Source organism: Cibotium barometz, chromosome 47, assembly GCF_041138505.1.
Source record: "Cibotium barometz isolate CiBa-2024 chromosome 47, ASM4113850v1, whole genome shotgun sequence".
NCBI classification, from domain to species: Eukaryota; Viridiplantae; Streptophyta; class Polypodiopsida; order Cyatheales; family Cibotiaceae; genus Cibotium; species Cibotium barometz.
Genome location: NC_141092.1, coordinates 46,548,948 through 46,693,126, shown reverse-complemented (window position 1 = coordinate 46,693,126; position 144,179 = coordinate 46,548,948). Strand labels below are relative to the sequence as shown.

The 144,179-nt window shown below is 41.6% G+C and overlaps 1 protein-coding gene across 1 annotated transcript; it reads left to right on the top strand.

The window, feature by feature from the left end:
- Positions 1-79,464: 79,464 nt before the first annotated feature.
- On the top strand, positions 79,465-126,632 carry LOC147611768 (outer envelope protein 61-like). The gene is made up of 11 exons (XM_086784832.1): positions 79,465-79,897; positions 123,498-123,728; positions 123,885-123,941; positions 124,081-124,209; positions 124,300-124,377; positions 124,621-124,691; positions 124,823-124,896; positions 124,982-125,174; positions 125,275-125,659; positions 125,770-125,913; positions 126,044-126,632. Exons 1-11 carry the CDS (start codon positions 79,814-79,816, stop codon positions 126,188-126,190), a joined length of 1,593 nt encoding a protein of 530 aa, XP_086640958.1. The 5' UTR covers positions 79,465-79,813; the 3' UTR covers positions 126,191-126,632.
- The last annotated feature ends 17,547 nt before the right edge of the window (positions 126,633-144,179 follow it).

Here is a 144,179-nt window from a genome sequence, read left to right as displayed (position 1 = left end):
CCTGTCCGTACAGGGCTGTATGGCTGGTTTGCACAAAACAGCAACCAGAAAACTTGCAGCAGCCGACTTGCTCTTCTCCTCTTGCTTTCCACGCATGAGAACTAGCATGTATGCTCCACGTTTTCCAAAAGCTAGAGAGAGAGAGAGAGGAGAGAGAAGCACACACTCCAAAAGTGGAGTTGCCTCCTCTCCATAATAATCCTAGGGCCCCAACTTTAAAAGTTATTAAAGTTCCCTAGGGGCCACTAAGGCCTAGGGGCAACTTTAATAAAACATTAAAATTTTAATGTTCTAGTTCCCCCCTTCACACCTAGGGATGTCCACACATCATTAACTCTGTCCGGGCACCCCCCATGTGAATCATTCAATATTCTGACTCAGCAACCACCATGCCCACACTTGAGTTGTTCCATTTTCACAGGGCCATGACAATGTGTGTTGGTGGAGGAAGACTAACGGACAGATCTATGGCTTTCTCCTCCTGAATTGTCAAGATTTGGTTCTTCGACACTTCATCTATGCTCTTGATGATGCTTCTACTCTCTATGTGTGCCAGTTGCTTTGTGACTTGTATGGTGATGCCAACGATCAGCAGATGGTTTCTGCTTCTGGGTGCTATGTAGCCAGTGATCTTATGGATACTTCTTTTGGAGATGTTCCTGCAGCGAAGGATAGCGGGCCAATTTTGCTCACTGCTTCTGAGGAGTTTGTTTCTCCTGTTACCTTGCCTTTAGTTTCTGTGTATACTTGTCCTTACCAGGATGATATATCTGGTAATGTTTTTGAGGAAGATAGTGGGCTATCTTTGCTCAGCTTCTGAGTGGGATTTTTCTCCTATTGTATAGCATTTAGCTACTCTTGGTATAGAGTTGGAGCAGATGGACTCTATTTCTTTTGAGGGTATTATCTTCTTGGAGCTACAGGCTTCTAGGGATTTCTATGGCATTGTGTTTACATTTGGGTTAGGCACCAATATTTGGAGCAGCACGACGCAACCTACATGGTTGTTTTCTTCTAGAGGAGCAGTGTACCTGATAGCTTGTTCTGCTGCTTTTGTAGCTGAGTTGCTTAGAAGATTGCTTGTGGAGCTTTCCTGGTACCTGCTGTTGTTGCATTCTTTTGTCTTTGACAGAGGACGACTTCTTCGGCTTTTCAGAGTTTGTTCAGCATCTAGTGCTGAGAGGGGGTGTAAGCATATTCATCCCCATATTCTGCCCATGTATTGTGTCCATATTTGATCCCTTTTATGGCCCTTGGTTGTGGGTTGGCCACCCCTTCTTTTTTTTTCCATTTTTTTGGGTATTTTTCCAGTCAGCCATATTATTTGTCCAGTCGGCCAGGTCTTGTGCTCTAGTCGGCCAGACCTTCATGACCTATATATAGGTGGGCTAGCCTTTTCACTTTTGTCATAGCTTGGTCCTCTTTTGTATCCCTTACTTATGAGACCTTGATGTCTCTTGCTCGGGATTGCTTTCATTGCAGTATATTCAGAATAGTTGCTTCATATCTCTCTCTCTTGCACTTCTCAGATTAGCACACTCTAGTGCTCATCTTGCTTCCGCTCTATGCACTCTTTCAGTTGGTTCCCTGGTGGGGAAGCCTGTAGAGTAGGTTTTGGAATATTACCCCCTCTCGACAGCCAATTTGGGGCATTGTTGCCACCTTGGTTGTTTTGGCGATTCGAGTTTTTGTGTTGGGGTTGTTACCTCTGTTTTCCTTGGCTTTGATGCCACGCTCATCTAGCAATGAGTGCAGTATCTATTCTTTTTGTGAATATTCTGTCAGTAGGGAGTGGGTATCGAGGCGAAAGGGTTTTTGGGACCATTGTTGTTGCCTTGTATTGGAATGAAACAAGGGCCCCCTCTTGGGTAGAGGAGGAAGAAGATGGCTTCTTGTGGTGAAATTGGTTATGCAACTGAGCGAAGCGCAAGAGTTGGCATTCACACTCATACAGGTTAGGCATAGGTTCTAAACTAATGGTCTATGTGTCACAAGTAAAGAAACTAGTTGGCAACTTGTTTAATAATGTGATGGCCTTGTCTTCTTGAGAGTTGGCAGAGCTAGTGGCGTGCTCTCCGTTAAGGCACCGGTATTAAAAAACCTTGACTTTCAAGTCAGCCCCCTCTTTAATAGAGAATTTTGGATTTGATTCTTGAGATCAATGCGACGCGTGTGATCACGTGTTGCATCTCTCTCTACAAGCTGTGCCTATCTGTTAGAGACATAGCGAAACTGCTGGAGCTGTGAATGAAACTCCGGTAGAAGGCCTTGCATGAGCTCCACTATGGTAGTGGCATTCCTAGCTTCCCCCAATAGCCAATGACTTCAGAAGGTGCTAGTGAGGGGTGAGGTTTCGGGCCAAGTCCCTTCACTAGGTCCCAAGGAACCTTGGGAAGTGAAGACCTATTCCGTAAGGTTAGCCCAGGTGGTGTAATTAGACCCATTGCAATGAGTCTTACCTGTAAAAGCATTTCTAGACATAGAAACATGGAGGGAAGGAGAAAGTGGGGTCCAAGATGACGGGTATCCATATCTAGAGTGTAAAGAGTTAGGTGGTACTCCAGAATAACCACTCATACCGGGCATAGGTGAAGAACTTGGCAAGGGTGCTCCATAAAATTGGATAGAAGGCTGGGCACTTGGCACAGGTGGAATACTTGATTGAGGCAGAAATCCTTGAGTAGGCACATAAGCTGGTACTGGTGTAGTGCCTGTGATGGGTTGGTAAACTACATGATACCCCAGAATGCTGGGTGGCGACACAGTGCCGAGAGATCCCTGTGTTGGGTTAAACCTATACGCAGGTCCCTGTGGTGGTGCGGCCAGTAACGACCGCATGCCAATGCCAGTGGGAAAAAACATGGGTTGGGTGGGAGGGGTTTGTGCTTGTGGTTGTGTAGTATTCCAAAACACACTAGGAGCAAGAATAGAGGGTGAACTAGAAGAGAAAACAATGTTACCTCCTTGTACACCAGTAGTTTGGGAGCGTATGTTGCTCCTCGACCCTCCTCTATTTGGGTTCACATTACCCTAGGGGTTGAGGGTAGTTGTTGGTACCATATGCTGAACTTGTACTGTAGAAGTGGACACCCATGTTAGGAACATAAGCACTCAAAGATACATATGAACTTGATGCAGTCTCCGGCTGAGTTGATGACAATGGATCTCCGGATGACCATGGTGGTACCTATCCTCCATGAGAGAAAGAACCAAACCAAAGTCTAGGCTGTCGGCTAGACTGTGCAACATGGCTCTCCAAATGAGGCTAATTATCGGGGTGCAGTACTGGCAAAGTGGGTATAGGCATGTATCCCCCTCTGGAAGCGAAGTTTGATGAGCTCGGAGAGAAAGGTCGAGATGCCAAATGTGTAGAGGGTGAGCAGGTGCAGATAGGCTGGTCGTCTCCCAATGTAAGACCTCGAACGGGGCTCTCCAATAAGTAAGAAGTCCCATCCTCTGTGTGGTCCAGATTGAGTAAGAAGAATCAACTTTAGGTGACAAGTGCTGGTCCTCCGGAATCATGGGTAGATGATCCATGCTATGTGCTCTCGAGGTCTTCAATCCCTTTGCTCACAATAACTCAGATACCATGTGAGGGCATAAGGATGAAAGGACTAGATGTGCGAGAGATGTCTTCAATCCCTTTGCTCACAATAACTCAGATACCATGTGAGGGCAAATCAACACAACATGAAATGGATGAATGACTGTATGTATAATGATGGAGTGTGTTGATTATAGAACTTTTATCTCTCTGTACGTGTTAATTAATACAACACTATAACCTAAGCTTACCTACCCCACCTACCCTCTCCGCCTCCCCTCTCCTCCATGTGCCTAGTCTCGCTCCCTCTTGCTCTGCCTTATCTGCACCTCCTCTCTCCCCTCCACTCCTCCTCACCATCTCCTCCTCCTCCTTCAGAGTCGTAGCCCTCCTCAACCCACCATGCCATGCTACAATGCCTCTAGCCAACAGTAGCCCCAGTCAGTGTCCAACGTCTCCATGTCTGCGAAAACGAGAGATAGACCTGCATGTGTATTGGGCGACTGCCCCAGGAGAGAGAGAGAGAGAGAGAGAGAGAGAGAGAGAGAGAGAGAGAATGCAGAGCAGCGAGGTAGAGAGTGGGAGGGTGGGATGAAGAGAGACTTGCATGTGTACTGGGCGAGTGCCTTCCTCATCCTCTCGAACCTCCCAAAAATAGAAGGTGGCACCTACGTGATCTGGTGGCCAACTTCCTTCAAAATTACTTAAAAAACTTCAGACCACCTACGCAATCCGACAGCTAGCTTTTATTAAAGTCCTTGAATTGTGCTCCATTTTTATTTAATGAAATGCAGAGAAAGATTTTGGGTGCATATTGGGCGCCCTTTGGGGCTCGTTGTCACACACATGGTCTCATTGACCCCATGCTCTTGTGTAGGGCGCGGCTCTCCAACGATAGTCCATCCATGTAGAGTGCCCACTTCCCCTATTCCTGGCTTGACGATGCTCCACTTAAAAGGGGGTGAGGTCCTTTCTAATACATATTTGTCTACCTCTTAGAGCTAGATGCTTCTTCAAGAAGTCAAGGTGCTTTAGGCCATGAACTTCAAGAGAAGTGGTTAGCTCTCTAGTCTTGTCCTTGCTAGCACTAGCCCTCCATGCATCCATAGGCACCCTCATTCTTGGGGAATTACCTTTGATAAACGTGCAACTTCACATGAAGAGCTCTAGATTATCTGTCCTCCTTATCATTCACTGGTGGACTGCATGATCTCATGCTTGCTTTGTATTGACTTGTTTTAGGTAGCGCATACCTTCTCGCATTAGTTATCCCATGGGCTGATGGGTCTTGATAGTGCGGCCATATTTTTTAATATTTGCTTGAGCATTGTGTGTAACCCATTCCAATTCACCGATTTTGGCAGCATGATGGTTAGATTTGTAGAGTGAAAAGGAAGAAAGTAGAAGAGAGGGGGACGAATGGGGGCACATGGTTGGGGGATAGTGAAAGGAATTGGGACAGTGAATGGGTGCTTGGGGTTGAGAATAGGCAATTGGGACTATGAATGCACAATTGGGGGCTACTGTTTTGAGTTCACCTAGAGTTTTTGGTGTACATAGATGCTTTTTTGCAGGCTGTTGGGAGTACTTTGAGCCAAAAGGATGAGCATGCGCATGACCATCCTATTCATTTTGCACGTTGGCAGCTCATACCAACAGAAAGAAACTACATTGTCAGTGAAAGAGAAGCTCTTGCTATTTATCTTTGTTATGAAGAAGTTTGGCTATTACCTTGTGGGGAATAAGTTCATTGTTGTAACTGATCATAGAGATTTAAGTGTTACTTTTAAAAGGCCTAATCCAATTGGTTACATTGCAAGGTGCAATATTCTTTTGCAAGAATATGAGTTTTGAGGTTTTGGATAGGCTAGGGTCTAGGCATATCAATGCGGATGCTTTATCTTGAGCATATGATGATATAGGGGAAAAATCAGAGGACGATGATTTTCCTGATGCTAACCTTATGGCTATAGATGTTGTTCTAGCGGGGTTTCAAGAAATTTGGGATTATCTTACAAAGGGAAAATATCCTAGCAGTGCAAATAAGAAGCAGCAGCAAAGCATTGCACATAGAAGTTGACCTTGTATAGTAATTAGAAATAATGTGGTCATGGGATTTTCCATTAGGTGGTTTCTCGAACAAATGGGAAGAGGAGTTTCATAAAGGATTATGTGGAGGTCATTATGCTTGTATGGTAAAGCTACTACTCATAAAATCCTTACTATAGTGTATTATTTGCCTTCTCTTTTTAAGGATACTTTTGCCTTTGATTCCATAGGGAACACGTTGACCATCCTATCCTTCCTCTTAATCCTTTTGAAAAATGGGAGATAAACATTGTTGGGCCACTCTTCCTAACACCTAGGAGGAATCAATTTATTATAGTAGAGTATCTTACCAAATGGGCCAAGGCAAGACTTATCAAGAATGCAATAGGAGAGGAGATTGCATGCTTCATGCATGAAAGGATGTTTACTCGCTTTGGATTCCCAAAGGAGATAGTGTCTAATCAAGGTAAGAATTTTCTTGGTGATGTAGTGGCAGCTTTAATAGATAGGTTTTCTATTAAGCATTGTATCACCACATCTTAAAAGCCTAGCAAAAATGGATTGGCCCAAGAAGACTAATCACACTTTATGTAGAATGATTGCTAAGGTGGCTGAGGTCTTGGAAGATAAAAGCTCATGCGATAAGAAGGTTCATGTTGCATTGTGGTCTTATAGATGTACTCCCAACTCTTTTTCTAGTTTTACTCCTTTTAGGTTGGTGTACGGTGTTGATGGGATACTTCCTATTGAGCATGATATTGCTACTTGGAGGATCTCAACCACGGAGCGTTTAGGAGAAGAGGAATCTCTTAAGCATCATCTTTTAGATTTGCCTTAACTTGATGAATGTCGTCATGTAGCCATGAATAATGTTTTGAAGATGCACAAATCAGACAGAATAATGCAAAACTAAAGACAAAGTTGTTTTTGACATGTGAGATTGTGGAGGAGTTTGATTCCTGTCATGAAAAGCACGTTGGTAAAAAGTTTTTACCATGATGGTTTGGCCCATATCGTGTGAAGGGGGCACACTGTCATAATGGCATCTATGAATTGGAGGATCTTGATGGGACATACTCACATTGGGTGAATCAAGATAAGTTGGCTTTATTTTATGCATGTGGATGTGGATGCGGAAGGACAAAGTTCCCTTTGGTCTGGGGGGATGTAATACCAAAATTTTCTTTTTGTTGAGGCTTCTTTATTATAATGTATAATATATATATATATGGTGATTATCCATGTAGGACCCAACATTTGGTATTCCAATAATGCTTTACCGACGAGAACGGGCTTGCATAACAAGCTAAGCTTATGTAAATAATTTATTGTGAGGTTTCAATGGCAACTTGGGAAGCTTGTATGAGAAGTTGGTGGCTTGGCGGTGCTTGGCAGCTTATCTTCAATAAGCTTTATGATGATTTAGCTCCAAATGTTTGGTTTCACATGGAAGATTCCTATGTAATAACACCCTTTGTGGGATCTAGGTTAGCGCGCAGTTCGGCACCGTAACCCGGCTTTCGGTTCATCCCGCGAAAATGATTTATGAATACATTAGTATGGGTTATAGTGCTAAACATATATAGAATGGGCGATGGGTCATAAAATAGGAGTGGGTCTTATGTCTACACGGAATGGTAATTCTAGTAAAACAAGATGCATAACACTTGCCAACCTTGTCAAGGCGTGTGGAGAGTATGTGGAGGAGTGTGGAAGTATGCATAATAGATAAGAATCTTTATAGAGGTCCTATGTGGATCAAGGAGACTTTTGACATGTGTATTTGAGGGACTGTTGTGTGGGATCAAGGTGGGGTTGAGCTTATCTTCCAAGTCAATAAATCTTTGAATTAAGAAATCGAGAACACATGTCAAAAGTAGCCAAGGAAGGACAAGTGATAGTGACATCCATGCTTAGGTAGTCCAAAGTTGAATGCTTCTTCTATCTCTTAATGCAGTTCTTGAGAAGAGGGTGAGAAATCTCTTATCTAATGAGCCCTCTTGCTCACTTGTAAAACACATTAGAAATATTGAGGCATAGAGTGTCCCTAGATGTTAGAGCTACCCTCACTCTTATAGCTTATTGCTTTTCTACTTAATGTGTTAGTAACGGAATTCTAGCTTCCTTGGGCCTTGATAGTGATATTCTAATTTAGTAAGCTTGTCTACATATATACATGAAGTGAATCATGCTTGTGTTTGTGTTCTCTCTTACTGTGTCTTCTCTCATTACCTCTTCTAGCAAGTGTCTAATTGAGTCTTGTTCCTCACTCCTCATTGTAATTCAATAATTGTGCACCCAACAAGGTCACAAATGAGGAGTCCTAGCATTTAGATTAGTGAGAGTGTATAGATTCAATTTTCTTCTCAATTCCCTTGATACATGTGTATACAAATTCTTTGAAGTGTGCCAAATTTGTCTTTTTGCTAGCAAATTTTTGTTAAGGTGTCATGCCATGAATTGCTACAATGGGGGTTCTGTTCATAATTTGGGATGAAGCCGATTGCTTCATCTCAAAAGTAGTAAGGCATTTCTTTCTCATTCATCAACACTCGGGAAACTTCTACAATATGCATGTTCTTCCTTTCTGCAACCCTATTTTATTGTGGGGTACACATGTATGTGAACTGCCTCTTTATCCCATGCTCTTTGAGGTAATCACTAAATCCATTGGAATAAATATTATCACCTACCATGTAAAGTGCCTCTTTATTCCATGCTCTCTTAGGTAATCACTGAATTCATTGGTGAAATATTATCCCCCACCATCTGATCTTAGGCATAGTATGTGTATGCCTTGAAGCTCTAAAAGTTATAAATGCTTTTCTCTTTTATGAAGTATACCCAGACCTTCTCAGTGTGATCCTCATTAATGAAAGATACATAACAGTGGCATCCTTTGATTGATGCCATCTTTGTGGTTAAAATGTACCACATCTAATGGCCGTTGACTGAGATTCTTATCATGTGAAAATAGTGCATGCTTATATTGTTTTTCTGATTGGCATGCTTCACATACTTTATGCATTTCATCCACTTTGAACTTTGACAAACTTGTGATAATAATACTTTGGACATGCATATTTTTTAGCCGTCCCATTGAATATTAACATGAGCTATATGTTTATGCCAAATGTCAATATTTGCAATCACACACATACCATCATGTGCAAATATTGCAGCCTTTACTTTTCAAGCATATTTACATCCACAAATGTAATCATTCTATCAATTATGTTTTCCTTTGCAACCATATATCAGTGGTTATTAAAGTCTTCTTCATAACATCCACCATGAGGGTTAAACCTCACTTGCAAACCTTGCTTAATCATTTGTCCATTAGAAACCAGGTTTTTGGTAATGTTTAAAACATGAAGTACATTAGCCGGATACTTCATTTTGTCATCTTGTATAGGCAATGACACCTCTTACCAACATGCACAACCCTACTTTTTTCATTTTTTTGCATACCTATAAACCACTCACCATGGCTGGTCATGTGGTTATGTTGATCACAAAAAGATACTTCCTTCTATCTTCGGCTTACTTGCCTGGAGATGCGTAGTTCTTGCAAATTCTCACTTTTTATGTCATATTGCTTTTTATAGTCATTTTCTATGTGGCCTAGTTTGCCATAATAATAGCACTCCATAAACATAATGACATCCTAGGTACTGTAAACATGTTATACTACACATGCATAAATTTTATAGTTCACATGTTTACAGTACCTAGGATTGCATTGTGTATTACTAAACATGTTATAGTACACATGCATGTAATAATAGCACTCCATGAACACAATGACATCCTAGGTACTGCAAACATGTTATACTACACATGTGAACCAGACCCACAAACATACACTTGCCAACACCTCATAAATCTTAGATTCACTATATTGACTAGTAACCAAAATTTTTATCGCCAACTATGTCAAAATTGACACTTCCATAGACATAAAACTTGAAGAGACAAAATGGGGCCCAAAATGGCCTCAAATCCAAATTGTAAAATCATGGAGCTCCTACAAACCACTCAATATAATGCCTCTTTGTTTCAACACGAGGGACGGTTCAAGATGTGGCAGTACACCTTACTATTGTGTCTAGCAGCTACCTATTGCTCCTGTACCTCCAGAGTTTTGCTTATAAATTAAAGAAAAAGAGGTGGAATCACCCTTGTGTACCGCTTCCTTTTCTTGCCTCTTGATCTCTTCATGCGAATTGGTACTCTAAAACCATGAGAAGAATTTGGGGGAAAGGGTGAGCTTAAGCTCCTTGCACTCTATGATATTTTTACTCTGGTATCTTTACCATCCACCTTGGCCTCTTTGACTCCCCTTGCCTCTAGAGTAGCCTCTTCCACCTGTTTATGCATCAGATTCTTATTTTTTGTTGACCATGATTTCTATTTCCAAAATGGATTGCACCTCTGCCTCAAGATGAAGATCTACCTCTTCCTCTATCTATGTCTGTGTAGTAGAAGGCCTGCTCTTTCATATTTCTAGAAGATGACCTACTCCCAAAATTCATCTCCTCAGTGATCAGAAGGGCTATAAGGTCCTCAAAGTTTGGGAATTTGTTTTTGAGTTTGGGTAGATGTTTGAAATTGATCATACTCTTTGCCAACCTATTCAATGTGACCAACACCAAGTCATCATCATCAACACGAGCTCCAATAGAGACAAGGGAATTTATAAGTCCTTTCACTCTTAATGAGTAATCACTAATACCCAGTTTGTTCCTCTGCACATTACATAGTGATTTCTTTTTCTTACCTTGGTACTTATGCTTTATAGCATAACCAAAGTATTAACCAAGGTATCCCATGCATCCTTAACTATCACTATATCCTGTATTTGACATGCTAATAGACAACCACTATATCACTTTGGTGGCTTTCTCATGCCAACCTTTAAAGGCTTGTGCATTTTGGGAGTGGCATTTTCTTTTGGAAGCTCTTGCTCCTTCTCATCACCTGAAACAAACTCCCTACATCCTTTTCCCATGAGGACGTTTCTCATCCTGAACTTCCATGCTTGAAGTTGTTCTTGTCCACCTTCTTCCTCATAATGTGGGATAGACTATTAGACATAATTAGCTGAGGTACTATAACATGTTTACAGTACCTAGGATGTCATTGTAAACCTGCAATATTGAACACAATGACATCCTAGGTATTGCAAACATGTTATACTACACATGTATGTGAACCAAACCCATAAACATACACTTTCCAACAACTCATAAATCTTAGATTCACTGTATTGACTGTCTTGTAATGAATTTTTTTTGTCGTCAACTATGTCAAAATTGACACTTCCATAGAGTGCCTACGTAAAACTTGAAGAGCCAAAATGGGACCCAAAATGGCCTCAAATCCAAATTCTAAAATCATGGAGCTCCTGCAAACCACTGCCACACAATATAGTGCCTCTTTGTTTCAACACAAGGGGCAATTCAAGATGTGGCAGTGCACCTTACTGTTGTGCCCACCACCAGCTACCTATTGCTCTTGTACCTCCATAGTTTTGCTTCTAAATTAAAGAAAAAGAGATGGAATTACCCTTGTGTATTGCTTCCTTTTCTTGCCTCTTGATCTCTTCACACAAATTGGTGCTTTTAAACCATGAGAAAAATTTCGGGGAAAGGGTGAGCTTGAGCTCCTTGCAAGAAAACACCTACATACACAAGAGTAGACAAGCATGCAAGAGAGACGGATGGTCTATTCTCTACTCTTCTCTACAACCATGGCATAAAGTTACGAGTACATACTATATGGGAAAGTACTTTCCTACTAAAACATACAAAGGTTGATCTATAATGGGATCATGTCTATATGAGCTGGCACTATAACTATGCCATAACTCTAGTGAACCAAAGTGGCTGTCACATAGCCTATAAAAACCATTGGTAGCATATCTCCCATAATCTCACCAACCATTCCGGTGGGGCATAAGTGTGGAGCTGTCATCCTAGTGTGTCACCCATATCCACCCTATATCCACACGAGTTGAGCTTGATATCTCAACATATGACACCTTATGTCTAAGTAATAACGACCAAATCTTTAGCATCACAATCATATTTTTAATAGTGGCAAACTTTTATATTTTACATATTCTTTAGCATTATGATCTTATTTTTTATAGGGCACACGTATATATATTTTTGTATTGGCACACTTTACATATTTTTGTGACATATTTTTTTGTAGTGACACACTTACATATATTCCCACAGTCAATGCTTCATGTCTAAGTAATAATAGGTATTTAGGCTTTAAAGTGTGTACATCTATAAGATGGAACATCCTTGTTAGTAGTAGTTTTGGAGCATCGAAACCTAGACACAGTCTTAGGAAACTACATGTAAATAGGTGGTTATGTATATAATACATAATCATCTGGACACATAGTCTTAGGCACATATAATCTAAGGCATCTATGAGTTGGAACATCCTTGTTAGTAGTAGTTTTGGAGCATTGAAACCTAGACACATAGTCTTAGGCAGCTATATGTAAACAAGTGGTTATGTATATAATACACTTTTGATAAGGAGAAAGGGCATAATCCCATTATCCAAACTAGAGTGCGCTATCTTGATCTCTCATGTGTGTGATGCTCTCATTGTTTGGTAAGTTTAGATACATGCATGATTGAGGAAGAAATGGCATATATGCTTATTTGGTAGAGTGCTTCTTCTACTCTTTTTTATCGCGAGCGTGTGTGTGACTTTTAGTGCTCCAAGAATTGCCTCATACTCGATCGATCAAGGACCATGATGGCATGACAACAAAGTGGTGATATATATAAGCACAAGAAGGTTTTACCATTAGGAGATTGACCCATCATTTGACTCATAAGTCCCTTAATGACCCTTGTGCATAAATAAGGCTACACATGAGTGATGGCAAGATCAATTGAGCTTGGCTTCAGTATAAATTGGGCAACATTGAGGCTTTTTCTAGCTATGATAGTTAGCTTAAATAATCCTAAATAATGTTTTAAATTAAAATTAATCTTATCTTGAGAGCTAATTAGGGGCTTTCACAATCAACCTTATTCACATCCAATTTCATCCTTGATTAAGCTCTAATTAGGCATTAATATGCCTTTGATTTTATTTCAACTAGAGAACATTGATTAAACCTCAAATCAAGAAAAGTTCTAGCCCTCTTTCAAGAGTTCAATCCTTAATCGATTTCTTCTTAATTGAAGCTCGAATTAAGGATTGAATCAACATGTAATTTTACTAACCAAAAACCTACTCCTAATCTTATTTTAATTGGACCAAAATCAATCTAATAAGGTTAAATTTTTAATACACATCTATTCTAATCAACAAAAGAGATAAGAATGTAGACTAATTCACTCTCAAAAGCAAGGAATTAAGTTAAGCCACTCTAAATAACCCTAGATTAAGATGTTTCTACTCTAATTCGCAAAGAAAAAGATAACTGATCTACCCTATTTAGAAAAAATCAAGAGATTCAAGCAAAGTGAGAGCAAATGAAACGTAAAATCATTTAAATCTCTACTCTATTAGCATGTCCGTGCAGCAAATTCATTGATTTCTTGTTTTTTTTCTATTCCAAATCAAATCAAATGCACAAAATCGACCCAAGAACAATAAGAAATGATAAATCACAAATGAAATCCGTACATTTTTTATGGCAAACCAGTTGAAAATGCCTAGGTGAGATTCCAATGATTTTGAAATGAAAGTAATAAAATGAAATGAAGCTTATCGATGTGTCCTATTGGCAACAATTCAAAAAATGTTTATAGAGATATTCTCCTAGACTCTCCAACAAGTGTATCATAGGGCATTGCTAGTCTAGGCGAGCTCGAGAAAAGTGGAAGAGCTTAACACTCATAGAGAGAGCATTATCACTTGCTTCCTCTTGCATGTGTTGTTAATTTTCCAAGACTCCACATCTGATGGGTGTTATCCTCTAGTCTCACTTACTCTCTAAATCCTAGCTTATGGGAGATTTGTAACAGAGAAAGAGAAAAGAGAACACTAATCTCTATTGCATAAATGGGGAATCCCTTCATAAATGGGGAATCCCTTCATAAACATGAAAAATTAGCTTTTGTACTTTGTAAGCCTTTTCTCACTAGGCCACCCTTAAACGTGCAACCGAAGCATGCCTATTAGCTTTTGTACTTTGTAAGCCTTTTCTCACTATGCCACCCTTAAACGTGCAACCGAAGCATGCCTATTATTAAAAACAAGGCTCTAGGATGAGTTTGCCAAGTTTTAACTTGGATCTACAAGTTTTGAGAGTGTCATTAGATGCTTACAATATAGAAAAGATGAAACTACAATGTAGTAAAGATACATTAAAAAAAAATGCAAACTATCATTGATGTAGTGACATGTAACCAAGTAGTTAACATTTACCCTTTCTTTCTTTTTTGTGTGTGGGGGGGTGTATTTGGGGGTCGAGGGGGTGGGGTGGGGGGATAAGGTAGATATCGTAGGGTTCACATGTATCTATTTTAAAAATAATATGACGAGATGAGATTATATAGTTAATCTATTCTATTAAGCCACAGGTTTTCCCCCTTGCCATGTATCACTCTCTCTAGAATTTACTCTAAAACCATCTCCTCTCATCCTCTCCTTCACTAGTAGTGTGCAAAGGGACAGACTATGTATAGGTGGGGGCAATGCCGTAGCAGCATGCGGATGCAAAACTAGTATCATTGATCAAAAGCCCATAGCCCCTAGTTTTAGGGATCTAAAAAATACCCTAACATGCTACCCTCAAAACACCCTAGTTTTGGAGGTGTAGGGGGTGCTACCAGGAGAAAATCTTACAGCCTATTAGCTTTTACTAGCTCAGAGGCCCTATAGTTGGTGTGCAGAGGGTGCGTTTGTTTACGACCCTTATACGTGGCAACATGTGGGACACGTACTTTATTATGTAGGTAATATTTTCTCAAAAAAGAAACATTTATCATCTTTCAAAGATTCCTTCCAAAAAAGACCTTTTTTAAGGGGTTTTTTGAAAACATTGTACTCATGAGTAAAGCATGTCCAAAAAATGACAAAATTTTGGGCGTTGTGTACAAATTTGACATGATTAAAAATGACAAATAAACTAAAAAATTAGAGGTTTTGTTACTTGAAAAGTAAACTTCTCGAATAAAAGTAAGAATTCATGCCATAATTTAGTCTTACATTAACGATTGGAATGCCAAGAAAAAACCATACTCTACTCAGTGCAACTTCCACATTACTTATTCTTCACTACTACTACTAAGTCCTCCACTATCACTAGTGGCAGTATCATCCCTTGAGGAAGTTGATGATGTGTACTCCTCCTCACATTCCACAAGCACATTTCCCTTGTCTAAGTGAACTCGTGGAGGAAGAATTGCACCACTTCCTTGGCGTGTCCGCGACACACTTGGTGATGAAGTGTTTGCATGATCCCCAACATTCAAAGCAAGATTTTTTTGCTTGAGAATTGATCATGTTTTCCTATATCAAATAAAACCTCACTTATATCACTCTACGTTGAGTTCTGTGGAAATTTGGATGTTGAACATCCAAATTGCTATAAAAGTTTACCTCTCTCCAAACTTAGCATGAAAAGCTTTAATGTAAGAAGGCACATGAACAACATCAAATCTAATTCATCTCTTCGTCCCGTCGCTTGTCCATGAACAACATCGCCTATCCCCTAAATAGGTAGTAGTCTTATAACTAGCAAAGCTTTTGGTATTAGAGAAGACTCTTTTAATAACGAGCTACCTGTAGGGTTCCGTTAACAACACGTGCTACAACATCTTGGTGAATAGGGGCATCTCATTGAACGACTTGGAGAAGTGGAACTCCGGCACCGACTGCATCGATCTATAGGGCGGGTAGAAAGTGTGCATCTCCGTCAAGCTTAAACCAGCCATGTAGTACTCCGTCAAGCTTAAACTAGCCATGTAGTACTCTACTGTGAATTCTAACATAACCTTTTGAGCTAACTCTAAGAACCTTTGCTTCCCTTTGCATTGGTCCATCCAGTTGCAACTTATTTTGCATATTTGAGCGACCAGTGAGAGTGGGGTAGCCCATGACATGTGCTCCAAGAAGCGATTGCCAAAATAATCAACCATAGCTAATCTTATGAGTGTGTCAGCTTTGCATATCTTGGCAACTTCTATGAATTGGACTTTAAGCATCTCAACTATAAAAACCCATCCATCTATTCTAAGCATACCCAAGATGCACACTGATTGAGCAAGCGTGGTAGCTAATTTGGTTCACAATTTGAGAATAATGGATGGTACATCCTTTGAGATGCAGTTGATATACATGTCAACTAAAACATCATAGTCAACTAATGTAAAAGGCACTACAAGGAGCACGTAGTAATAGCTAGGAGGGGGCAACCATAATTCTAGGCTAGCTAGAAAGATGTATGCATGTCTCTCGGACAAAGTAAAGGTTCGTTTGGTTGCGTGCAGCTCTTATCAAGGGGGGCATCCACACACACATCATGATACTCCTCTCTCCAACACTATAGCCTCCTCTTTATTAGAAAGCATGAAATCAATAGGTTTCATGATCAAATCAACACTGCATGACCTAAGTATAGCCAAAGTTGACTTGGAGACTTGGTAGTGTACATGTAAAGGCAGTAGACAACATTTGCAGAAACCTGCCATTGATGTATGTTCAATTTTCTCTTTTCACAATAAGTTACCTTACTCAGATGTATGCGCTCATGTGACAAGATCGCCTACTAGTAGGTGTAAATGGTAAAATTACAATGCATTTCTAGAAAGGAGTACAAGAGTTACTAGATGCAACACAATTATGGAAAGTTATTGATTCTATGTGACATATACTAGTAACATGAAGGCTGGTCATTTTAAGATAGGATTATCATAACTACTACCAGTACTAATGTTATGGATTATAATGGTGTTCCTAGTTATCTAAACTATAATAGTGTGACTTTTAGAAAAGTCAATTGTGCACATCTTCAAAGCAAGAAAGGACCTAAGCAAGTTTGTGTGGACTACATATCATGGGATACATATGTAGTAGCTTGTTACATAATATTTACAATACCAGTCTCATATATAACTTTTATAGAATAGAGTAGAATTGTAACCCCTTCATCAGATGAAGTACATAAAAAAGCTATCAAGCTTTAACATGAAAGGAGTAAGACAATACAATAACTTTTATAGAATAGAGTAGAATTGTAACCCCTTCATGAGATGTACATAAAAAAGCTATCAAGCTTTAACATGAAAGGAGTAAGACAATACAATAACATTAATAGCCTCTTGTAAGATAATTTTCACATAGTCAAATAACATGTATCTGGACATTATACTTAATTTTTAAAATAGTTACTAGTGCAAATCATACCTCGATGCAATGACCAGAGAAATCATAGTATCCTTAAGGCATTTGCTCCAAAAACATGCACTCGCCTAGCCACCTCCAATCAAATGTATCGTTTAGCCCATGTTATACCTAGCCCTACAGTTCACAAGCATTACCATCTTTAAATAAAATACTTCTCTTTGAAATAAGAACAAGGCAAGATTCTTACCCTAGTAAATAGGTGAAATTATTAATAGCCACCCAAAGTCTTACCCCAGTAAATAGATAATACAAAGAGTCTTGCCCGAGTAAATAGGTAAAATTATTCATAGCCACCCAGAGTTTACAAGTGTTGCTCTTGCTACACATGTCCCATAGCAGATACGTTTATCTCTCAAGTCATTCCAAGGAGGCATACCATCAACACCAATCAATCTATCCCCAAAAGGGAAGTCCAAAATAATGAAGTCTACAGCCCACTTTACTTTCTGTCCCTTTCGAACAAATAATCAATCAAGGCTTGCCACATAGATACATATTTCAAAGAGAGAAAGAGAGAAAGAGAGAAAGAGAGAGGTGGTAACATTATGGTGTTTCATTTTAATTTCAAGGTAAAGGCTTTGTATTTCTTTGTTACAAAGATAGAGGTGCATGTGTGTGTGTTGAGAGAGAGAGAGAGAGAGAGAGAGAGAGAGAGAGAGAGAGAGAGAGTTGTCCCACTTGCATTTTTTATCCCAATTTAAGTGCTCTAAATTTTTCTTCCATGATGCACATATGTACACACAAGCACATACACGCACACACGACCACATACGCACACACGAGAGAGAGAGAGAGAGAGAGAGAGAGAGAGAGAGAGAGAGAGAGAGAGAGAGACTGTCTCTCTTCTATATGCACATACATACATATACATAAACATAAACATACATACATACATACACACACACACACACACACACACACACACACACACACACACACACACACATATGTGTGTGTGTGTGTGTGTGTGTGTGTTTGTGTAAGAGAGAGTAATGAAAATTGTGAAAAAACTTATCAAGAACTTTTGAGGACTAATAGAGTTGTATGTGACAAAACTTATCAAGAATTCTAGCCTACTAAGTAGTAGCATTTCTTTTTTAGACTAGCATGCTAGAAGTTTATGCAATTTTATTAGAGTCTTCAAATTATGGGCCAAGAAGGAATGTAACAATATGGCTAGTTATTTTAAATTTTTAACCACCGATATTTGATTACATTTATGTATAAATGCAAATTGTGATGGTTGGTGAGTGGAGATGTAATATTAATATTTATATATACATAAAGGTGGATATTGAACATCCATTTTAACACTATCTTGATGTTTAACATCCATTTTGTGTTCAAATGGATGTTCAACATCCAAATTGGCACAAATGGATATTCGACATCCATATTATTTCAAAATGGATGTTGAACATCGAGTTTCTTTTAAAATGGATGTACAATATCCGTTTTATTTCAAAATGGATGTTTTATATCCATCCATTGTAAAGGAATTAGTATGAGTAATGTTTTGGTTTGTCTTTATCCATTACCTCCTCTATATATGATGAGCTAGGGGAATTAGCAGACTTAGCTGAGATGGAGGGCGAAGGCAATGTTTTAATTATTTCAAACACAGAAGAAGGAGTAATGGAGAGAGATCAAAATAATAATGATAGGTGAGAAAGATCCCCAACCTCGAAACAAATAGTTGATCCCTAGATAAGATTTTGGTATTAAAATAAAGTGCTTTCGCACAACTAGTAGGATTGGTAGGATTTTATATTTGAGAATTGATACTTTGTAATTGAACAAGGTGCGTATGCACCAGTTAATAGGATGTTATATAATGATTGAAACATTGCACAAACTTTACAATTTTCTTGACATTATTTCTCAAAAGATTAAGCTTTACTGTATGAAATAATGTAACATTACACAAACTTTACAATTTCATTAACTTAAAATTTAGATTTTCCAAATAGACTAATAAATTATTTTTCTAGCTTGCCTTATATGTTCAAGTATTTTAAATCTTACAAACTTTTGTTTCTTTAGAAGCTACGATTTGTGTAATAATAATAAAATAAAGCATTGTATAAACATGGTTTTTTTAAAGATGATTCAAGTACAAAAAAATTGATATATTTTGAAGGTAGTGCTTTGATTTACTTTAAGTTATTTAAAATTTAAGCAAATTTTAGTCTTTTGTGAGAATCAAATTGTAAATTTCTTTCCAATACTCAAAAAGGATATATATTTTTAATATTTGGAAGGGAATGTCTTGAGATAGTCTAGGATTTACACGCTAGTAATATGTGGGACACACGGACGTCACATAGGAAAACCACTGGCAGCATACTATTGCATATCATCATCGCTACTTATAATAATAAGTGTGAACGGGTAACGCTTGTGGGTGATGATTGTAGGAAAAAGATTGAGTGATGTGTAGCATAGGGGCACCAGTGAGGACACAGGGGGCACATGAGTATGGTGTATGGCCGCAGGAGGGTACACACTGGACGCCTGGGGGTCACTGCTGGTATATGTAGTTAAACATGGTATACCAAGCTAGGTTATTTTGGCTATTCTTGAGTTCTTCTTCTCTCGCGTTTTCTGTATGAGGCTAGATGGAGAGACCTTGCCTACCTTGAATGGAGATCTTACAATTGGTATCAAAGCGTAGCCTTTGGTTCTAGGCTATGGGGGGAGATTTTTAGCAAATGAAAGCCTCTCTTAAGCTTGCAAAAGGAGGAGAAGATGTTGCGACTGCAACGTTATCATCCATCCGTCCGTTGTTGATGTCCGAGTTTTTTCGTCCACTGCCCCGTCATCATTGATGCTATCGTTTTTGTGGATGTTGCATGTGGGCCTTGTGTGGCTAAGCCCTTGGATGGTGCTAGCCTAGCCACACAACATGGGCCAACGTTAGGGTTCTTCATCTCCGCCTTGCTTGTTGCAACACAAGCTGTAGGTAGATTTCGGGGTGCCTTTGTACGTGGCACCCCCGTGGCACGTAGGCCCACCATAGCCCGTCGTCAAAATTTACCGTCGGTGCTATTTTTATCCAGATGCAAAGTAAAAATTAGGTAGTTTCGGGGTTGACAACTGTGTGTGTGGGGTCAGATTGTGAGGGTCCCTTCGCATGCTCATAGATTTCAAATCGTGCTGCCAGATTCGAAATAGTCCATCCCCTCCTCTGGTTTGTTTGGTGCCCGTCCCCTTTGCTCCAATAGAATTCAAATCATCTGTCCCCTCCTCTGGTTCGTTTGGCGCTTGTCCCCTTTGCTCCCGTTTCTGCCCCTCCCTTTGCTCCAAGCTTCCCCTTTTCTACACCCGTTTCTACTCGTCCCCTTTGCTCCAAGCAGATAGGCAACTGTGTGTGCTCCACCCCGGAGACGCTGGAGAACAAGTAATGGCCGCATCTAAGCCCACATCGGCTGTGAAAATGCCCACCTCTACCGAGCGTGGAAAACCACCCGTTTTTGCTACGCGTGGCAAAGGAAGACGAATGCCGCAAATCCCCAAGGGGAAGGGTGCAGGGCCATCCAGAACTCCAAAGAGAGGTGAATGCATACGGCCATTACGAACTCCACCGGTCAGCCAGTCAACAATTCCAGATGAAAGCGTGATTCTTGATGACATTGGCGGCTACGGGGTCAAAAAGGGATTGTTAGACGATGAAGCTTATATCGTTCGGAGGCACTGTGATGATGTTGGCTTTTAGACTATATGCTCTTGTGTCTTTCATTACTTGTTGCTTTGTGTAATTTGGTGACGGGCGTGTTTGTACGGACACCTGTCGTTGTGGAGTCTTTTGTTGTGTCAACATGTAGATGTACTTGTGTATGGTGTCCATACATGTGTCTGTGCATGGGTTTGTGCTTGTCTATGTGCATGGGTTTGTCCATTCATGTGTGTGTGTCCATACATGTGTTTATGTATGTGTTCATGTGTGTGTGTCCAGCCATGTGTGTATGTGTGTGTCTCCATGCATGCATTCATGTGTGTGTGCATGGCTATCCATACATGTGAGTGAATGTGTTTGCATGTGTGTCCATGGCTATCCATACATGTGAGTAAATGTGTTTGCATGTGTGTGCATGTGTATGCATGTGAACGTATGTGTGTGCATGTGTTCATACTTGTGTGTCCATACATGTGTGAATGTGTTGGCATGTGTATGCATGTGTATACATGTGCATGTATGTGTGTGCATGTGTTCATACATGTGTCCATACATGTGTGTGAATGTGTTTGCATGTGTGCGCATGTGTATGCATGTGAACGTATGTGTGTGCATACGTTCATACATGTGTGTCTATACATGTGTGAATGTGTTGGCATGTGTATGCATGTGAACATATGTGTGTGCATGTGTTCATACATGTGTGTGAATGTGTTTGCATGTGTGTGCATGTGTATGTATGTGAACGTATGTGTGTGCGTGTGTTCATACATGTGCATGAATGTGTTTGCATGTGTGTGCATGTGTATGCATGTGAAGGTATGTGTGTGCATGTGTGTCCATACATGTGTGTACATGTGTGTCCATGCATTTGTCCATACATGTGTTTGTTCATGTGTATACACACACACACATGATAACATGGCTTTCCATTTCATGACTGTCCATACATGTGTTTGTGTCCTTACATGTGAGTGTATGTGTATGCATGTGAACATATGTGTATGCACGTGTTCATGTGTGTGTGTCCATGCAAGTGTCCATACATGTGTCTCCATACACTTACACATGCATTTGTCCATACATGTGTTTTTTCATGTGCATCCATGCATGGGTGTCCGTACATGTGTTTGTGTCCGTTCATGTGTGTGTAATCAAGTGCATGTGAACGTATGTGTAGGCATGTGGAAATGTGTGTCCATGCACATGAATGTATGTGAATGTCTCGATGCATGTGTGTGTGTCTATACATGGGTTTGTGCATGTGTGTGTCCATGCATATTTGAGTGTATGTGTCTATGTGTTAGTAGCATTTGTATGTATATGTCTATGCATATGTACTTATGTGTTTTTGCAGTACGAGGAGCGCATCTACACTAGGTATAAGATAGCTCGGTTCTTTTGCAAGCTATGGGATTGTCGCCATGTATCGGGTGTCCAATGCTAGTTTTCTTCGAAGAGTCATGAATAAACATCTGTGTGGACATGGTTTCGAGCCAATTCCTGAACTCCGCAACAAGCAGTCTCGAGAATCATCATGCAGACCCTTGCCTAAGATTGGTGACATTTTTGAGGATGGTACTCGAGAGCCAGCCATAATAAAGGCTCTTGCAGCCCATGCACCCAATGTAGACGTGTAGTCTACGAAGGGTGTGTTCTTTATCAATGGCTATGCTGCGGGTGCAATGGATGCAAGGAAACATGAAGGCAATATAAGTTGATCTATTTAAGATGCAATCCTTATGCTTCTCCTATTTGCTTGCTTGGTACTTATGCTATGTGTTTGTACATGGTGGTTGTGCTATCTATAGGTGATGCTAAGGAGAAGGCCATTAAGGTAGTACACACTGTCGATATGTGTACCCCGCCTCAATCTACATACATTCAACAACCCTCAGTGTCTATAGGTGGTGATGATGATGACAACATTGGTGAGGATGACAATGTAGTACACACTCCATTTGATGATGATGACAACATTGGTGATGAGGATGACAATGTTATAGAAGCTCCATTTGATGATGAGGATGACAATGTTATAGAAGCTCCATTTGATGATGAGGATGACAATATTATAGAAGCTTAATTTTATGAGGCATTGGATGAGCATGGTATGACAGGTATGGCAGATGTGCAGCAACAGCCGCTCTCAACCCGTCTCCTTGACCATGTGGTTGATGAGCTTAATAAAGATGCACTCCATATGCAGGAGAAGCATATGGAGGAGATTGAGCACCATGTAGATGAATTTTTGGATCAGGCCCATTGTTTGTAGAAATGAAAGTCTATGGAGCTTGAGAAAGAGGTGGACTAGCTTCTAGAGCAAGCCCACGATTTGAGGGACAGCCATGAGCATATGCAGATTGACAACAATGCTGAAGAGCTAGTATATGTAGGTGAGGGACAACCATCTGTTGGAAAAGGTAGAAAGGGTGGAAAGGCATTAGCTGGTCGTGCAAGAGTATCACGGGTGCGGAAGGTCCATATGCAGGACAAGCATATGGAGGAGATTGAGGTGGGGAAGCTTCTACAACAAGCTCACGAGCTGAGGGACAGTCATGAGCATATGCAGATTGACAACAATACTAAAGAGCCAGTATATGCAAGTGAGGGACAACCATCTTTTGGAAAGTGTAGAAAGGCATTGGCTGGTCGTGCAAGAGTATCACGGTCGGGTGTGCGGAAGGTCTCCATGAGCTCACCAAGATGATCCTCTCGACTTAGAGCATAGCTAATTGATCATTGCAGGTTCATGGTTTTTTGTTGTACTGGCCATGTGGTCTTTGGTGGGGATAAACTTGATATCTATTGTCTCACCTCTATGGTCTGTGGATAGATCTTTTGTATGCTGAACTCCAGTGTCATGTACTTATGGATTATAATGCAATTAAATATTTCTTTATGCTTAAAAGATTTTGACAATGTCTTTTGATATCTTTGCTGCTAAGGCAAGTCCATATGTAATCGATCACTTGTGTAGGTAATATTTGGTGTTATACGTGTATACTGCCAATGTCCTTGCCATGATGCACTGATTGTGCTTGATGAACACACTTGATACCATGATGCACACCCTCATAGCTGACTCTACTTGAGAGCCAGCGGGCGGCAACCATAGAGTAGAGAGGGAGACAGTCGGTACAATACAAAAGATGGACGCAATAGATATCTTTGCTTCAGATGGTTTTGGCAGCCATAGAGTAGAGAGAAAGAGTCATAGCAATACACAGCTGATTGTGCTTGATGAACACACTTGATACCATGATGCACACCCTCACAGCTGTCTCTGCTTTGAGAGCTAGCACAACCATAGAGTAGAGAGAGAGACAGCCGGTACAATACAAAAGATGGACACAATAGATATCTTTGCTTCAGATGTTTTTGGCAGCCATAGAGTAGAGAGAAAGAGTCATAGCAATACACAGCTGATTGTGCTTGATGAACACACTTGATACCATGATGCACACCCTCACAGCTGTCTCTGCTTTGAGAGCTAGCACAACCATAGAGTAGAGAGAGAGACAGCCGGTACAATACAAAAGATGGACACAATAGATGAATTTGAAATCATAACATACTTCGAAGTGTGAATGTTACATAGTGGCATAAGCAGCAGCTTCAGCATGGTTTGCTCCTCTCTGATTCTTTGATTACACTTGCATCAAGTTTTTGTTGCATTGTGTGTCTTTTACTAGTGGTGGTCGCTCGATGTAGTGAATGAGGTAGTTGTTGTTGTATCATTCAGTTTGCTGTGTCTTTTCTTCCTTGATCCCTTCTCAAAGAATGGTTTTTCTCTCTTTAAAGTATTCCCAAACCCATCCTCACTGGTAACAAAAGCCTTCGTTGCATCACATGAATCTTGCCTTCTTGCTTTCAAAGCTTGAAGTTGACACAAAGTCCTCTTAATGCTACATAGGAGGCTTCCAAGATGAGCTCTGCATCCTGTCCTACAAATGCAACCAGATCTTGGCATGGGTGATGTAGCATTGCAGGGCTTTGAATCTCCATATTTGCCATTCCAAGTTCTTGATCCAAAGTTTGAAATGGTGCCACATCTGCCATTTCAACTTCTTGATCCAAAGTTTGAAATGGTTCCACATCTGTATTATTATGCATGTGCATATCATGTGTGTCTACAACATTTTGAATATGGCTTTTTGAATGACCACTCAAAGCACCTTTGTACAAGTCCATGCAATGTGATAGCATTGTGCTCTTAGATATACCTATCATAAGCATGACCTTGATTTGGCGCTTACATATATTCCCCAATTCAGCCCATTTGCATGTACAACATGCCCATTGACAATTAGAGTTGTAAACTCTGTACTCTAAATTCTCATTGGACATGCTTCTCACAAGTGCATCTGATTTGTTATTGGCATTGGGTTCGATTGTGACAAACTCATCTAGAATCTTCAATGTACACATGAATGAGTTCTCCACTACCTTTTCAATTGCATTATTCCTGACAAAACTAGCATCTTTCATCATCTGAATGTACCAATAGTATGGGAGAGCAACTATGGTCAGTTTGTGAGGAAGCTAATCTATACGTCACCCAACCATCTTCTTGGAACTACACAAGAACCTATACTTCAAAGTACCATGGTAAGCCTCGATCGTGCCGTTGGTATCTTGACCAGAATGAGGTAGAGTCCTTGTTGCACACACCCAATGCTTCTCATGAAGAAATTCTCAATTCACAAATCAAACTCTAGGCTTGTGAAGCTAGAGGTTAAGAAAATGGTTTTTTATACTTATATGCTAGTAAATTATGGTAATATTATGAGTTAAATCCATAAATTAGATTTAAGGTTAAAAGATAGTTATACTATCATAATTACATTACTAAGTCTTATTCTTTTCAAAAATATTAAAAAATGTTAATAATAGCAGCGAAGCTATGGCAAAATTTTTGAGAAATTGATACATAATTCATTCTTATGCATAACGTGAAAAGAGAACTTCCTACCATATTCTAGGATTGAATATCCTAGGCTAAAGGAATGATTTTCATCACATACAATGAAAAACTAATTTTTAAGGTTTATGTATAATTAAATAATTAAGAAAAGAGAAAATTATGATAATTTTATTTAAATGATAAAAGAGGAATTCCCATGACATTTGAAATTCAATCATTTAAATAGGAAGAGTGGAATTCTTAGCATATTGAAATTAATGGATATTTTATTTAAATTCAAAGAGAAATTTTAGATAAATTTATTTTATGCATGAGAAATATTTAAATGATAAAAGAGAAATTCCCATTATATTTGGAATTCAATCATTTAAATCATAAAAGTGAAATTCTTAGCATATTGGAATTAATGGATATTTTATTTAAATTCAAAGAGAAATTTTAGATAAATTTATTTTATGCATGAGAAATATTTAAATGATAAAAGAGAAATTCCCATGACATTTGAAATTCAATCATTTAAATAGTAAAATTGAAATTCTTAGCATATTGGAATTAATGAGTATTTTATTTAAATTCAAAGAGAAATTTTAGATAAATTTATTTTATGCATGAGAAATATTTAAATGATAAAGAAGGAATTCCCATGACATTTGGAATTCAATCATTTAAATAGTAAAAGTGAAATTCTTAGCATATTATTGGAATTAATGGATATTTTATTTTAGATAAGTTTATTTTTAAAAAAATATTTAAATGATAAAAGAGGAATTCCCATGAGATTTGGAATTCAATCATTTAAATAGCAAAAGTGAAATTCTTGGCATATTGAATTAATGGATATTTTTATTAAAGAAAAGAGGAATTTTAGATAAATTTATTTGATGATAAAAAAGAAATTCTAATGACATTTAGAATTCAAGCAATTAAATGTAAAAAGAGGAATTTCCATGATATTTGAGATCCAAGAAATTAAATGAAAAAAGAAGAATTTTTAGTATAATTCAATTTACGAATATTTATCAAAAATAAAAATATGGGTAGAATTGATTTTTGTAAATTCCATGAATTCTTTTATTCAAAAAAGGAATATTGAATATAATTAATTTGAGAAATTGAGAAAGAATATGGAAATAGTCGTCGAGAAAAAGAACCTTTATCTAAGCCAAACAATTGGTAGAAATTTAGAAAAAGTCCCATTATCGCTATCGACGTAGGAAAAGCTACTAAATGGGAATAAGATGTGAATGGGATGTGATAGGATGTGATAGGATGTGAATAGATGTGATAAGATGTAAATGGGATGTGATAAGATGTAAATGGGATGCGATAAGATGTGAAAGAGATGTGATAGGAAGTGAATAGATGTGATAAGATGTAAATGGGATGTGATAGGATGTGAATAGATGTGATAAGATGTAAATGGAAAGTGATAGGATGTGAGAATGGATGTGATAAGATGTGAATGGGATGTGATAGGATGTGGTGTGATGAAAATGAATGTGGATGTGAATGATGAGATGAGAGGATATGTGAAAGGGTGAGATGGGAAGTAAATGGATGTGGATGTGTATGTGAAAGAATGTGATGTAAATGGATGTGGATGTGTATGTGTATTGAAAGAATGTAATGTAAAGGGATGTGGATGTGAAAGGGATGTGGATGTGGATGAGATGTGATGTGCTGAAAAGAGATGTGGATGTGAATGTGATGTGGATGTGGATGAGATGTGATGTGATGTAAGGGGATGTGGATGTGAATGTGATGTGGATGTGGATGGGATATGATGTAATGTAAAGAGATATGGATGTGAATGTGATGTAAAGAGATGTGGATGAAATGTGATGTGATGTGAATATATGTGGATGTGAAGTGATAGATGTGAATGTATGGATATATGTGGATAGTCGTGCATGTGAATGATTAGATGGATGTGGATTTCAAGGGCCTGGCTTGAGAAGCTCTTTGGTGGTAGCAGTTTGATGTTTTGTGATTTCCCCATCTTTGACAGTAAGCACAGTAGACAGCTGGTCTAGGTCTCAAATGTGGACACTTCATACTAGTGTGGTTCGCTCAACAAATAGGGCACCATAGTAGTTCTCTCTTAGGATAAAAATGAGGTTGACCAGCTTGGTCACCTATTCTCCATTATTGGGTCATTTATTGCACCAATACAGCTGCTAACTGCTCCACCTATTGTCCAGAAGAGGATTCCTTCCATTTCCCTTGAGATTTTGTGCTTGTGATTTTAAAGGAAGATTTAGAAGTGCCTTCATGTAATTCTCGAGATGAGTTCCCTTGAAATTTTCTTCAAAATCCATGGCACTTCTATAGCATTGCTCAAAAGAGGCGTGTCTAAGAGCATATAGGGAATTATGCAAGGCCACATCTTCAAGTCCCTCTAGGAAAGAATTGACCAATCAATCTTTCATCAGAGAGAACTTGTCCCTGTCATTATAGCAAGAGTGAAGATCTCTCACGTGGTTGATATAATCTCAGATGGATTCTCCTTCCTTCTACTTCACATTATGCATCTACTCAACCGAACTCCATCGAGTTCCTTGTCTCAAATACCCTACTTTGAAGGCCTCCTTCAAGGCATCAAATGTAGCCTTGTCTTCTGTTTTTAGTGATCAAAACCACTAAATCGCTTTTCCATCATGTGTCAGGCCAAAGGCACTCACCTTAATTTGGTCTTCTACATGGCCGAATGCTTCATAGATCTGGTTAAACATCTCTAGATGAGGAATGGGATCCCTTGATTCGTCAAACTTAGTGATAAGTTTGGAGATATGGGCTGGTTTGTTCCTTCTTGGTCTCAGTAATGGCATCGACTACATGGGTACACGTGGTACAATCCCTGAAGCTACCCCCTCCCAATTTCCATGGCTAACCTCAACATTTCAGGTGTCAACCCTGGCAATTGAAGCTGGTTGTAGGTGGAGATGCAATGGATGGCAAAGCAAATCCTCGAGGGTAATACCTCATCTATGGATCATGTCTTAGCTATGGGCTAGTGTGCACTCCATAGGGATCCATATGGTTCCCACGGTATACCCCTTGGTAGTTATTGTACATGGTTGTAGTGTGTTGGCTGGGGTGCTCTGGGTGGAATCGATCTCCTTGATAGGAAGTTTCAGCGCCTAGGTTTGCTGGTTCTCTGCCTAGGCTTGGCACTGGTCTAAGTTCTTGAAACGGATCTGCTGACATGGCAATTGGTATAGGTCCCCAAACCATTGAATTGGGTTGGATTAGGTTACCTAGACACAGTCCCACCTCCAATTTGGATCTATTGGGGGTGTGACAATTCTCTCTGGTTGGTAGTCCATGCTTACTTCTTGGGAATAAGACTCCTCTGATTGCACATTTCCCAGGATAAAGTTCCTTAATCTCAAAGTAGGACTCCTATGTGAATGTGTAGGGGATCTGGGGGCTTGCACTCGCGAAAATGGTATGCCCATACACTGGGTAATCAATCCACCTATCTCTAAGTCAAGGGTGGTTTGTCCTGTGGGGTAGGGTGCTCTTCACTTTCATTGTTGGTGTTATCAAAGACCAATACTGTCTGGCTCCACAAGTGTTGACCGATGGGTTAGATCTAGTAAGACATTGTGAATAGGAGAGTCAGGAAGTTAAACTCATGACCTCCTCAAGGAATATAACCATGGTATAGAGGAAGTTAAACTCATGACCTCCTCAAGGAATATAGCCATGGTATAGAGGGAGTACCCTGAGGTTATGTAACACACAATTCCCATGGTACTAGATGCTAAACCTACCCATCAGGATGACCTTATCCAATGAATCTTAAATATGCTTAAATTGTAAAAGAAGAGATTGACAAACTCATTGAATGCAGATTCATCTATGAGATTGAACACTCAGGCTGGGTTTCACCTATTATTGTAATTGTGCCTAAGAAAAATGGAAAGCTTCAAGTGTGTTGATTTCATGATCATCAATCAGTGGATTATTTTGCACCAATTTCCATGAGCATAGATGCATGAATGTGTTGTGCAAAGGTGTGAAATCACACTTTGGAACTAGGTTTTTTTTTGCTCTCTAGAAGTTAGATAATGGCCATTCGTTCCCAGAGGAATGTTCGTATGTGTGGGTATTCACTCAGGGAAGGAATAGGCGTTCGTCTGTGAAGGTACAGATGTTCACTCATCTCACAGACTGGCAGTCTGGTGTCTTAATAGCACCAAAACAACATATCTCTGATAGCTACCTCCAAATATTCTCCTGACAAAGTTAGCTACACAACAATTATGCTCTTTTAACGCCCATTACTCTCATTTATGGATTATATTTGGGAAGATTCTCAATCTCAAAGTGAAAAGGCATGGCTAAGAAGGGTACGACCATTCCTCTATGAAGGAACATGCATTCACTTCTTAGAAAAGCAACTCGAGAGTGAGTTACGCTTGGTTTTATCCTAGTTTTTCCTTGATTTTTTTCCCTTTTAAGGTTTTCTTTTAATGCATAGATTAAGCTAGTCTTAGGCTACCTACTAATGATGAAGGGAATGCCTAGTTTAACCAAATATCCTAGGAACAATGGTGCAATTAAGCTAACATGCAGTTTTCTATCTACTTGAAGAAAAATAAAAACTCAATGGAACCAAGGAAAAATTAGAGCACTTACTTGTTACTTTCATGTTCGATGTAGTCTCCAAAGCTCCTATTGCTTCGAAATCTCCATTGTAACTCCATTATTTAAGAGAAACAAAAATAACACAAATCAAACAAGCAAATCATGCCATGCTCATACAACGGTGGATTTGTATTCCATCCGGGCAAGATAAGTCTGGAGCTTAGGAAGAGGTTGTGATGGACCCTAAGCTAAGTGCTATCCCCTGCAGAGGTGGCACAAAAGATGTTCACCTAAATGAACATTCACCATGTATGAGTGGAGAAGGGGAGAAGAGAAGATGCAAGGGTCAGTTCACGAGCATGCACTTAGCCAACCCTATGAGGGTTAACTCCTCAATGTGAAGCCACTACTAGGGGCTCATTCCACCACCATTTGTGTCACCCAAGTGGAGATTCCATGTGCTAGGTAGAGAAAAATGAGAGAAGGAGCTATGGAAAGCTCAACTTCTCTCTCAATGCCTTCATGTGTGCAAGGAGGGAGAGAGAGATATAGAGAAGGAAGAAATGGAGAGGAAATAAAGAGCATCCGACAAGCACACACTCACAATCAAGCAAGCAAACATGCATGAACACACAAGCTCACCACAATAACCACACAAGAGAGCAAGAGGGAAGAAGAAGTAGACTCAAATGTGATAATGGGATTGTATCCTTTTCATATTTCTTCAAGTCACTTATATACAAGAGCTCCTTTTTTACAATGGCCGGCTACCCATCTAACAATTGGGGGGGGGGCCAAAACTGGTTCTCTAGCTCTATGTACACCTATGCTTTCTAGCACATGGCCTATATTACACATGTCCTAAGCTCGGTCATTCCATCTCTTTTTACATGAAACTATTAGCACAAATTTACATAAAAATGAGTTACATGAAGGGCAACTACACTTTGATAAAAAATAGTAGAAGTAATGTTAACCATTGTGGTTAACAGTGCTTCTCATCGAACCAGTCCTTGTGCCTTAGCATTTTGACGATCATTCCATAGACTAGGGTCTTTCTATGTTGGCATATAAGGTTATGAATCTTCTATTGTAGCCAAAGTGTCCCATGAATTGTTGGACACCCTTAAAGTTTGTGGGTGGTGGGAGCTTAAGAATTAATTTCACCTTGTTATCATCCATCGAGCCTGGGGGCTTCACCTAAAAATATGTAAGTGTAGCACGTGAGTTCATCAAAAGGGGTATATTAATTTAAAAAAGTTATAGAACTACATTTATAGGAGGGTTTTTAAAACCATTCTTGAAAAAAAAACTGTAAGTTTATGAAGAAAAAGGGGTCATTTTATTCGCAAAAGTATGTAAGTGTAAGGGGTTTTTTAATACTCCTTGAACACACGTGATACATAGGATTTCTTCATAGTGCAACCCCCAAGCCATCAAGTTGCCATGTTCTAAAATGATGTGGCCTAGTATTACCCCATGACTCACCCAAAACTAGCATTTAGGTGGGTTAAGGGATATTTTGTATAATCTCTGTTTCTCAACAAGGACCTTCCTCACGCACTAAAGGTGTGTATTCCATTTGGGATTGATACAAAGGTCATCCATGAAAACCTCAAGGAACTCCCTAAGGTATTCCTTGTATGCTATGTACATGAGCCTTCGGAAATCGCTTGGGGAATATAGGCAAGATGGCATAACTCTGTACATGTAAGTACCCCATATTCCTTATATGTTTTGTACATGAGCCTTTGGAAAGTGCTTAGGATATATTATCCAAATAGCATAACTCTGTACGTATAAGTGTCCCATTTTGTAGCAAATACAATCTTATATTAATTGCTTGGGCCTATCTCCACTTGGTTACAACCTGAAAACCCATCAAGGAAGTTGTAATAGGCCTCCTTGCTTGCTTTGCATTCCAACACATGCTATGTGGTTGCATTAACCTTTTTTGAGGTTAACAGAAACCTGGATATTTTTATTTTTCTTAGGCACTATGACTATTGGGACATTCTGTATGCTCTATCTCATAAATAAATCTGGTTTTGATGAATTTGTCGATTTTGTCTTTGACCATCCTAGAGTATTTTGGATTCATATGGTAGGCCTTGTGCCTACCATATCGAAATTGCTCCTTCAACAATGGGAATAGTGTCTTTGACCACCTCCAAAGGTACACCCTTCATGTTAGTGTATTTCCAAGCAAAGCGGTCTTGGAACTCTATGAGTAGGTTAATTAGGTCCTTTTCTTCTTCTATAGCTAGGTCTTTCCCAATGTATATCAGTTTCCATAGGTCCCGCTAGGTTGACCTCCCTAACTTTAGTTGGTCCATTCGTAAGATGTACTAGGCTTCCCGTCAGGGGTCCCCTTTGTCTTCTCAAAACGTACAAAGTGGTTGTCGCCCATGTTATATGTTTTGAAGTGCTCATGCACCTTTTTACCTTGATCACGGTATGGACGACAAAGATTTGGTCTAGGTACCTCGATCGAGATCTAGACGGCTTAGATTAAAAATAAAATATATTTATTTTATGGACATCGATTGAGGTACATATGATTTGGTGCATACCCATACATGTACAAATACATCATGCATGGACCTCAATCGAGGCCTTGCATGGCATCAAATGGACCTCAGCCAAGTTTTGGCATGGCACCTATGTGGACCTCGATCAAGGTCTTGCTACATCGCAAATAACTCAACGTCAGGTGATATCGATGTGGATGCCCACTTGGACATCAATCAAGGTATGGAGGAGCCTATGTGGATATGACTTGGACCTTGATCAAGTTATCCAACCCAAGGCTTGTTGGATGGGTGGCATGTTATGATTTGCCCATATACCTTGATCAAGGTATGCCACCCATAATGTTTTATGAGAGGTGCTTATTCCATCTTTGGGGTGATGGGATGGGTCTGATCACCCTAAGCTTGTAATCATTCCCCCCATTTACCAAGCTTGCCTATTAGAATTGTAGTGTCAAGTGGAGGTTGCCTCTGTTGCTCCCAACATTGCTTGGTAATTATGCTGGTGACTCCAGCCCTTCCACCTAGGATGGCTATAACTTGACTATTCTTATATTTTACAAGGACAATATTCATGTTATCAATCTCAAAGTAGTGGCCTAATTTATTCACTAGCACTTTTAGAAAAGCTTGGTGAACTACCTCCTCTCTAGAGCAAGTTCATCATTATCAAACTTATCCAAAAGTCTTGAGGTGGTTGTTCTTCCATACATGTGCCCTTGGTCTATCATCCATCCCTAATCCTTTAGGTCCTTCCATAGGCTTGGGCTTCCTTGCAACAAGGAGCCAACAAAAATCTGGACTTGGGAGGAAAGGAAGGTGGTGAGTCCTCCTATGCTCTTGGGATATGTGCATTATTACTTACATAGCTATCAAGGCCAATAATGGTATATGGAATTATATAGGCCCCTTTGAGTGTGGAACTCTTCTATCATCTCCTAGGATCTTGGAGGAAATGGCCTTCAAAGCTTTTTTCCTCTTTGCCTAATCCCTATTTTGAGTCTCTAGGTAGACTAGTTCTTTTCTCAGTCTTCTCTTGAGCAATCTAAAACTAACAACATCATCATTTGTGTTGGCATCCACTCCAATAGTGGGACAATTTGTGCTTGTGTTTCTCGCTATTTTCCTTAGAATGGTAGGACAGTAGTCTAGTATATCAGACTAGTCAGGCAGCAATGCCATGGGAGACATGTAGACTCCCGCCAGAAATTATGGATTCAAAACACCAACACTTACGTGGTCATGAGGAACATTACAGACTCCGCTCAACTAGACAAGCTCACGCGCAGTGTTTCCCAACTCTTATTTTGCATCACACTCACACACTCTCTCTCTCTTTTACATAGCATGTACCATTAAGCAAAAACATAACACACAGACATCCCGGAATAACATGTGACATAGATGACAGAAGCAATCGCAAGAGTGTTCTTGATTTTATTTCAAAGATGGATTACAAAGTGACAGAACTGGTACCTAGCACCAATGAACACTTGCTAGATTCTACACGCTACAAGCTTCATAAAATAAGCATCAACTAACAATGAAGGTTTTACAAATCTATACTTCATCATACTAACAATAAGTCGGCACACACTACTCTTGGCATCCTCTACTCTCATCATCATCCATTTTGTAGTAGTTGGTCACCCTATTTAAACAGTACCTTCTTGATCTTGGCAACGGATCTATGGCAGTTACAGTCTGCCACCTTCACACATGTGCTATCGAGGTGGTGCTCACATTGTGCATCATGGGTTCCGCTCTACTTGTTGCCACTAGTCCTTCCACCGCCTGAACTGTTAGGCGCAACACCTGGGGCGCCTGGTGTTTGAGCTTCTACTCCTAAATCGATACCCTTGAAAAATCTTTGCTTGAATTTTATGAACATCTATGGGGCTGTATGATCCAGGATGTACACCTCATCGGTGTAGGTGGCCCTTTTTTGGATCCTCTTTAGTTTTTTTGCATGTTCTTCTGAACATCTTAGACCCTTGTTCCTTGGCTATGGTGTTTTTTGATAAAAAATTCTCACCACACTGGCTTGAGTGGAGTTTGCCCCCCTAGAATCTTTTTCTTTGCCATAGGTATGGGTCTCCATTCTACCTGGGCCACTTCTTCATACTCTCCCGGATTATCTGATGATGGGCTTTTTTCCCTCTCCACCATTGGTTCTCGAGTGCCCCATTTCCACATATTGGTGCTTGTGGGTGGTTGCATTCTAGCCTTCCCTTCGATGTCTATGAAAACAAAAATTAAGAGCATGGGTACTCCACAGGAAGAGGTTTCCAAATTAGTATGGACTTTATTCTTTCTACATTTTTAAAATATTGAGGCAATTCTATGTTTGCCTTTAGTAACTCAGAAAACATGACATGAGAGGCTTCAAAAAATGGGTTTTCCATGCTGGCCTATGGATAAGAAGAACTAGTAACCAATCGGTCCTTTAAGTATTCATTTTTCTTGAGCAAAGCTTGGTTGGCATCCTGCAACTTTCGGACCTCATACAGCAGTTCTCCTCGTTCTTTTCTGGGTACTCCAAGTGTCAGCATCTGTGGGTTTTCTATGGCTAGCTCTGCATCCATTTTTACTTTTGAAAGTTTTGCTTGGAGTTTGGCAATTTTCTCTTTATCTTCCATTAGCTCCAACTTCCATTGCAATCTTGTTTTCTGGGTTTGCTTCACCTTTTCGGCCAATTTTCGTTATTTTTCTATTTGTACTTGTAGAGCAGCCTTGTAATTTTCCCAGTCTCCGAGCCCTTCTTTTCTTAGTTGATTTTTATTTTCTATGCATCTCTAGTTCCAATGCATTTAACTCATTGTTCAAATTTTGTGCTTCTTTCAAATTTTTGCTTATACTCCTGTGCCTAGTCTTTTGCTCTGTCTCTCTCGTGGATTGCATCTCTTAATATATTTGCATATTCCTTTGTGGATGTGGCTTCCTACAATCCTGCTCTGCAACACTTTGTTCCTTTCAGATAACTTTCTTGCTTCTTTTTCCCAATGCTTTGCTTTCTAGGAGGTAGCTTTTAATGCCCGCATTCAGACTCTGGTCTTCACTTTCTATTTGTTTCTCCTTTCTAGAAGTGCTAGTCTTGGAAGATTCATGACCCACTGGCTATTGTTGTTGCTGTTGTTGTTGTTACTATTGCTGCTGCGGTTGTGGTTTCTCCCCATCTCCATTGTCATTGCCATCCAAGTCATGGATGACTTGTTGGGGTTTGCAAGACAACTGCTCATGGATTTCTACCAGATCTTGCAGTGCCTGATCCTATACTTTGCTTAGTCTGACCTTTGCTGTGTTGATTACCACTGCTTTTGCATTATTGCAAGGCACAAGACTTCCTCCTCTTCCTGGGTTTTTAAGGCTTGTATTTCAGACTGGGCACCTACCAAGGCTATTGTGTTGTCTAGCACTTCAATCTTTAGCTCCTGGATTTCATCAGCCCCCAGACTTTTGCTGGCTTCCTACCCTCTTTCAATTCTACTTGCAACCTCTCCATCTATGCTTGGAGCAGTTGCCTCTCGCTAATGAGAGTCCTGATTTTCCCTCACTTAGCTCCTTTTGGTCTCCTAGGGCCCTTTCAACCATGGCCACCTTCTTTTGCAACTCCTCGTTTAGTTGCGCCATGGACTGTGATTTGCATTCCAACTCCTTGGTTTTTTTGTGGCACTCATCAACATTCTATACTGTTTATGGTTTAGTGCACTCAATCGATTAATTGCATTTTGGGCCTTTGTTTCATACTCCTTCATTGAAGAAAGAGTGTGAGAGAGAATTTTCTGGGCCATGGTCATTAATGCTTTGTCCCTATGCTTTGTCCCTATGTAGCTGTTGGTGGGTGGGACGTTCTGCCTCTAGTTTTTTAGGTAACTTCTCTTTTTGTGGCACTCATCAACATTCTATACTATTTATGGTTTAGTGCACTCAATCGATTAATTGCATTTTGGGCCTTTGTTTCATACTCCATTGAAGAAAGAGTGTGAGAGAGAATTTTCTGGGCCATGGTCATTAATGCTTTGTCCCTTTTACTACACTTATATTTTTACAAAGAAAGGAGTTAATTACAATTTCAATATTATTTTATGGTTTGTAGAACATGAGAAACAATTCTAAGAAGTGATTTATACATGTGGACCTAGATGATGAGTAGGCTTCTCTCTATAAGAGAACAGAGGCTTCTAAGGTCAACCTTTATGTAATGTAACAGGCGAGGGCATTAGGGAGAAAGCATGTTGATATATGGCTAAAAGGATCAATTTACCCACCTGATCTCTCAACCCAACAACCACCTAAATTTTCATGGATAGCGACAAATAGGATCTTCCAATGGAGAAGGCCCATTGGAATGAGAAGGTTTTCAAAAAATTATTCTACAACTGACACAAAGTTCAAACCTCTGCAAATTTCTTCTTGAAAGTTTTCCAAGTGGTTAGATCTTATCCACTCATCTTCATTCCCATCCACAAGTTGGAAGCTACTTCTTTACAAAGTTGAATATGAGATACAAAAGGGATTGAGTTTTCTTCAATGCTAGTATGCAATTGAAACTTCTTTAGCATTGTCGTATGACAAAATTCTTCTACAACCAAGACACAAAGTTCAAACCTCAGCAAATTTCTTCTTGAAAGTTTTCCAAGTGGTTGGATCTCATCCACTCATCTTCAATCCCATCCACCTTGGCAGCTACTTCTTTACGAAGTTGAATATGAGGTACAAAGTGGATTGAGTTTCCTTCAATGCTAGTATGTAATTCAAACTTCTTCTACATCCTCGTATGACTGGCGAGTCTTATTGTTGCTAAGACTATAAAAATGCAAGAAAATTCTTCAGTATCAAGATGATGTGTGTTCCTTGGTTTTTTTGCAAAAACCTAGCAAAGTTTAATAGGTTTTGAGGCATAAAATATTTGTACTTACTCAAAAAATCATGTTGGGGCCTCCTCTAAGATAGTGACCCCTCAACCTAACAAAGATGATATTGCACAAATAATGTGAAAATAGAAAGTGAACTCAAATTCATCGTGCTTATAAGTGAGTATATAGTTATCAACTTTGAGAATTAGAACAACACATATGACTATTGGAATCCTATTCCTAAACTACCCCTAAGATAAGGATATAAAGTTATTGTGGCACATTTTTTCCTAAGCCAACACTTGGCAAACCCAGTGGTTGGGTAGTCGACCCTACGGATAAAATTGAACCCACTTGATGACTAGGATTATTTGGATAAGCAAAAATAAATCCATATTCTATAACTTCTTCATTATAGATATTATCTTGAAAACCGAATCCAAATCTATCTGATGGCTATCTAAAATCTATGTCTATAACATGAGCTAAGGATGACCTTGCCTATAAAAATGAAATATATAATGTAAATAATTTGAAAAATTTATCTGCTATTCTGTGTATCCTAAGTCAAGATTGTCTACATTTTGTTTAGCAGCTTCTGAATGGTTACTCTGACCATATAATGAGGTAACGACGCCTTCTTTTCGTGAATGAGTTGGAGCTGATGCGAAAGGTCTTGGCTTTGGAGCATGATCCTAATGTTGTTGATGACCTTCTAGAGCACTTGGAGACAGTTGTTGGGATAGTGTGGCGGAACCTCCTTGCACTACACATTTTACAACATGCCAGTTCGCCGTCGGTAGGTGTAATTGTGTGGATCGTAGAGTTTCCATGCATCTAGTATGTACGTGAAACACTTTTCCAGGTCCTGCTCTAATACATTAACTAATTTCTTCAATTATGTGACCTGTGTTTCCAAAAGCTTATCTTTAGTTTCCATCGGTTCTTCATATTCAGTATGTTGACTTGTAGCCTTGTATATCCTCCTCATATTGATGTAGCTTCCTAACATCATCTCTCAATCATGTGGAATTTCTCTCTCAACTTTGTGAGTCTTACCGAATCAAGAACTCATTTATCTTCTCGAGTTCTTGATTGGCAAGCCTCAAAGCCTCAGCTTCATTCTTAAATTACTCTGAGTTGTGATGGAATACACAAGCCTATTCTTTGAAAATAATGCATTCTCTTTGAAGTATTTGAAAGTTTTCATGTGGCTCTACCATCACCTTCTTGCCTTCTTGTGTGTCTTCTGAATTCATCTCCTCTGAATGTTACTGCTTAAAATCCCCTTCGCCAGCTCCAGATTGATCATCTAGCTTTTTGTGCTAAAGCTAATCAGGTTGGCATGTAGAATCAATGATGTATTCAAATTATTTAATGGATCCGGCATATAAATTCTCCATAAGCTCACAGTTTCTAACTTCATAATTATCTACATCATTTGTAGATATTTCATAAATTTTTATATCCTCATTGGCAGTTAGAGCATTGATCCTACTGAGCAAAATTTAGAGATTTTCTCTATCTTCTTGAGCCTCTTTTTCATGGGGCGATCCATACAAAATGTATGTTGTGTCAATATATGCTCACATTTTAGTTTTGCATCTGTGTATTTTCTTTGGAACTTTGTTGACATGTACAACAGAATGATGGATGCCATCTTGGTCTAAATGAGAATAAAGGCAAACACATGGAGGACTTAACAAACAACGAACGATCCGCCACTTAATTGGCAAGGGCAAAGAATCCACCCATGCCATCTCCATGCAACATAGACATAATGATTAGATGATGAAACCAGAGCATGGGCAAGGAATTGATCGCACAAAGTAGGATCGCCAAAAGTGTTGGCAAATACATAGTAAAAGAATTAATGGTAAACATTATTGCATAATTGAACAATGAACGTTCCATAAAGTAATTTAGTTTTATATTTTTCCATGTCTATGACATAAATCTTATGTTTAGTTTAGGTTTTAGAGCATTCAGATTCCTTAAGAGATAATGTCTTGTTGAATTTCCATAAACCACTTAAGGTACCCCACCATCATGCGATACGAGGGGCTATAGGGGTCCCAATTGTATTCTCATCCCACAATGGGACACTCACTTTACAAATTACTTATATTGTTTGTCTTGAAAGATATGTTTTGAATGAGGGGAAACTTGTATAACATATCACTACTTTGGATCAATTTGATCAACGTGAAACACAACCTAAAATCACAAAGCAAAAGGGTTAACTTTTATTATACTACATCAAGATTTACTATGATTGGTTGGGTTACTAACTTGTTAACAGTGTTAAGGTAGTATAAAAGTATCTTTCTCATCATTCCAAAACTTGGTGAAATCAATTTGAAAACATTCATTTGGATGTTTGTTCACAGTTTCTTAAGCACTCTATATATCACCTTGAACCATTTGACATCAAAGATGAATAAACTAAATCCTCTAAACCCAACCTCAAGAATGTCTTGAATGAATAGCTCCACAATACTCAAGATTGTCCTCTATGGCATTGGTATTATGCCTACTAGCTTGACTTTTTCAATATAAAAGTTGCCATCACGCCACAATCAAATGTGTTTCTTTAACAATCCACACGCTCTGTGTGCAAAAGTGCCTTCCCTGTGGACCATATTGCATTATATAGTTTGTACTAACATTAAACAAAAGCATGATATTTAGTATAGTGCATTAAACAAGGTGTATAAAAATTGATGCATGAGACAGAGATAAAGAATATACTTACTTAAGGGTCACATCCTCGTGCATACTCATGCTCTTCTCTTGTGATCATCTCTCCATTTTTTGATGCCATCGATATCTCCATACGAAACCATTCTAATCACATGTGGTAGAGGTTCTAAGCCAGGCAGGAATGGTAAGTGCCTATTTTCTCTTCTCAAAGATCTTCTCTTATCCTTTCATCTAGTGATTGCATCCTGGTATGTCCCAATTCACTTCTCCATGATGGGACTATTTAGAATGCAGAATGTAATCACCTTTTAGCATAATGCTTCATCCAGTCTTCATTGCCTTCCTTTTCCTTATGGAACATTAGTGATTAGTCTCGGTCATCCTTCTCATTGCTCCACAACTGTGGCATGTAAGGGTATATGCAAGAGAGATGCATTAGGGAAAAACGAGACTCATTACTGGGCCTTTTAGAGAAAGGAAAAATAGGCGCCCAACCAACGAGCGTGAAGGCTACACAATGTAGAAATTTCTTAAAAAAGAGAAATTTTTTTTAAAAAGATCAAATTTGTTGCTCCAAAAAAAGAACAAAAATGACATTCTCTCTTTATTTTTCCTCCCGTATGTCAGATGCTGTCAACACTAAATTTTGAAGCAATAAATTTTCTTTTCCTGCCCATTGCATACATTTGGGAACACACCCAATTTCTTCTCTTTCTCACGCCCTCCTCATGACAACATACCATCTCACTGTGATTTCTCAAATTTTTGCTCTCTTGTCACTAGTAAACAACCCTCCAACTAAAATGTTGACGCGTCCCCCATGAGGACATCTTCACAAATCCAATCTATTATGATTCATAACACGCTAGATGCACAAAATGCATGGAATCCTTGGATGGTTTCCAATGGGAGTTGGATTTTGCTACAACCACCCACGGGCAGAAGAGAAAGCAAAGAGGATCATCAACAAAACGATTTTATATCATGCTGGAAAGGAAGAATCCAAGGATTCAGACAACGAAAGCAACACAGGTGCTTGTCCAACATGTGTATTTGCATAACGAGTTAAGGCTGGATGATTAGTTGGCCACACGATCTTTCATGACACAGACCAAATTGTAAGATTCTAATTCATTGTAGCTTCATTTTAAACTCAACACAGCTTTTTTAATCAGATTGTTTGATTAATTTTTTAGATGTATAACCAGTGGAATCAATAATTGGCACTCTTGATGTATAACCAGTGGAATCAACACAACTTCATTTAAACTCAACACAGCTTTTTTAATCAGATTGTTTGATTAATTTTTCAGATGTATAACCAGTGGAATCAATAATTGGCACTCTTGATGTTATGCATGAATATATTGAAGAGCAATAATACAAAGGTTTCTCTCCAAGATCATTGGATGAGGCAGGTATATTCTTTTACGACCACTATTTCCAAATTCATACTGGAACAATAGCTTTTGGCACATTGAGTAAGGCTCCTCTGCCCAAATTAACAAGTTCAGAGTGGGAATTACCAAGTGAAGCAATTAGTAAAAGTTATCAAGCAAAACTTTTCCAGGAGGTGCAATGTAATCTCAAACCACAGATCTCTACAAGACTCGTTTGAGTAGCATTCACAATGTCGATAACGGTATTTGTGGATTTGTTTGCAAAGTCAAGAATACGGGCTACAAAAAGAATGTTTGTCTATGAAAACATGCAAAACATGGATATGCTTGAAATCCTTGATAGACGATGGGGCACAAAGGAAGAGAGAAATGTAATTTGCTATGTGGTAATGAAGACAATGTGTTGCAAGTATGTCATTCATAGTCAGAACTTTATCATGTATTTCTACTATAGATGTATACACAGAGTACATAACAAATTAGTGCCAATGGATCAAGACATGGATGGGAATGCTCTTATTGAAATCACAATTGTAAGATTCCTCCCTAGCCCCTCAAGATGTCCAGTATCTTCCCCTGTAATCAACCCCCTTTTCAGACTAATAAAAGATTTGTTTCTACCTGTTTTTGGCCTAGAGAGAGATAATTCAATTTTTAGATATCTTTGGATGGAAAAATATCCTTTCTTATTAAAATAAATTTCCCTGAAATAGAAGTTTAAAAAGAAATTCCTAAGGTGCATTAGAAATAAATTATAATCTGCACAAAAGACCTTAGCCTAAGGGTCCAGATTTTTTGAAAATTTTGGATTAAGGTTCTGAGGGACCAATAAGATTAATCCAAATGTAGGGAGGAGATAAATTGAAGAATAAAAGAAAAACCCCCCAAAAATGAGTATACTTACATAAGATGAAGAGTGGACTAAGGACCAAAGAAAACATTTAAAAAATTGAATTTTGACACCTCAGAGTGAGGATCTCCCCTCATGAAGGAGACACCTTTTTTCTCATCATTGTTGCCATATATATAGGCAGTGATGTGTGTGAACACACTTAGGACTACCGGGGTACTTTTTTCCTCCTTTTAGGAGGTTTTTTCCCTTGGCTTGTATATACGCCCATCATTCTAGGGCTAACTTATCTTTGTACATTGACACAATCTAATACACTGTGTGTTGTGTGCATTCTTGCTTCTTCTTCTCCAAGCTTTGTGTGCTTTCTTGCAACCCTAATTCCAACAATTGGTATCAGAGCAGGCATCGGCTCCCAGGGCTACGTTGCTATAGCAGCCTTCGACTCTTTCGATTGAGGTTTCGCGAGTGCTTGCAAGTCCCTATACTCTACAGATATACCCGTAGGGCTTTGCGTTCTCAAAAATTGCATCTGAGGTCATTTCGGGCTCCGTTTTTGTGTTACAAGTTCCATACATGTATTTTTGTCATTCTATACAGGTATTTTTGTCATTTTGTGCAAAAATTTTGACAGTGCAGTTTTATGCAAAATAGGCATACGTATTCTATTGTGGACCGTGCTACATAGCACGAGTTGTTTTCTGTTGTCTTTGCTTCATTACAGGTAGCTTTTGCATCAGTTTCAGTCAGTGGCCATGGCTGATAACAGCAATGATGTATTTCGCATGTTGTCTGCCCTGCTGATGACAAATTGGATGGAGACAGTAACTACCCACTTTGGGCATACATGATGCACCATGTTTTGGTTGCAAAAGTAGTGTGGAACATTGTGCAGGGTATGGATGTACGTCTAGGTTCTGTGGATGTAGGATCTGTTGAGGATGTTGCAGGTTCTAGCAACTCTACTGTTGCTGCTGTTTTACCCACTGCTGAACAAGCTCGTTGGGATGGTAAAGATGCGCAGGCTCATGCCTTGATTGCACTTTCTGTCAAACGCAACATCACTACACATATTCATTCAGCTAAAACAACAAAACAGACTTGGGATATTCTAGCTAGTTTGTATGCAGGTCGTAAAACGAGGCAAAAATCTCTTACCTGCGTAAAGAGATAGAATCGAAGATTATGCAAGAAGATGATGACATGAATTTTTTTCTTGCTGAGATTAAAGATCTCAAGGAACAGTTGATTTCTGTAGGTGAGATTATTCTTGATCATTCTCTTGTGTAGACTGTTCTTGATGCTTTACATGAGTCATATCAGACTTTTGCTTCCACGTGGAGACTTGTTACTGTGAGGACAGACCTGATGTTGTCAAGTATGATACTTTAGTCAACAAGCTCTTGCAAGAAGTGCAGTCCAGGCAAAACAGGGCTAGGCAACGTGCAATTGATCAGGCATTTGTTGCTGCCCCCACAGCAGAGAAGAAGTGGTAAGGCAACCCTTCCACTGTTTCTTCTCATATTAGTAGGTCTGCAACTTCTTCTCGTTCCACAAGTAGCAACAATAGGTCTCAGAAGGCTCTTGATAAAGGCAAGAAACAAATCAGGTGCAACTATTGTAAGGCAACTGATCATGTGATTAAGAATTGCCCTAAGCTAAAGGCTAAAGAGGTAAAGAAGAAAGAGTCAAATGCAGCCACAATAGCGGATGCTTCTACAAATGCAGATTCTGTAAATATTGTGCAGGATACAGAATGGGCGTTTAGCGTGTATTGCCAGTACGACCCATTTGTACATGATGCATGTTTGGCAATTTCTGTTGACTCTGATGTATGGTATTTTGACAGTGGTGCTACAAAGCACATTACCTCACATCGTGATATGTTCACTTGTCTTGAGGCTGTCCCTAATGGGAATACTGTCACATGTGCCAATAATGCTTCTTACCCAGTGAAGGACGTTGGTAAAATTATGCTTACTGTTGCAAATGGTAGTGCTTTCACACTTTCAGATGCTTTGTATGTGCCGGGGATAAAGAAGAATCTATTCTCTATCTCTGCGCTTGCTAGACTTGGACTTGTAGTCAAATTTGTGTGGATGACAGATGTACTGTTCATGATTTGACTTCTGGTGATACGATTATTCCATCTGGCACCTTGTTTCGTGGGATATATGGGCTCAATTCTTATGACAAGTGTGTGGAAGATTTCGCAAATGCAGTTTCTGATGAAAAGGCAGTTTTAGATGCAAATCTATGGCATGCTCATTTTGGTCATTTGAACTTTGCTAGTTTGCTACGTTTGTAAAAATTTGATATGGTTGCTTCATTAACCCCTCTTGAGGCACCATCAAAACATGTTTGTGAAGGCTGTATTTTGGGCAAAATGCAGCGTTCTGCGTTTCCAAAGGATGATTCTGTGCGGGCCACTCGCAAATTGCAACTTGTACATAGTGATGTATGTAGTGATGTATGTGGGCCTATGCAAACTCCGTCATTTGATAAACTCTTGTACTTCATGACTTTCGTTGATGATTACTCAAGGCATGCATGGGTATATCCACTGAAGGTAAAGTCCGAAGTGTTTTTGTGCTTCAAACAGCTTCAAACAGTTTTTGCTTATGGTTGAAAATGTATCCAATTGTACTGTGGGCACCCTCCGTTCTGATCGAGGGGAGGAGTACATGTCTAAAGAGTTTGATGGATTTTTGGCTAGTCGTGGGATAAAACACCAATGTACAGTGCTGTATACCCCTCAGCAAAATGGTGTTGCTAAGAGAAAAAATAGGTCACTTATGGAGATGGCACGATGTATGGTCAAGAGCCAAGCTTTGCCACATGCGTTTTGGCTTGAGGCTATCATGTGTGCTGCATATGTACTCAACAGGTGTCCAACTAAGGCCTTGCAGTCTGTTACTCCATACGAAGCTTGGCATGGCAGGAAGCCTTCTATTGGTCACTTGCATATCTTTGGTTACTTGGCCTATGTTTTAGTGCCTGTGCAACAACGTAGAATATTGGATGATAAGGCTGTCAAATGCATTTTTGTTGGTTACAGTGCTGAGAGCAAGGGTTACAGATTGTATCATCCGTAGTCAAAGCATATCTTGATTAGTCGAGATGTTGTTTTTGTGGAAGATGTTGTGCAGCCTTTGTTATCATGTACCAAAGAGACAGGTGTGAGCTCACGTGATGTATTTGATACGTTGTTGCCTCTGTTTACAGGTGGGAATTCAAATGTAAGTCCTAATGAGGCAAATATTGAGCCTATGTAGATTTCAAACGACATCATAGATCAACCTATTTCTGATGCAGATTTACAGGATGTAATTTATGAGGATAGGGTCGAAAATGAACAGTCCAGAGGTATGCCTAAATGGCTGGTGCAAACCTTGCGTGATAGTAAAATTGATGCACCTATTTCTAGTCGTACTCGTTCAGGTTTTCAGCATGCCTCTTATGCATCAAATTGTTATGCTTTGGCTGTGTCTAGTATGTGTGAAGAGGAAGAACCTCTTTCATTTGATGATATGGCAGTGGATACAAACAAAGAAGCATGCCTGGAGCGACCAACCACACGCGGCAAAAAAGAAACAAAAGAAACACGCCCTTGCGCTCAGACCCGCCGGCTGTCTACAGCCAACCAAGGAATGAAACACACACACAAGCCCTGTGCATAGAGGCGACTAAACGAACAAAAGAAACTTCACTCTCTTATTACGAGCAGCTCTGTGCTACCAGCCGCAATAAACCCAAACACAACACACTCTCTGCTCTCTCAGACACCAGCCGTCGCTACCGCAGCAGCCCTACTGCTATCGTCATCACTCTGAGAAAGCCCACCACTACTGTAGCAATCACGTATTTAAGCTGCAATGGCCACGACCATCATTCCCTGCAGAGCCACCACGGATTTGTTTCCCATGTGTACTTTCAATTGAGGCTTATGCTTTCAAGATGTATGCGTAGGCTACTGCATATGGTGGGATACCCTCACACTACATCTTCTCAAAGCAGCTCGCCCTTCTTGTACATAGCCTGCAATCAGTGCTTTCCAAGGAACAACAACCCTACCACTTCTTGTGCCTTTTTAAAATAGCACCACTTCAAGCATACATGGCCACGAGAGTACCACCTTGCAAAACTTCTCCTCTCTCTCTGCGCTTCCATGCTTTGATGATCGTGCTCGTCCTTTTACCAGCCGGCCTGAGCAACCACGTGCTTTCTAATTTTAGCCCACCAAGAGCACCGCCTATCACATAAGGTCGTTTCCCACTAGTAGCCATACACACTGCTGTAATGAAAAAAAACTTCAAACCTCAAGCACTTGCTCCCAAAAATAACCATGCATGTACTAGCCTACTACAAAGCCATCCACTCTGTACACCTGCCACCAGGGCATTCAAGGCAAAGCTTTTTTGCATGTCATGCATCCATATGTACACAAGCCCAAAACACTTTTACAAAATTTTGCCCGACATACTTTGCCCAACCCCTAGCCTGCTGAATCATTTATGATGATCAGCAGCAAAAAGCATACGACCACGTTTCCCTCTGTCAATCCTTTGAGCATCATACAACCAAAACATCTCTATTCCATGTGTTCGAAAAAACATTGTCATCTTCCCAAAACGTAGTTTGCCATCCCACATCCCACAACATAACATAAGAACTTTTGGAAACAAAGCTCTTGACATACATAACATCCTGCCTCATTTCAATTCCATAATCACTGATGTGGTCAACGCTATTATTAGAAAACTAGTGAAGCAACTCCTGTTGAGGGTAATCACTGATAAAAGCTTCATCAAGAAAGACCTTTTGTGCACATCCCAAAGAACAAGACTCTATAACCTATTGTCCCATAGCACTTTCTTGTCCATTAACATAAGAAACATCACCATCAAAGCCATCCACAGGCAAAACAAACTCCCCTTCAAAAGGCACCATTGCTAAAGCATCCACCTCAGTTTTTGTGTGTTTATCTTTATCAAGACCAATAAGAAATTCAACTATCATAGCATCCATAATCTCATCCATAGCATCAACATCATTCATAGTCTTTCGGTGTCGCTCCTCCCTCATAGCATCAATTTTGCTCGTGGCTTTCTTAACATTAATGCATATTTGATCATCCAACTCCAACTCGGGTTCATCGTCCTGTAGACTTTCTATATCCCACTCATCCCACAAAGGTACATCATCCAAAGACTCAAAAGCATACTCTTTCACATCACATGCATACATCTGCTCATGATTCGACCTCAACCATAGCATCCAAAGGAAGTACATCAGGATCTTGAGGGAAATCTGCCTCAAAAAACATATACTCTTCAAGGGCATCCTTTGTCATAAAATCAGTCGTCGCTACTTCCTCGCATTCTTCCTGTACGGCCTCTTCTTGTTGGGCAACCTTATCACTAAGCACTTCCTCATCAATAACCACCAGGATAGCCATCTCTGCATCCTCCTCACTGGATGAAGTGTCCTCTGTTCCGTCACTAGTAGTGGTACTACTAGTCGTGTCATCAACACTCGAATCTGCTTCATCCTCCCCTTCATCATCAATAGGCTTCTGATTATCCATATTAAACTGCTTTTTGTCCCCTCGCCTGTCATATAGAGTAATGACCCCTTTCCTCCAATCTAGAACAGCCAACGCACCCATTCCGGCTGGCATAACATGACAGTCCACAAGCACCTTTACATCAAAAGCCTGCAGTTCTAATCCCTTAATCACACCTAAGCATTTGACCTTCTGGTGATTGGCCAACTGAATACGGAAACTAGACACTTTAGTAATATAAAAACCAAGCCTCTCCACAGTTGCTAGTGTGATTACGCAAATTTGTGCACCACCATCTATATATGCCTCTCCCAGATTCTTCCCTTTGTGCCATACATCCACCACAGGACATATATCAGGTAACTCCTCAACAGATAAAATAGTCACTATCCCCCTGACAGGCTCTTTCTCTCTCGGGTTCACGAGTCTTTTCCACTGACATTTCAATTTGGGAGCTAACTCTCCAAAAGTAATATTAGCTTTCCTTCCAGCCATGTCCTCCTGCAAATTGTAGCTATCCTGCCCAACCCCTAGTGGAAAATCAGTCACTTGAAACTTCCTCTACGAGGCTTTTGCTTCTGCTTGACCTTTACATCCCCTCCTTCCTTTGCTTTACCTTTCTTCTTGTTGCTAGGCCCTGCAACATCCATGTCTTCCCTTTCCTGTGGCGTCCGTTTCCCCAAAGGCATTACATCAGCTTCCGTCTCCTTTGTCTTCTCAAGGGTGACCACATTCACCACCTTAGTTTTACCCTTCTCCTCATTTGTCAACCCACTGGTCCCTGCTTCACCTTTAATTTCAATTCCATAATCATTTGCCCTATTGGAAATCTGAGAGGGTAAGGGATACATATCACCCCCCATTCGCGGTGGCTTATCACAGTCAGGACTTATATGCCCCAATTCACCATAATTCCAACATGTAGGAATAAACCATCTACCCCTGCCAAAACCACGGCCACTTCCATAGCCTGTCTGACCTTCAACCCCTTCCTGATTATAACCTCTGCCTCAGCCACGTCCACCACCACCTGTGTTCCCTATCATTTTCAAACTCAGATTCTTCATACAATCCACAATTTGCCTCATGTCCTGTTGAAGCCCTTCATCAGAAGCTGTAACAGCTGTGGGTGCCACCTTTGTCCCCTGTGGTGTGGCATTATTCATTTGAGCTTCTGTCGGTTGCACTCTTTCCAGCATGGCTCTCATCGGTACCACTTGTACCCTTCTAATTTCAGGCCTCACTACCACTGGAACCATCCCTTGCTGGTTCATCCGTTGCAACTTCCAATCCTTTGATTTGGAAATCTCCAAAGCATCCTCATAAGATTTGGGCTTTTTTAGTTCAACCTTCTAGCGAATGCCTTCCTTCAATCCTGCAACAAAACGATCCTTCTTCATCATGTTTGGAGGCACTTGATCCTCCCCCAAAGCCCTGCACAAGGTCTCCCACAGCAAGGAGAATTTCTTTACATAATCATCAATTGGCTCCAATTCGCCCTGTGTCAACCCTTGCACTTCATGCCAAACTTTGTCTGGATCCTCAACCTTCTTGAACCTATTCAAAAGTGCAGTCTTCAATCCATCCTTGGTCATTGAAATGCGTGGCTCAGCATCCCTTAACGACTCTTCAAAAGTTCTGAACCATGTCCTTGCATCTCCCTTCAAACATATACTCAGCAACCGCAATACCTGTGCCGGCTTGTTGATGTGGTTGCTTATGCATGCAACCTCCATTCTTTCAAGAAAATCCGCTACATCTTCACTAGGACCACCAAAAAAAATCTGGATACGACATCATTTTGATCCCCAAGCTTCACTTCAAATCCCAAGAAAAACAAGAAAAACACCTTTCCTGAAACCTTCAACTCCTAGGGCATACACCCTTGTAGGCAAAGAAAAATACTTGGCTCTCCTCAGTGGGGGCACCAAAAAGCTGTGGAGTGGAAAAAAAACAAGGAAACAGGCCTCTATAGCTTCCCACTCCCCTAACCTTGGAACTGCTAACACAAAACAAGGGAACCATAGTCAAAGTAAACACCCAGCAAACACATATGCTCTCACTGTGTCGCTGGCACAAGGTGCGCTGTGAGAGTGTAAACCCGTGGACTACACCACCAAACACGTCAATCACGCCTTCTCCTTCAAATCGACACACAAGATGTATACTCACAATGCTGTCCCCCATTCATCTTGGCAACATATACCTAGGCCATGGCTGAGAGCAGCAGCCCAACAAAAAAACACATCTCTGCTCGCCATCAGTAGCAGCAATACTAGTATAAAGACAATACACCCTTTGGCTATAAGCTGTCCACAAACATGATGACTAATCCCTCTCTCACCTCTTCTCAAAACATCATCACCTCATCCCATGAGCTGGGCTCAGACACCAGTTGTGGGCAGCAGTGGATACAAACAAAGAAGCATGCCTGGAGCGACAAGCCACACGCGGCAAAAAAGAAACAAAAGAAACACGCCCTTGCGCTCAGACCCGTCGGCTGCAGCCAACCAAGGAATGAAACACACACAAGCCCTGCGCATAGAGGCGACTAAACGAACAAAAGAAACTTCACTCTCTTATGGGGCGGGCAGCTCTGTGCTACCAACCGCAACAACAAACCCAAACACAACACACTCTCTGCTCTCTCAGACACTAGCCACAGCAGCCCTACTGCTATCGTCATCACTCTGAGAAAGCCCACCCTACTGTAGCGATCACGTATTTAAGCTGCAATGGCCACGACCATCATTCCCTGCAGAGCCGCCACGGATTTGTTTCCCATGTGTACTTTTAATTGAGGCTTATGCTTTCAAGATGTATGGCTATTGCATATGGTGGGATAGTCACACTACATTTTCTCAAAGCAGCTCGCCCTTCTTGTACATAGCCTGCAATCAGTGCTTTCCAAGGAACAACAACCCTACCACTTCTTGTGCCTTTTTAAAACAGCACCACTTCAAGGCCACGAGAGTACCACCTCGCAAAACTTCTCCTCTCTCTCTGCGCTTCCATGCTTTGATGATCGTGCATGCTCGTCCTTTTACCAGTCGGCCTGAGCAACCACGTGCTTCCCAATTTTAGCCCACCAAGAGCACCACCTATCATAAGGTCATTTCCCACTAGTAGCTATACACACTGCTGTAATGAAAAAAAACTTCAAACCTCAAGCACCTGCTCCCAAAAAAAACCATGCATGTACTAGCCTACTACAAAGCCATCCACTCTGTACACCTGCCAGGGCATTCAGGGCAAACCTTTTTTTGCATGCCATGCATCCATATGTACACAAGCCCAAAACACTTACAAAATTTTGCCTGACAACGGTAACCCCAATTGAAAAATTCACTACTTATATAGGGGTCTAATAATGGAGTAAAACTCTAGGCGATTCTCCAAACACTCCAAGTTTCATGTTTTGAGAGCTTGTTAAGCCAAAAGTTGCTAATGCAAGTGTTATCCCTCTGTTGCGGCTACACTAGTTATGGTTCTAGGAGGGATTACGCCCTCCCCTATATAGAGTTGGTGTTTTTAGTTTCTGACCGAGACTAGTTAGGGCCTATATCGAGAATGGATGGCTCCATGTTTGGCCTTTCTAGCCGGTGGTGTCTTAATTGATAGGCCAGCTTAATGGACTCCCACTTCATTAGTTGGACCTCCTGTGAGTGATAATGTCTCTACTCACATCTATGAAGCTCTTTTGCAGTGATAGGCTCCCAGTAATAGGCCTCAATCAAGCTAACATCTTGCTATCACTCAAATACTCAATTGCTAGGGTTGCTTGGCCCCTTTGAGGTCCCAAGACTATGAGGCATGCAAAAGGTTCTCTTGAATCTATGTTATTTGAGGCGAAACTCTTTTCTAATGGGAGATTAAGTCCAAAAATCCTTCCTTCTCTTGTGCATAAAAGGGTGATCAACTTACTAACAGAAGGTGCATGGTAGCCCTAGAGATTTTGGATTCAACTAGATTTTTTAAATTTTTAGTCTTTGTTAGACTTATGAACATGCATTCACAAGTTGAGAACGTGTGTTTCCACTTGGGTACGTATGTGGTTAGGTGAGTTGGGAATGTGTGTGTCTAGGTTCGTGTTGGACTTGTAAATGTCTAGGAACATGCATGTCCAAATGCAAGTGGTAGCAAGGGAGTCCTAAGCTACAGTGCTTCCCCCGGCGCAATGATGCCAAAGGTGTTCACCAATTTGAGAACATTTGAGCCTTTTCACTTTGGCTCCAAATCTACATAAACATAATCTTGACCCCATGCCTGATTTAAGCATCAAGCTATGCGATCTAGGAGTAATACCTTGTTGTGGCACCAAGAAGTTTCGGACTACCATCTACCCATGCACATCATTCTCAATGGTGGTGTTGATGTGAAGTTCACCAATCAAAAGGCATGGGGTGCTTTTATTAACCACCTAAATTTGAAGGGCCCAAGCCACTTTCGATAGAAGGAGGCCTTGCATGAAAAACTTATACATCACCTATAGCTTTTATCATGTCTCGACAAGCCCACTAGGTGTTGGCATAAAATTGCCAACAGAGATTAACATTCCATTAAAGCTTCATGTTTCCATCGTATTGCATAATGATATAGTTACAAACGTGTGGGAGATAAAGGGTTGTGCTCCCAAGAGGCACATATGAATGGGTGCCACCTGATCTCAATGACCATATAAATGCATAATCCATTAATACCTGACACACTTGATGGGTTGGATTCCCAATCTAAAGATCGAAACCACAAGTATGATAGTGGTATGTGCCAGAAATGAAATCCCATGAGGTAAATGCAATATGATACAATATGAATATAAAGAACCATGCATCAATAATGATGTCCACACTCCAAGAGTATGGAGTGGACCATGTAAAACTACCACATAAGAATCTCCATGAAGCTCTAACATCTACATCATAGGACAAATATATCCTATCACCATAAAGATATGTCAATTAAGAACCTCCAGCAAAAACTAGTACATATAGTAATGTCAATCCTCCAACACAATTGGGACACATGCCAAGAAAGGCATACCACCAAAAAAATAAGTCGATGAATCACATGGTGAAAGATCATCACTATAAAACTATGCCATATAGTATCTAAGCATTTGCATCAAGAAAGCATGTATGGTCAGATCATTCATCAAAGAAAACATCATAGAATCACCATGATCTACCATAGGTACTAGAGCAAGAGTATGCTGCTCCACTAGAAAATCATCTAAAGCATCATAATACTTTAACTCGGACACCACATCATGAAAGATATCATCATCAAAAGAATGATAATCATCACTATGATCCACATAAATATCCTCATGAAGAACATGTGTGTCACTAATCAAAGTGATATTAATATGAATGTGCTCCTTCCTCCCTATGCACTACATATCACAAGGAGTAACCTCAAGAAACATATGTGCTCAAAACATGAGATCATCCTCATCAAAGAAAATGAGCACATAGAACCATAAATGTATGATATCTCCATGCCAATAGCATATGAAAATCCATACTCTCCTATTGCCACATATAATCCATAAGCACATTCCTGAAATAACCATCATATGTAAGAGTATAGAAAAATCTCCATGAATAACCGCATGCCTTGTTACCCATCATAGGCAACAAGATGAATATATCTCTTGGTAAATATCTATAGACCCACTTTTGCATGGATAGGCAAATCGGCCCCACCATACCTCATAAAAGAATGGGATAAACCCTCCATCACATGGAAAAATCCATCAACATGGATCCCATCATGCATTGAAATATCATGAATATAATCATGGATCACCATAGCATCATCAAGAATAATATCATAAGAAACAACATCATCATGCAAAACATCATCAACAACATGATGATCAAGAGAAATTAAAAATTGCATAATCACTACATCATTAACATGATCAACATGAAGATCAATATCATGTGAATTTGGAGAATCATCAAATAAGATCATATAAATGTGATCATCACCATCATGCATAATAGACTCAAATGATAGAGCCTTCAAATCTGGATCATGTGTAGTAGACTCAATGTGAGTCTTCACACCCGCATGAAGAACTGGATCACCATAAATAGAGCCAAAGATACTCATCATATGTCACGGGACCCTTTTGTACTTCTTGAAGAAATAATTAAAAACTCACAAATACATTAAAAATTAAAACAAAGACTTGAATTAAATTCATATCAAAGAGCATAGCATAGCATAAGACAAGAGAAATAAAATAACATCACCATCAAGACAAGATTGGGTGTAATCTCCCCCCCCCATGCCCTGTAGCTCCACTTCCATGACATGAGTATTTAGAGAATTATATTCATAAAAATAGCCTAAGTTGACCGTACAAATTGGGCTTGCTTTTCCCACTTTTGGGGTATTGCTTTACATATTTTTAACCATATCAAAATCCCTAAGGTTTGTACATATAAAAACCTTAGCCCAAATATAAATGCTAATGGGCCTTTACACATGAAATAACTTTGTGCACATTTTCACATATAATAATCTTGTGCACATTCGCACATTCCATTAAGTCGATTCCTGCACACATTAAATCAAGCATATTTTTATTCGATCATTAATTCATCAAAAATATGATAAAATATATTCCTGTAACAATCCTCCCATTTGAGGAAGCAACTGTCCTCAGTTGTGTAAAAGAAAATGTTACAACAACAAAATCTCGTGCGACACCTAAATTGGTGATCCTTGCACCATCATCAAATCATAAATAATAATACAAAATAATATGATATAGATAAGATCCCTTATGTGTGACACACACGCATTGCTCGTCACCTATTTCTGTAAACATATCCCAATTAATTGCCTTGTGTACAATTAATCCCAATATGATACACAAGGCACAAACACAACATATATTCACCATTTGTTTCACTATGGGATTAATTGTACACAAGGCAAACCATGGGATATATCAGATGCAAAACTAGGGACATTCGAGGAGTCCTCCTGGCACAGCTGGCCTTCCCGATCCTCCATCAACGCTCATCATATACATCCTAATATCTTGGCTATCAAGGTCAACATCATTATCTGACTGTGAGTCACTCTCTCATAAGCTTCCTCTAATTCCTTTACTACTGATTCCAATGTTTCTATTCTCCTCAAACTCGAACAAGACTTGCATCTACCCCTCTCACAATAATCATATGCATCCTCTAGAGTATCTGAAAAATCACAAAGTTTGCTCCTAGCTTTCTCCAACCTCCTAGAGGATGATGCCCTCTTTAAGGATTCAATGATACCATAAAACTCTGCCACTAAATCCACCATACAATAATATTTGCACTTATCCCCTTTACAGCATGGTGTATGCAACAATGTGCATTCGGATGTTCTATGATCCCTCTCTAAGCAAATTTCACATTTCTTCTTCTTCTTTTCCCCCATCAATTCAAAATGCATTTAATGACAAGAATGTGGGCTCCCATATACAATATCCCATATTGATGCAAGACCAAGCACGCCGATGAGGAGAGCTTGGTGCAGTACCGAGATCTAAGTCATAAGCTATGTTGCCTAGATCCTCGTCATTATGTGCATAAAGAATTGCATGAAAAGCATCAAGCAAAAGAGTTATGTGATATGAGATAATTTAATGGTCGACATGCACTAACCAAGAGAATTTGTGTTGCGTCCTTTGAGTCAAGCCATTGCAGGATTCGGTGTCGATTGTTACCACATCTGAAGTTTGGGATTCCTACTCGCTTGGATTCCTGATATTCCAAAATGAGAGAATGGCTATGTCCACACCAGCCCGGGTAGCTTTCATGGTGTTGTTTATGGGTCTGAGAAAAGAAAGCGGCCCCTATTCACGTAACAACATATGACAGGAGCGTACATTGGGTTTTGATCTCTTGATGCAGCATCAAATCATGGGGCGAAACCCAAATGCCCTGCTAATATCAAATCGAAAGAACATGACAATGAGGAGGAAAGCGTGTCAGCATAAGCAAAGTTTCATGTTTCCATCGTATTGCATAATGATAGAGATAGTTACAAACTTGTGGGAGATAAAGGATTGTGCTCCCAAGAGGAGCATACCTCATCCAAGTTCAAACAATCATATAAATGCATAATCCATTAACACTAGGGCTACCTAAAGATTAACATAACATGCATTGCATTCTGCTATACAGATCAATCTCAAATTTACCACTTAACCTCACATGCCAACTTTATGGCATATTATCCCTAGACCATCCACACCTCTCTCAACCTAGCAATAGTATCTTTACCATGGATGTGTGGTAACTATTAGGAACCACTTTATAAGTTAACATGGTTTTATCCACCCGACCTACCATAAGGAACTTTGCCATCTTACTAGCTCGAACATGTACCTATCTTTTGAAATACAGTGTTGGACTTTATAAAGTGGCCTTACCATGTGCTTAATGCATAATAGGGAAGTCACTAACTTCATGTACATACTTGACTTTCACTAGAATTAGTGGCCCGAGATAATTTCCAAGTTTTGTCCTCCCTAGTGTGAAAGCTAATCATTAGTATATAATTCATTTGGGACATTACGCAAGAAACATTCATTCCCTTGCAATAGAACTTTTATGAGCTCTCCTTCCCCCCCCAACCCTCTTGCTTGCGTTTCATTAAATCTTTCATGCTTGATGATGAGGATGGTTGCTAGATAGGTTTGTTCATAGGTTTCTTCCTCTTATTAGCCTCTTCCCCATCCACCTTTTGTGAGAGAGAACCATTGTGAAGGCTATCTCCTTCTTGCCTTAATCTAGGTAAAAGCAGCTCTACCTTCACATGCCCTTAGCAAAGGAGCATTGTAGTGTGACAATGAAGTGAGAACACAGTGGGAAGGAGCTACTAGTGCACCCACACAAGTGTGACAATGAAGTGAGAACACAGTGGGAAGGAGCTACTAGTGCACCCACACAAGAAGTTTCTTGTAGCTCTATGGTGAATTTGCAAGGCTAAGGTAAGATCTTGACTTCAATAATGACTTAGAAGTTTGAGTATTATCATTCAATCAGAGTGTTTAAGTGTGTTACACATGGCTCCAATTTTAAAATGTTATATGGTATGAATGGCCACATCATGCTCATCACTTTTTATATTTCCTTTTTTGATATAAACAAAAAAATAATCTCATTGAAATGAGGGTCACAATCAGGCCATCATCAATTAATCATCCTACATCTGCAATAATTTTTATATAAAGTTCATTACACATTTTTTTTTGTGGAAAATGAAACCACTACTATGAAAATTTGTACACGACTAGAAGTTTGCATGAGGTTGAACCCATTATGCTACACATGTAAAATTCAATGTGTAAAAAATAAAGGATTTTAATGTAATGTTTACGAGTTATTAACATTGAAAAATAGGTATTATATTTGTGCAAGCCTACTTACATGTATTATGTGGCCATAAGAAAGCATCACATTTCAATAATTAACTAAATAGTTCTTTAAAAGAAGACCTTTTGAGTTTGTGGATTTCTACACATCTTAATAATGCACAATCATAAAGTGAATTTCATGGCATAAGATATAGATTTAATGTGTGGCTATGCCACTAGCATTCTACGTTATTCATAGAGTTATTTGGTCTAACTTTCTAGCACATGGTGCTTGAATTAGATATTGTGTAATTGAGCTTCTTGATTATTAATCTCACTTTCAACCTTTTAAAACCTTTTCCCTTGTAAGAGTAGTTAAGATTTTTTTTCTCTTCAATTGATGTCCTAAGAAAAAATTAAAAAACCTTGTCATGTAAAACATACTTTCATCAAGTAGAAATCACCAAAAAAAAAATTAAGAACTCTTAATATAATATAAATCATCACCCATGGTGCTAAGTCTTTTTTATTAGTCCAAGGTTTGTTTTTCTTATCAATCTCTTGAGATAAAACATTTCAAAGTTTAGATTTGCCATTAAAACTTTGATCTAAGTCAATTTCACAATTGCTTTAAGTCAATTGCACAATTGCTTTAAGTCAATTGCTTTAAGTCAATTGCACAATTTCTCTAACTTATTTATGCTCAAGCTCTAATTAAACCTTTCAGTAAATAGATAGCCCAACAACAACTCAATAGTGGTGGAAGTTGAGCTAGAGCACTTGTAACAACCCACTTGTAATAGTGGTGGAAGTTGAGCTAGAGCACTTGTAACAACCCACTTGTAATAGTGGTGGAAGTTGAGCACTTGTAACAACCCACATGTTCCAAAAAATGGCTATCCAAATCAACATTCTCATTGCATATACAATCCTTAATGCCGTTGTGGTTTACATCCAAAGCTAATGGCCTCAACTACGTCAAGGCAACTACTCACCTCATAAACCTTATCTTTAGGTTCTTCCTAAGGGTTTCACAAACACTTTATAAAGGGTTTTTAATATGCAACATAAATAACTTAGTAACTTAAAAAACATTATGCTGAGTGGATACCTACATCACACTCTATAGTGGGTTATGGAGAAAGAGAAGAGTAGCTCTTGTTTACTTCCTAATAGCCTCCAATTTCGGCACCAAAAAGGCTAAGAAGATGCGAGTCTACATTGGAAAAAAAGTATTTATCAACCTTTTTTGGCATTTATTGCTATGAAAATAAAGCCTCAAAGTTGCAACCTTAGGATAAATACAAGTTGTATGATTTTTGAAATCATAAATTATCAAAAAAAGGTGGTTTGGGTGGTTGGAGAAGTGCACCACTCATCAAAAGGGTTGTGTCTTCTTCTTTCTTCCCTCTCTTCCACTTTCTTGCTTCTTGCATTCCTTCTCTATCTTATGCAAACATCTCCTTTTAGTGATAGAGAGAGAGAGAAGAAGATCAAGAAATAACCATAGCTTAGTTGTGTGTGTGTTTTTGAGCATTTTCTTATGCTAATCACCTTCTTAATCTCCTTTCCGAAGCTAGAAGCTAAGCTTTCGGCATATACTTTGTTGGCTTTTTACCCACAATTTTGGACTATGAGGAGGGCATTTCCTTTGGTGCATTTGGCAAGAGAAAGTAGCCTTGGAAGGTGTGTAAAGAAGGAGGTAACAAGCTTTCAATTTTCAAATTTCAAGAAGTGCAAAATTTTCAATTTTTGGGCAAATCCGTGGGAGGAGATTGTGCTATTTGTAGTTCTCATTTGCTTGTAATTTGGGTGATAAGAGGGAAATGACAAGAAGGTAGTGTGGAGGATGTGCCATTCTCCTGTAGACAATCCAAAGAAAAGGCGGCCAACTATTTTGCAAATCAAGCAGGGATGGAGGTGAAGCTGATGAACATGTAAGAAGTGTTGAGGAGGTTGGAGAGGCTGAGATGATGCATTTGATGGATGACCAACACAGCAGAGAAATCGAATCCTAGTAAAGTTCAATTTCATAGTTAAGAAGAGCATAATGGCTTCCATGGGGTACACCAATGCTGTGAGTAGTTCTTGTAAAGTAAGAAGAAGATGTAAGTAACCTCTCAACCACCTCTGAATGGAACCTACAAAAGATAAAATGTTTGCTTCAAAGAAGACCACATGTGCAAATCATGTAGAGAAGGATGAAGAAGGTCACTTGAGTGTATATTTGAGCAAGATAATGCTTATAGCCAGCTTGGCCTTGCATATTACACTCAAGGAAAGTATCAAGAACCCATAGTAAAGGGTTTTCAAAAAGCATATTATTTTGCCCCATGAATAGCAAATCCATTTAGGAGAACTTGCAAAAGTAGCATAGAAAAATATGAATGAAGAGAGAGCACTAATGAGGAGTCCAAATCCAGAGCTAAGTTAGTTGGAGCAGGTAGACATATAGTAATAATCAGGTTGTCTAGATGAAAGGCTCTTAAAACAATAAAGGGATGGATTAGAGAGTGTAGGCTGCTTTGATGGCCTTGATGAAGATACAAGTGAGTATGAGGAGCATTTAGGGAGGGCTAAAAATTTCTTTGTTCAAATTTTGAAGAAAGTGAGTCTCACAACAAGAGCTTCACAACAACAATACATTCTTTCAAAATCTCTTCAAAGTATAAGGAAACATATAAATGGCAAGTTCATAGTTTATCGAGGCCATATGCCCTCACCTTCATTAAGGCAGTAAAATGCCAATTATAAATGAGCATAATAGCCACAGCCCACCACACGTCGCCTTATGTATTGCAGATTCAAAATTGCCACCCAATGCAGCAACAGATAATGTTAATTAACTAAGGTTTTAAACAGTGTGAATGTCTTTTACAAGTAGGTGTTCACAACAAGTAGTGTTTCAAAGTTACAATTCTACTTCTTTTACAAGGTCCTTGTCCAAACTACACAATGCATACTAAGCTCAATAAATAATTTGAGGTCGTAGTTAGTTTTTTTTTTCAAATAAATGCCAAAGTGTGGAGAAACATGGGTGGAGTGCTTCATGAAAAATGATTTGTGAGGGTGTACTTCATGAAAACGATAACCAAAGGGTTATGGTTTTGTGTTGGGGAGCTGTGCTTACACTTAGGGTGTTAAGCAAGGCAAAGACCTTGTAGGGTTCATAAAGGTACTGGGATGTTGTGACCACAAATTGTGTTTCGAGTTTGCAATTTGGGAGTGTATCAATTATAGCTAGGATTTTCATCCAATCGTGGTTGGCTTCGTCATCATTGTCAAAAGCGATTGTGTAGCCAGAATTTTCATCCAGTCATGGTCAGCTTCGTTGTCATTGATAAAAGCAACTGTGTATGGCTCCCCCATGTCATTAAGGATTTAATGATAAGCTTTGAAAACAAAGAGATCGTTAGTCCTAGTTATGGTCAGAGAATCTTTGGCAAAGGGACCTCTTTCAAGATCAGGATGTTGAGGCTCAATCTTTGGATGAGGTGCAAGTACTACCTCAAATCAACTCATTGGAAGAAGATGATGATTAAAGCTTTGGCATGAGGATTTATGCACATGGGCACTGACTTTTCAATGATCTAACACATGAAATGGATATGGGCTGCATAAAATGTCAATAACAAGGTCAAAGATGGAAAGCTAAAACCATATGATTTTGTTATAAATCAATAAGTGCAGATCGTATGAAAAGTTCTCATTGGATATATGAATAAACTCAAAATCTTTCAACAATTGACCATCTCTCTCTCCTTTTGTTTTTTATTAGTAATACTGAACTTATGTGCATAGATGTCGTGAAGGTGTTGTTTTAATCTCTCTCTCTCTCTCTCTCTCTCATACACACACACACACAACTTAAGATTTGCATCTAGATTTGATTAGGGTGTGTAGATTAAACTAATCATCTTACTATGATAGAAAGCAAGAAAGATATTAACCCTAATGAAAAAGTTAATGATAAAAGTGAAGCATAATGATAAGGCAAGAGGTTTAGCTCAAAAGCTCATATATTTCATCCATTAGATAGAGTGTCTTTTTATAGTCTTGACTAAATCTCCATTAGCCATTTATCATAGCCCATAAGCTTGCTTAAGCAACCCCTAATCTTTTCTAGATTTGAGCACCATCTCCCTTAAAAGTGAGCACCCATGAAGTATCCATTCCCAATTGTTCTAGGCACCTACTTTTAGCCTCCACATGGGCTGGTCATTGCACCTTTTCATTAATCTTTGGGCTCCCTTTAACCATTTGAACCATAGTTTATGACTTACGTAAATGATTACAAATGTTTAAGGGTCACATACCACTCCTCCTTGCTCTAAACATTTACCCCACATCACTTGATATTTCAAAAATACACATACACACACATATATGTTGGGATTGAAAGGGAGAATTCAAGGGTCTATTATGAGATGTCATGAAGGTGTTGTTTCAATCTCTCTCTCTCTCTCTCTCTCTCTCTCTCTCTCTCTCTCTCTCTCTCTCTCTCTCTCACACACACACACACACACACACACACACACACACACACACACACATGCAAATATGTCTTAGGCTAAAAGGGAGAATTCAAGGGTCTATTATCAAAGACATTCAAAATAAAAGAGGGAGGCCCCAAGGATCCATTACCAACATCATCTTCACAATAAGAGGGGGAGGTTAGCTCTTGCTCGTGCATTGTCTTTATGAAGGAGGTTAGCTCTTGCTCGTGCATTATCTTTATGAAGGAGATAGAAAAGTTGGAGAGACAAGCATGAGTAGGAAATGAGATGCTACAGTTGTATATTTTATCATATTTTTGATGCATAATAATCGTAGAAAAATATGCTTGATTTAATGTGTGCAGAAATTAGCTTAATAAATAGAATGTGCGAATGTGCACGAGGTTATTATATGTGCAAATGTGCATAAGGTTATTTTATGAGTTATTTTTGTTGGCCACGTGTCAAATGTTTGTACAAACTATTTATACATGCTTGTGCATGGCGTTGCTATATTCCTAGCACATATGCTAGAAGGGGATTGAGGTGTCACACTATACGAGGGTACCGAGACGATTGAGGTGTTGTATGTATGGTGGATTAAGTGGTGGCATGAAGATGGAGTTCATTTTGCTAATCATGTATTAGAATTTTATGTCATCTATAGCCTTTTATGTTGCTAGGTTATTTTGTGTATATTATTTGTGATTTGATGAGATGAGTGCGAGGGTCACCAATTTAGGCGTTGCACAAGTTTTATTATTGCAGTTCATGTACCCAAGCCTCTGAGCCATGCCTTGGTACATATGAGCCATGCTCGGTCAATGAACCTCTAAGTCTATTTGTGATATTCCATATTCAATCAAATTATGCCTTACATTTTGTACAAGTTTAATTTGTTCAGCCTAATCTAAATTAGAGACTCTACAACTTGTGCTTGAAATTCTTATCTTGTCCTCCTTGTGAACATGTCAATTCCCACGGAGCTTCATTAACCCAAACCTATGATTACAATTCCTTTCTTAAAAGATGGTACACACTCTAAATCCTCCTTACTCTAGAGACCTTCTTTATGACCTTAAGAAATCACATATGACCTATCCTTCCCCAGTAATGCCTTTTCACATTAACTTGTTTATATCTTGAACTTTGTTATTTTGATTCATAAGAGAGAGTTATCATGAAATGGTTAAATTCATCTTTTCATTTTATTAATCAATATAGTTAGAATTTTTACTAGTCATTCATATTTATATTTGTGCTTAAACTTTGGATATATTGAAAAGTTAATTCTATCTATTGTTTATTTACAATCTCATACCCTCTCAAACAACTTTTCAACTCAAGGTTAGTATTTTCTATCTTTATATTAACAATCAATTTATCTTTTGTTCTTATGATGTTAAGTTTCTTATGAATTATGTTCAACCACTTTATATTCCCTATCCATAGAAACCATAATGATTCACATCTCTTTGGAGTGTTAAAATTATTTCTGTCAGCAGATAATTATGTTCAACCACTTTATATTCCCTATCCATAGAAACCACTTTATTTCTTATGAATTATGCTCAACCACTTTATATTCCCTATCCATAGAACCCATAATGATTCACATCTCTTTGGAGTGTTAAAATTATTTCTGTCAGCAGATAATTTCAAACATGCCACAATGATCGAGGTATGTATATATTCACTTCTCTTTGTAAACTTTTCACATTTGTTCTATATATCTTTAAGCATTTCTATAATATTTTTATAACCTAAACCATATATTAAACATTAAAATTAGTTCAAATTTTGTAACTTAAGTAAATTTTTAAGACAAAGGAAATTTGTTTCAGAATTTAAGTTTCAAAGGAAGCTAGCCACTCCATCTCAAACTTCTATTCTGAAGGAGTGATATGTGGAATTAATCTGATAGTATAGGACATCAGATTCGTTTCATATCCTTACTCCAGACACATTTATGTCTTATATCTTTACCATCTTACGTGTGTATGTGGAATGTGCCTTTGTGGTATGGGACACATAGACTCGTTACGCAACTAACGACAATTGCAACTCCAACAAGAGGCATGATATGAGAATTACTCTTGTTTATTGGGAATTATATTTCTTATTTTATCTCAAGACACTCATGTGAACCGTGCTTGTGGTACGTGTAATTTGATTTTATGGTTGCCCATATCTCATGACGATGTTTGGGATTAATTGATGTGTTTAATTAATTGTTTAACTAATGTGGATTGCGTCTATGAGTATAGGTACCCAGATGTGCAAGGGTACCGAATGAAGTGTCATACCATATGAGGGTACCGATTGAGGTGTCATACGACATGAGATGTGCAAGGGTACCGATTAAGGTGTCACACTATACGAGGGTACCGATTGAGGTGTCGTATAGATGGTAGATTAAGCGGTGACATGAAGGTGGAGATCATTTTGCTAATCATATATTAGAATTTTATGTCATCTATATCCTTTCATGTTACTAGGTTATTTTATGTATATTATTTGTGATTTGATGATGAGTGCGATGGTCACCAATTTAGGTGTCACATGAGTTTTATTGTTGTAGTTCATGTTCACCCGAGACTCTGAGCCATGCCTTGGTGCCTCTAAGCCATGCTCGGTCAATGAAAATCTGAGTCTATTTGTGGTATTCCATGTCCATAAGAGCCTCTGAGCCATGCATGATCAGACTCTGAACCATGTTCGGACCTCTGAGTTTACCTTGCAAGTTATGACATCAATAGCTACAAGTAGATGTTGTTGTAGCTATTTCCTCTACACAACTGAGGGTAGTTGTTTCCTCAAACAGGAGGACTACTACAGGTATATATTCTATCATATTTTTGATGCATAATAATCGTAGAAAAATATGCTTAATTTAATGTGTATAGAAATCACCTTAATAAATGGAATGTGCGAATGTGCACAAGGTTATTATATGTGCACAAGGTTATTTTATGAGTTATTTTTGTTGTCCACGTGCCAAATGTTTGTACAAACTATTTATACACACTTTGTGCATGGCGTTGCTATATTCCTAGCACATATGCTAGAACAGTTTTGATTATTTACACTTAGTGTGTGAACAAGCTCTAGTGCTTGAGCTATTTTTGTAAGAAGTGGAAAAGCAAGCCCAATTTTGTATGCACAACTATTAATAGCTCCTTGGGCTATTTATTGAATAAGAATTCTAAAAAACACTCATGTCGTGAAAGTGGGGCTCCACGCATGAGGAGGGAGATTGCACCCAATCTTGTCTTGATGGTGATGTTGTTCTATCTCTCTTGTATATGCTATGTTTTACTCTTTCATGTCAATTTGATGCAAGTCTATGCTTTAATCTTTGATGAATTTGTGAGTTTTTTTATTATTTCTTCAAGAAGTACAAAAGGTCCCGTGATAGTGATATCATAGCTTTGGATTAATGCAATCTTCTTGAAGCCGATTAAAGACTTGTGGACAAAGAGGTGACAAACGAAGAGGTGATTTTTCAATTTAATTTAAAGAAGAATACGTTTATGGTTATGTATGGTTGAAAGAAGACTCGTTTTTAGCCATTGGACAACAAATCTCCATCAATCTATTGTCCAAAGGGTAAAGCAAGGTGGAAAACCACAAAACCACCTTCCTGAATTCTAATCATCTCCATAATCCATCCGTATGAATGAAATCAACCCATTGAGGTGATCCTTGGTCTCAGTTCAGAATTGCTAAGCTTGCCTTGTAGTTAATTTGCATAATGGAGGGCTGTCAAATTTTCTTCTCCCCTTTGCCAATAATCGGCACTACATTGGTGGATTCCTTATGTAATTCCCAAATTAAAATTTTCTCTTCCCATCAATTTGGCGGGGCAATGAAATTCACATTTTCTTTATTTTTAATTTAATCTCATTCTTCTTCTCCACCATGGGCGGGTTGCTATTTTTCTCCTCCAATTCGCGCTACGCGCTGTTTGGGTTCTCCTTCGTGCACCGTTTATAGGCGGGTTTGGTGAAGCTTGTACAATAAAGCTTAATCCTACAACTTTAAAAGATAAAGCTTTTTTAAAAATTTGTTTTTTCCCTTTTCTCCATGCCCGCGACTATTTCCTCCTTCTTCTCCATCCATTAACAACAAATTGCACTATTAGGGACATCTTTTATTGTATTTTTCTCAACAGCTATTCTTCTCCATCTCTTCAACGCTAGCCGTGGACTGGTCATTTGTTAATGCAGGTTATTCAGCTATTTTTACAACTAGTGGCATGACTCGTCTCTGACGGGCAAGACTATTCTAGCCTTGTATTTAAAGCCTACTTTGGGCCTCATGGTCATCGACTTAACAACCTACATATATATATCCACACCATGCTTGCCACAATATCAAAGCACCCAAAACACTTAGTTTTCTTTGAATAAGCACCAAAATTGGCATACATATGTATCTAGCATCCCAACCCAAGGGTAGTGGTGATAACCAAACACACGTACGCAAACCATTAAAACAATCTTCGAGCGATTAGATTCTCTCTCCTTGGAAGCATGTGCTCCTCATTGCCATCTATCCAAAAAATATATATAAGACAATAACACTGGCTATGGAAAGATATAATTTTAAAGAAAAAAAAACTAAAAGATAGAACCTTACAAAACTCATTCGGTGGATCAACATTTGAGACGAATAGCATTTGAACAGACTTGTAAACGCTAAATCAGACAAGTTTGTACTGTCCAGTGCCTATGCACCAAAAATCTATCATGTTAGGCTTTTCATAGCCTACAAACATTACATATACATGTACATGTTCATGTACATGTACATGAAGCTGATCCGCAATCTTTTCCAATCTTAGATCGTAAATTCCAAGCAGCCCAAAGCTCTCATTGTAAGCGTCTAGACCATACAAACCTAGCAATAATCTAGGTTCCAAAATATAAAGATATTCCCTGTTTCAAGAAAACATATCAATATCATTTTTTTGTATGCATTAAAACACCAAAAAAACCCAAAAAAGAAGATTTTTATACCATAATACACTTGTACACTCTAATAGTTCAATCGTTAGAGATGTTGTAGCTTGTCCTTCCTAAGATGGAGGGTCTAAAATTGAGCCATGAAAATTAAATAGATTATAGTTAAATAATGATGACTATGTTATACCAAACAATAGCTACGAATGTTTGCTTGATTGATACAATAATAGCTACGAATGTAGGCTCTAGCATTTGTAAGCTACCTTATGGTCATACATTACATTTACATTATTGGTCATACATTACATTTACATTATTCTAGATGCCATTTGTAATACCTCTTTATAGACAACATTATCTATGTAGACTTTATTTGTACCTTTGTTGCTGCTTTCATGGTCCACGATATCTTTTACACACACTTTCACTACATCTAATGATCTAACACGTGACATAGCAACATATAACTGTCCATGTGTGAATACTTGTGTGGCCAAATAAAGTACTCAATGTTTGACCTTGGGACTTCTTTATTGACATACCAAAAGCTAGCCTCACAAGAAATTGTCTCCTTCTCATGTCAAAAGGCAACTAAAGCAATGATGGAATGAATGTTTTCCTTGGAATGAAGACCCTATCTCTAATGTTTGTACCTATAATAATTTCTGCTTCTATCACCTTTGAGTGAAATTGCTTATATATCAATATGGTACCGTTACAAAGTCCCCACTGAGGATCCAAATTACGGAGGATCATGATAGGAACATTCGTCTTTATTTTAAAAGCAAGCGGTGAGGAGGATAACCACCACCCATACTCAAACTATTCAAGTACTCAACTGCATACAATATTATGTCACTCTTAAAAGAAACAACCAAATCTGCACTAAGGTATTCTCTTTCAAGACCAGGTAATGCAGCCAATGTTAGTTCATTAATCTCATCCACCTGTTGATTTTGTGGTGCAAGAATAGCACGGTCTCTAATGAAGTATACATAATCCTCCACTCTTTGAAGATTTTTTTACACCCATTCTACCAAACTCAGCAAACAAGGAGTTCTCATGGATTAACATTCATGGTGAAATTAGCACTCTACATTCATTATTTGGATGGTCTGTAGAGCCATCCCCAATTTGTAAAGTCCAATTGACAAATTCTAATTTTGTAAAATCATAACACTCTGAATGACCCACATGTTTTGGGTGAGCTTTAAACCATTCACATGTCTCAAAATATATGACCAACACAGCATTGCATCAATAATATCCTCTCGTGATCCCTTTGCAAAACGACAGGTAATATTTGCCTAAAGTCACCACCACCAAAAGAGCATAATTTTGCCACCAAACACTATATCACTTTGCATTATATCTTTTGATGTCCTATCCAATGCTTCATATGCATACCTATGCATCATTGGAGCCTCATCCCAAATTATCAATCTTGCAAGCTTCAACATCTCGGCCAAAGGGCTATTAGCTTTAATATTACATGTGCTAGAAGCATTCAAAACCAATGGGATTTTGAAACGTGAATGTGTAGTGCATCCATTTGAAAGTAACAATGCAGCTATTCTTGAAGATGCACATGCCAAAGCAACTTGATTATTTCCATGTAATTGAGATAGCAAGGCGTTATATAGATATGTTTTTCCTGATCCACCTAGTCCATTGAGGAAACAAACACCACCATTGTTCAAATTAACAGCCTCAAGGATGGTATGGAATGCTCTAAATTGAAAACTATTATCCTTTCCATGGAAAGAGCCAAATCAGCCTATTGGAACAACATCAAACATCATCTCTTCCATCAACAACCCATTGTTGATAGTAGCAATAGTTGATCTATCAGGAAGAGGGAACCCTTCAAAATCGTGTAGAAGTTTTCTATATTGTTGTAAGAGGTCTTGCAAGTGTAACAGAGCTTGATTCTTAGCTATAGATTGACAAACACCAACACCAACACACCTTCTCTGTAAGCCATGAAAAAATACTCTGAAAGTTCGGCACAAAATTTGACCCAAAGCTGTCCGGGAGATATAGGCTAAAAAAAAACCAAAATTATGACAAAAAGTTGACGCAGCTAGAATCTTGTTTTCTAAAATGTAGCTTCTTGAAGACACATATACCACTCATCATCTCTCACTTCACATGCAACCTTAAAATAGGGATACAACTGCCCATTCACTGTTCGTACTTCCTCAAAAGATTTGTAGCATTTACACACTGTGAGTAGCATGCGTAGATTAGTATAGCTCACCTACACTCGGGCTAATATTATACATAAGTCTAATCACATTTTTCTTTTTTCTTTTAGTCCATGACCAAAGAGAAGAATTCCACACCCACTTGCAAGGGAAATCACCATATACCAGGCTATTTGCTTCTGTATGCAATTGATTAGCTCTGAACCATTCAGTGAGAGTAGTTCTTCGGTTCCCATCACAAAACACGCAAATCATCATGGTCATTAAATATAACATGATTTTTCAAGGGAAGATGAGCATGCAACCTTTGTATATTTGTCTTTTCATCATGCAGATCATATTTGTATATGCGCCAACTTGCCTCTGATATAGACACGTACCGTGCATCCAGATATTGACTAACCTCTGATGTAGACACGTACCGTGCATCCAGATATTGACTAACCTCATCAATAACCCATGTGTATCTTGCAACTCTATAGTAGCTCTATCATGTCCCTTATATACATACTTATACAAATATTTTACTGCTATAATTGTAGAGCATACTTCTATGTTAATATGGGCTTTGTATCTCATAGAGAGAAATATGCATAATATTGCCGTTGAGTTACTGTCTTTGTCTCCTCATTCAAACCTTTTTTATTCCTACCATGGATTGGAATTCCAACATGCCAACCATCCTCTCCTCGAGGAAACATAGGAACAAATAATAGAGGTATATATGAATGATGCAAATTAGATATTCTTTTTATAGCACCTGTGCAAGACATTATTTGAATATCTCTATGACCTACATGAAAATCATCCCCTTGACGTGGCATGATAGCAGTTACCTCACTACTCGTAGAACTAAGTATTGCCTTGAGGTTGATCGAGCTTCACTAGTGACCATTCTTAGATCTCTATGTGGACCAGATTGTAACATTTCTCTCATTGTACGAAATGCACAAGCATACGGATTGTGTTCATACTTGTAACCTTTCAAGCACATTATGATTTAAAGAAGGCATCTCATTAAGTCTATTCTCCAATTCATGCTTTGTATCATACACATACAATTGGGCAGATTGAGGAGCTGCATCTCGTATTTCATCAGGTATTACAGAGCCAACACGATAATAGGTTACTCCATAGATTCGAAAATTAAATACACCTCCTCCCCTAGTAAAGTGATTGTCCAAGTGAGCACCAAGTGAACATTGTTATAAGAGCATATATTCTTCCTATATTCCTTAATTACATTATCATTACCAAGTAATAGATTAGCTAATGTCAGAGGAGGATTTTCCAAAGGCAATAAAGAGATATTCCCACTCGCACAACAATGTTTTCCCACATATTGTCGAAGCTTTCTTGATGCCTCACAAAAATGGCACTTGTAAAAGAAAGGGTCCCTAAAGAGTGAAGAGTACAATCTCCAGAATATAACACCATGGTTGTTGGGTGCTTAACATTTTGAGGAAATGAAAAAACATGCCTTATAGGATGACATCCGGATTTAATATCTTTCACATTGCCAACATAATAGGAAGTAGGTTGAAAATCTTCAACACAACCAATCTCATCTATAGGTGGTTCATTTAAATCGAAAGAAATAGGGCCCTTTGCCATATCTCTATGTGCTTGAACATTCGAATTTTGATTGCTAAGTTCTTGAAGAATTGTAGTAGTAGAAGTTGCTCTATTACCCAAATCTAAGTGAATTCCAGCATAGAATTCTCTATGCTCCTCATTTTCAACCCTTCTAAATGTTTCGATCTCATTTACATTAAGGTACTCCATTAAATTTAACATTTTTTTTTCAAATGCTAGCCCTTGTTCGTGAACAATTATGGTGAGAAACGCCTTGTCCATCCAAAATTTTAAGCCAACTGACTTAGTTCGCGAGCTTAGGTATGTACAACTAGCCATCTTCAAACTGCTTTGAAAAAGAGAAAAGTAACTATTAAATTTATTTTTACATTTATTATCTTATTAAATTTATTCTACTTTAAGTGCCATTATCCTCACATATGATCTTGGCACGTATATCATATATATGACCCCACTCTTAAGGATAGACTCCGCACATATGATCTTGGCACGTATATCATATATATGACCCTACTCTTAAGGATAGACTCTGCACATTAGCAAACATTGTGTAATTATTAGAGAGATTTAGAGAGACAAATACAATCAATTTTCACTAATAAGTGATAACCTCTCTCCATCTCTCACCTTTATTTTCACTAATAAGTGATAACCTCTCTCCATCTCTCACCTTTATTTGCTAAACAAAGGCATTAATCCAAAGAGAGAGAGAGAGAGAGAGAGAGAGAGAGAGAAGCATAGAACTATATTTAAAACATGTTGAGAGATAAAGAAAGAAAGACCAAAGAATAAAATACAAAAGGGAGATATAAAGACTTTGAGAAAATAGGAAATTCATTAATATCGCCCAGAGTGTCAAAGTAAAAAAGTTGAGTACAATTTTCTCTTAGACAAAAACATCATGCTCTCACAAAATCTCTAAGCAACTGTCTTGCTTTCCAACATACAGCTCATCTTCTTCATAATAGCATTGAGTCGATTAATGGATATCTTTAGACTCAATACCTCCAAACCTAATGTATGTACTTGCTCTTTTAATGAATCGATTTGTTCTTTACATTCCCTAGTACATCCACCTAGACGCCCCCCAATTTCAACGTGCAAACTTTCCATAAAGAAAATCATGTCTAATTGGTTGGCCTCCATGTGAGCATTGCTATATCGAGAGGGCGATGAAGATGATGTGTCAACTCATCTCTCATCATATCTCCCCTTTGAGTGCCACTTCCACAGTCCTCATCTCGAATGGCATCTAAGAACTCCTTGTGCAAGCAACTTGATTTTTCTCAGTGCACTCGCATATGTCCACAATAGTCTATAGATATTTAGCGCTTAGCTGTTCTAATATGGAGACCTTGACCGAGCAAGGTTTTTTGCAACACGAACATTCATTAGCTCTGGCAGGGTAGACAAAGCCACATCAGAATTGAAAGGTCCACATGCCTCCACTATGGCTTTTGATCCGTTGTTACCATTAGAGATCTCCATTTGCTAAAATCCAAATTGAAGATCTTTAAAGTTTAGAATATTCTCTTAGGTCATATATTCTCTCTCTAGAGCTTACTCTACAATCAAATGCAATGTCATGTGCCACTAAGGTATTAAATACTATTTATGAGACAGTAAGAGATATACAAAATATTTTAATGTGCGGTGTCCTCTCTCTCTCTCTCTCTCTCTCTCTCTCTCTCTCTCTCTCTCTCTCTCTCTCTCTCTCTCTCTCTCTCTCTCTCTCTCTCTCTCAACTGCAAATACATAAATATATAGAGAACAAAGGGCAACAATAAGACCTACCTCAAGTTGAAGAGAGAATGATATTCGAACCACTAGCTTTGTTGGCTAGTAACCTTGTGCCTTGCCTCTACAAAATCACACACACAAACCAAAACAACAAGAAACTTATGATCTCTCTCTTTCTCTCCCTCTCTCTCGATTTCTCAAAGGCAAGGGTAACTATTTGTGTGTTACATGTGTGTGTGTGTGAGAGAGAGAGAGAGAGAGAGAGAGAGAGAGAGAGAGAATGATCAATAACCTCAAAGATAATTACATCATTAACTTCATCAATTTCTTTCTTGGAATGCACTTCAATATTTTCCTAATAATGAAGTGATTTTCCTCAAGGCTCCTACATTTGCTACCCATAATGTAAAAGCCATCTAATAATCCCAATGCCTCTTTGATTAAGAGGAGCTTGAGATTGCCATCTAATATGTAAGGGTCTAAGACTACGTAAATATACCATGGGTTAACATCATCCCATCCATCAAACCCAAGAAGTTTCTGTTTTGGGCTAGGTTGGCACCAAAAAAACCTAATTGTGTGTGTGTTGCTTATCTTGAACTTACTCTCTATAAAAAATACATTATACTATACAACTTTTTGTAATATGTATGTGCATCCATGTGTTCTCTACAAGTGTGTGTGTGGGAGTGTTTGTGGGTGTGGGTTTGGGTGTGCGTGTGTGTGGGTGTGTGTGTGAGTGTCAACATATGTGTATGTATATAGGCACTCTCTCTCTCTCTCTCTCTCTCTCTCTCTCTCTCTCTATGATTCACATGCTCCCATAGCTATATTAAAAAAACATAACATGGGCAACATACATCTTGAACTTGCTCTCTATTTAAAATACATTACACTATACAAGGTTTGGCATATGTACGTGCATCCATGTGTGTGTGTGTGTGCGATCTTGAACTTGCTCTCTATTTAAAATAAAAAATACATTGTACAAAGTCAAATATTGTAATATGTACATGCATCCTTGCATACTATGTTTGGGTGTGTGTGTGTGTGTGTGTGTGTGTGTGCGGGTGTGTGTGCCACCATATGTGTCTAATTTATGAACATAAAATAGAAAACAACATGACATGGGCAACATACATCCAAGACACACACATATCAACATCCTAGATTCCTTTATTAATGGTGGTTGATGGTGGAACCTTCATTTCCTTAAAAAAAACATACACGCAGTCAGTCTAACTCCTCTGTCTTTATCTTTTTATCTCTCACACACACACACATGCAACGAATATAGCACACAAATCCTCTCTCTCTCTCTCTCTCTCACATGCGGGCAACATACAACATACATCTTGAACTTGCTCGCTATTTAAAATACAAATTTTGGCATATGTACGTGCATCCATGTGTGCTCTACATGTGTGTGTGTTTGTTGGCTCATCTTGAAAATAGTCTCATCTTGAGCTTGCTTCTATCTCACACACACACACACTGAAAGAAATTTGTGGTAGAACACACACTGCTTCTCTATAGCTCCTCTATCACGTTGATCACAAAACCACGGCACTCTACACCCAGCCAACCATCCCAACATAAGTGATCCACAATCAAGCATCAACACACTTGGGAATAACATCTACTAGAAACATTAGGAGGCACCACCCTTGAGAGACCAAGGGACCCAAACACCAACAACCATCAACAACCAATAGCTTCCAAACGCCAACGCTTGAAAGCATTATGATCATCTTTTATCAGCACCTTTCGCTCTCTTAGCATAAACCCTTAGCACTCAAACTCACTCTTGGTCCATCATTTTGGCATTGAATACATACGGCTTTTGGCAGAAGAACTCATCTCATCATCTTCATATATCATCATTAAAACTTCATCATCATGCAAGATCTTCACACAACACCCTTATGCATATGCTATATATCTTTACAAGATGGTAGGATGATGCAATACATACTCAAGGGACAATATTGATCAGACTTGCACAAAGGAAAGAGAAACAAGAGATATATGTCTTCAATACGTGCTGGCAACCCATCATAGCCTTTCATCAGTATATTGCCTTTTACTCACGAGAACAGCATTACAGTATATACTGGCTAGTCCTCCTTCTTGCAAGGCTCCTCTTAGCAAAAGAGGAGGTATCTCTCTTGGCCAAATGCCAAACCATCACAATCATCAAGGATAAGTCATTAATTGTCTTTAATTGAGGCAAGAACATGGCCTCAACACTCATTACACATAGCTTCCTGATTAATAAGAGACCAAAATCTCAACAACAACACGATCATAATGATAATACCTCAAACTAGACATGCCAATAGCATGCCCACATTGTCAACAAAGCTACAATGTGAGGTTAACTCCTTCAACTCCAGCAACAAGAATCATCAAGGAGTTTACCTCCTCCACAAGCTTCAAGATCTTCAAAACCTCAGTAGCCCAGCATGACAGCATCATGTTAGCTCCATGTGTGACTTTGGGTAGCCTGGCATCACCATTCTTTCTCTCTTTTTTTCTCCTTCTCACTAATAATGGATCACCCAAAAGCACAACACCCTCACTGTTATTGCAAGTAGGCGACTCCCCGACTTCCAACCTCTCCATACAGCTTCTATTCCTAGCTTTAATCAGAAGCATGCCATTTGTCATTCTTTTTCCTTCTACTTTTCCCATGCATCTTCTAAACCCGACTTCCACGTGGTTGGAGTCCTTGCTTGACTGTGGCCACCGCCACCTTGCCTTTTCTAAGCTTAGGCTAAGGCTTAAACCTTAGCAACATCACATTAAATAAAAATGGCGTTAGCCCCCATTCCCACCTTATACAAAGGTCTCCACAATGTTCTATTGCCAGTAGTTTCAAAGCTATGTTGATATCATCAAGATCAAAGAGAATCACACTCCTCCTACATGACCTGAGCAAGCACACATCCAAAGAACATCATAGGTCAAGTCCAATGACACATGCAAAACTAATGTTCAAGGCGCAAAACTGAGTGTCCAAAAAAACCCCCAACAACACATACAACAAATACAGCGCACAACTCCTCTCTCTCTCTCTCTCTCTCTCTCTCTCTCTCTCTCTCTCTCTCTCTCTCTCTCTCTCTCTCTCTCTCTCTCTCTCTACACACACACACACATGCATGCAACATACAACATACATCTTGAACTTGCTCTCTATTATACATCTTGAACTTGTTGTAATATGTACGTGCATCCATGTGTGCTCTACATGTGTGTGTGTGTGGGAGTGTTTGTGGATGTGGGTGGGTGTGTGTGTGTGTGTGGGTGTGAGTGTCACCATATGTGTGTGTGTGTGTGTCCAAGCGTAGGCAAACTATTGTGCAGGACAGCCACCCTAATGCCATTGATGCATAAATTTATTTTGATGCGATGCATGAGGGATTTGCTGATATTCGCAAGGCTTGGAATAAGCCGATTCTTGAGCTCAAAGTGTATATTGCTTTGCCCACTATCGTTTCGCCCATCAAGCGATTTTTTGAAAATGCAGTCATCTTGTTCTTCCCTGGGAAAATGCCAAATGCTAATGATATGGCACAATGGTTGAATGCTGAGCTCAAAGCATATGCAGTCGATGGTGTGTATTTTGCAGCACGGGGTTTTTATGAGGTGTTATGCTCTGAGCCGCACTTTAAACAAATGCTATTGGAAAAATTACCCATGTATTTTGGTGCTCAGATGATACATGTCTTGCCTTGGTCCCATAAAAGACTATCAAAGTTTGATCCGCCGGTAAATGTCCGGTCTGGGTAGAGTTAATGGAGTTCCCTAAACGCGGCGGATGCATTACCCCCACCATGATCGCTACTAGCCTTAGCAAAGTCATTTGCCCTCCTCGACAAAATGAGAATGGGAACATGTTTTGCATTCTTTGGGACACAGATGTTCCCACACCTCCCTCGATTGTGTTGCAAATAGATGGCATTACAATGGGTCCTGCTTTTTTTGAGTTGAAATGGGGTATGTTTGCTGGAGCTTTCTTTAAATGCAAAACTTTTGGTCATATGGCTTTGAAATGCCTAGATGCTCTTTTACGGCCACCTGTTGCTACCATGCACCCCTCACAAACAAGCGAACCCACTCAAAATCAGCAACCTCAAAAAGGAAAATCCCCCTCCTTGGTGGAACAACCCCTTGATAAGGGCAAGGGCAAGGTGGTTGCACAACTCATGTTTCTTCTCCTCCAGTTAAAATCACTGATAAATCGGATGCTTTTGCATGGTAAATGCCCAAAAAGACAATCCTTGCAAAACCTCACGTGGTTCCTACTCATAACTGGAGTGCTTCCGTTCCTTTAAGTGGTCATTCCACTAGCTCATCTGAAGTTAGTGGAGTTGGAAAATTATGGGCTGTAGTGGTAAAATTCGGCGCTATTCATGATGTCAATATATATGAGTTGGGACATGTTGCTATGGCCTCTAATTCGCTTACTCCTGTGTCAAGAGATATAGGGAGTCAGACACCTATGCATATAAAACCGTGAACTTCTTGTTATCCTACATTGTACATATGTACATACCGTTAAAATGCATCAGCTTTAATGTACAGGGCCTCTGTGATCCGAATAAATGGAGGCTCTTTTGGGCATATGTGACTAGTACACATCCGCATGTAGTACACATCCGCCGCATGTAGTCTGTAGTCTGTGTGCAGGAGTACAATCAACACCTCTTTGCTGGACAACATGGTGTTTTTGCTAGTTATCAAATATTTTATGCTCGCAACATGATTTTTCAGGCACTTTTATCATGGTAAAGCATGAGCTGCAACCATCTATTGCATATACTGATCTGCATGGCCGTTGGCTCATAGTGCAGTGTCTCATTAATGGCCAGATTTATGAATTTGCTAGTGTTTATGCTTCATAGACCTCTCTTAAACGAGATGAGTTATGGCATTCTATTTGCGCTTATCCTTGGGTTGCAAATGCTTTTCTCACTGGAGACTTCAACAATTCTCCGGATTATGAGGATAACTGCTCTCACCATTCTCACATGCTGCAGGCTGAGCGTGACGAATGGAATCAGATGCTTGTGGTTTTACATGCTTTTGATTTACGATGTCAACTTATGTCAACCACTCCTGGGTTCATGAATGAGGCACATACCTTGGAAGGCCTTTCTACTGAAGAGGAATTGCAGTCTGCTCTTCAATGCCTAGGCAAATGGAAATCCCCAAGTTGGGATGGCTTGACAACATAAATTTTCCATGTTTTTGGGCCCACTCTCAAGCTTCCTTTGTTGTGTACGATCAATCTATTATCATGGCATATATTCAGTTCCACCTTCCTTTGTTGCCATGGACTCGCAGACAGATTGACTCATTTATGTCTCGTGCTATGGAGTGCCTTTGGAAGACTTAGTCAGATCGTAAGGGTATTCATTTGTTGAAAGCTGCTTGGATATGTTCGCCAAAGATGCATGGGGGATTGAATATTCTTGATATACACTACCATGTCTTTGCCATGTTGCTTATTGACTTTGCATTTCCAAAATAGCCCTGGACCAAAATGTTGGCAGCCCTATGTGTCAATATGAGAGTTGATGCTTATGGCACTCGGTTTTGATTGCTCTGATGTCATTTTTGGGCATATCACTTCTGGGTTGTCCTTATGCCACTTCTTTGATTACAGTTTGGTAGCATATCCTTTGTTATCTACATTGATCTAGTAGGCCTCCAAATAGAGGGAACTCTTTTCGCACTCAGAGAATTCATTGGAGTCGGGATTTTCCTCGACCACTTACTTTGGATCATCCTCGACCAGCCTATCATTTATCAGTATTGGGTATCCGTTTTGTGCACGATGTTGTGGATGAACATGGCATGGTTTTGTCTTTTCCTAGAGCACTCTGGACTTTTCATTTAGGAATGTACCACCGTCCGATTTGGTGTGAGATTATTCAGCTATTGGAGCCCTCTTCTATATCTATGATTGTGGTCATATTGACGACAATAGTTGGTTTTTGATTTTGTTATTTCTCTTCCTAGCTTTTGCCTCTCTTTGGGCTTTCTTTTCAAGCTCCTCTTCTTGTTTCCTTTCAAACTTCTCTTCCTAGCTTTTGCTTCTCTTCGAGATTTCATTTCAAACTTCTTTTCCTAGCTTTTGCCTTTCTTTTGGGCTTTCCTTTCAAACTCCACTTCTTGTTTCCTTTCCTCTTTCCTATCTTACGTTAATGGCATGTAATCACATTTTAATTTGCTACCTTTGATAGAGCATTCCATTTCAACCTCATCAAGAGTTTTGATTTGAATAGAAGCTTGTGTGATAATTTTACAGACACAGAAGGGTCCAAGTCTCCTATATTTTAGCTTACATTTGCAATTTTATACATTGTACATAAGAACTAGATCTCCTTCATTCGTGTCATTTTTATTTTTTAGATTGTTGTCAAAATTTATTCCGTGTCATTCATCTTGAACCACAATCTTCATGCTGCCCATAAAGTGTTCCATTGGCTTAAATATCTCAATTCCAAATGCAAGGTTGAAAGGAGTACATTTGTTTGCTCTTTTGTAAGCCTTGCATATAAGACCATAAAGCTCTTGTGAGCTTATTCTCCCAATCATTCCTACTAGCTTCCATTGTCTTAGTGAAAATACTTGTAAATTTTTTTTGTTTGTATAGTACGTAGTAGACTTGCGATGTGCTATAAAGAATTGCCAATAGAAATCTAACCACCTCAATTGATGAAGTGAGAACCTTTGCTGCTAACAAGTTTCAATGGATAGCTAAATGTGGCAATATCATTCTCATGCAAAAAACTAGCAATAAAATTCGGTGGTGTAAGATATGGTAAGTTTTCAAGGGTCAACGAGCCCAAAATAGTGCTAATGGTTGGCCCAATGCCGGATCGCATGGGAAAGAATGCGTGTAATTTGGAGCATAGCTGGGGCTCGTGGGCTTTAGCCCAACAGTAACACCCTGGCCTTTCCAAAGGGAAGTATAGGGCACCAAAATGTTGTTTTGCATTTCCATTAAATACGTTCTAAGAGTGTTTTTCTAAGGTTTCATTTTTAGGGTGTGCTGACTTCTTAAAAATTAAAATTAAAAGTTTTAGAGCATGTGCGGCATGTGCCCGACTAAAGGATTGTGGGATCCGGTAGCATTATCATTATAATATACTACAACAGCGTGCTTGCCATTGCCTTCTGTAGACTTTCTGACCTTGGCCGGAGTCCTGCCTGCGCAGAGGGCCCGATTGGTGGGACAAAGGCATCTTGGCGTCTTGTTTGGTCATCTGCAGGAATAACCCTGCTTGCTTTGCTAACGTAAAGGACTGTCTTCCTCACGCAACAACAGCAGGAGCCTGCAAACATGATGGATCCGGAGATGATCAGGATGGCTCAGGAGCAGATGAGCAGGATTCCGCCTGACGAATTCATGCGAATGCAACAGCAGGTAAGCCCTTGCCAAGCGTTTGTGTTTTTCTTCTGTTTGTCACTGTACGGCCATGGGACCATGCCCGTCTTTGATGTATATCACCATGGGACAACCGTCCTGTTTTTGCAGTTTCCCAGAGAAATCTTAGTTACCTTGCTCCATGGCAAAACTTACATGTTTTGGCATAATCCCATGGAAACCTTAGTTCTCTTGGCCCATGGCAACCTCTCCCGCTCTGGTAAAGTCCCTTAGTAGCTCCTAGTAGTTATCTTGCCCCATGACAACCTTTCCTGTTTTAGGAAAGTCCTAAAGGGGAAGGGGTCATAGTCACCCCTGGTCATTATTCCAACCTCCTATTAAGGGCATATAGGGGTCTTTGTTACCCTTGCTCAGTCTTTCGACCATGGGAAAACTTTCCTAATTGGCAAGTCTGGTCCACTCAGAACGTTTTACTGGATATCTTCCACCACCGTGGAAAACCTCTCCTGATCTGGCTACTCATATCATTACAAAAGACCTATGGTTTTCCTGATTTTGTAAGGCGTCACTTGGAGGTGGTGTTCTTCACTGCTGCCTAGAAGAAGGTTTAAGTCATTGTTTTGACTAGGGTGTTGCATTTAAAATCAGCATTCTCAATCAGCACGAAAGTGTATCAGGAAAACCCATGGGCATTGTCATTAAATGAGCATTTGTATTGCATTCTATGGTTTTAATCCTTGCAGCCTGAGTGGAGATCCAACAATTATGACATGAATAGGTTGTGTTTTTGTTGGGGTGCCAAGATCATCTTGTTACACCAAACTTTTGTTATACAAGACCTGACTTTCATCCCTGCAGCCTTACTATCTCAGTTTACCTGCTAAGGTCATCTTGTTACAACCTTTGTTATGTAAGGCCCAATTCTCACCGGCCCAATTCTCATCCCTTGATCCGTGCAGTAGTTACTCTTCTTTAGGAGGTAGTTTTACTAACTCTCCTAAAGTTATGGCAAGTGAAGTCCAAGGTTGATGAGGAAAGTAGATGATTACGATGATTTGGCAACCCACAAATATATATGCACCAATGCTACTGGCTAGCCAATTTGGGAGGCTTAAGAAGCTTCAATAACTGAGTTTGTTCCTCACAAGCATGGAGGAAGAACTTTGCAAGTAGTCCCCTAGCGTCAAGCCGGCGAAGGGAAGCGGGAACTATATGGAGAATTTGATGGAGAGGGACTCCACGAAGGAGACTGTTTGTGGTGTGAACTGCGTCTCTCCTCTGATATATGTAGGTGTAGAATGTTGATTGTCGGATCAGGAGCAAAGCTTGTCCGGTGCATCCTCACCTGCATCCAAAGGAGTGGAAAACCTTCCTTCAGGAAGTTTCACCACCTCCTCGTCAAAATTGTCACGCCCTTGCTGAGAAGTACGAGTTGTGGTAGACACCAAATCCGGAACACTAGGTGCTCAGGGTGTCCATAGTGTCAGCGCTTGTTCACCCTTCTGGCCCTTGATGCCTTTCATGTTGTTGACAATACCCATAATGTTGTCAATTGTTCATAAGACCATATACTAGCCTTGCTAATGTCCTAAATGCTGTCTAAACCAGAGAATATGTTGAGATTTATGCCATGGCATAGGTGTGCACGTGACATCCCTCTCCTACTAAACTTGATGACAGGGTGGACACACTGTCATCCTTCCTTCTATAAGCCCAGTGGAGCATGCAGTGACAGACTCAATCGCGTGTCCAAGAGATAAAAATATATACAAAGAGAGGGGAGAGAGAGAAGGGAATAGGGATCTTGCAAAGTACACCACATTGAGCGGGGAACAGGCCTTGCCTCCTTTCAAGAATTTATTCAGGAACAATCCACGGGCACGTTGGCCAGGATCAATACAATCAATGAATACAAAACAAACAGATATGTTGACAATATCGAAATTCAAGTCCAAGTCCAAGTTTATATCCAAGTCGAAGTCGAAGTCTAGGTCCAGGAAACACTCGCTCATCCCATGAGTAATCTCCACAACTCCTATAGCCTTGTCGATGAAGAAAGCCATAGAAAAGCGCTTTCTCGTAAGAAAATTGATATAAAACTTGCTGTAATGGTTTTCGAGCGATAAAAACCTCCAAAAAGCAGTTTTTAGGGTTTTTGGAGCAGTTTTAGGGTTTTTGAAATTTTTTGTCCGTACAGTGACTAGTGACTGTACGGACAGATGATGATGTGGCATTGTAGTTGATGGAGGCACTTTGAAATCAATGAGCAGCAATGAAAAACTCCATGATTTGGTTCATAGATGATGATGGAGAAGATGATCTCAACACTTCAACGAAGATGGCAACGCGATGAAGAGGTTCTTCTTCAACTTGATGCTCAACAGAGGCTCATGCTTCTTTTATACTTGGGGAAGCCTTGCTTTTTGCCAAAAAGTGATGCTTTTGCGTTTTATTTTGGTTTTGGTCTTTTTAATAGTAAAATATTACTCAACTTTAGTCAAAAGTTCGTGTTTTGCTTTTCTAGCTTCAGGGCCTTGCTTTTTGGCCTTGGAGTTGCTTTTTGAAAAAGTGGCTTTTAGCTTTTTGGTCCGGATCAGTCTTCTCTTTCCAATGGTTTCCTTGGCTCGCGGTCAACCCTGTTTGACTTTTGACTTTTTTCTTGTTTTTCGACCAAGAATGGTGCTTTTTCTTAACTAAACCTTATGGACCTTGTTCCCATGTCTTCTTCCACCTATCTTGTATCCGGGCATGGGTTTCATCATGTACATCCCCTCCCGCTTAGATCGTAGTTCTCCTCAATTGCGAAGTGCAAGTGTTTTGTAACATGCAGTGGAAGTATTTGTAATTAAGGATCATGTCACACAAGTCTCACACCGCCTAATGTATCATGAGTTTCGTGAGGTTAGCAATCCACTTTCATGACTTCAAACTTTAAGAGAGAGAGAGAGAGAGAGAGAGAGAGAGAGAGAGAGAGAGAGAGAGAGATAGAAACCATACACCGTATGGGGTCCCGAATTACCCACTAAAGGGCCCCCTATCCCATTGCCGGAATAGTATTTGCTTTATTACTTTGAAGAGATTGACTTTGGGTTGACGATAAGCCAAACACAAGATCGCTGACCAAGAGTCGGGCTAAACTCTACATGGCTGTAGAAGCACCAATGATGACCAATCTCGAGCCTATGAACTCTTCCCAATGGAATGAGGGAAGGTTGGAAATCTGAGGCTGAGGTAGGGGCTGTTTGGGACTGTTCTAAGCTATGTATGAATGCTGAAAATGAATGGATGAATGCGGGTTACCTTCACCAAAGTGCTGTAGCAAAACGATGAAGATAGGAATGCTGAAATTGCTCCCATGCAGAAAACGCAAGGTGATCTGAAGGCTGAATGTTGTATGTTGATGTGTTTAGGTTGAGGAAGGCTGAATGCTCATGCGTTGATGCTCCTAGGTGCTGATGGATGAAACGTTGAGGGCTGAGGGACTGAATGCTTCAATCGCTTATGCTCCTTGTGCCGAAGGCTCCAAGCGTTGAAGGCTTGATTGATGAATTATGATGGAATGATGTAAAAGCATGCCTATTTATATGCACAAGTTGCTGGTCGGTTGGCATTTAATGCTGGCCGACTGCAGCATAAAAATGCTACATGACTTGTTCATGTAAAATAATGATTTTAAATGCTGTAAATTATGGAAAAAATGCCAGGTAAATGCTAATAAATATTCTAAAAATACTAGATGTTATTTGAAGGCTTCTGCAATGGATGAATGATATGCAATATGTAGAGTGCTTTCTAATGCAAACCCTAAGGTTTCTACTGACTCTACATGCATGAATGAATCTCTTCCAGTGGGTTAAGGGACTTGACTGACTAACTGACTCACTATGGCTGAGGAATGACCTACGTAGCTTGTGCTTGACATATCTTGGACTGAGGATTATAATGGGGTCACAGCATACGACAAATATCATCCTAAAGGATGCTAATACTGTACAATGTTGCACTGATGATGATGAGCTATCTTGTGACTATGCACTACAGTTTAGAGTGCATGTGACATGTTCCAAGCATATCCATATGTTCCATGTATGGTCTTTCCCGTACATGTGGTGCGTTCTTCTCGTCTGGCAACATCTATGCCTTTTCTTTGACCGATGTCCTTGTTCTTGATGGTATATGGCCTGTAACATGTGTTAGATATAAATGCATACTCACCTTCTGCAAAAACTAGACACAAGCTAGTCAACAAATAAGTATGCATCATTCACGTCCACTGGGTATTCTAGGTAGTCTGGAGCCTAGTGGACTATGACATGCTATAAATCCAAGCATTGTCCACACATCAAAAACAACAGTGCACAAGTAATGATCCTCCTGTTCATGGATTGTCTTGTCTGGTTTCATCGAAACTGTGCTGAGCCATCTACCCATTAGGACGGCTCAGACTATTCTCAAGGCCATCTGGTTACTAGGACTGTTGGAGCATTCTTCCATAGTCATCTGGGCCATTTGGTCGCATTGACCGCCCGACTATGAAATCCAATACGGTCATCTAGGCCATCTGGTCGCGATGACCGCTCGATTGCGAAGTCCAATAAAGTCATCTGGGCCATTTGGTCATAATGACCGCCTGACTGCGAAGTCCAATATATCTGGCATCATTGATGTCCAATGGGTCTTCTGGCATCGTTGCCTCCCATATACAAATCTCGTTCTGGCATCATTGCTGTCAATGGGTCATCTGGCATTGTTGCCACCCATATACAAATCTTGCTCCTTGGGCTATCGGGCATCGTTGCCACCCAAACTAGAGCATGTCCAAATAACCATTATAAGTAAGATAATGATCAATTCCAGTTCTCTCTCTCTCTCTCTCTCTCTCTCTCTCTATATATATATATATATATATATATATATATATATCTATATATATATATATATATATATATATATATATAATGAAAAGGGCTAGAGTTACAATCCCTCTGTGATATGCAGCGGAAGTCTTTGTATTGGTTGATCCTGTCACACAATATGCTCACACCGTCTTCTGTATCCTGAGTTTCGTGAGTTTAGCAATCCATTTCATTTACTTCAAACTTTAAAGAGATGAGAGAGAGATATGAACACTGTACACCAGATGGGGTCCCGAATTACCCACTGAAGGGCCCCCTATCCCGGTAACGAGATAGTATTTGCTTTATTACTTTAGAGAGAATGACTTTGGACTGTAGATAAGCCAAACGCAAGATCTCGGAGGATCGGAGTATGGCTGATCTGTACACTGCTGTAGAAACACCTCAATGACTTGATCTTGAGCCTATGCACTCCTCCCAAGGGCATGAGGAAGGGCTGCACACCTGAGGCTCAAAGAAGAAGAAGGTGGACTGTTCTACACACTGTTAGAATGCTGAAAACACATATGAATGCTGAGTTACCTTCACCAGATGACTGCTGAATGTGTTGATGATGCATAGAAGGCTGGACACTGATGCAATCAGCAGATTCAGGGCTGGAAACTGCTGTGGACTGAATCTTCAGGGCTAGCTTCTGCTGTGGACAGAAACGCTGATCTGTGGGAGTGTTGATGGACTGAAACGCAGACCTGTAGGGCTGCTGGACTGCAAAACACAGGTATCTGGAGCTGCTGGACAGAAACGCAGCACTGCTGCCCTGCTGAATCAGAAAACGCAGGAGAAAACAGGCTGAAATCTGGCGTAGAACTCTACTGTACTGTGGGCTGAACTATGGGCATGAACTGATGCTGAATCTGGGCTGATTAGAGGCTGAGGACAAACACCTAGGGCTGGACTGAAGCTATGGTTCTCAAGGGCTGGAGAAGAAAGCTTATGGGCACTAGGGCATGGATTAGTCTTATGCTGAGAGCAAGAGAGAGAGGAGAGCTCTTAGCACAATGAAGACTGAATGAGCAAAAGAGGCTCTAGGCAAGCCTATTTATACTAACTGGGGGTTGGTCATTTAATAAAATTAATATTTATAAATGCCCAATAATGCAAATAATGATAATAAATACTAATAAATATGGAAAAAATACCAGATAAATCCCAGTAAATTCCCTAAGGCTTTGGGGATGTTCTAAATGATGCACAGGCATATGTATGCATGTTATGCAAGATGCAGAGTGCTTTCTGATGCAAACCCTAAGGCTTCTACTGACTCTACATGCATGAATGATTCTCTCCAAGTGGGTTAAGGGACTTGACTGACTGACTGACCCACTAAGGCTGAGGAATGACCTACGTAGCTCGTGCCTGACTTATCCTGGACTGAGGATGTACAATGGGGTCACGGCGTACGACAAATATCATCCTATTGGGTTCCACAACTGTACAACTGCTGCACTTCTGATGATGAGCCATCTTGTCACCATGCACTTAGTGCAGAGTGCATGTGACATTCCCTCCTGATTAGCTTGGCGGCAGGTTCATGGCTTCCAAGTAGTCCGCCAATAACTGGGGGTACTCCTGGAAGAACTCCTCGTCGAGCCATACGGCTTCGTGGGTGCCTCGATCTCGAAATTTCGTATAGAACTGACGAATCCGTCGACCGGAACCATGCTTCCATCGATGAAGAAGGATCTGCTCAGGCTCAATAACTTCTGCCTCGTCTACCACGTCTGGCTGCTGTTCATTTGAAACATCAAACACTTCTGGACCAACATATGGTTTTAGCCAAGAAACATGGAAAACATCATGCATTGTTCAACTGGCAGGCAACTTTAACTTCATTGAGACATCACTTATCTTCTTAACTATTGGAAAAGGGCCAAAACTACGGAATGAAAGCTTGGGACAACGTTTGCCCACTTGTTTCAATCTCTGCTTCATGATACGCAAATAGACCCAATCCCCTTCCTTGAAGTGGACATCTCGTCTAGATTTATTTGCCTGTCTGCTATATGCTTCCTGAGCTTTGGTCAAGCGGTCTTTGACTGACTCAATGATCTCGGAAAATGCTTCCGTGGTTTTATTAGCCTCTAAAGATGGAGACACCATTCTCGTCAAAAGAGAAGAAAAACGGCGACCAAAGGCTGCTTCATATGGAGTCCGTCCGACACTGGATGAATGCGTGTCGTTCAAGATAGCTTGGACCAATGGAAGATAGTGCTCCCATTTGGACTGCTGGTCATGACAGTATGACTTGAGGACATCAAAGGCTAACTGATTATAAATTTCTGTCTGGCCATCTGTCTGGGGATGGAATGCACTAGACAACTGCAACTTAGTTCCAAAGTTATCAAATAATGCCCTCCAGAAATGCGAGGTAAACTTGGAATCTCTATCTGATGTTATGGTGCTAGGCAAACCACAAATTGGATACCAATGCTTGAGAAACAGACGGGCTACGTCCTCGGCTGTGGCCGTATGCTTGCATGGGATGAGCATGCAGAACTTACTGAAGCGATCCACAATGGTAAAACACTGAGTGTTACGGGATCCAGTGGATGCTGGTAGAGGCCCTACAAAGTCCATAGATATGTCGATAAAAGGTCCGTCGGGGATAGGCAAAGGTTGAAGTAAACCTGCCTTCTTTGTATGGGGAACCTTGACTTTTTGACAAATCTTACAGGCTTGTACATGTGCATAGACATCACGCCTCATCTTTGGCCAATAAAAGGACCGTTCTAATTTCTCGAGGGTACTGTTGATACCCCTATGTCCTCCAACTAAGGAGTCATGGGCATCATGGAGAAGAGCAGAACGCTTTTCTCGAGTTACACAGAGACGGTTCTTGTAGAACAACCAACCGTTCTGTACTGAATAGTGGCCAGGCTCAGAAGTGAGGGCCAAACTATACTGAGTACCAAACTCAGGGGAGTCAACATATTGGTCTTTCATACTATCCAAGTCCTTCCCCGTGATTTCGAGAATGGTAGCTTCTTGGACTGCCTGGATGCTGGACTTTCGACTGAGAGCATCTGCTACTGGGTTATGCTTACCAGGGATGTATTCAATCATACCTCCAAACTGTTGGAAGATTTGACTCCACCTGGCCTGTCGATCACTCCACTGGGCACTTGGCATAGTCTGAAGCCACTTAAGTGCTTGGTGGTCTGTTTTCACTGTGAAAGCCTGTCCATAAAGAAAAGGCTTCCAATGTTTGAGCGCTGTGATCACACCCAAAAGCTCTTTGTCATATACCGAATAATTCTTTTCGGCGACATCCAACTTTCTGCTGTAATATGCCACGGGTCTATTGTCCTGTTGGAGGACTGCACCTATGGCTACATTGTTGGCATCGGTGATGACCTCGAAAGGTTCGTCCCATGATGCTAACTTTAATACAGGTGCTTCTGAGGCAGCTTTCTGGAGTGCACGGAATGCCTGTAACTGAGACTTTCTGCTTGCGAGTCTTCACCCCCTTGAGCAAGTCGGTAAGAGGTGCTGCAAGGTTGGAAAACTGATGGACATGTGTGCTATAGGCCTGACAAAGACCTACGAATGAACGGATTTCTTGGGCGGTCTTAGGAATATCCCAATCTAAGATCTCCTGAACCTTGGATGGGTCCAGTCTAATCCCATCGGAACCGATGATGTAGCCCAAATACTGAACTTCTTTAACACCAAAGATAGACTTTTTGGCGTTTATGTAGAGCTGATTATCTCGCAAGAGTTGCAAGACTTTCTCCACATCTTTCTCATGCTGCTCCGCAGTGGCTGAGAAGACTAGTATGTCATCAAGAAATATGAAGACACACTTCCCAATGTGGACTGCGAAAATCCTAGACATCATCTTATTGAACGTTGCGGGTGCATTTGTAAGCCCAAAAGGCATGACTACGAACTCGTAGTGACCACGCTCTGTCCTGAAAGCTGTTTTTGGAATGTCAGCTTCAAAAATGCGGACCTGATGGTAACCACTCTTGAGGTCGATCTTAGTGAAAAATTTAGCACCGTCTAAACGCTCCAAAATGTACTCTATCCTGGGCATAGGAAACTTGTTCTTGATAGTAAGTTTGTTTAATGCCCTGTAGTCTACACAAAGGCGTGCAGACTTGTCCTTCTTTTGGACAAATAGGATAGGTGCAGCAAATGGGGAGGAAGAAGGCCGAAAAACATCTATTTTCTGACTGATACTTCTTTTGCTCCTCTGGAGGAAGATAACCTCCAGTAATGCCTGCTTTAGCCTTTTCATCAGGGGTTTTCTTAGGTTCTTTATCCTTCTTACCCCCTGAACTGGAGCTATTACTGCTGTCCTTCTTAGCATCTTTAGAAGATGCGTTACCTTTCCCTGACTGTGCAGCTGATTGCTGCTGCTGGGGTTTGGTACTGGACTGAGATGTCTGCTTGGGCTTGCCCCCGTTGAGCTTCATTTCTTCATTCTGAGCGAGAGTCAGAGCCCGGTCATATGTACTTGGTTCAAAGTTACGAACTGTGAACCGAATGTTGGAGTCCAATCCACGAATGAATTGCTCCATCTTGGCCTGCTCAGATAACCCTAACTGCTGTGCTAAAGTAATAACCTTACCGGAAAACTGAAGCACTGGGGAACCGTTCTGTCTGAGTCCATAGAACTCGTCTTTCAGACCGGTCATGTACTGGGGCGGGAGAAATCTGGTCTTCAGGTCATGGACAAAGATGTCCCAGTCAAAGGCTGTGACACCTGTGGCCTGGTCAGTATGAATACTAGACCAATGCTGCCACCAAGTGACTGCCTCACCAGTGAGATGGGGAGCCGCTAAGTGGACTTTGTCTTGTGGGTCTGTGATCCTAGCTAATGGAAAATGAGCATTAAATTGATGAACAAATTGATTAACTGAAGAATGATCACACTTACCATCATACTTGCTGAAATTCGGTTGACTGCGAATGATGGTGGTTGAAGCTGCTGCGGGATGCTGGCTGGTGACACCTATGACTGGGGAGACTGAGGAGAGCTGCTGATACCTCAAGTGTATGGCCTCCTTTTCCCGTTGGTGTTCGAGCAACATACGTTCTCGATCAAGCTCACGTTGGTGTTCCCGAGCGGCGAGTTCAGCCTGACGCCGGTCTTCGTCGATCCTGCGTTGGGCTTCCTCATAGTCCCGTCTTTCTTCTTTTTCTCTTCTCCTTCGGGCCTCGTCCTCTCTCCTTTGTTGTTCCATCTGAAAGAAGAGGGAGATGTAGTCGGGTGCTGCTGGAGGTGTAGAAGGACGTGCTGCTGCTGCCTCCAAGAGTTGGAGACGCTCCATGAGTAGCTGGTTCTGAGCTCTTAGAAGAGCTATGGTGTCTGCTGTAGGCGGAAGAGCAAGGTCTCCTTCGGGGGAGACGTCTTCCGGCTGATGAGTACTCTCTCCTGTAGACATGATGCTGAAGTCGGTGGTCGTGCCGGAACGCAATCTAACCATCCGAGGATGCCCCCACGCTAGGATACGGTGTGTGTGGACTATCTGAATCTGATACCAATGTGATATGCAGCGGAAGTCTTTGTATTGGTTGATCCTGTCACACAATATGCTCACACCGTCTTCTGTATCCTGAGTTTCGTGAGTTTAGCAATCCATTTCATTTACTTCAAACTTTAAAGAGATGAGAGAGAGATATGAACACTGTACACCAGATGGGGTCCCGAATTACCCACTGAAGGCCCCCCTATCCCGGTAACGAGATAGTATTTGCTTTATTACTTTAGAGAGAATGACTTTGGACTGTAGATAAGCCAAACGCAAGATCTCGGAGGATCGGAGTATGGCTGATCTGTACACTGCTGTAGAAACACCTCAATGACTTGATCTTGAGCCTATGCACTCCTCCCAAGGGCATGAGGAAGGGCTGCACACCTGAGGCTCAAAGAAGAAGAAGGTGGACTGTTCTACACACTGTTAGAATGCTGAAAACACATATGAATGCTGAGTTACCTTCACCAGATGACTGCTGAATGTGTTGATGATGCATAGAAGGCTGGACACTGATGCAATCAGCAGATTCAGGGCTGGAAACTGCTGTGGACTGAATCTTCAGGGCTAGCTTCTGCTGTGGACAGAAACGCTGATCTGTGGGAGTGTTGATGGACTGAAACGCAGACCTGTAGGGCTGCTGGACTGCAAAACACAGGTATCTGGAGCTGCTGGACAGAAACGCAGCACTGCTGCCCTGCTGAATCAGAAAACGCAGGAGAAAACAGGCTGAAATCTGGCGTAGAACTCTACTGTACTGTGGGCTGAACTATGGGCATGAACTGATGCTGAATCTGGGCTGATTAGAGGCTGAGGACAAACACCTAGGGCTGGACTGAAGCTATGGTTCTCAAGGGCTGGAGAAGAAAGCTTATGGGCACTAGGGCATGGATTAGTCTTATGCTGAGAGCAAGAGAGAGAGGAGAGCTCTTAGCACAATGAAGACTGAATGAGCAAAAGAGGCTCTAGGCAAGCCTATTTATACTAACTGGGGGTTGGTCATTTAATAAAATTAATATTTATAAATGCCCAATAATGCAAATAATGATAAATAAATACTAATAAATATGGAAAAAATACCAGATAAATCCCAGTAAATTCCCTAAGGCTTTGGGGATGTTCTAAATGATGCACAGGCATATGTATGCATGTTATGCAAGATGCAGAGTGCTTTCTGATGCAAACCCTAAGGCTTCTACTGACTCTACATGCATGAATGATTCTCTCCAAGTGGGTTAAGGGACTTGACTGACTGACTGACCCACTAAGGCTGAGGAATGACCTACGTAGCTTGTGCCTGACTTATCCTGGACTGAGGATGTACAATGGGGTCACGGCGTACGACAAATATCATCCTATTGGGTTCCACAACTGTACAACTGCTGCACTTCTGATGATGAGCCATCTTGTCACCATGCACTTAGTGCAGAGTGCATGTGACACCCTCCCTCTTGAATTTGTCTTGATCGCAAGATGTTGATATACATGAACTTCAAATATATCTGGATGAACCACTTCCTCATAAGCTCATAGTATATCTGGATAGTCCTTGAAGTACTTCTCTAGCATCCATTTCGCATCCAATAGCGAATAATTCTCAAATTCCAAGAGGACCTTTTTGACCACTGTCTTTCCACTTTTTCTCACAGAACGAAACTCAATCTGTTTTGGGTCTTTTTCCTTGGTGGATCCTTTAATATAGGCTCCTCCTGCATAGTTTCCATAAATTGTCATAAAAGGCATTATATATTCTTCAATGATCTGAAAGGTCCAACCGTTGATGACATACATGGTTGATCTTCTTGTTAATTTGAAAGGTCTATATATCATCCTTCCCTGACTTTGGTAATCCAAAGATAAAATCCATAGCAATACTCTCCCATAGAACTTTCAATGGGTGCCATAATCGTGCTGGTGTTTGTCGATCAAACTCGACCTTCTAACAAACCAAACATTCTTGAATCATAAAGTTCAATGTCCTTTCTCATAGTAGGCGAACCCAAGCTTGAAGTGTAGTCAAGGTGTCTCTATGCCCCATGTAGGAAGGAGCATGGCACTCTTCCATTACTTTGGTCTCAATTCCTTGTTTTACACATAACCTTGGTTTACATCATAAGAAAACCCTATTTGATGACATACAAAGTCACCAAATTTCTATTTTGCAATCTGTTCCGAAACATCTTTGAAATCCTCTTGATGAACTTCTTGGCATGATGTCAAGCTGATAATCTTCCGATCTCTTTGGGTTCTTGTGTTGGCTTGTCGGGACAATTTGTAGCCATATGTCCCTTATTTCCCTTACTTGTTCCGAAGAAGCGGCATCTGAGATTGCAGGCCTAGGGATAACCTTCCTATTTCCTCTAGCCTTAGGAGTTAGCACTAATTTATAAGTGAGTGTGTACACACTTCATTAAGTTTTGGGCGACTAAAACTCACTTATAAATTATGACCAGTGCGGTGTTCACGCACACTGATGTCTTGAGGTGGACATAACCCAATGTCCACTCCCCAGACCTTATCCCCTTTGTACAAAGGGAGTAACTAGCCATGTGTCCACTCTAGCTTGCTCCACAAAGCACCTGCCCGCTACCTACATTGGACAACTCACCACCTCACTCCTCCTCTCTCTAGAGATGGGCGCCTCCTTCATGAGGGCTGTTGGGCTGCATTTTCTGCACTTTTTCCTTCCCAACTCTATTTCTAACCTTGCTAAGGTGTTTCTTAAGCTTCCAAGAGTGTTTCCGGATGCTAATCACTCTCCTACACACTCCCAATGACTGAAATTCAGCAAAACAGCTTTCTTTATTGCTGTAATTTCTGGTCTTTTTGCTGAAAGCCCTAATTTTAGCCCTCCTTTCTCAAGTTGAACCATAGGGGAAGCTTTCCCAAGGTTCCCTTCATCCTCTTAAAGACTTTTGTCATGAAGAAATGTGACAAATTGAAGATCTCATCACTCCAAGGACTTCCCTCACGAAGACTTCCGTTGTCATGGACTCTACTTGCAATTGGTAAGCTTTAATGCTTAAATATGGAAGCAAGTAGTAGGAGGGAGGAACCGGATTACAAGATCACATACCCTGTGTAGTGTTCTCTTGTCTTACGTGCTCTCTTGCAGATTGTTGTTACCATGTGTTGGTGGAACAATAGAGAGCAGATGGTAGGGAACATGGGCACTTGAGAGGGTAGTGTGGGTTGCAGGTCTACATCGACAACTACTTGTTTTAAATACTGTATTCATATGCATTGGTATGGAAATCTGGTCAGAAATGCCCATGACACTATGTACCTTTTTTTTTTTTTTCCAGAAAGAGACTTCTATTAAGTATGAGAAAAGCATACAACAATCACAGCTATAAGCCAGAAGAGAATAGAATCACCCCAATATGTAAGGTGATTTCAACCACTGAGTAGCATCATGATGCCATGTAAGACCTGTGGTACTAGAGGAAAAGAAGATGCCATGGTCCCATCCCCGCATAAATATCACACGCTTCGCCTGCGCAGAACGAGAGGGCCCCTGAATGCGAGCCCAAGTAGCCATAAGAGTGTGGATGATATCACCCCATATAGTACTAATGCACTGAGACCCAAAAATCTGGACACCCTCAATAGCCTGCGTGCATGTAGCTCTCCAGATCTGCCATGCTGTAATACTGGCAATAATCTCCCAACTGGTGTCAATCCTCTGTCTAGGGGGTGTATAATCAGAGTGAGGAACATCCTGCAATAAACCATCCTGGGCAATACCTCTACGAATGAAAAAAACAGAATCTGTACCACTGCCCTCATAAAAAAGTTGCGGACTGGATTGGGAGAGCCAAGCAACTGTCCCCCAAGTCACATGCATGGATCGGCCACTCAATTCGCCCATAAGTTGGGCTACAGGACCCCAAATTTGCTGTGCAATGCTGCACCCCCATAGACAATGTTGTACAGACTCAGAATCTGCCGCACATCTAGGACACGAAGGTGCTACACCGAAAACTGCTCTCCACTGATTGGTGGGGAGACCACCATGTAAGAATAACCAAAAGAAATGAGAGATCTGGCTCCTTCTGTATGAGTGCCAAAGTCTATGCCAATATCTGCGCTGTTTCACTGGAGAAATATCATAGCTCTCCCAATGAGGCTTGAGAGTAGGGATCCTATGCATCTGTCGAGTGAGGAGAAGCCTGGCATTCCGAACAGTGAAACTGAAAAAAGGAAGGCTTTTCAAAGGATTGAAGGCATCAATCCACTCCCACTCTCCTGGACCCCACTGAAGATATCTGATAGGACTGCCACCATATAGCCACAAATACCAAGAGCCATGAGTCACTATCTGAGGAGAAGGGTCAATGAACCAGTGCTTCCCCGAGCGACCAACAATCCTCACTGGACTAAGCCTAGTGTTTGGTATGATCTCCTCCATACTACATCTCCTCAATCTCCCACCAGGCATGATAGAATATATAAGGAAATTTGTATCCTCCTGGCCTGGCAGAGCAATGACCTGCAGAGGTATGCCTATCCTCGAAAAAACTCCCAGCCAACTCAGATGATAGTCTCCGTGAAAGGTCCCAGAAAGCCACTCATGCGGAATAGCTGCATCAATCTGATCAATACAAATGCGAGAGCCCCTAAGATGCTGAGTGGATGCAACTTTCTGATCCTCCGAAAGACTCTTAAAGGTCTTCCAAGCAAGAACTGTGTATGCGCATCTCTCCCATCCTGACCATTGCATATAACGAGATGCACCAAGTGGCCAACCAGCCTCATCCCTAATGAACTCGTTCCACATAATAGGTTGTCGGTCAGCCTCGTCCAAAGACCTAGGAAGCCTTTGTCGCAAAAAATATCTCATGCTTCTCCATGCTCTGACAATGGCTACAATAAGAGGGGAAGATGGTGCCCTAATATCAGCCTCTGTGAACAAAAAACGTGTTGGGCATCCAGTCTCTCCCGACCCTAGGTGTACATCTGGAAATCTGAGACAAGAAAAAATCCTTCCAAGGCTCAGTGCCTGGTAGGAAACCTCTGACCACAAGTTTGCAAAGCAACGCCCTACATTGAACATCCGGATCGATAATATTCAAGCCCCCCTCTCTTTTGGGCTGAATAACTGTGAGCCAAGCAACCCTGTCACGAGTGTCTGAGGTGCCATCCAAGCCCGACCAGAGAAACTTGCGGATCAATCTCCGCAATTGGATTGATCCGCAATTGGCCAATGCACGCACGAGAGAAGCACCAACAAGAGGCAATAAACCAAGCTGAGGCAAGCAAAACCTGATTAGCCACCAAAGCTCTGGAGGCTAAATCTAATCTCCTGGAGGTCCAATGGAGGAGCTTCTTCCGGATACTCATAAGTACCGGAGCAAACTGGTGTGTAGGAGAAATATCAATCCCAACTTGGCATCCCAAATATCTAGCAGTACATCCTTTGTTGATCCAAGTAAAGCCAAGCTCTGCACCCCAATCAACTCTCGGTGAATCACTAACCCAAAAGCCAACAGATTTGTGCCAATTAATGAGTGCCCCTGTTGCCAAACAGAACTCCTCTAGTGCTACCCGGAAGGAACATAAGCATATATGTGAAGCCTCCAAAAACAGGGCTGTGTCATCAGCTAACTCAGAGTCAACCAACTCCTCATGACCACGAAGAGGCAACCTCAATCCTGAAATACCACCAGTGGAGCGGAGAAAGATGCTCATGGCCTCCGCAACTATGATATATAATAAAGGGGCTAATGGGCAGCCTTGTTGTACTGAGCGAGAAATCTGAAACCGCTCTCCTCTATCACCGCAAGCAAGAACTCTACTGTGGGCATCACGATACATGCATCAAACTCCCTTGATCCATCTCTGAGAGAAGCCCATATGACTAAGAGTACCCTCAAGAAAGTCCCAATCCACTCTATCATAGGCCTTCTCAAAATCCAAGAGCAGAATGGCTAAGGGCTGATTGCTCGCTTTAGCCCATTCGACGGCCTCCCATTAGCCCATTCGACGGCCTCCCAAAACGAGAAAATGTTATCAAAGATGCTCCTACCGTGTAAGAATCCATTCTGAGTATCATGAATAACATCCTGCAAAATTGGTTGCAATCTGATGCTCATTGCCTTAGCAAGAATCTTATAGGCAGTCCCAAGTAAGGTGATAGGTCTTCACTGGCCAATCAATGTTTTATCCCTGCTCTTAGGAATAAGATAAATAAGCCCCTCAGTGAGAGAAGAAGGCATAGAACCTGTGTCCCACATTTCTTGCAAAGCCGATGTTATCTCAGCCCCAATCTCATCCCAAAAAGTAGTGAAAAAAACAGGGGAGAGGCCATCCTCCCCTGGACACTTACCATGAGGTAAGGCATGAAGAGCATGACTGAACTCTTGCATAGAAAAAGGGGCATCCAGAGCGCCACACATCTCCTCAGTGATCAAATGTGGCAATGCATTCCAAACCTTCCTCTGTGCCTTGTGTCTCAGATCAGAATGCGGCTCAGCACTAAGAAGCTGGCAATAGAAATCGGTGGCAATCTGTCTAACGATGAGAGGATCTGAGTGAAGAGTGCCATGTGAATCCTGCAACTGTTTGACACTATCTCTGGCATGAGATGGGCCGTGAGAAGCAAAGAAATGTTTGTTACATCTGCCACCCATATGTGTCCAAAAGGATTCCTGGGCATGGAAACGATACTGCGCGCGCTGCTCAAGAGAGTGATGAAGTTATGCTCTAATAGTACATAAAGAATCTGCAACCCATTGAGCATGAGGATGTTTCTCGTGCTCTTTCTACAAGGCAGCCAATCTACGTCTAATAGCCCTTTCTAAGTCCAAGGCCTCTTGCCTCTTAGACAGGGCACATGTGTCATAAAAGTCACTAATATCACAGAGAGCAGAGGCCAGGCTTTGAGAGGCCTGTAAGAAGTCATGAGATCTCCAAATATCAAGCATACAACGCGATAGTTCTACATCTGAAAACAAATGATCAGGGATGCGTACATGGGGTGCTGATCCATGGCAATTCGGATCTCTAATACATAAAACCACTGGGCAATGATCCGATTTGGAGGTGCCTGTAGCAATCAAAGTATGTCCACCTCTGTCAAGCACCCAATCATCCACATAAAATCTGTCTAACCGTGCATAGATACATCCTACATCTCTTCTCCTGTTAGACCATGAATAAAGAAGAGTGGATGGACTCCTCAAAATGTCATTCTCATGCCAACAATCTCTACCATGAATGGAGAGTATAAACCTCTCCCAAGACACTCTTTCAAGAGGATGCACCAATCCCTCATGTCCACCTCTTTTATCCGTTGGCATCTCAACCATGTTAAAATCCCCACCAATAATCCAATGGTCGGCAAGAGGCATCAATGTAGTGAGAGATTTCCAAAAGGCAATCCTCTCACCTCTATGGTTAGGAGCATAGAGGTTGAGAATACCAATGCGTGTAGTACCTTGCATAAGAAGGATCCACTGCGCTTTCGCAGGCAAAATGACACCATGTCCAATGATGCAAGGCAAGATCAAAGCTGAAACAGAGATACAAACACCACCCTTGGTACCAACAACCGGTGACCAAAAGGTGTGTCCTGAGAGAAGCTTGCCTGATCTCCCACACTGACTAGCATCCAGTTTATGCTCTTACAAGAGCAATATATCCATAGGTCCACCTGTGAGGTGACTGCACAATGAAGCTGAGTTTTTACAATTTGTTTCCGTCGACGCGGAAAAAACCCCCCAAGACCTTGAATGTTCCAAGAGACAATCCTCATAAAGACTCAGAGTAGGAACGACCAGATCTCGTGGTCGACGAAGGACCCCCTTTAGAGGCGGAAGTACGTCTCGCATAGGTAAGGGAGGGAAAATCTGATGATGTAAACCTTACCTCTCTCTCCCACTCCGGGGAAAAGCCAGGGCTAGTCCTCAGAACTGGAGAGGTACCATGACAATGCGAATGTGCAACATCATCCTCAAGGGTGCAATCATCCTGTAACTGTAATGCAGCATCCTCTTGTGAGGGATCCAGATCATGTGCCTGCAAGGCCTCATCCTCCAAAAAAGGATCAACATCCTGTGAGGCAAGAGCTGCATAGGGGTTAGGGTGCTACACAGGGAGTGTGGGTGAAGGGGTAGGTACGGGGGTCCGAGGGTGCCTGCCATCCTAGCATGGCCCCTCGATCTGGGACAATCTCTAGCAATGTGACCCTGTCGACGACAAATCCGACACTGGTCAGGTCTGCCTGCAATCTCCATCCTCTGGCGGAAATGAGATCCGTCAGGTCTCTGAAGCATAACATGATCATCAGTAATCGATGGATCAGGAACAAGCACAAGGACCCGGGGTACACCATCAAGAGTGGCGGTAACGGTCGCGGAAGCTGAGGCGGGAGAGCTCGGGAGGATTGGTACCTCTAGAACTTGGCCAAAGGATGCTCCTATGGAAGCTAAAAGCTTCCAATAGGACCGAGGAACAGTAGGGAACCGTAATGAGACCGGGGTAAGGCGCTAATCCTCCACCACTGGATCAAAGCCCACCTGATACTGAGCCCACCTGGTACTGAAAGAAGAAAATCTTCCTAGGACCAAGAGGAAAGGGGCTGCTAGCCAAAGCCTGAGAAGTAGCTTTTGAAGAATGAAAGTCCACTTGGAAGAAGCCTCGACCAAGTAAACGAGTATCCTGAAAGTGCACAATTAGCTCCGAAGGGAGAGCTACTAGAAGCCATTCACGGGCCTGAACGAGAAGGGTGGGAACCATAAACTCTCGCAACAAGGGTAGTTTGGACCTCAAGGTCAATGTCGTGCTGAAGAGAGGTGAGCTCGTCTTGTGAAAAATTGATTCTTCTCCCGGCCAATGGGGGTGATGAAAGATTGGATGTGGCAGAAGAAGCCATAAAGCCAATCAAAAAAATGGGCGGCCGACTTGAATCCAGGTAAAATTGCTGCTGATAGAGAGGCGGGTGCAGAAGAGGGGGGCAAAGGCAGGAGCAGAAGGGCGGGAGCAGCTGGGGTAGCAAAGGCAGTGGGGCAGCAGAGGGGCAGGCGGGGACTGCAGAGGGGGAGGCGGGGGCAGCAGAAGGGCTGGCGGGGGCTGAAGAAAGGAAGGCGAAGACAACAGAGGGCAGGCAGGGGGCTGCAGAAGGGCGGGCGGGAGCAGCAGGAGGGGAGGGGAGGGCAGGCGGGGGCAGGAGGAGGGCAGGCGGGGGGCTGCAGAGGGGCAGGCGAGGGCAGCAGAGGGGCAGGTGGGGGCAGGAAAATCAGCAGCGCAAGCTCACCATATATATATATTTTCAATCTCAAATGAAAAGTTTTGGAGGGGCAGATATGTGACACTATGTACTTGATTCTCCCAAGATCAGTATACTTTATTTGAGGGAGGGGTCGGCTGTTCCGGCTCATTGTGTGTCTCTTGTCAATTCAGCAATTTACTTCTTGTATTTGAGGAAGTGTCCATCAAATCTTAGTGTATTTAAGTGTATTGATTAGCATTGTGTTCAACCAAGTTACAGGCAAACTTTGTGTCCATGTTTCAGTTTCAGATTGTTCATGTGGATGGCAAAAAGAATGTGATTGCGGATGCCTTGTCTAGGAAACCAGTTGTGGCCGCCGTGTCTCTCTCTTTTTTTTTTTTTTTTTCCGAGAAAAGATCCTTTCATTAGTTAAATAAAAACGCCCGTAGGGCTACAAAAGATCTCTCTTGCTCATGAGAGAAACAGAGCAGTGAAAACAACAAGGCAGCCCGGGAGACTCTCCCTGGGTGCTGCAAAATACAAGCATCAGTACAGAGGACTGAAGGCTAAATCATACAATAGGGGGGGAGGGAAGCCAAACAGGTGGCCTGTAATGCCAACGGGGGGATCCTATGTGTAAGGTGTAGAAGGGGCCTCTGCGCCAGGTGGTGTGAAAAGCCTGGCGCCGCAAGATCGCCTCATCCGAGTCGCCCCGGATGCGGTCATACTGTCCTCGCATGGTGTGGATCAACTCCTGCCAAATCCCCCGTACAGTCTCTGCAGGTGGCTCCAGTCTCCCCTCAAAGGCCGTGAAACACCGGGCCCTCCAGGTGAACTAGATGGTGAGGCTGCTGAGGAGCTCCCATCGTAAATCCCTCTCCTGTGTCCAGCTGGCGGACGAGAAATCTGGTGCCGGAACCAAGCGAGGCTGGCCCCTAATGAATCTGATGGCTTGACTGTCTTGCTCCATCTCATAGCCCATAGCAGGCCCTGACGAAGTCGACCAAGCAGCGGCACCCCACGTGAACATACCCTCTGGAGAGAGGGGGGCCAGAATACGCAGCATCCGCAGCCAAATCTGCTGCGCCTGAGGGCAATCCCAAAGGCAATGTCTCTGTGTCTCCATAGAGTGGCCGCATCGGACGCAGGCCACCGGAAGATCGCTGTAAACAAGCCAGGTGCCAACTGCTGAGCCCCTGTGGGGGCGATCGGCCACTGAAAAGTCGAGATCCTGCGGGCCTGTCGACTAGCCCAGAGCCGAGCCCAAAAATCCTCCAGGAACTCCTGTGAGAGTCCCTGTAGCCGCCAATGCCCCGCTGCAGCTAGAGAGACCAGCCTCCTCGTCGTCAAAATATGCCGCCCCAGCCGAACAGTGTACTAGAAAAAGGTGATCTCTGTGGCCTCAAGGGATGCATAAGGATCATGCCTGTCATGGCCCTGTGAAAATGGAACAGTACAAGTGTGGGCATGGTGGTTGCAGAGTCAGAATATTTTATGATTCACATGGGGGGTGCCCGGACAGAGTTTAAGATGTGTGGACATCCCTAGGTGTGAAGGGGGGAACTAGAAACATTAAACTTTAATGTTTATTAAAGTTTGCCCCTAGGCCTTAGTGGCCCTAGGAACTTATTAAAGTTTGGGGCCCTAGGGATTAATTTGGGGGAGGAGTGTTTCTCTCTCCTCTCTCTCTCTCTCTTCCCTTTTTGGGGAGTCGTGTAGCAAAAGTGAGGAGCTTCTCTAGCGCATGAAGAGAAGCGTGGAAAAGCACAAGAGAAGGAAGGCGGCTGCTGTTTTCTGTGTATTGCTGCTGTTTTTCTTCTGCATGATGAGTTGCACTTCCCACGTGTGCAGACCGTACAGTGCAAGTACAGGTGGCTGCTGATTTCTGCTGCAAACGTTGTGTTCCCTCTGCTGGATACTCTGCGCACAGGCCAGTACAGGCTGTACCAGCAAGTACACAGCCCGTACCCTACTGTACGACTGCCGTACAGTGTACGGACAGTCAGGTACAGCAAGTACAACTGCTGTAGGCGGCGTAAACTGATGCTGGACAGGACTGTGAACTCAGATACAGGCAGGTAGAAGAGTGGACAGTGGACTGTTTGTGCAAGTACAACTCCTGGCACGTATCCCGAGGCGGTACAGACGGGTACAGTGCTGATTTTCAGATCTGTACTTTCAAGGACAGCATAGGAGTGAGCATCAGGAGGAAGATACAGGCAAGTGCAAGCACACGTGTGAAGCAGGGTTGTGGATTCAAGTGCCTGCAAGCACAGATTGGTGCTGTTGCTTCCTCCAGTGTTGTTTCACGAGCTGAACTTGGTAAGCTCTGTTTCTGTTCATCTATCTCTCTTTCTACTGCTTGATGTCTGTTGCAGATATGTGTTATCTGGCCCCTTGTGAGAGGAGGGGTATGGCAGATTGACAAGGGATTAAGACAGAGATTGGACAGCACATGTATGTTTGAGCTGAGAAGATGTATCATGCACTTGAGTTATGCCAGATGTATGCCCATGGCTGGCCTGCTTAGTGATCTTGGCTGATCAGAGGGAGGCACAGTGTGTTGTTTGAAGACACAGATCTGTGTGCATAGATCCTCTGTGCTGAGAAGGACTTGTGGGCCGTCAGATTGGACTTACAGGTGTAAACTCTTGGCTGGTCTTTGTGTTGTACTCAGCCATACATATTATTTTAATTGAATAAAGAAATACCGCAAGGGGCGCCAAGCTTTGGGGCCAACAGGTGTCGCTGTGTTTTCAGATTTGGGCACTCTAGCTCCAATCTGTGTTTTGTTTCTCATCTAGACTACAAGTGGACGGGTGATTGCTCCTACCGCACTCTGGTTTTCTATCAGATGCCGGTTTCAAGGTTCCGTTGCCGGGACCAATCATCAACTTTCTAAAGGGGGTGAGCTCGTGGTTGCTTTGAAGAAAGCCATCGCTGAAAATTCAGCAATCATGTCTGATACAGAGGAAGAGTACTTCTATCATGAAGAAGAAGAGCAAGAGACTTCTCCTGAAAGAGATGTATCTGAGGATAGTTTTGCAGGAGAACAGGCTGCAGATGTTGAGCCTTATGAGGATGTAACACAGCCAGAAGATGTGCATGGTAAAGAGGATGATGATGCTCGGTTCAAAGATCGCTTGGCTAGTGTTATGGATACTTTTATGCAGCTCACACAGAGTGAGAGATTTGCTGAATTTTTGAGATCTCGCACAGAGCCCCAGAAAAAGAAGAAGAAGGTTCGTTCGAAGAATCTTCCTCAGGGTCATAGTGGTGCCATCCCACAGGAACCATCTTTTGGCCAGTTTCCAAATATGCAGCATGCTTATGGTGCAAACTCTCAGAGTTCCTTCTATGGACAGCCACCTATTCCTCAGCAGAATATGCATCCAGGTTATTTTGGTGGTGGCTCGGTGTTTCAATCCATGACTGGGGGTTATCCTCCGGGAGGCATGGGTATGTATGGGCCTTTTGAAGCCAATTTTCAGCCTGGCATGCAGGGGAATATGTATGGTGGTATGCAGTCCGGTATGGCTGGAAATATGTTTGCAGGCATGCAACCTGGGATGCAAGGCAATATGTTTGGTGGCATGCAGCCAGGTATGCATAATGGAATGTATGGAAACATGGCTGGAATGTATGGTATGCCTGGCATGGGAATGGGAAATGTTGACCCAATGATGGGTATGAATGTTGGGGGCAGCAATCTTGCGAAGCCACTTCCGTATGACAATATAACGCCTATGGGAAAGGCGAAGGATTACAAGGAAGGGGGAGCTGCAGTGAAGTTTGACACTTTCAGTGGGGCCAAGGATAAACTTAAAGCACTTACCTTTTTACAGCAGTTTGATGCTGCTTTTTCTGGTGGGAATTACACAGAGTCCTCTAAGGTGAGGAAAGCTGCCACTTTTCTCAAGGGCAATGCTTTGCAGTGGTGGTCTACTCTTCTTTTGCAGGGCATAGCACCCACCACATGGGTCCAATTCAAACAGGTTTTCTCTTCCGTATGGCTCACATCTACATTTGAGGTGGATGTTATGACCGCATGGCACAAGCTGGATGCTTCAAAGTGTGATAGTTTGGAGGATTATAACAAGAAGTTTTGGGAAGCTCTACTCCCAGTAACTTCTTATCGTGCCGTGCCATTATCTGAGCAGGTAGAGAAGTATTGTTGTGGGCTGCCCAAGGAGGTACGAGATTATTGTATAAAGACGAGAGTAACAAACATGTCACAGATGATTGAAAATGCTATGACAGCTAATGCGTTACTCACAGGTGGTTCATCTGGATTTAAAGGCAGTAAGAAATTGGGCAAGAAAGCTGGAAAATTTGGGCATGCTTCTCGTGATGCTAAAGGGTCTACAGAGACAAAGTATAAGAAGTTGCCAATGCCCAAAAGGACTTCTGAGGAAAGACAGGCTTTGAGAGATGCTCAAAAGTGTTTTTACTGTACTGAAGAGGGGCATATGTCATTCAATTGTCCCAAAAGAACGTCCAAAAAGGATCCTGACAATAAAGGAGAGCCCAAGCCAAAGAAACCAAAGCCTTCTGCAGGCTTAGTTCCTGATCTTGTGGGGGAGCAGCTAGGTGGTGAAGCTACAGAGTTGTGCAGGGCATGGGGCAAAGTGAGAGATCAGAATGCTTTGATCTTCTTTGACACAGGTGCTAGAGCCAACTTCATTTCACCAGATTTGGCTAGCCGATTGGGGATTCGCGCAGAGGAGATGGGGCCGTTACATGAGGCAAATATGGCTTGTCCAGGGTATGCAGAACCCGTTACTCCTATTATTGGGAAGCTTCGGCTTCATTTGCAGGGTTATGTGGACAACGAGGAGTTCTTCATCATGCCTTTGGATGGCTGTGATGTTTTGTTGGGGATGCCATGGTGCCACAGGGTACATGCGGTGGTGGATACTTACAATAGGAAAATTACTCTGACTCATAGAGGAAAAGAGCATGTATTGGATGTAAAACTCAAAGGGGAATCTGTTCCTATTGTATCCGCTTCGGCGATTTCATCAGTAATGAAAAAGCATCTTTCCGCGTACTTGATTTATGTAAAGGATGCACAGGATGATGAGTCTAAGTCTAATTTGTCAATGTTAGATAAGGACAGGGCTGATTTCTTAAGTGGGTTTCAAGACTGTTTTTCCGAGTCATTGCCAGGAGAATTACCTCCTGAGAGGCCAGAAGATCATGCCATAGATCTGATTCCTGGTAGTACTCCACCGAATAGACCGCCGTACCGTGTTAGTGCAGCCCAACAGGAAGAGATTATGAGTCAGGTGCAGGAGCTTTTGAATAAGGGATTGATACAGCCTAGCTCATCACCCTTTTGCTCACCTGTGCTCTTAGTGCAGAAGAAGGATGGTTCTTGGCGCATGTGTATTGATTACAGGGCGCTGAACAAGAATACCATCAAGAATCGATTCCCCATACCGAGGATCGATGACATCTTGGACCGCTTACAGGGCTCCACAGTTTTTAGTCGTATTGACTTGAAAAGCGGGTATCATCAGATACGCATTAGACCTGAGGATGTGCATAAGACGGCATTCCGAACCACGTTTGGATTGTATGAGTTCTTGGTTATGCCCTTTGGTTTGACAAATGCGCCTGCCACATTTAACAGAATGATGGACAGGATTTTCAGGCCTCATAGAGAGTTTGTGGGCACATTCTTTAATGATACGATTGTGCATTCACAAACTGAGGAAGAGCATAGAAGGCATTTGGCCATTGTGTTTGCAGAACTCAGAAACCATAGGTTGGTGGTTAATGGCAAGAAGAGTGAGTTTTTCTTGCAGGAGATACATTTCTTGGGGCATATTGTGTCTGGTCATGGAGTCCGTATGGATCCAGCAAAGGTGGAAGCAATACTTAATTGGCCAGCTTTGAGGACCGTGCATGATGTACGCAGCTTTCTAGGATTGTGTTCCTATTACAGGCGTTACATACGGCACTTTGCTGAAATTGCTTCGCCTCTTCATGCTTTGACGAAGAAAGCAACTCCATTTAGATGGGCTGATCGGGAAATTACAGCATTCAAAAAGCTCAAAGAAAAGCTTACTTCGGACCCAGTATTGGTGTTACCGGACCTCCGAAAGGCTTTTGTTGTCCAGTGTGATGCATGTGGAAGTAGCATTGGTGCAGTTCTCATGCAAGAGGGACATGTGATAGCCTATGAGAGTAGAGTCTTGCAAGATGCTGAGAAGCATTTACAGGTGTATGAGAAAGAGATGTTGGCTGTAATTCACGCTCTTTCTACATGGAAACACTACTTGCTTGGGGCTGATTTCACTGTACAGACAGATCATCAGACCTTGCGTTATTTCCTCACGCAGACTAAGCTTTCAGAGAAGCATATGCGTTGGGCAAACTTTTTGTCAATGTTTCACTTCCAGATTGTGCATGTGGAAGGCAAAAAGAATGTAGTGGCAGATGCTTTGTCACGCAAGCCAGAGGTCTCTGCAGTTTCACTTGCTTATCATCATGAGCTTGATGAAATGAAAGAGCAGTATGCCCATGATGAGGACTTTGAAAGGTTGTATGATCAGATGTCTGAGGGTCAGCGGCATGAGCACTATACTCTCAGAGATGGGTTTTTATTGATGCATGGCAGACTGTGTGTTACCAGGCCATTGCGACTCAAGGTTATGATTGAAAGTCATGCTCCACCGTATGCAAGTCATAGAGGTATTGACGCCACGGTCAAAGCAGTGGAGACTTTCTTTTATTGGCCAACCTTGAGAAGAGATGTTGATGCCTTTGTGAGGCAATGCATCGTATGTCAGAAGCTAAAGTTTGACCGTCAGAAGACACCTGGGTTATTACAGCCTTTACCTATTCCGGATAGACCTTGGGAGAGCATTGCCATGGATTTTGTATTTGATCTTCCACGGACACAAACGGGAAATGATGGCATCTGGACTATCATATGCAGGTTCAGTAAGCAGGCACATTTCATTCCCGTGCGGAAGACAATTAAAGTGGATCATATGGTGAAGTTGTTCATGGCGAACATCTTCAAGTATCATGGCTTGCCTACGTCTATCATTAGTGACCGTGATCCACGGATGACGAGTTTGTTTTGGAGAGGGTTGTTTGACAACATGGGTACAACTCTCAAGTTTTCATCGTCATTTCATCCACAGACAGATGGTCAGTCAGAAGAGGCTAACTCTACAGTGTTGGATCTTCTCAAGTGTTATGTGTCAGAGCACAAGCAACAATGGGAAAAGTATCTTCCTCTGGTGGAGTTTGCATATAACAACACTGTACATAGCTCGACAGGCAAGGCGCCTTTTGAGATTGTAGAAGGAGGGAAGAAGGTACCACCCATTTTGCATACAAAGGATAAGATCTTTGAGGCTGATCAGTATGTGCAGAGCTTGGATGAAGCTTATCGGAGAGTTAAGTTGGCCCTCCAGAAAACTCAGCAGAAGCAAAAGAAAGCCGCAGACCGTCACAGACGTGATTTACAGTTTGCATTGGGTGATTGGGTTCTTTTGCGCTTTGAAAAGGCTAGGCTCAAGAAGATGAAGGGTAAAGAGCGCTTATTCCCTAAGTTGAGCATGCGATATTATGGGCCTTTTCCGGTTTTGGAAAAGATTGGTGAGGTAACCTATCGTTTGAAGTTACCAGATCACTGGAGGATTCACAATGCTTTTCACGTGAGTCTTCTTAGACCTTTCCGTGGGGATGTGCCTGAGGATGTATCCGATGAGGCACAGCCGGAAGTTGAGGAATTGGATGAGGTTCTGATTCCAGAGCAGATACTGGCACATAAAGAAAGGAAGGTACGAGGTAAAGTTTTCCGTCGCTATCTTGTGAAGTTCAAGAACTATTCACCGATGGATGCAAAGTGTGATGGGAGAATCAGGAATTAGGGTTAAGAGTCATGTGGGAGACATACACAGAGAAGCAAGGGAGAGAGAGAGAGAGAGAGTTGTGGGGATAAGTCAACTCACCAAGTATGAGTGTGTGACTCCCCTATCACACATGTATATTGCACTAGTACACATAGTGCACTTAGTACATTAAAAGTACTAAGTGTACTATGTACTATAACTTATGGGCTTGTACACACTATAAGGGTGGGCATTATGCCTTTACCCCAACAACCTCCCACTTAAAGGCAAAGTGCCCTTAAGTAAAGGAAAAGAAAAATCAGCATGTACATGATAATATACAAGGCCAAATCAAGGCTGAAACTGGCCTCATCCAATGCCCATCAAGTGTCTGCAATGAGCAAACCGCTCCGGAGGCAAACTCTTTGTCAACAGATCAGCCGGGTTGTCATCCGTGTGAATCTTAACAAGCTGAATTTGCTTGTTCTCTATCACCTCTCTGATGAAGTGATACTTCACATCCACATGCTTCGTCTTTGCATGAAAGACAGGGTTCTTTGCCAACTGGATGGCACTCTGACTGTCACAATGCAACGATGGAATATCCCCTGTATAGCCCAAATCAACCACTAACCGAGATAGCCATAATGCCTCCTTGCAAGCCTCTGTGGCTGCAATATACTCGGCCTCTGTAGTAGATAAGGCAATGCACTTCTGCATCCTGGATATCCATGACACAGCACCTCCTGTGAATGTAAACACATAACCGGTAGTAGACTTCCGGTTATCTGGATGACCGGCATAATCCGAATCCGTGTAACCATGCACCAATGCATCCTGTTTGCCAAAACATATGCACATATCCTGTGTGCCCTTCAGGTATCTCATGACACCTTTCACTGCTTCCCAATGCTTCTTGCCAGGGTTGGCCATGTATCTAGAAACCACTCCCACTGCAAATGCAATGTCCGGCCTAGTAGCAACCATGGCATACATGAGACTGCCACAAGCTGAAGCATACGGAATCTTGGCCATATCAGCCCTGTCACTATCCGACTGTGGGCTGTCCATAGCACTGAGTTTCACATATGGAGGCAAAGGAGTACTAGCTTTCTTCCCCCCGTCCATATTGAACCTCTGCAAGACTTTGCCAATGTATTCCTTCTGAGACAAATACAACACATGTTGATTTCTGTCCCGAAGTATCCGCATACCCAAGATGTGATTTGCATCACCCAAATCCTTCATATCAAAGGTTTGATGCAGCCTCTGCTTCAAGGCATCCATCTCTTTACGAGATTTCCCGGCAATCAACATATCATCAACATACAAAATGAGAATCAAGAGACTGCCATCCAAAGCTTTCTTGGTGTACAAGCAGTGATCTATGTCACTTCTCCTGAATTTCTGAGATTTCATGAATGTATCAAATTTATGATACCATTCCCTTGGTGCCTGTTTGAGCCCATAAAGACTCTTTTTTAGCTTGCATACAAGCTTCTCCTTTCCACTCACTGCATAACCCTCTGGCTGCTGCATATATATCTCCTCATGGAGATCACCGTGAAGAAAAGCAGTCTTCACATCCATCTGAATCAAGTCCAGATCATCATGCGCAACCAAAGCCAACACAGCTCTAAGTGTGGTCATTTTGACCACTGGAGAGAAGATCTCATCAAAGTCCACACCATATTCCTGCTTGAAGCCCTTAGCCACTAACCTGGCTTTGTATCTTGGCTTTGCATCTGGTGCAACTTTGAGCCTGTATACCCACTTGCATGGCAAAACTTTCTTGCCTGCAGGCAAATGCACCAACTTCCATGTTTCATTTTTATGCAGAGAATCCATCTCTGACTTCATGGCACGCTCCCAAAGAGCCTTGTCTGCCCTCTGTAAAGCCTCCTTATAACATGAGGGCTCCCCACAGTCAGTAAGCATCAAATAGTCAACCCCTGGAACAAACCTGTCAGGGGCTCTGGAGGGTCTAGTGGACCTCCGTACCCAATGACCATCATTTGCAGGTTGCTGTCCAGCCTGCATATCACCCATTGGTGGCTCCTGTTCCATGCCATAAGGCTGAAATATCATGCCCGGTATCTCCTCCAACTGTGGTACATCCATAGGGATATCTTCTGCCATATCTGGCTGTCCATTTGGACCATTTTCAGCACCATTTAAGGGCTGGTTTTCCTGCTGTAATGGCTGATTTACAGCCCTTTGTTGTTGTCCATGATGTCCATCATCATCAAAGATGACTCTGCCAGGCTCCTGTTGCCTTGCAGGCTCCTTATACATGCATGTTTCATAAAAAATGACATCATTGCTGCGTATGATCTTTCTATTCATGGGATCCCAAAGTCTATACCCCATTTCACCTCTGTCACCATATCCTAGGAATATGCATTTGTGAGACTTAGGATCAAGTTTGGTGTGCATTTCCCTGCGTATGTGCACGTACGCAACGCAACCAAACACTCTCAAGTGCTTGTATGACGGAGGCTTCCCTATCCATACTTCTTCTGGCACTTTCCCACCAAGCCTCGTGTTAGGTGACCTATTTATAAGGTGAACGGCTGTCATAACAGCTTCAGCCCAAAAACCATGAGGTAATGCAGCATGTGACAACATAGAACGGACCTTCTCCTGTATGGTCCTGTTCATCCTCTCTGCTGTCCCGTTTTGTGGAGGATCATAAGGAGTAGAGAGCTCCCTCTTGATGCCTTTAGCATCACAAAAGTCCTGAAACTGTTTGGACATATACTCTCCCCCATTGTCGGAACGCAAAGCCTTCAGTGTTTTGCCAGTTTGATTCTCAACAAGAGCAACAAACTTCTCAAACACTGAGAATGTATCACTCTTCAAACGAAGAGGATAGACCCACACCTTGCGTGTGGCATCATCAATAAAAGACACAAAATATTTTGCCCCTCCCAAAGAAAGCTGAGGCATCTCACATACATCTGTATGCACAAGCTCTAACTGAGCATCTTTCTGTCCAAGAGCTTTCTTGTGGGGGCACTGTAGTTGCCTACCATATATACAATGCTCACAAAACTGAAAACTTGAAAACTTTAGAGAAGGCAAGTAACCCAAACGAGACAATTGCTCCATTCCCTTGACACTCATGTGTCCCAACCGGCTATGCCACATAGAAATTTCCGGCAGCTCGGTTGCATTTACATTAGCATGGTGACAAACACCTGCATGCATAAAGTAAAGAGTGTCCACCTTAGAGCCTCTGGCAACAACCAGTGAGCCCTTACTAATCTTCCACTTTCCACTACCAAATGTGGTAACATAATCAGCATCATCAAGCTGTCCAGTAGAAAGCAGATTCTTCTTGATCTCAGGCACATGCCTGACATCATGGAGCATAAGCTGTGAGCCATCTGAAAATACAAGCCTCACATCACCTCTGCCAAGAATTTTGCATGCATGGTTATCACCCAAATAAACCACTCCTTCATTGCCAGCAGTGTACCTGACAAACAAGTCTCTGCAACCTGTGACATGAAAGGAGGCACCTGAATCAATGATCCATGAGTGCATACCATGACCACCTGTAAGAAGTGAATGGGCATCAAGTGAAGACGTAAAGAGGACCTCATCCTCACTGCCACCTGCATGTGACACATTGATTTCTTCAATCTTGACTCCACTTTTGCCCTTTGGCTTTACATCTTTGGCTTCATCTTTCTCTTTGTCTTTGCCTTTTCCCTTTTCTTTTTGATCATTTTTCCATTTGTAGCATTGCTTTTTGATGTGTCCCTTTTTGCCACAATAATGGCATTCCAAATCCTTTTTGGAGCGAGACTTGCTCCTTCCCCTTTCTTGGCTTTTCCCCCTTTGCTGGGATCTCCCACGTGCATTCATTGCATTGGACTTTCCAACAGAGTTGTTTTTCCTGTTCATCTCTTCTTGAAGAAGAGCACCCTCAACATCTGCATATGACAGCATAGCATTCGAATTGCTAGTGGCTGTCCTGAATGTGTCCCAACTCTCTGGCAAAGTGCATAACAAAAAAGTGGCTTTGAACTCATCGTCCATCGCCAACTTTTGATTAATGACCTGGCTGACAATACCATTAAACTCATTTAGATGGGCTGTCATAGACGCCCCTTCCTTCATCTGAAGACCTATGAGTTTCTTCAACCAATACACTTTGCTTGAGGCACTTTGTTGGGCATACAAGTCCTGCAATCTCTGCCACATTCCCCAAGCTGTCTTCTCTTCACGAATGCTGAAAAGTAATGAGTCTGACACAGACAACATGATAGTAGATCTTGCCAGCTCATCCATATCTTCCCATTCTTCAGCTGTAAGAGAAGCGGGCATCACACCCCTTTCTTTGATAGGCTTGTGCTGCTTTTTCTGGAGCAACACATTGTAGCACTGGGTTTGCCAAATATCATAGTTATGCGAGCCTTCAAGCTTCTTGATGTGAAGCAATGAAGAGCTCTCACCTGTGGTTGCCATAGCAAAATGCAACCTGTAATGCCTGACTCCCTGCAAATGTGCAAACACTGCACCCAAAATGTGCAAACACTGCACCCAAAGCACACAAAGTGCTCACAAATGTTCTCCCAAGCTTTATCTCCCACTGCGGAAGCAAGAATGCAACTTTTCTCCCACTTTTTGTGATGAAAACACCAAAATCTGGTTGCTGCAGATTTTGGACAGCACCTTAAATGTGCTCTTTTGCCCTTCCAAAGTACTGTACAGCAGTACTAAGTGCTCACCAATGATGTACCAAACCTGTATCGGCAATTTCAGCAGCTGAATTTGAACCTTTTGATCACTCAAAACAGTGTACAGCCATGCCAAAACATGCACAAAGATGTGCCAAATCTGTACCAGTAGGTACAGTAGCAATAAATGCTCTCCTGGCTGTGCAAATGAGTGAAAATCAGACTTTTACAGTCCCGTACACTGCATACAACAGTCCCGAACAGAAATTGGGCAAAAGCCCCTTGACTGCAAGCTGATTTTTGAGGATTCAAGGCATAAATGTCTTGCCTGCTGCTTTGCCAAGCTCAACAAGCATACAAACTTGAAAAGCCCCTTGATTTGAGATCAATTTCTGATCATGCATGGTACATTGACGCACATGAAGGCATCCAGAGTGTTCACGATGCTTCCCCCTGGCCACATATACATCCAATACATGAAAGCCCCTTGATTTATAGGCACATTGAGTGCTTGTAAGGCATCAGCACATTATCCACAGCATCAAATACGATTGCCTGCATGCAAATCAACCAAATCGGCATAAAAGCCCCTTGATTTGCACTGCAATTTGCTGCAATTTGCTGCAATTTTGCCCAAATGTGCGATTTTTCACATCATACAGCATGTATGAGTGCTTAATTGCACAATTACATCAAAAGCCCCAAATTTCGACATCCAATTTCCTGCAAATTGATCCTGATTGTGACCAATTTCCTGCAAATTGATCCTGATTGTGACCAATGTCACCCAATTTTGCCAATTTTGCTCAAAATTGAGCAATTTGGGCACCTGTACCTGCTCAATTGATTGAATTGACAAGGAAAATCCAAAATTGAAGCAAAATACCTCTGATTTCTGATTTCTGTTTGCAGGAAAAGAGGGGGGTTATGATGATGCTGCTGCAGAAAAAGGAGGATTCTGCTGCTGCTGCTGTTGTGCTGTACGGCGGCGCCTTCGGTGCTGGGCGGCCACGTGGGCTGGCTGTGTGGGCTGCTGGCCGCCCCCTTTCTGTGCTGGTCGCCTGTGTTCGCTCGACCACTGGATATCTAGTGATTTGACGCCTTGTAGCGCTACAAGTTTATCCGCCTCGTGGACCAGCCGACTATCGTGTAGCGCTATAGTAGCCAACGCCGCCTTCGCTTAGTGCTCGCTTTAGTTTCAGTTGGCCAGCTCACGCTTCGCCTATCGCTTCTACTCCACGCTTTGTGCTGCTGCCTTCGCATGCATATTTTGCCTGCGCCGTGTATTCGCCTAGCGCCTTCTATGCCAAGCGCTCGCTCACGCTTGAAGTCGACGCTTTGTGTTTATGCGCCTTGTGTAATGCTACACGTAGGCAGCGTGGCTAAGTCTGCTGGGCAGCGTGGATGCGCCTGCCCACGCTGCTGCTTCTCTCCACCCACCTGCCTGTGACTGGTCACACAGTCGACCAGTAACCAGCGTTGCACAAGGGCGACCAGCGACAAGTTCTGATGCAGCACGCGCCTGTTCTCTGCAGCGACAAAAGACTCAAGGAAAATGAAGGGTAAACAGAGTTTATATCCTAAATTGAGTAGGCGGTACTATGGGCCTTTTCAGGTGATTGAGAAGATGAGTGATGTTTCTTATCGTCTTCAGTTACCGGATCATTGGAGGATTCATAATGCATTCCATGTGAGTCTTCATAGACCTTTCAGAGGTGAGGTGCCTATAGATCAGGTTGATGAGACACAACCAGAGGAAGAAGAACTTAATGAGATTCTTCAATCGGAACAGATTCTGGCACATCAAGAAAGAAAAGTCAGAGGAAAAGTTTCACGTCGATATCTGGTGAAGTTTGTGAACTATTCACCTATGGATTCGAAGTGGATGGAGGAGGGTGACTTGGCAGATTCACCGAGGATACTACAACTTTACCTCGAGGCTTTTGGTTTGGAGCCTACCTTAGAAAGTGCTTCAATAGGTTCAACTGTGGATTCCGGAGTACTATCTGTTGCTCAAGAGGGGGGTGACTCCGCTCCCTTCTCACAGAGTTCACTTGGATGAGATTTGGAAGTCGCTTGGTGTTCTTATCAGCACACCCGAGATAGTGAACTGACAGTATATATGTCTATGGGATTTCTATGATATATGTGTACTAGTCACATGGTTTGATTCATGGATATACGAATCTTTTGAGAGAATGGGGACGCCTATTCTAGACTTTCGGTTGATATGCATGAGTGTTTACTCATGTTCATGATGTACTGTTGATCGTGGGTCCTGAGGGATGGCCATAAGCGGAGCAGGTAATGCATCTAGGGGGACATGACTATTCACGAGGTGGAAGCTCTTGATTTATGTTATTCAGATGTTCTGTTTCAGTTGGCAGGACATCGCTTTCTCATTGCTCTCTTAGGTTCTGTTTTAGTTGGCAGATCCTTTGAATGAACAATCGAGGACGATTGCTTTGTTTTAAGAGGGAGGTATGTTACAGGACTGAGTATGTTACCTCTTTTTCTTAAGCATTGTAATTATGTTTTAAACTTGTTTAGCATTCACTGATCATGTTGTTTTACTCTGTATATGCATGTGTAAGTTGTGTGTGTGTGCATGTTTATGTGCATGTGTTTTTTTTCTCTTACCTTGCTGTAGGTGTAGCAGTCTCTCTCAAGGCTACTTGTGGGTCAGCCTTGTTAGAAGTCATCTCCTGTCTAGATTTATACACCAGGGCCTTTGTTGTGGGTGTGCCCGCCCTTATGAGGTGTTTTCCCATTTTTCCCCACTCTCCGTATTTTTCCCCTATTTTTTCCCATTTTTCTGAGGCTTGGGAGGGCTGCCAGGTGATGCCAAGAGCACCCCAGTGCTGGCCGACTCCATGTTGATCAGTCGTGGGCTACTGGGCTGCTGGCCGACTGGATTTGATCAGTCGTGGGCACCTGTTTGCTGGATTTGATTAGTCGTGGGCACCTGTTTGCTGGCCAACTGCATTTATGCAGTCGTGGGTCTTTTCATCAGTCGTGGGCATTCCTTCTGCTGGCCGACTGCCCTCTAGGGGGGTATATATAGGTCCTCAGCCCCCATACCTCATTTGTATCATTCCTCGGGATCTTCTTGTGTATATCAGAGCAGAGTTACACGCCTACATCTCTCTCTCTCTTGTGCTGTTTTTCTGCTTGCGTTTTTGCTTTTGCTCTTGTGTTCCCAGATTTGGTCATCATCTCCGCTGCATATTCTGACATGGTATCAGAGCCTAGGCTCTAGATAGGTCTTGGGATTTGTGTGAGCAAGAGGGGGACTGTTTTGTGGCTGATTGGTGGACTGTTTTGGGCTGAGCGGGAAGAGGAGAAGCAAGAGGAAGGCGGGCTGATTTGCTGGACAGCCACTTGCAGGTTTTAGTTCTTCTTTGTTCCCACCCACCCACCCTTTTCAGAGTACATCCCCGCGATGGCAGATCTGTATGAGATGGCCAAGAGACATGTGAAGATCCCGACACTCCCCACGTTCCCGGTGGACCGTCAGTTGGACGGGAGCAACTACGGCATATGGAAGGTGATGATGGAATCCGTTCTGGAGTCCTACGATCTCGCCGATTTCGTCGTTGTTGGTGTTCCACGGCCGGAAGTAGAGGAAGGGGAGTTACCGTCAACCCGAAAGGACCGAGAGGCCCAGACGCAGATGTGGGATCGCGTCAACGCCAGGGTCTGTTCGTTTATTTTCCTCAATTGCACACCACAGGTAATTAATCATGTAAAGCACATGACGCTGGCCAGAGGTATTTGGCAGCATTTGGTCTCACTTTACAACAGGGTATCGCCCATGAAGAAGATTTCCTTGGAAGTACAGATGCGGGTTATGAGCCCTGTAAAGTCATCGACGATGCGGGAGCATATTAACAAGCTGCAGGCTCTTCAGCAGGAAGTTCTTCAGGCTGGGAAGGAGATATCGTCAGAGGACATGGCCATCACGTTGCTGTCACATTTGCCCTCTTCGTACTCAGCATTCTACTCGTCGTTGATTACCAGTGGGCAGGCTCAGCACCATCACGTGGGAGGAGCTTGTGCCCATGGTCCTGGACCAGGAGGAACGATTCACGAACCCTCCTCAGGGTGGAGGTTCGGAGGCCTTTACTGGCCAACGGTCGAAAGGCCGTAACTCGGGCAAAGGGAAGGCTTCATCGGAGAAGTCTTCTGAGAAGAAGTCCGACGCTGACCGCCGCGAGAAACTGAAGGCAGAGAGGACCTGTAATGATTGTGGCGAGAAAGGCCACTACTGGAGGCAGTGTCCCAAGCGGAAGACCGAGAAGGGTGAAGACTCCTCAGCAATCATGAAGACTCCGGCTTTTGTGCACTTGGAGGTGATGGACACCGATGCTTCATTTTCTTCAGGCAGGGAGGAGATTGGAGGACTCTCCGCAACGGATACTCGGGAGTGGATTCTCGATAGTGGTGCTTCCAGGCACATGACTCCTTCCCGTTCCGGTTTATAGGATCTCTGCAGGCTTTCTGGTCATATTCTTACTGGGGATACGTCCACTATCCCAGTTCACAGTGAGGGCAGGATGGAGATAGTTCCCGATGGCAGAGGGGGGAAGCATTCCTCCCAGGTGTTGTATGTTCCGGCACTTGGTTTTCATCTGTTGTCAGTGCATCAGGTTTGCAAGACTGGCGTACGGGTGGAGTTTGATGAGCATTTTGTTGCTCTCCGGGACAAAGCAACAGGCCAAGTGGTTTGGGAAGGCGGAGTGGAGAATGGAGTCTACAGGCTTTCAGCACTCTCTCTCCCAGGTCCTCAGGATTGTGATGAGTGGCAGTCTGGTAATGGCTACTCAAGTGTGGATACGCTGCAGGTGCGGGATTTCCGAGACCAGGTGGTGGATAGCTTGTCAGTAGATGGCAGCAGTTGGCAGGAACTTTCCAGTACTGATGTTGGTAGTTCTTGTGTTCGTGAGTCAGAGGAAGCTGAACAGGTCACTTATGCTCTGATGTCTCGTCGTGTTCGGGACATAGAACTTCCAGTAGTTAAGGATGTTCTTTCCACGGGGACCTTTCGGAAAGCCAGGCAGGTGACTGGTGATTACCTCGAGAAGGAGGTGGTTTCTCCAGGCTTTGTGGTTCCGGATTCAGAGGGGGTAGTTGACAGGTTTCATCAGGTTTCCAGGACTTGCTTGTGCACCGTAACAAGTGTTGATCCTTGTGAGCAGTGTGATGTCTCTGTGACTCAGAAGCTGTATGGTTCATTGATCTGGTTGATGAACACCGGATTGGACGGGAGCTTCTTGATGAGGCAGTTGAGCTCTTGGTTGCAGATGTCTCTTTGTGAGGCAGGATTGCGTTTCCTGTGGTTTCTGCAGCATGCGAAGGATCATGGACTCTTGTACACAGGAGGGGGATTGTTGGATGGAGTCCGACTCCGCGGATGGAGTGACTCAGTTTGGGGAGGAGTTCCGGACACGAGGGGATCTACTTCAGGCCCAGGAGCAGTTTTACGGAGCAGCAGGAGGAGGTTACATTGCAGGTTTGGGCTTCCATTGGAGGAACCCATGGTCATCCAGAGGCACTTTGTTTGTGAACAGATCGTTGCTGATGACATCTTGCTGGAGTTCTGTTCGACGGAGGACAGTACGGTGGACCTCTTCACGAAGTCGCTCTCAGGATTTTCTCAGGCGGCACCCCAGCTCCCAGTGGTTGATTACACAGCCAGGAGCTGAGAGGGGGTGTTAGAAGTCATCTCCTGTCTAGATTTATACACCAGGGCCTTTGTTGTGGGTGTGCCCGCCCTTATGAGCTGTTTTTCCATTTTTCCCCACTCTCCGTATTTTTCCCCTATTTTTTCCCATTTTTCTGAGGCTTGGGAGGGCTGCCAGGTGATGCCAAGAGCACCCCAGTGCTGGCCGACTCCATGTTGATCAGTCGTGGGCTACTGGGCTGCTGGCCGACTGGATTTGATCAGTCGTGGGCACCTGTTTGCTGGCCGACTGCATTTATGCAGTCGTGGGTCTTTTCATCAGTCGTGGGCATTCCTTCTGCTGGCCGACCCCCCTCTAGGGGGGTATATATAGGTCCTCAGCCCCCATACCTCATTTGTATCATTCCTCGGGATCTTCTTGTGTATATCAGAGCAGAGTTACACGCCTACATCTCTCTCTCTCTTGTGCTGTTTTTCTGCCTGCGTTTTTGCTTTTGCTCTTGTGTTCCCAGATTTGGTCATCATCTCCGCTGCATATTCTGACAAGCCTTGGATGTACAAGGGCTACGCCGACCCTCGAGTGATAAATAAATACCTGCGAGGGCGCCACGCTTTGGGGCCTATTGGTCTTTTGTGCAAGAGCACTCTAGCTTTGCTTATTCTTTTTCTTCTTCTTCCAAATTTATTATTCCAGTTCGTAAAGCGATTTAAGTGTGATTAAGTGTGTTCACCGCCCGTCAAGTTTCTGAAGGCCGGTTTCATTCCCTGTAACTGGACACAGATTTTTTCTCGTGTGAATACACTTATGTGTGTTGGGCACTTTGCCCTAGGCCTTTTAGTACTCACTTGTACTTTCATTTCATATCATTATTGAGTACATCTTTTCCAGCACTCTCACGTTTCTCTGTGCTTGAGGTTGTGTGTGTGTGCAGGCTAGCTTCCCTCCTACCCAACAAAGGGAATGCAGGCCTGACTCACCACCCAACCATGACAGCCGTGGGCAAAAGCCACAAGTCTTGGCTGTCCCCACCGAGCCACGAGCTGAGCTAACTAGTAAACGCACCGACCAGTCTCTACCCCATGACGTCCCATACTGCCAAGGAGCTACCCTCGCGGGCCTCGAGACTGCTGTTGGCCTTGGCTGAATAAAGTAGGTGCACGTCTGCACTAGATCCAGGCCCCTGAGCATAGAGCTCTCACAAAGACTCGCGAGACTCTATGGCCAACTGACTAACCTTGGCCACCCTTTTATAGGCTCTTGGCAGGTCACTGGGCATCCATACCCGCCCGTCCACACTTGGGTGCCTGCTTGTCAATCTATCCCTAGCCCAGCTCGCCAATCAGCTTGCATAGCTCCAAGCTTTCCCAAGCCTCGAAGCTAGTCTTGTGTGCGTGTCGCATATGGTAGATACACTTTGTGCACATGACAACTTGGCTGATTTCATTATTGTAGGTGTTCCATGGCTAGAGTTGGAGGACAGGGAGCTATTACTGTCACCATTTGGTCCATCTCCATTTCTGGAGCCAAATCTATGGGATTGTCACTCCATAGAGCGGCTAGATTTGTGCCATGTTAGGCCGGTGTCCCATGTGAAAGGGCCAGTCTTTTGGTGTCACATGGATGGGAGCCAGATTCGTGCCACCCATGTGTGACCTGCTTCGTACGGTATGGACGGGAGCCTGTTGGTGCCACCCGTGTATGGCCAGGATGGTGTCTTACCTATGGGATTGTCACTCCATAGAAAGACTAGGACATATATTCATATTTCTGTCGCGTCAGTTTTGTGCCCGACAGGAACTTTTTGTACTAGTTTCATGAAAGGAGATTTCGTCCATTACATGTGCGCATGCATTTATGATTGCATGCATAAACTTGTTTTCACATGATTTGTTTACATGTGTTTGCTTGTTTTGCCGTGCCAGTACACTGGACGGGGACGCCCCTAGTGTACCGTGGGAGTGCTGCATGCTGACACATTGGTGTGGTGTGTGAACATGCGGTAAGTATTGTCATTTTGGCCCTTTTAAAATGTAAAATCCATAAGCTATGGTTAACTGTAATGTTTATAAGCTAATGTGTTCACACATTTAAAATTTGGGCTGGACATTTTCTTTGGATAGTGCCCGTAAGTATTAAATATATAGTAAGGCTTTATAACCTTTAAATTAAAGGTTTTGCATGGAACATTTTTATTCTCCCCCACATGGGTGGTGGCCAACTATCCTCTCTCCATCGCTTGCGGTCCATGTGTTGTATTTTGTTGTACCCGCCTCCAACCTGAACCCGCCTCCTATATTGCTGTACCCGCTGCCGTGAGCTCTACTTGCCTTGTACAAGCCTACAACTATTGTACGACTATCGTACTTACTGTTGTACCTGCACCCGTGTGTTGTACCTGCCCTATACTTGCCTGTAGACTGCACGTGCACCTGTTGTACCAGATTGTACCTGATGTACATGAATTGTACTTGCTATACCAGATCTGTACCTACTGTACCAGATTGTACTTGTACTAGATTGTACCAGCATGTACTTGATTGTACCTTGATGTGCTTGATTGTACCTTGTTGTATTTGAACTGTACTAGGCTTGCACTTGATTGTATCTCGTTGTATTTGATGTACTTGATTATACCCTATTGTATTTGAACTGTACTAGGCTTGCACTTGCTGTACCAGGACTTATACTTGCTGTACCAGACTTGAACTTGCTGAACGAGGACCTGTACTTATTGTCCTAGGTGGACCCAATTGCATGGTGATGGGAATGCATCTCCATTGACTCCTGCTATAAGCTATACTAGGTGCCTTGTATTTCTTATTTGTGTAAAACTAAAATTTGTTAAATTAAGTTCAAAGATTTCTTTAAGTTTTGTGCAGAGCAGGAACAAAGCATATTTATGCTAACCATACTTAAGAAGCTTTCCTAGTTTGGTTAGTTTTTCCCTGAGTGATAGTGCTAACCGCGTCCTTAGAATTTATGAGAGCGAGTGAAGGTTAGAAACACTAGGGAATCCGGGAGCAAAGCTTAACGAGGAGAACGAGGTATAGTTCCCTCCGCGGTGTACCCCTTTGCCTGTGCTAGTACGGGTGTGCCTGTTGGTGCACGGTCCCGAAAGACCAGTGAAAGATAGGTGTGCACCTAGTTAAGATGGAAGTGTGCCTGTGACTTGGGACTTCTTCGACTGTCTAGACTTCATCGACAAGTACCCAATCGTTTGAGTTGTATTCACTCCATGTGAGAAGAAATCTGGCCTATTGGCCCGTGACACTTGTACATATAAATGCTCCAAGAAATACAAATGTATTGGGGGGGGGAGGGGGGGGCCCTTTTCGGCCCCAGTGTTGGTCATTTTCAGTTTTAATGTTGCTAATAATGTCCATTGTTGATATTAGTTAAGTGATCTAAAAATGTGTATTTTGTCTTCCGATTTGTAGGCCTCCTGTAGGGAGCGGTTACATTGGTATTAGAGCCCGATTGTCTCTCTTTCTCAAGAGGAGACATGGTGTTTTGAGATTGGAAGCATACACAAACACTTGACTAAATGGACAGCCAAGGCAATCCTTTGGAGGTGCCAGATTCAAGAGGTCAACCAAGTGCTTCACGTGATTCTGATGCATTGCTTGGAAGGACAAACCTCTTGAGAGAGGTTATGACAGTGCATTCATGGGACAGCCATCCCGTGGAAAAGAGCCTATGCATGAGGATGAGCCCAATGCACTGAGGGCTGAATTGGAGCACATGAAGAAGCTTTTGCAGGCAAAGGAGCAAGAGCTGAAATTTCTGCATGAAGATTCCCATGTACAAAGTGTCATTGAAGCAAGGAAAGCTGATGCTATGGTGGATATGACCTTTGAGTCCATGGCTCGTGAAGTGGGCAAGAAGCCAAGGGAGTTGGCACTCTCTTATCTCATCCGCAAGGGTGATCTCAAGGAAGGAGAGGATGGAGAGCTAGTGTTCAAAAATCCACCTCGTTTGAAGCTGGGAGACCCAGCATCTCAACGGTTGAGGTCCTTTATACACAAGGAAGAGGTATCAGTCACTTCTCGCCATGCATCTACTCCTCATGGGACAAGAGGCAATAAGTATGTGCATGTTGGAGCTAGTGGGCCACATGATGGTCTTGTGGATTCTTCAAAGGTATATCATGGAGAGAGTGGTCAGCATGCAAGCCGAAAGACTTTGCCCATTGAATTGTCTTGAGGTGAGACATTGCATCATTTGGGGAGGTTACATGCATCGGAGCCACAGATTCATAATGCACATGCCACCGTGCCTCTTGAAACATCTTTGATTGCCCATGAAGCCTATGCAGAGAGGGCTGCCTCGTTGGATAAGGGGAAGAGAAAAAGAGAAGAACATGTACCATATCCCAAGAAGCTCATGGAGTTCAAAGCAGGGGATAAGCCCGTGAAATTTGATACCTTCCATGGAGAGTATGATGCCTCTAAGGTGCTAGCTTTTGTGGCACAGTTTGACATTGCTTTTAGTGATGAGAACTTCACTGAGAAGTCCAAAATTCGTCATGCAAGCATGTTCTTGAAGGGGACAATTGCCCATTGGTGGATCAGTGAAAAGACCACCAAAGATCCCATTTGCACTTTGAAAGAGTTTAAGGATATATTTTATGCCCAATTTTTGTCTCCTAATGCGGAGCAAACTCTCACCCAAAAGTGGGATAGACTTGAGCAAAAAGACCATGAAGAAAGTGTGTAGCAGTATGTCAATAAGTTTTGGAAAGTGTTGCTTGAGGTAACTCTCTTTATGCAACTCTCCGAGGATGAAAGGAAGAGGAAGTTTCGCTCGGGATTGCAACCAGCTTATCATTCGGGCATTGAATTGCACCCGAAACACACTCTTCAGTAGCTCATAGCATCTGCTCTTGCTACAGAGCAATTGGTACTTAAAATTAAGCAAGATCAGGGAGGTTCTAAGGGCAAAGAGACAGCCGCCTAAAAAGAGCTTTCATGAAGCCCAAAAGGGTGGTAACGCTGAAAGAACCCCATCCAAAGACATTGCAACAAAGAAAAACAAGTTTGGCTTGATCCCCGAGCAAACGGAGCAATATGCGAAAGAGGGGAAATGCTTTTCTTGTGGTAGTAAAGAGCACATGTTTAGGCAATGCCCTACCCGTAAGCAAAAGCATGAAGATAAGCCACCAAAGGCAAATGTGCATGCCATACCCGATGTGCAGGGCACCACTGAGCATGATGGCAAAGAGAGAGTGGTATGCAAAGCTTGGGGACAAATCAAGGATCAGCCTGCCTTACTTATGTTTGATGATTGTGCAACAGATAATTTCATCTCTACACAGATGGCAGCCGCCTTGGGCATAGAGATTGGGGACATGGGACCCATATTGAAGCAGAGGCAACTTTCGTTGGCAAAGAGGTGCAGGTCACGCCTCTTATTGAAAGTTGCGCATTCATATACAGGGTGGATCATGAGCATTTCTTGATTGCCCCTCTCAATGGATGTGATGTATTACTTGGCAAGCCTTGGCATCATAGGCTTGAGGCTTGCAAAGAATATAAAACCAACAGGATCACATTTATGCATAGAGGCCGCATGCATGTTATTGATGTGGGCAAGGCTCTTGACCTTGTCTGATAGGCTGGGCATGATGTGTGAAGGCCATAAGTCTTCCTGCAGAGACAGTATGTGATTTTTTTCGAGTTCACCAAAACTTTGGTGGGTCTTAGTTGAGTTTTTATGGTCATGGACAACTGTGTTCTTATCTGTAGCTACTCTTATTTCAATCTTTCAACATTCATTTTTAGTTGGCTTTGTTTCTCTGGTTTTGACAGATGATGAGCAACCCAGATCTGATCCGCATGGCCACAGATGGTATGAAGAATCTGAAAGCAGATGATATACGCTTTGCTGCTGAACAGATGAAATGCTTACGGCCTGAAGATATGGCAGAAATGAGTTCCCGATTAGCACATGCATCTCCTGAAGAAATAGCAGCAATGAGGGTACAAGCGGATGCACAGAGAACATATAAGTTTCAGGGAGCCCGAACTTTGAAGAATCAAGTGAGTAGACATGATTGTTTGTTGTGTCCCTTGCATGTGATGGCTGGATGGAGCTGGGTTTTACTGGCTTCACGTTCGTCCGTGATGAAAAGGGTTGATCTGTACTTGTTTTTAAAAGCCAAAATTATGCTTGGTTAATTTTTCTGACCCTGGCAGGGAAACCAACTGCATGGAATTGGGAAGTATAGTGAGGCAACAGAAAAATATTATCTAGTAAGTGTGCTTTTTTTAAAATTACAGGAATCTGTCTGTGTAAATAGATCAAGAGTAAACTTAGACAATGGTAAAGACCATATGTAACGACTCTGAAAGCCTTCTCATGCAATCTATCCTACCATTTCTGCTATAACAGGCCAAGCAGAACCTGTCAGGGATGCCAACATCTGAAGCAGCTACTTTGCGGCTGGCCTGCTCGTTAAATCTGATGTCGTGTTATTTGAAGATGGGAGAATTCGGCAAAACAGTAGCAGAAGGCACAGAGGTTCTCTTTTTGTCTTTTGATGGTAGCATCTAACATGGTGGGTAGTATGAATGTATCTTTATAAACTCACATCTTACCATTCTATATCAGGTTTTAGAGAGCGATGCAAACAATCTGAAGGCTCTGTATCGGCGAGGTCAAGCATACAAAGAACTAGGAAAGCTGAGAGTGAGTACCTTTCTATGCTTGTCTTCAGTCTGCATAGGTGCATGGATACTGGTAGCAATACTGAGGGTTTTCAGGGGAAAAAACAACCCAAGGTTCTTAGGGCATTTTAGTGCTGGTTCCAAACTGTTTTTTGCTTGCACTTTTGGGGAGGCTTTGAGAAGAGGGTTTGGATATTGAGAATGAGATGATTGTATAGACCCTTCGTATAATCTAATCACCAATCTTTATCACTGTTTTGAGCAGTTAGCTTTCATAGATATGAGCAAAGCTGCTAAAGTTGCTTCCGATGATGAAACAGTCAAAGAAGCATTAAGGTATATTTCCAGTTTGTGTGTTTTTATTGACTTTTTTTTTGGGGGGGGGGGGGGGGGGTGGTGTGTGAGATGATATGCATAATGCCATTTGCTTTTGAGTCCCGTCTCTTAACATGGTGAAAGGTTCACAGGCAACTTAAAGATCAGCTTGAAAGTCAAGGAGAAGAAGTCGGGGAGGAAGATGGATGTGTGCCAAGCGCAAACGGTGGGAGGGCAATGAGTTCATGGCAATTATTTGTATAAGATGCAGTTGTTAAACCATTAGTCACTCTGTGTGATGTGTACTACAGGGCCTATCATAGAAGAGATTAGTGACGAGGAGGCAGAGAGATTGACTGCAGCAATTGCTGACACTGATGGGAGTGAGAAAAACCAGTGCCCACCACAGCCATCTGGAGCTGAGAGGCAAACACCAGTCCTACCTAATTCAACTAGGTTTTCTCAGACCATCGACAGCTTTAAACAGAATCCAGAAATGATCAGGTAAAAAGGTCCTGGTTTTGCCCAATGCCCTGGTATCCCATGATTGTTACCTCTGAGGCTGTTTCTGACCTGTTTTTCTGTTGTATTCGGGATGATACAGAAGCATGTACTCAATGATGAACAATCTGAATCCGGAGCAGATAGCATCCATGAGTGGTGGTCAAATGACCCCTGAGATGGCCAAGTTGGCATCAGATATGGTCAAGCAGATGTCAGCTGAGGACATGCAGAGAGTGTTTGACATGATGTCATCTTTTCAAAAGCAAGATGTGGTCAATATGTCTGGACCATCTACACCAGCACCATCTTTGAATCGGGACTTGTCATCTTCAAGGGCTGGCACAGAACTAGATCAAGATTCTGGCACAGATTTTACCCAGGAATCTACCAACTCAAATCATGTATCAGGTCTGAATCTCCCAAGTATTGGTCCCGAGATGCAAGAACAAATGCGGCAGCGTATGAAGGATCCAGCTATGAAGCAGGTATGCTTGCTAGACCATATGTAAATCAAATAAGATATGTTATTCATCTGATAGATGGCTCATGCTTTAGTTGGACATCTATTTACTCCTATGCCACAATTGAACGACAGATGATGGCTTCAATGTTGCAAAATATGACACCTGAGAGTATGGTAACTATGGGTGAAAAAATGGGCTTTAGAATGTCACGAGAGGATGCAGAGAAAGCTCAGACAGCTATGGCAAACTTGAGTCCAGATGACCTCGAGAAGATGGTAGGGTTGGCTCTTTTTTCTGTTTTGTGGCTTGGTATGAGAACCACATGGAAGTGTGCCATGTCTGCCCTTCAAAGCTTGAGTTTGCTATGCAATATGTGATTTATTGAAATCTTTCTTATGTATGCAGATGAAGTGGGCCGATAGAGCTCAGAGAGTAGTGGAGGTTGCAAGGAAAGGGAAGAACTACCTTCTGGGAAGGTCAGGCTTGGTTTTGGCCCTAGTGATGTTGATCATTGCTCTGTTACTCCATTGGTTGGGAGTCATTGGTGGCTAAATGCTTTGCGTGGATGATGGTAGCTATCTATGCCTTCACTGTTTAAAGCAGGCAAGAGCTTGTGCCTTGTGAGCTACCAGGGTAGCTGACGTTTGTAGAAACATTTGTTGCAAGGAAGGCTCGGGGAGGGTAATCACGGGTAGAGTATTATGCCATGTGATGCTCTATCTTATTGTTTCCGTATCAGTCAAGTTTCCCTCTAGTTTTTCTCATTTTGGGACTTCAGGAGTGTTCAACTTTATATTGCTTCACATAATTGTGGCTGAATCAACGTGAGAGCTTTCACTTTTAGTATTTAATTCTGTTCGGCCGAGTAGGATGCAAGTTTTCCCACTCAGGCCATAGGACTCACTGCACAGGGTTTGAACCCAGGTCATTATTTTGAAAATTCAATCGTTGTGTTTGGCCATTTAATCAATTAGATGTTTACAGGTTATTCTCATCTTGTGCATGGGTGATCTAAAAACAGGAAGTACATATGAGGATGATGGGTTTTTATGGGAGACCTCACAATTAACATACATATAGGGGTCATATTCCAGAAGTCACAATCCGCTTTCCCCAATCCACTCAGGAGGAAGATCTGCAAGCAATATGTTTGAGCCACATGACTTCTTTGCACAGGATCCACATCAGGGAGGTGTGCTCGGAGTGAAAGCCAAAGATGCTCATCAAGAAACTTTGGTCAGCCTTCCGCCATTGGGACCATCCCATACCAACCACCACGAAACTCTCAAGGATGCCATAGATTGTTGGTCTTTCACGGACCATCCTACCCCACACGACGTGATCCACAATGGCTTTTTAGCTCCCCCAAGCACTTCCGAAATCAACTCACTGATGGGTTGAGCTTATTGGCCATGCGGCCGAGACTTCCTAGCGCCACATCCTTCGGCCCAAGATGTCATATATTAAGTGTGTATAATGAAAATGCATGGAGTCTCTCCAAGAGTGACATTTCCTCTTCTCAAACGATAGGGTCTCCGTGGACGTATATGTGAGGACGATGGTTTTTTTTTTGGAAGACCTCATAATCAACACCCAATTTGGTCAATAACATGCATTACATATACATGGGCCTTGCAAATGAAAAAGAGTACACATTCCGGACCAACCAAGTGAAGTAATAGGGAAATTTGATGTATGTATTCCTTCATCTGAAGGGTTAATGCATTGCTTCAAAAGCACCAAAGACTTGTGCCTAAGTGATGGTGGCCAATGCATTAAAATAAATATTGAGTGACCATCATTTATGAAGCAATGATCATTAACGCCCATTTCTTTATGTTGACGATCGGTGTTTTGTTACGTCAACGCGTGAAGTTTTTACCTCCCGATTGTAATCTCTCCCATAAGTACCAAAGAATGTGGGAATACCCAAACAATATGGGAAAACAAACTCCATGGGATTTAAAAATAAACAAGTTAATACCTCAATAAAGAGCAATAGGAATCAACACCACGTGTGAAAGAGGAAAATAGTTCACCATGTGAGCTTTACCAGATGATATCCCTTGGGATGTAGTGAAATTAAAGACAAAGTGATCGTTTGACTCGAGGGGATCTAATGTCCTTAAGACCCTTAGTCCATACAACCTGGTTTCTTCCTACATTCTTTCAGTCATACTAAAAGGTATTAGCCCAATGGGCATACATTTATACCATTCCGGACTTGAGCTTGTACTTATGTACAAATCTACTCTCTAGTATTGCAATAACTTCTTGCTGTAGAAAAGGCACAATTCAATAGTGGAGATTATTGCACACTAGGAAGCCTTGTGTAGATCATTTTTTCTCTTTAGTGTAGATCTAAGATATTCAGCTTTGTGTTTTCTATATGATGATGCATAACCTTTACAAAAGAAGACCATGCCTTAACACGATTAAAAAAAACAAGACAATTAATTAGTAGAAGCTCTTATCATTGAATAAAAGTCCATTAAGGCTAATAGAGAATTGTTAATAAAGAATCATAGTATTTCTATTATTTGACCACTCTACTTCTTTCTATCTAGAAAACGATGTAAATGGTCAATCAACTCCAAGATCTTGGCCTTCTTTGAGGATTACCCTTGAAATTTGGAACACATTGAAAGAGCACTCCTTAGAGAAGTGACCAAACTTGATAACCATAAAACATGCACATGCAAAGTGTTCTAGACTTCAATTGATACATAATCTAACTCCCTCTAGGTTTACTCGCATGATTTTGAGAGTGGCCATAACAATATCGTGAAGCAAATAAAGTTTGTTGAACTCTCCACCAAGAGAAATTTTAGAAGTTATATACAATATCTTATCCAAGGGAGCAACCAAACCATTCAACATGGGGTACAAGAACAATTTTAACCCAAATTAGGCATGTATGCTAAGGCCCAAAATCTACATTGAAAGAAGTTTCCCAAATAGTTTTTGTAAAACTATTTTTTCACCAACGTTTTATCAGTCCTCCTCACCATTAACCAAAGAGGATATTATTATTTTGAACATGCATTTTTTTTTCTTACTTTTATCTAAATATAACTATTTCTTGAAATGCATGAAGGGTTTTCTTTAAACTTTCTCCTAGCAATTTAAGGACTTTTGAAAAAGTGAGCATGCTTAAGGTTAAAGCTAACCTATCTTTTTTGGAACATAGTTCCAAGAAGGTTAGAGGGAACCTATCTTTTCTCAAACCATGACCCAAAAGGGATAACATGACATAAAACGTGTGTTCAAAAGCAACGATCCCTTTGATAATATCTTAGTCATAAGTTAACATTGTAAAATGACCTTGTAGTCACAATTGATAGGGCACGCCATTTACTTGCACAACCAAGAATTGTGAAAAGCAAAGATCGATGCTTATTTCATCACATGGCAATCATTGTGGGCTCCGTGTGTGAGTGTCGAATTTTTTTTAAAGGGGTCAATAAACCAATGCTATAAGTCAAGATTGCCCTTGCCTTATAGATCCTCTTTTTTCTCTACTCGATAAATTCTTCCACAATAAGCTTGCATGTGTGGTCAGAACTTTTCTACCTTGCTCTAAGGAAATCAAAGGTACATGATGCTCCTACATTCATTCCAATAGGCTTTGGGAATTCCTCTAGCAATAGTTATATTAATTTGGTTAATCTCTACATTTATACACAAGATTTGGGATATCATGTCATGGTGCCTATTTGAGCTAAGATGCTCACTCCAAAGAGTCCTAAGAGATAATAATTGAGAAGTTGAGATTAGACATACGGGAACATACAAAGATCTCAATTTAGTGGTTGTTTTTAATATAAGCTCATAAATCTAGATTTCCTACATATTCTCATTGCCTACGTCTTCAAAGCATATTAGATCCTCACCTTCCCCATACCTTCAAAGTTCATCCTACCTTTTCCTTGATAGCCCCATCACTATTATACTTTGCCACACAAATATGCTCATAAATGCATAAGACTTTGGCTTAGCATCATATCACCATGTGATAAGTAAATTCATTCAAGCAATTAGGGTGATATGTGAAGCATTCTTTCTACGTGTATATCATGAAGATCCAAACTTAGCCCATCATCACTTTCTTGCTAATGGTATAATACCAACAATTATTTCGACTCATATGTGATATACTCTTGTTTTGTCCCCCTCATTCCCTTCCATAATCTGTCTATGTCTCTCTTGAGAATCTTCATCAACAAGCTACAATGCCAAGCTAACTAATAGTTTAGCTGGATGTTCAATGATAATGAGATTGCAAGTAAAGCTAGTGACTTTTTTGTTGTAGTTATATGCAAATTGCAATGCATGAATGTAGGTTAGTGGGATTCAAGCGCATGTTCCCACCATAGTACCCAAATGTTTGCATGAAAAGGCTACATGTATGTGGGAAAATGTTAAGGACTTTTATCAAGGGGCCTATATAAGGTGCATGAAATAAAAGATATGGAAATTACATTTAAGATGAAAGACCTAAATCAATAGCATGCAAGTTTTTATGGAAGCTTTCACACAAGGAAAGGAGGAGGTAGAGGGCAAATAGGTAGGTGGTGGCAGCATCATGACCATCCTTAAATTATAGAAGTTAGTTAGATGTGGTGCTAAAACTAAGGATGATGATTGTGGCAAGGATACTAATGTTAATGTAATTTGGATAGTGATGATGGATAAACCCTATGTTGATAAGCTTAGTATACGAAATAGTGGTAGTGGCAAGGATGCCACTATTATCTATACCAATGTTAATGCAATTTAGATAGTGATGATTGGACGATTACAAACATGAGAAGTTGGCTTTTATACTTTGTAACCTTTTCTCATTGGGCCACCCCACCCGGAGTAAGTGACCCGAGGTGCCCAAGACCAATGATAGGGATTTTACAAGTATTTGGTTGTTCTAGCCAAGTTTCTCATGTTATGGCCTTGATGTACATAACTCATGAGTGCTTATATCTTCAATTGAGGAGAATTATAATATAAGTAAAGATGGTCATTACAAAGTGTGAGGATGTTGTCAGTGAAGAATAATGTGAATCAGAAGTGGCTAGCATACTCCCCTTCCTATCGCATCCTCATAATCGATTGAAGAAGTTGGATAAGGGAGTGGGGAAGCAACTATAGTTGACACTATTATAGCTGAAAGCTATACCTTCAATTGAGGAGAATTATAATATAAGTAAAGATGGTCATTACAAAGTGTGTGGATGTTGTCAGTGTGAAGAATAATGTGAATCAGAAGTGGCTGGCATAGTCCCCTTCCTATCGCATCCTCATGATCAGTTGAAGAAGTTGGATGAGGGAGTGGGGAAGCTATTATAGTTGAAGTGGAGACTGTTATAGTTGAAAGCTATGCCTGATGTATCCCTCCGGAAGAGATGGGTTTGGGATGTAAGTATGATGAAAAGGAGTTAGTGGAGTATTGGTGATTAAATCTCCATCTAGTCCACTTATGGTGTAGTCCATTGAGTATTAAATCGCTATCTAGTCCACTTATGGTGGTCCTTTGAGATTATTCTCTTTGATTTATGGCCCTTATTGTACTCAATATTTGATTTCCTTTGTTTTTCTTTGATTTGCTTTTGTTGAATTTTTATCCTCTTTTGAAGATTTGAGTACGATAGACTAGAATAAAAGACTTAATTTCTAGTATACCATGGGATGGTAGAGATGTAGAGTTTGTTAAATAATGATTAGCAAGAAATAGGCAGGAAAGTGGAATGAGGACACAACCAACAAAGTGAAATGAATGCTCTTTGAAGATGGAGACATTGAGATCGGCCTTGGCATCATTGTTTGTTGAAGACATGTATCTTCAAATCCCTATGAGTTGAGTTCTTTTAGATGTAATGTTCTCTCTTTTATTTTTTTGCTTCTTGTACATGCATACTTCTTTTGTTGTTGTATTAAATACATATTTCTTTTGTCATTTTGTAGTGTATGTGATTGGTTCTACCTGTAAAAAGGTCAACAACGTTGCGATCCATTTCTTAAGGTGGGTTATCAAGAGTGACAAGAATCCACTGGTGAAGAAACAACCCTAGGGAGCGGGTTGGTGAGGTCATTGGAGGTGTAAGCTTAGCTGCTTGTGTTAACTTTGCAATATATCATATTATAGTCAACCTTTGGTTTAAGTAGCTAGAAAATACATAAATGATATGTGGCATTCACATGGGGGTAAGTTGAAGAAGAGGTTGATGAGGGCCATGTCACCCTTGATGATTTTTTTTGCTTTTAAAATTTATGTGCTAACAATGATACATTAAGGATTTGGTTAATGTGGTAGACCATACTTCCTCTTTGTGAACCTATTGAAACAAAGGTGGTAATAACAAAAGACACCATCATGCAATGATGTTCATGGTTGATGATATCAATGTGAGGTGGTTGATGATATTAATGTGAGGTTGTTGTGGTTGAATGAGGCTAATGTTGATAGGTGTGACCCCTAGAATATTCCTACCCTCCAGAACCATAAATGCTCCCCAAGGTCTGAGGAGTCATCATCCAAGCGCTTCTCAAAACCATATAGGGTAGCCTATCTATCAATGGAGTCTCTTGTTGTCCTTTAACTACTGAAAGAAGCCCCTTGCCTCCCTTGACAAGGCCAACCTGAAAGCGTTTTGATCACAACCACCATAGGGCCCAGATTCCCCTCTCACGGTGCACTTCAGGAGTCCTAACATAACAATGATAACTTTGGAGAGGTAGAGATGTTGGGAATGGGTCACAAAGAAGAATCACTCTCAATGAAGATCTATCGATGGAGTCCCTTGTTTTCCTTAAACTACTGAAAGAAGAACCCTGCCTTGACAAGGTTAGCCTCAAAGCCTTGTGATCACAACCACCATAGGGTTTGGATTTCCCACTCACCAATGCACTTCATCGAATCCTACCATAATAGTGATAACTCTAGAGAAGTAGAGATGTTGTGGATGGGGCACAAAGAATAATCACTCTCATCAATGAGGATCCAGTCAAAAGAGCCCTATACTTCCTAGCCATCTTGTTTCTCGCCAATTTCCCTCTCGAGACGGAATGGCAAGACAGTGGTATGAAGTAATAGACCAGTCAAGCAATGCCATGGGAGGTGAGTAGCCACCCGCCAGAGCTTTTGGATTCAAACACCATCTCTAAAGTGGTCATGGGGACACTCAAAACACTGCTCCGTTTTAGAACTCCACACACTCTCACTCTGCCCTCACTCTGCTACACATAACTCTCTCACTCTCCCTCTAGTGCACATCATGTTTATTAAAACAGAGACACAACACACTCTTATTCAACACATTACCGAGAGTAAAACAATGACATAATGAATGGAAACATTGCTCTTTGTTTAGTGGACTACTTTCGAAATCAATGTAGGATCATTACAAAGCAATTGCTCGACACAGAGACTATTACTTCATAAGGACTATGACCATGTTTCACTTCTCACTACTAGCTGTCAACTATTAGCCGTGAGCTATTAGCAGCATGCAACCTCCTTGCAATAGTGATCAACCACCTTTTTAAGCTTTGTCGTCTTGATCTTGGCAAAACGACTATTCTGGTGGTTACAACCTACCACCTTCACTCTGAGACCCTCGGCGCATGTTTTACAAATGGGGATTTCCCTCTTGATGGAATGGCAAGACAACGGTCTGAAGTAACATACTAGTCACACAATGCCGTGGGAGGCGAGTAGCCACCCGCCAGAGCTTCTAGATTCAAACACCATCTCTAGAGTGGTCATGGGGATAGTCAAAACACCACTCCGCTTTAGAACTCCACACACTCTCACTCTGCTCTCACTCTGGTACACTCTGCTACATAACTCTCTCACTCTCTCTCTAGTGCACAGCATGTTATTTAAAACAACACTCTTATTCACAGACATAATGAATGACAACATTGCTCTTTGTTTACTGGATTACTTCCGGAATCATCACAAGATCATTACAGAGAGCAACTACTCGACATAGAGACTACTACTTCCTAAGGACTATGACCATGTTTGACTTCTCACTACTGTGGCTATCAACTATTAGCTGTTGTGAGCTATAGAAGTGTGCAACCTCCTTGCAGCAGTGATTAGCCAACCTTTTAAGCTTTGTCTTCTTGATCTTGGCAATGGCTATTTTGGTGGTTACAGCCCGCCACCTTCACACGTGCAGTACCAAGGTGGTGCTCACGACGTGGGAAGTGGTTCGATTGTGTACTCTATTGCTGCGCTGAGCCCATGGGTGCATCTTTTACAACTGGGGATTTCCCTCTTGGGGGGGCGGAATGGCAAGACAACGTTCTGAAGTAACAAACTAATTAGGCAATGCTGTGGGAGGCAAGTAGCGACCCACCAGAGATTCTGGATTTGAACACCATCTCTAGAGTGGTCATGGGGACATTCAGAACACTGCTCTGCTTTAGAACTCCAAACACTCCACACACTACCTTCACATGTGCAGTACCGAGGTGGTGCTCATGATGTTGGAAGTGGTCCGACTGTGCACTCTATCGCCATTGAGTTGTGTGAAACACCTGGCATGCCCAGTGTTAGAGCATCTGCTCCGAAACCTGCTCCCTTGACAAATTTATCTTCAAACCTTATGAACATTTTCAGAGAAGTATAGTCCGGAATGTACACATTATTTGAGTAAGTAGCATGCTTCTGCATCCTCTTCAGCCTTATTGTCTGCTCTCCTGAGCACCCAAGACCTCTGTTGTCGGTCTGCGAAGTTTGCAAGTCAAAAACTCTCACTACCGATTGGAATGGGGTCTGCCTTAGAATTTCCTTTTCTACCATGAGGATCCGCTCGACTAGTGCGGCTTCTTCATTTTCTATCAGATGTTATGGAAGTGGGCTTTGTGTCTTTTCTTCATTTGGATCTCCGCCCCACTTCTAGACATCAGCGCGCTGGTTGGTGGTTGCATCCTTGGTGGCAGCATCTTCCTTACCTCTCCAGAGTCTCAGAGAACAAGTATTGAGAACATGGATGCTCCCGCGAGGAAGGGGTTTCTAGGTCAATATAGACCTTATACTGTCTCCATTCTGAAACTATGTTGGCAGTTCTTTGTTAGCCTTCAACAATTTTGAGAACATGACATGGCCTCAAAGAAGGGGTTATTTGCGTTGGCCCACATGGCTACTGAGTTGTTTGCTAGCTTGTCTTTCAGGCGCACATTTTCTTTGTTTAGAGCTTGATTGGCATCTTGCAGCTTCTAGACCTCAACCAACAGCTCTCCACGCTCTTTCCTTGGCACACCAACCAATAGTATCTTTGGGTTGTGCGTGGCTAATTTTGCGCATCAGCATTCACCCCTCCAAGTTCTACTTGTAGCCTAGCGGCCTCTTCTTTTGCTTCATGCAGCTCCAACACCCACTGTAGTCTGGTCTTCTGGGTTTTTTGTACCCTTTTTGCCACTGGACGCTCCTCCTCTATTTGCTTCTGGAGTGCCATCTTGTACTCTATCCAATCTCTGGGCCTTTCTCTTTTGAGTTGGGCCTCATTCTCTAGACAGTGCTGCATCTCTAATTCTAGTGCATTCATTTCATTGACTGTGTCAATTTTAAACTTGGTGCTCCTCTCGAGCTTTTCTTTGTATTCCTCTGCTTGTGTCTTGGCCTTGTCTCTGTCCTCCATGGCTTCTCTCAAGATCTTTGCATACTCCTGGGAGGGTGTGGCATCTTGCAGTTCTTGGTGTAATTTTTGATTTTTTTTTTCTAGCTTTTTAGCCTCCCCCCAGTGACATGCCTTGCAAGCGGTGGCCTTCAGGGCTAGCACTAGGTTCTCGTCCTTGTCTTCTGCTTGCTTGTCCTTTCCGAAAGTGCCTGGTTTGGGGGACACCTGGCCTATAGGTTGTTACTGTTGCTGTTGTTGTAGTAGTTGTTGTTGTTGTTATCATCTTTGTCTAGGTCATTGATGATCTTTTGACCCTTGCAAGCCATTTGTTTCTGAATTTCTAGTAGGGCTTCCACGGCTTGGGCCCAGACCTTGCTAAGTTTGGCCTTTGCTATTTTTATGATTGCCGCTTTAGCATTAAGCGGAAGGCACATAATCTCCTCTTCTTCTTGGGTCTTCAGGGCTTGGACCTCTGTCTGGGCGACCACCAATGCTGTTGTGCTCTTCAGCACTTCTTCTTTTAGCCCTTGGATGGTGTCGACCTAGACCTTGGCTAGCTTTTGTGCTTCAACTAACTTTGCTCTGAGTATGTCCACCTGAGCTTTGAGCATGATTTTCTTGCTGTTTCACTCAACTCTTTCTGCTAGACTAAGGCCTTCTCCACCAGAGTGAGCTTGTTCTGCATTTCCATGTTATGCTGAGCCCTTATATGCGCTTTGCTCTCCAGGTCCCTGGATTTTGCTACGACATTTTTGAGCACAGTACATGTTGTTGGCTGATTTCGGGCGCACATTTGATTGATGGTTTTCTGGGCCTTTGACTCATATTCTTCAATAGAAGAAAGGACATGAGGGAGGATACTTTGGGCCACAGTCATTAGCCCTTTGTTCATGTGTAGTTGCTGGGTAGTAGGAAGTTGTGCATCCAGTTCTCTGGGTAGTTTGGGGTTGTGGATTGGTCCTTCTTGCATCTTCTGTGCTAAGGCTGCCACCCAAGGCTCAATTCCGGTGATATGGATAGATTACCCCTTGCGGACAGCTTCCCCTTTTGAGCTTCTTCTTCTTTATTTTTTTGCTATTTCTCTTCTTTCCTCTTTCTATCTTCCTCCTTCTTCCCTCTCTTTTCTTCTTCCTCCTTTTTCCTTTTCTCTTCTTCTAGCTTTTTCTTCTTTTTTACTTCTGCCCATTGGGCAACTTCCTGTTTTTGTCTCTCTTCTAGTTGTCTTTTTCTTTCTTCTTCTGCTTTCTACTTCTTTACTTTGTCTGGGGGGTCAGGCCAGCAGCTCTTCGTCTACTCTTAGCTTTCTTTTCTTACTAGCCTTCTTGGCAATTTTCTACCACTCTTCTTCATCCTCCAAGTCATCTTCGCGCGAAAGAGCTAAAAGCCACTCTAGTGGGTTTTGGGGATCCTCTAGCTTCATGGTGTGGTCGTTTTGCGTGGGATTCTCCGGACTTGGGATCCACACACTTGGTAGCATGTGCGATGGCCCTTAGGTGTGCATGCACCATTGTGGGCTGTTTTTCCTTTGCCCATGTGGCCGCTCTTTTTGCCAAGTTCTCCTTGTAGATGGCGGTCCAGTTGATTTTTTCTCCTGCTTCTGCTGCCCTAAGCAGCCTGTAGTTCTTGTTTGACATGTCTTTTGGTTTCCCCATGAACATTACATTCTGTAAAAATAAAACAAACTGCTCTTGCCTGGTCTCATCTGCCACATCCTTAACTTGATGCGTGTTGCTTGTTTTGGGAATCTCCTCCTCCACTTTGGGCTTTATGATCGTGTTGTCCAACGCTCCATCCACCATCGGCAACCCTAGTGTATGGTACACTATGAGCTCCAAGATCTTGATAGGTTCCTTCCCTTCCACATGTACATTGTTTGTTTCAAGAAATTGGTTGATGAGTTTGCTCCCATCCTCGGGGTCATGAAGATCCTCCCAATGGCAATCGAGCAGCTTTTCAAAGCCACACTTCCTTGCCCACACCTGGAGTTCTTTTTCTCTCATTTTGGGAATCATCATTGGCATGCAAAGGCATTTCTATGGCCTCTTGTCTAGACTTAGACTCTTGCTGACCTTCGACATGATGTAAAAGCCCCTTACGGTAGTAGGTCAGGCAAGTGAAACCGTGTTAATCTATGAAGTGATTAACATATGTCTTCTAAGAGAGCATTGTGAGTTGGTGAGAGAGATGTGTGGAAGAAAGCATGGTGAGAGTATGCGTGTTTTGGTTCCTTGTGCTCTTTTTGCAATACTTTTTCCTTTTTCCTTCCTTTCTTGGGGCATTGTCATTTTTGACCTCCCACTTCTCAACGTGATTTGAGTCTTGATTTGTATCATCCCCACCGTCCTGGCGTAAAGGCATTAAAGTTTGCTCGCCGCCTCCCCGTCTTACCATTGCATGTGGAATTTTAATGTCATTGTGCAGTTGTCCTTCATGCAGTTACTTATATCGACATCATGGAAATTTGCATTGTTGACGTGGATTTGGCTGGCGCATAGTTGGCCGCTTTCTTCTTTGTTGTCCTGGCCTTGTTTTGTTGCGGAATTGTGTTCTTTTGCGGATTGGTCACCCCTACGGAATTCTCCCACAGCTCTGTTGCTTTTTGGATTTTTCGCATTATTGTCCCCACTAGCAAGATCATGCCACAACGGATGCTCCGAAACAACTCCTTGTCCTTTGCTTGTTCTTCTTCTGGTGTAACGTCCATAGGTTGGCCCATGTATTTCCTCATCTGAAGCCATTCACTATTTTGGGAAAAGCCAATACCATCCAGGCTTTCTAATGTGAAGGCATTCTGACTTATTGGGTTTTTCACCATGAATGGTCCTATCCACCAGTGAATTTTGAATTTTCCAGGGTGCGATCCCAACTTGGAGTTGTAGATTGATACAAGGTCTCCTTGCTTTGAAACTTTTGTGCTTGAGATGCCTGTCAATCCAAGCTTTTCTTCCCCGCTACACTATCTATGCTTGTAGAGAGCTAAGTATTATTTCTTCTTCTAAGGCTAGGAGCTCCTGTATTCTATGCTCCCGGGATTCTTCCATTGGTAGCTTTTCTTGGATTGCCACTCTCAAACTGGGCATCACAAATTCCATGGGCACTACAACCCATAGACTAGTTTGAATAGTGTTTGCCCCATTTTTGAGACTTTGTAAGGTGCAATCATCCTTGTTAGCATTTATAATATTCTTCAGGATTTTGGTTAGAACCTTGTTGGTAGATTCTGCCTGGCCATTGCACTGTGGGTAATAGGTTGAGGACTTCTAGGTACTTTTCCATCAACCCTTTCATCACCTTGTTCATGAAACGGGTGCCCTGGTCACTGACTATTTCCATAGGCAATCCATGCCTAGCAATAATGTCCTTGAAGAGGAACTTCACCACCTTTTTTGCGGAATTTCTCTTCATAGCTTTAGCTTCTAGCCATTTGGTGAAATAATCAGTTGCCACAACAATGATGTATTCACATTTGCTGCCTTTTGTGGGCGGCTTGATTGGTCCAACAAAATCCAATCCCCACTTCATGAATGGAAACAACGGTAGTATGGGCAATGTATCAGAATCACTGGGTTAACCCATCTGCTAAAACAGACATCACATTGCTTTGCTTCATTATTGGCATCCTTCATGCCCATGGCGACCATAAGCCTGCTTTTAAAAATTTATGGGCTATGATTTCTCCACCCATGTGTAATGTGGTAATGCCACAGTGTGCATATCTTAATACTGCTTGCTGCTCATGGTCCAAGACACACCTGCATCATAGGATCTGGTCTATGGCTCTTTTGTAGAGCTGCCCCTACAATCATAGTGAAGTTCCTGCTCCCTTAAGGTAATCCTTTTCTTTCTGTCAGCAGCTTCTGGGAAAGTTCCAATGTCTAGAAACTGCATCATATCATAATACCAATTTTCTCCCACTTCTGTAGCTGCTATTATGAATAGGTTGGTATTTGGGAGTTATTCATCCACTCCATCTAGAGCAGGTTCAGCAGAATCCAGTTTGGACAAAAAGTCTGCCACCACATTTTCTTTGCCGAGCCTGTGCTAGATGGTGAATTTGGACTCTTGTAGTAGAAGCATCCACCTTGCCATCTTCCCCACCATAAATGCTTTGTTCACTAGATAAATCAGGGCTTGATAGTCCATGTGGAAAACAAACTTGTTTCCCAACAGGTAGTGTCATAACTTGTTCAGAGTATAAATCATTGAGAGAGCTTCCTGCGTTATTGTGCTGTTGTAGTTCTTTTCTGCCCTTGTCAGGGGTTTGCTAGCATAATGAATGGGTTGCATATGCCCCTGTTGCTTTTCCTCCATTAGTGCACTATCCACTGCTTTGTTTGAAGCATCTACATACACATGGAACATTTCATTCTAGTCTGGGGTGGTTATTAGCGGTGCAGTTGGACACCATGCCATTGGAATGCTTTTTGACACTCCGGACTCTACTTTGTATCTTTCTAGTGAGTGCATACAATGGGTTAGCCACATGTGCTAAATATTTTTGAAATCTAGCATGCCACTTAACCTTACCAAGGAACCTCTCTAGTTGCTTAATATTTTGAGGACCAGACATCCTGGATATGGCCTCCGCTTTAGCAAGATCTATGGCCAATCCTTGTTAGGACACAATGTGTCCTAACAGTGTTCTTGATCTCAGTGCAAACACACACTTGGTTGGATTTAGCTTAAGCCTTTTATCTTTGCATCTCTATAGACACATCCTCAAATGATAGATGTGCTTTGCCTTATCTCCAGACACACTGAAGTCATTTACAAAAGCTTTCATGAAGTCTCTCAGGGTAATCATAGAAGATCTCTTGCACCATTCTTTGAAAAGTAGCAAGTCCATTTTTCATCAAGCCGAACATGATGATAGTTACCATGGAGACGCCCCATTCCGTGATGAAGGTTGTTTTCTCCCTATCTTCTGGCGCCATGTTTACCTGGTTGTACCATGTTTACCTAGTTGTACCCAATAAATCCATCTAGAAATGAGTACATTTCCTTTCCAGCTACCTTATCGAGCAAAGAGTCTGTAAACGGGAGTGGAAAGGGATCCGAGGTAGTTGCGGCATTCAGCTTGCACACAGATTTTGATCTTCATGTTCTTTTTGAAAACTACCACAATTGGGGATATCCAAGTAGCTTTCTTTACTGGAACAATGAAACCTACTCTTAGTAGTCTGTCACTTTCTTCTTTGACTTGTTTGGGCATAGTTGGGGTTCATTATGTACCTCCACTGTCTAACTAGAATGGCTCCTTCTCTTAAATTGATGCTGTGCTGGAAGAATTTAGGGTCAATGCCCTTCGTATCCTCGTACAACCAAGCAAAGACATCTTGGTATTCTTTTAGTAAGGACACCAACACTTGCTTGAATTATTCTTCCATTTCTACACTAATCTTCAGAGGATTTTCTTCTTTTTCATCTCCTAGATGCACCTCTTGTAGTCTGTTCGGGCTTAATTTCACGGCATTTTTCTTTTGGTTCTCTTTTTGCTTCCGCACCCAATCATGGATCTCTTAAATATCTTTCTCTTGCTCCAGATTTCATGCCCATTCAATCTCTTATAAGGCTTTCTATTGCATGGTTTTGCTCAGTTGTGTTCTCCTTGAGTCCTCGGGATTTATGGAATCTGATTTTTTTTCATTTCTTTGGCTTCTTCTTCTGTGTTTTCATCTTTTACTTCTGCATAGTGTCCCATCACTTCATCCACATGTAACATGTACAAGGGCACTAGGTCGGGATGTTCGGGGAGTATTTTGTCTTCTTCATCATCGAAGCCTTTTGACATATTGAATGTCTTCGCATGAACTGGATTTTGAGCAGGTGTTACTGATCCGTTTATGTCAGAAAGATCAACATTAACTTTCTACTTCCCCCCCATTCCTTCTTTACTTTGCCATGTCTCAACCTGGCAGGACTCGGTGTGGTTTTCAGTGGTTATGACCACCAAGTTACCTTGAAGTCTAATTTTCATTTGGATAGTCTTGATAATTCCTTCAAGAATCACCATTCTATTATCTGCAATTCTTATGTTGAATGGAATGGGCTCCCATTTGAGACCAAATCCCACTTTCCTCAGTGACATTTACTTCGGATCCACCATCCGATACTGCATCATTGATGAGCACGTTGTTTAGTTGGATTGTGACTTTGGCCACTTCATCATCTCTGGATGCTGGGAGTTCCTTAGCTTGCACTTTGCTACATTATTCTGGGGTTTCTTTTTCTTCTGAGTGCTTCAGTTCCTTGCTTAGTCCTTTAATGCCTACCATCAAGATTTTAGCCTTGAATCTTGGACATAAGTCTAACACTTTTCTCAACACAACCTGTCTATCCAATAGCATTGATACTACATTGGTTTACAACCAATTAGCATCCATCTTGCTTTCTTCTAAGCAGATTTCATTGTTGTGCTCTGCACGCATCTTGTGCAGATTTCCACCTACTTCCGGGTGATCTGCAATGACTTCGCACGAGCCACTCTCCTTCTGCTTGTTGCCTTTCCTTCTTTCTATTTTCTTAGTGGTTTGGATCCTCACCTTCTTTTGCTGTTCCTAGTCCACAACTGCCTTCTTGTAGGCCTTGGTGGGTGAGTCTTGATTATCTAGTAGAGTGATTACTTTACCAGATGCTTTTGCCCTTGTGACTACCAAGACGTCTTGAACCTCCATCTGTACGTCATCTGCCTGCATCATGTTGGCACTTGAGGATTTTCTTTGAGTTCCATTAATTTTGCATGTCTTTCTTCATCATGTTTTTGTTGAGATGTCAAGCTCAACATGAGGAGCTAACACTCATGAGGTGCCTGCATGACCGTTCGACATTTACATTGGTAGCTGGCACCGACATATCTTTGCTAGAGATTCTATGGCTGGACTACACCACAGTCCACACCTACCAACTCCACTTAGCGTGTTTCCATTATGGACTGCTTGTATATGAGTACTCTATTATGTGTGTTAGTCACTTTATCTTCCTTTGTAGACCTCTTTTGTTGTGTGAAGAAGAAGAAGAATTTTTAACCTCTCACCTTGTGTGTTCTCTTCTAGGGTTTGTGTGAGTGTGTGTGCGCTTGCAAGAGCTCAAGCTCTCTTCTCCCGTGCATCTTTTCATGGTATTAGAGCCTAGTTCATGCTAAGGACTGAGGGAAAAGCAAGAGAAGCACAGGAAGCGGTACGAGGGTAAGGGCTTCATCTACTCTTCCCCCTTTGTGTTACTACTACACTCTTATATCGGGAGCTCAAGCTCTCTTCTCCCGTGCATCTTTTCATGGTATTAGAGCCTGGTTCATGCTAAGGACTGAGGGAAAAGAAAGAGAAGCACAGGAAGCGGTACAAGGGTAAGGGCTTCATCTACTCTTCCCCCTTTGTGTTGGCTACTACACTCTTATATAGGGAGCTCTTTGGGAGGCACCGGCAAGTGAACTCCGACATGGGAGCTTTCTTGTGGGAGCAAAACTATAAGGTAACTATATTGTTGTTGGATAATATTTTTTGGGCCGAAAACGCATTTAGGGCATGTTGGGACCTCCATTTTTCAGTTTACAGGCGTTTTACGGGCAATGCGGGTAAGTTTTGATTCTCTGCAGAGCTCTGTTTTTGGAATTGTAGGAAGGGTGATTGGTTGTGTAGACACTGTGTGCACTACAAAGAGGTCTTAAAGTTGCCATTGGGTGTATGTATGCAAATTGAGGTCACCGGTTGTGACAGTTTGGGTGCAGTAAAGTATCACTTTAGAGAATACAACAATTTGTGCAGGTCAAACAAGAGTGCTATTTTTTTGGGTAAATTTGTGTTGCAGACAAGATGTTGAATGATGGAATAAACAAGATTGTTGCAGAGAAGATTGATAAGAATAACTTCCATGCTTGGAGGTTTTTAGATTGATAAATTTCCTGATGGGAAAAGGTTACTGGAACTACATTATTGAAGGTGAACATGAGGAGGCACTAGAGATACCAGAGAGTAATCTAACTGCTACATATGTAAAAGAATTCAAGGATTGGAATTAAGGAGCAAGGAAAGTCATGTATTGGCTTTCTATCATCACAGTATACATGACACTATGATTAGGCATATGCAGGACGCCAAGTCACCTAAGGAGGCATAGGACACCTTGGTGAAGCTGTATGAAACTAACACCAAGGCACGAAAGATTCAGTTGAAGAATGAGCTTCACATTGTGGGAAGAAAAATATGTCTTGTGAATGATTATGCCTTAAAGATCAAGGGCATTGTGGAATACCTTGCATCAATTGGTTTTTCTGTTGATGATGATGATAAGGTGGAAGTGCGTCTACTTGGTCTTGGGCCATAGTACAAGGCATTCAAGACATATATTTAGACTCGAGAGAACATTCCCAACTTCACAAATTTGGTGTCAATGATGCTGATCATTGAAGAGAAGAATTTGGGTGATGATCAACAGTCTTCATAAATCAAAAACAGTTCAGAGCAGCAGGCCTTCTACACAAGTGCAGGTAGAGGACAAGGTAGAGGTCATGGACGTGGCCAAGGTGGTGGCCAAACATGTAATAAGAATTATGGTCAGTAGTAGCAACACTCCCAGGATTCGCAAAACAACACACAGGTGGAAGACCTCACAGCAATGGAGAGGTGTTGTCAGCTCAAGAGGACAAAGCTGTGGGTACTATGTTGGAAGATCATGATGATGTTGTTGAGGACATGCTTGGCTCTATGAATGTGGTAGAACCATTGAATCCTATAAGAGAATCCTATAATACATACCCAAATTTTACTGAAATTTGGACTAAGCTTAGAGACAATAATTGGAACCCTATTGGTGATTATTCATGCCATGATGGTTATCTTTTCTTCCAAAAGAGATTCTGTATTACACAACCTTTTAAACAATTCATACTAGAGGAAATGCATCAACCACCATATATGGGTCAT

Bases quoted from the DNA above. Each gene is read 5' to 3' on its own strand.
- LOC147611768 (XM_086784832.1), top strand. From the start codon at position 79,814: ATGATGGATCCGGAGATGATCAGGATGGCTCAGGAGCAGATGAGCAGG. The intron at 79,898-123,497 runs GTAAGCCCTTGC...TGGTTTTGACAG, and splicing joins TCATGCGAATGCAACAGCAG to ATGATGAGCAACCCAGATCT. The intron at 124,210-124,299 runs GTTCTCTTTTTG...ATTCTATATCAG, and splicing joins CAGTAGCAGAAGGCACAGAG to GTTTTAGAGAGCGATGCAAA.